Source organism: Malus sylvestris, chromosome 5 (genome assembly GCF_916048215.2).
Source record: "Malus sylvestris chromosome 5, drMalSylv7.2, whole genome shotgun sequence".
Lineage (NCBI taxonomy): Eukaryota > Viridiplantae > Streptophyta > Magnoliopsida > Rosales > Rosaceae > Malus > Malus sylvestris.
In genome coordinates, this window is record NC_062264.1 from 23,057,212 (window position 1) to 23,188,500 (window position 131,289).

At 38.1% G+C, this 131,289-nt stretch overlaps 9 protein-coding genes and 4 long non-coding RNA genes across 26 annotated transcripts; 12 read left to right on the forward strand and 1 right to left on the reverse strand.

Annotated features, from left to right (window-relative positions):
• Positions 1-15,457: 15,457 nt before the first annotated feature.
• On the reverse strand, positions 15,458-16,109 carry LOC126621654 (uncharacterized). Its single transcript, XR_007623124.1, has 2 exons — positions 16,068-16,109; positions 15,458-15,754 (listed from the first exon to the last, which is right to left on the reverse strand). It is a non-coding gene; the product is annotated as an uncharacterized LOC126621654 (long non-coding RNA).
• A 5,445-nt stretch (positions 16,110-21,554) lies between these two features.
• On the forward strand, positions 21,555-24,868 carry LOC126621648 (uncharacterized). 8 transcript variants are annotated; one of them, XM_050290194.1, is made up of 4 exons: positions 21,555-21,810; positions 21,991-22,089; positions 22,214-22,233; positions 24,590-24,868. In XM_050290194.1, exons 1-4 carry the CDS (start codon positions 21,768-21,770, stop codon positions 24,788-24,790), a joined length of 363 nt encoding a protein of 120 aa, XP_050146151.1. In that variant the 5' UTR covers positions 21,555-21,767; the 3' UTR covers positions 24,791-24,868. The 8 variants fall into 8 exon arrangements, 1 of the variants encoding a protein (XP_050146151.1); XR_007623113.1 differs by having other exon boundaries at positions 21,978-23,577; XR_007623115.1 differs by having other exon boundaries at positions 21,978-22,233.
• Positions 24,869-28,348: 3,480 nt separating this feature from the next.
• On the forward strand, positions 28,349-38,303 carry LOC126621650 (uncharacterized). 2 transcript variants are annotated; one of them, XR_007623119.1, is made up of 6 exons: positions 28,349-28,816; positions 29,325-29,402; positions 30,383-30,449; positions 37,020-37,069; positions 37,149-37,227; positions 38,046-38,303. It is a non-coding gene; the product is annotated as an uncharacterized LOC126621650 (long non-coding RNA). The 2 variants fall into 2 exon arrangements; XR_007623118.1 differs by having other exon boundaries at positions 28,350-28,816; positions 30,383-30,443; positions 37,002-37,069.
• Positions 30,721-35,273, forward strand: LOC126621653 (uncharacterized). The gene is made up of 2 exons (XR_007623123.1): positions 30,721-32,487; positions 33,401-35,273. It is a non-coding gene; the product is annotated as an uncharacterized LOC126621653 (long non-coding RNA).
• A 7,265-nt stretch (positions 38,304-45,568) lies between the features above and the next one.
• On the forward strand, positions 45,569-47,851 carry LOC126621632 (proline-rich protein 4-like). 2 transcript variants are annotated; one of them, XM_050290172.1, is made up of 3 exons: positions 45,569-45,805; positions 46,218-47,342; positions 47,385-47,851. In XM_050290172.1, the coding sequence occupies exons 1-3, from the start codon at positions 45,664-45,666 to the stop codon at positions 47,507-47,509; spliced, it is 1,392 nt and encodes a 463-aa protein (XP_050146129.1). In that variant the 5' UTR covers positions 45,569-45,663; the 3' UTR covers positions 47,510-47,851. The 2 variants fall into 2 exon arrangements, with proteins under 2 accessions (XP_050146129.1, XP_050146128.1); XM_050290171.1 differs by having other exon boundaries at positions 45,570-45,805; positions 46,218-47,851.
• Positions 47,852-54,961: 7,110 nt separating this feature from the next.
• Positions 54,962-59,265, forward strand: LOC126621655 (uncharacterized). Its single transcript, XR_007623125.1, has 2 exons — positions 54,962-54,994; positions 59,022-59,265. It is a non-coding gene; the product is annotated as an uncharacterized LOC126621655 (long non-coding RNA).
• Positions 59,266-61,609: 2,344 nt separating this feature from the next.
• Positions 61,610-79,881, forward strand: LOC126621628 (uncharacterized). Of its 2 annotated transcripts, XM_050290165.1 has the most exons (32): positions 61,611-61,839; positions 61,979-62,152; positions 62,589-62,684; positions 62,929-62,998; positions 63,105-63,238; positions 64,016-64,156; positions 64,236-64,393; positions 65,281-65,449; positions 65,678-65,776; positions 66,013-66,090; positions 66,176-66,235; positions 66,349-66,506; positions 66,760-66,961; positions 67,521-67,640; positions 68,550-68,635; positions 68,739-68,843; positions 69,801-69,878; positions 70,261-70,349; positions 70,573-70,721; positions 72,151-72,294; positions 72,384-72,491; positions 72,888-72,998; positions 73,536-73,640; positions 73,751-73,861; positions 74,473-74,636; positions 74,811-75,261; positions 75,646-75,753; positions 75,954-76,012; positions 76,795-77,179; positions 77,558-79,120; positions 79,250-79,457; positions 79,571-79,881. In XM_050290165.1, the coding sequence occupies exons 1-32, from the start codon at positions 61,732-61,734 to the stop codon at positions 79,669-79,671; spliced, it is 5,892 nt and encodes a 1,963-aa protein (XP_050146122.1). In that variant the 5' UTR covers positions 61,611-61,731; the 3' UTR covers positions 79,672-79,881. The 2 variants fall into 2 exon arrangements, with proteins under 2 accessions (XP_050146123.1, XP_050146122.1); XM_050290166.1 differs by lacking the exons at positions 77,558-79,120; positions 79,250-79,457; positions 79,571-79,881 and having other exon boundaries at positions 61,610-61,839; positions 76,800-77,044.
• A 2,109-nt stretch (positions 79,882-81,990) lies between these two features.
• On the forward strand, positions 81,991-82,848 carry LOC126621645 (peptidyl-prolyl cis-trans isomerase 1). The gene has a single exon (XM_050290190.1). The coding sequence runs from the start codon at positions 82,085-82,087 to the stop codon at positions 82,601-82,603; it is 519 nt and encodes a 172-aa protein (XP_050146147.1). The 5' UTR covers positions 81,991-82,084; the 3' UTR covers positions 82,604-82,848.
• Positions 82,849-85,816: 2,968 nt separating this feature from the next.
• Positions 85,817-89,725, forward strand: LOC126621637 (probable magnesium transporter NIPA6). Of its 4 annotated transcripts, none has more exons than XM_050290179.1 (9): positions 85,817-86,218; positions 86,400-86,456; positions 86,571-86,661; positions 86,756-86,916; positions 87,025-87,152; positions 87,222-87,392; positions 87,892-87,984; positions 88,104-88,227; positions 88,754-89,725. In XM_050290179.1, the coding sequence occupies exons 1-9, from the start codon at positions 86,095-86,097 to the stop codon at positions 88,849-88,851; spliced, it is 1,047 nt and encodes a 348-aa protein (XP_050146136.1). In that variant the 5' UTR covers positions 85,817-86,094; the 3' UTR covers positions 88,852-89,725. The 4 variants fall into 4 exon arrangements, with proteins under 4 accessions (XP_050146136.1, XP_050146138.1, XP_050146137.1 ...); XM_050290181.1 differs by having other exon boundaries at positions 85,818-86,218; positions 87,255-87,392; XM_050290180.1 differs by having other exon boundaries at positions 85,819-86,218; positions 88,757-89,725.
• Positions 89,726-110,042: 20,317 nt separating this feature from the next.
• Positions 110,043-112,562, forward strand: LOC126621633 (eukaryotic translation initiation factor 4B3-like). Its single transcript, XM_050290173.1, has 2 exons — positions 110,043-111,314; positions 112,215-112,562. The coding sequence occupies exons 1-2, from the start codon at positions 110,149-110,151 to the stop codon at positions 112,306-112,308; spliced, it is 1,260 nt and encodes a 419-aa protein (XP_050146130.1). The 5' UTR covers positions 110,043-110,148; the 3' UTR covers positions 112,309-112,562.
• An 8,317-nt stretch (positions 112,563-120,879) lies between these two features.
• Positions 120,880-122,962, forward strand: LOC126621638 (protodermal factor 1). The gene is made up of 3 exons (XM_050290184.1): positions 120,880-121,142; positions 121,491-122,016; positions 122,392-122,962. Exons 1-3 carry the CDS (start codon positions 120,992-120,994, stop codon positions 122,741-122,743), a joined length of 1,029 nt encoding a protein of 342 aa, XP_050146141.1. The 5' UTR covers positions 120,880-120,991; the 3' UTR covers positions 122,744-122,962.
• A 1,898-nt stretch (positions 122,963-124,860) lies between these two features.
• On the forward strand, positions 124,861-127,599 carry LOC126621649 (probable amidase At4g34880). The gene is made up of 5 exons (XM_050290195.1): positions 124,861-125,427; positions 125,850-126,064; positions 126,246-126,485; positions 126,556-126,764; positions 126,911-127,599. Exons 1-5 carry the CDS (start codon positions 124,879-124,881, stop codon positions 127,366-127,368), a joined length of 1,671 nt encoding a protein of 556 aa, XP_050146152.1. The 5' UTR covers positions 124,861-124,878; the 3' UTR covers positions 127,369-127,599.
• Positions 127,600-127,926: 327 nt separating this feature from the next.
• On the forward strand, positions 127,927-130,606 carry LOC126621631 (probable amidase At4g34880). Its single transcript, XM_050290170.1, has 5 exons — positions 127,927-128,574; positions 129,038-129,252; positions 129,406-129,645; positions 129,744-129,942; positions 130,120-130,606. The coding sequence occupies exons 1-5, from the start codon at positions 128,047-128,049 to the stop codon at positions 130,474-130,476; spliced, it is 1,539 nt and encodes a 512-aa protein (XP_050146127.1). The 5' UTR covers positions 127,927-128,046; the 3' UTR covers positions 130,477-130,606.
• The last annotated feature ends 683 nt before the right edge of the window (positions 130,607-131,289 follow it).

A 131,289-nucleotide genomic window follows, 5' to 3' on the forward strand; every position in this document is an offset into this window, starting at 1 on the left:
AAAAAAAAGTTAAGTGATGAATTTTTTCATACGTAGCTAATTTATGTTGTGCATACATGTAAACAAAACAAAAAACTTACACAACAAAACATAATTCAAGATGTTTAAAGTTGAACATATTACTATTTTTTAAGTCACTGTTGAGCATTGATATGAAATTTTCCAGCGACCCAAAATTTGGTATCGGTGCCGGTGGCATATGAGTTATGTTATTGGAACAAAAATGTAAGAGCCCGTTTGGTATCTTACTTAAGAACTAAACTCAAAATTTTTATTTTCTCTAAAAACTCATGTTTTGATTTAAAAAATTTAAATCCAAAACCTTGTTTGGTATGCTACATCTCAAACTAATCAAAATTTCTACCATGCTCATTCAAAAAAGAAACAAATTTGAACACCTAGGTCCAACGTTGATGAACTCATTGTTATCATCTCTCTCACTCCAACCTTCATGCATATATGAAATTTTGATCTGAAAGCTGAGTTATTTCGTACTAAAATTGATTGACTGAGAAGAAAAATGGGACCTGCTGCTTTTGAGCGAAAGCTTCCAAGTGTGTTCAGAAAGTGGTAAGATACTCCTTCATGAGATCGGTTCTGATCTTGGCAACATTCTTGCCCAACAGACGATATTGGTCCTGCAAATAAAGGATGGCTTTGGGTTGGATTCCAGGACTTGATAGTCGAAATCAATGAATCTCCGTTCAGGTTCCGACGTTCGATGTGGCTGCGCCACTGGTGATTGGTATGGGGGATCCAATTAATGCGACAGATCAGAGAGAGGATGTAAGAGGCAAGAAGGAAGAGAGGGGATTAGGAGAGAGACATGAGAGAAGATCCAAAAAGTCTAAAAACACACTTTTTGTGTTTTCAACAAAAAGGCTTTGTTTTGAAAAAAAGTTTGAGTTGTGGTTTTGAGAATTGGATCCAAATCAAATACCAAACAAGAACTTTAAAATTGTGACTCAAAACTTGTTTTTGAGTTAAAAAATTGGATCCAAATCAAATACCAAACAGACCCTAAATATTCCTATACTTATAAATGCACTGGCCACAAATTATAGCTTTATCCAACTTAAACAGGATGAGGATGGTATAGTTTTCCTTAACATCTGTCTTTAAATTTGAATTTGCCTAATAAGAAGTATATATGTCCAGTCTCAACATAAAATGTGACGCCCCATATTCGTGGGTGCAAAACTCTACTCCGTCCTTGGTGCGCGAATAAATAAATAAAAACAAAAATAGACGGAGGACTCAGTTGAAAATAAACTTCTCTTATACAAATAGCTCCAAAAACTTTACAATTGTACAAAATAAATAACAAAACTCTATCTCTCTTGTCTTACACAACCTCAACTTGTCTAGCCCGTCATACAGTTATATTCCTATGAAAAATTAAAGGGTGAGGGGTGAGGAACAACCATTGTTTCCAATAAATAGAATATGTAATATGATAGTCAAGCGATAATGTTTACTCACACTTGAAAATAATATAATTATATCAAAAGCTTTATCACATATCATGCCACATAATTCCACATCACATCATTCATTCACGTGTTGATTATCCTTCATCTCCGTGCCCTATACATTTATCTCTCAGATGACCCAACACTAAAATTCTCATGCTCCATGAACAGTCTCAACAATTCACATAATGTATTTATATATACACCTCAAAATGATACACAAAATCAAACATGCTTAACTTGTAAATAAAGAGATATTTAAAAAAAAAGAGTAAAATCTGATGATACTTCATGATTTTCATTTATTACAAAATAAGGAGTTTACTAAGACACTACATAAACCAACCTCGATCAACAACTAAAACATTGGCAAAACAAGTCCACTAGCAATCTCCATGCCTCAAACCTTAGCGTTCTCTTTCTTCTCTCTCTCTCTCTGTGTATGTAACATAATATATACAAATATTACGCATTGCAAGACTACTACTGTACATCCATGCAACGTGACTAAAGATTGGCATAAATAATAAATAAAAGGGAAAATTAGGTTCACATCCTTATATTTGTTACTCCATTAATTAAAATCTTATTCATTTTCAATTTTTGATCAAGGTCCTTGGGTATTAATAACATCATTAATTATTTGAATGATAAAATATTATTATTTTTAAATATATTCCTTTAATGTTAAAAATGTTACAATTAGTATATTTATATTTATGGTTAAAATTTTTATCATATATTTTTATTTTTAGTTTGTACCTATTTTTAATTCAAATATTTTTTAATTTGTACCAATTTTCTTTTAATTTTTAATCTGTACCCATATATTAGTTTCTTTTTGTGCCCATATTTTTTAAAGTTTTATTTGTATTTGTACCCATGTGTATACCGTCATGTGACATTGTATTTTTAATCAATGATAGAAAAATTACATATGGTATATTTATGTTTTATGCCTAAACTTTGTATCATATATTTATATTTTTAGTTTGTACCCACTTTTAATTTGCAACATTTTTTAAAATTTTTGTAGTATTTTCTTTTTAGTTTTATTTTGTACCCATGTATTAATTTCTTTTAGCGCCTATATTTTTTAAAATTCATTTGTATTCATAATTTTTAATCTTTTATATGTACCCTAATTTATTTCAAATGTACCCATTCTTCCTTATTAATGTACCACTTTGTTATTTGTTATATGTGAAATGTACCAATTTTTTTTAACACCATGGATACCTTCTTTTGCCACTTATTATTTCTTATTTTTACATAGTTTTTATCCATTTATTCAATCAAAATATTTGAATTTTTTTTATTGTAACCTTTCTAATAGTATTATAATGAGGGATTTTAAATTTATAGGATTATAAATCTCATAAAATATCAAACAATTAATGTCAAAATTATAAAAATATTAATAGTAATATAATGAGGTGTACAAAGTCAAGGGACCTTGATCAAAATTTGAATACTATTAAGGTTTTAATCAAAGAATGTTAAGGATTAGGGACCGCATCCAAAATATCCCATAATAAAAATGTGAAATGGACTGCTATTTATAGAATTAAAAACAAAATTACGGCTACAACTTCCTGCTAATTGGTGGGCTGTGGCGGCTATAAAAAAGTTGGCATGAAGGTGCAAGTGTTGTTGAGAAGTCCGATAAGAATGTAACGCAAATATAACAACTAAGCTAGGTGATAGTGTTGCCATAAAGTGAAGTTGTCAAATGCATGGCTCAAATGCTACTCAGTATAAAATTTAGTGGCATTCTTATTCATTTATAAGTGAGAAGTATTAGATTCAAATCTCATGGATGACACATCCGATACCAAATTAGGTTGCTCATTGTGTGACTTAACCTAACTTCCCCTCCATTTAATGTAAAATATACCGTTGTGCTAAAAAAAATGCATGGCTCAACTGGAGGACACGTCCACTAATTAACTTCCTATAATCATCAAAATAGAATGCTCATTCTATTTCAAGATATGAATGAATTGCATTGCTAAATGAAAATAGGTAGAATTGTTTTTCAAGCACAAAGGCATCACGGGGAAACCCCAAGCCAAAGCTAGAAGATAATATGTATATATAAGAAAATCCAATAAAAAGTCTTTTTAAATGATAACTAGCTATTTTACACATGTTATGCATGACACACCCCGACCTAGATCGAGGCATGCTGGCCGTCACGTGAAGGTGACGTAGCCATGTGCACAGTGTGGAAGCAATATTACTATATGAAATGCGAATAAATAAAAACCAAACTAACTAGAGCACTAAATAAGATAAGGTGAAAGACGAGAATAAGTGTGACTACACATAACCAGAGTGTAGGTATCTTAGGTGCAGTCCAGCAGGACAATTACTAATTATACAATACCAAAGATGGTCCTACATTTATGATAATCTGTCAGAGCTGCCGTGAATTCCTAGTGAGCCACCAATGAGCACTCCCATCTAAAACCTGGAGGGGTGCAAAACAAAAAATGTGAGTGGGCAAAAACAAAGTTTTTCAAAACCATTTCACTATAAAAAATAGTAACCCATTGCTATAAAACCTATATAATTCCTAGAAAATAGCATATACGATTATATCCCAAAATCATAATCAAAATAGCAAATCCACTGAAAATACCATGTCAAATCTCAGTAAGAAATAAGTAAGCCAGGTGAAATAAATGAATATGAAATAGTATGCAAGCCGGAGTCACATAACGTGACCTATACGGCTGGATCTATAACTCATCAACTAGTTCTCTGCACACCAGTCTGAACCACCTAAAGTGGTCTATACGACAGGCTAGGTGTAAAGAAGTATGCTCAAGTGCTACAGTCACGTGAAGGTTGTGCGAAGTATCGCAAGTCACCTACGAGTCAGAACCACCTAAAATGGTATGTACGACAGGCTAGCACCTGCCTTGGATCCAGGATGAGCATGTGGTGCGAAAGGTAAACAATCACGTGAAGGCTAGGCCATGTCCTCGGGCGGAGCACTAATATAGGGGTGCATGATAATAAGCTCGAAATATATCTCAACACTAATGCACTCATTACCATCACTACCATCAATATACTCACATGTAGCTTACCTGAGTGTCCACAGCGTCAAGCAACAATATATATGTAACCATAATAATGCACAATTAACCATAGAGAGCATTTGACATGGCATTTCATAGTATCAAACCATTTAATTAAGTTTTCTGGGAAAAATACCAAGTATGTGTGTCTACAACTTGACATGGCATTTCATATATATATACTTGACATGGCATTTCATATATATATATACACACACACACACACAATGAAAACTAAAAACCCACTCACTGATATGTGGAAGGGTCGTAACCCCCAAGCCTTGCTTGACTGCGCTCGTCCTCAGGATAGGTCTCACCTATATGCGAAACAACTATTTGAACGTTATTTTTAAGCACATAATCAAAACTAGGTACTAACTTCTCATACATTGCTCAATTGTGGTATTTGAATATATCACCATAACCTACTCAACCTCAGGAACATCCCCAAATTTTTAGAAAAATTTTCCGACCACTCACGCGCCGTCACGTGCAGGCATGTGCCTGGCACACTGACAGATTCCCTAACAGTGTTAGGGAATATTCCGTTAAATATTAGAATATGCCGTTAAATATACCTGACGCCGTTAGAATATTCCGTCAACTTTGATGGAATATTCGTCTTCTTCTTCGGCGAGTCACCGTCGCCGTCTGTGTCATCGAAAATTGGAAAACTGAAAAACTTCAATATCTCTTCCAATTCAACACCAAATTCCATGAAATTTTCACCAAAGTGAAGCTCTCAACGATGAGAACATGATCTTACCTTTCAAAGGTCCTAAAGTCAACGGAAACTCGCTGGAAAATTTGTGAAAAATCGGCCAAACCTGCAACTCAAAGAACCCGAGTGTTCTAACGTCAAAACTACTCCAAAATAGTTCCCAGGTACTAGAGAAGTTAGAAAATACCTTTTTAGGTCCTTAAATTGGGTAAAACCTTCGCGATCACATCAGAGCTACAGAGCACTTCGCCAGAGCTCACGAGTTCCTAGGGTTTTCGAGGTCTTCACATCCAACCAACGGTATGGATAGACTCCTGAGCTCGCAAGGAGTCCAAAAATTATCTAATCTAACTCGATCCGCGAGTGACGAGGTAGTTTGATAGGGTAACCGTACGGGTTATACGGACAAGGGAAGAAAATCGATAGGGAGATAGAGAGAGGTCAACGTGGGAGTGTGTGGTCTGGATTGATCCCCATCTAAAATCCTTACATTCTAATTGAGTCCAAATAATTAGGACTTAAAATGATTAGTCCACTTCTTTTAACTCCCTACCTTTCCTTCCGTAGACCAATTATTCAATTACGACCCAACGCTTAGGGTAAAATCATCATTCCACACTAACGAGGACAAAATAAATTATGTTTCGAGACGGGCTATCACAATACATGTAAAAAGTTTGAAAGTAAAATTTACAAAGAAAAAGAATATAAAATGGTCGCTAAAACTTGTTAGTGGCGATCTTCAAACGGTGTTTCATCGCTAAAGAGTTGTTCATATTTAGCTATTGTTTTGGATAACTGTTTTATCACTAAAAATTTATCTTATATGGGAGAAAAATGTGAAAGAAAAGATAGGGGCAAATGATATGGTTACCTAGTTGTGGGGCTTTAAAAAATAGTAAAATTATTTTGTATTTAATTACTATGTTGCCCACAATTCTTATTTTGCTTATTTTTATTTCGTTTTGTTGACAATGTTAATTTGTTCTTTTCATCTTTTTTTGGTTGACTAAAAGAGTTTTATTAATAAGTAGTTTAGATAATGAATATAGAGTTTGAAAATACATAGTCTCACATAAAATTAATGAATACTAGAATATATGAATCTACATATATATATATAAGAGAATGGAGCCATCTATCTACGATGTGCGAATTGAAGGCAGCACATTGTTTTCAGGTGTCGTGAGCAAATGCAATTTGTAGAGTGCGAATCTTATCTACCAGAACGTCGTTTTTTGCTTCTCTGGTGACAGACTCGCAGTTGTCCGGAGCTACCGGCATTTGATTTCCTTTTATTCTTCTTTTTTGGCATAATTTTTGCTTCTTCTTTTTATTTTTTGACAAATTTATTTTGGTAATTTTGTTACAAAGTTAAATAAATATAAAACTCATATAGAGGAAACTGATAAAATTATATTAACTTATATAGTTATTATACTGAAATTTTCTGTAATAAAACTCTTAAACTTGACTTGGTATGCATGGTAAAGTGCAAGTTTATTGTAGTTAAAGTTTTTCACAATAGTTCGAGGGAAATCTTTAAGGGAAGGGATCCTCATTTTTTTTATAAAAAAAGGGATTAATTGTGGGGTTCACACTACATCAAACTTTAAAGATCTGAACCGTCTATTTTTCAAGTTGCACCTCATAGATCAACAACAACAACAACAACAACAAAGCCTTTTCCCACTAAGTGGGGTCGGCTATATGAATCCTAGAACGCCATTGCGCTCGGTTTTGTGTCATGTCCTCCGTTAGATCCAAGTACTCTAAGTCTTTTCTTAGGGTCTCTTCCAAAGTTTTCCTAGGTCTTCCTCTACCCCTTCGGCCCTGAACCTCTGTCCCGTGGTCACATCTTCGAACCGGAGCGTCAGTAGGCCTTCTTTGCACATGTCCAAACCACAGTAACCGATTTTCCCTCCTCTTTCCTTCAATTTCGGCTACTCCTACTCTACCTCGGATATCCTCATTCCTAATCTTATCCTTTCTCGTGTGCCCACACATCCAACGAAGCATCCTCATCTCCACTACACCTACGTGTTGATGCTTCACCGCCCAACATTCTATGCCATACAGCATTGCCGGCCTTATTGCCATCCTATAAAATTTTCCCTTGAGCTTCAGTGGCCTACGACGGTCACACAACACGCCGAATGCACTCTTCCACTTCATCCATCCAGCTTGTATTCTATGGGTGAGATCTCCATCAAATTCTCCGTTCTTTTGCAAGATAGATCCTAGGTAGCAAAAACGGTCGCTCTTTGGTATTTCCTGATCTCCGACCCTCATCCCTAACTCATTTTGGCCTCCGTTTGCACTGAACTTGCACTCCATATATTCTGTCTTTGATCGGCTTAGGCGAGGACCTTTAGATTCCAACACTTCTCTCCAAAGGTTAAGCTTCACGTTTACCCCAAAGAATATCATCTTAAATATTAAGTTTGTGATCTTCGCTAGATTGCTCCGGTCCTTAGTGTGGATAAGTATGTAAATGGATAGAGACAGGAAGCAAACACAAGATATACGTGGTTCACCCAGATTGGCTACGTCCACGGAGTAAAGGAGTTCTCATTAATTGTGAAGGGTTTACACAGTATATAGGTTCAAGCTCTCCTTTAGTGAGTACAAGTGAATGATTTAGTACGAATGACATTAGGAAATATTGTGGAAGAATGATCTCGTAATCACGAAACTTTTAAGTACCGAAGTGTGGTATCGTCTTCACTTGCCTTATCTGTCTCATAGGTAGATGTGGCATCTTCTTTGGAAGTACTCTTCCTCCCTCCAGGGGTGGTATCTTTAACTGGTGGAGATGCACAAGGTAATGTATCAATTTCACTTGACGCTTACTTGTAGTTTCAGGCTTGGTCAAGCGCGATACAAACCATGTAGTAGGAGTCCCCCAAGTCGCCGAGCTAGGGGATCTGCTGAAAGAGGTGATAGACAAGGTAAGCAATCAGAGCTCCAAGCAATCAGTCCCAGATCAGAAGTTTGATTTCGAGTTCCGGCTGATTGTTATCCTTCTCCTTATCTTGCAGGTAGCATGAAGGATAAAGAGAAGAAAAGGAGAAAATGTGATATGAGATACTTTTGCTTTTGAATAAGTAACTTTCCACAGGCTTATTCTTGAACTGGGCTGGAAGGTTTTCTTGTTTCCGCTAGAGTATAAGGCCGACTGAAGAATTTGAGGGTCAAAACAAGTCCATCAAATCTAGAGTACGTTCGACCCTGCTGATATGGGATACTTTTGCTGTTGACAAAGTAGTGGATGTATCAGCACGTGTTCTGTTGCGTTTGTCTCCACATGCTTCCTTGTATCCTTCTCACTTGCCTTATTTGTTCCTCAGGCAGATGTGGTATCTTATCGGGAAGCATAAGATGTTGAAGATGAGTACTCGAGAGCAATGGGGTTCCAGGCAGCCAGTTCCGGACTAAAAGCTTGATTCCAAGTGCTGACTGATTGCTCTCTTTCTCCTTGTCTTGCAGGTAAGAACAAGGCCAAAGGAAAAGACAGGGAAAAAGCATGATATGAGATACTCTTGCTTTTAACCCTGATGATATGAGATATTCTTGCTCTAGTGTAGCTTGTTTGCAGAGGTATTCTCGGGGGGAATGAAAGCTGAGTATTTCGAGAGGTTTCGTTGGGAGTGCCCTCTCAGATATGAGGAAGGGTTGAGCATTTTTGCAGGTCTGCCTGTCCGTTGATGATGGAGGTCGACATATATAGGAGTCTCCCTAACAAGGAGTAATACTATTCTTTTACCCTGCTTGGTCATAGCACGGTAGTGGGAGCTGCCAGCTTCACGTGTTTTAACTCTGTCAGAGCACTTTGAAAAAGTGGTCTGTGGTATCTGGAAAGCTGATGTTACGTATGAAGATTACAGACAAGTTTTATCCAAGGAGATCTGGCTCTCGAAGTTGAGAAAGCGGTGTGAGGATTACAGACAAGCTTTATCTAAGGAGCTCTCGAAGTTGAGAAAGCAGTGCCTCTTCGGTTTTCAAACAAGCAATCCTGTCGGGGATCTGTCTCTCGAGATTCGGAGAACGGTGCCTCTTCGATTTTTGAGAAAGCAATCCTGCTAGGAGTCTGGCTCTCGAGATTCGGAGAGCGGTGTCTCGTCGCTTTTTGAGAAAGTAATCATCTTGGGAGTCTAGCTCTTGAGATTCGGAGGACGGTGCCTCTTCAATCTTGAAGCAAGCAATCTTGTTGGGAGTGTTTTCTCAAATGTGAGTAAAGGTTAGGCCTGTTTGCTAGTCTACCTTGCCACGGAGCACAGAGGTTGACCCACAGAGACTTTCCAATTATCCAGCAATGGTCCTGTTCCTTTACCCTTGTGGGTAATAATATGGTAGCTAGACCTTCAAAATTTATGTGTCTAAACTTTGTTAGTGCTGTTTCTTTGCTATTCTTTTACCCTTCTTGGTCATAACGATGTAATGGGAGCTGTAAGCTTCACGTGTCTAAACTTTGTCAGAGATTTTTGGCAAAGTTACATGTGGTACCCGTGAGCTGATGTTGCGTGTAGAAAGTGAATGATTGAACAGTAACATTCACGTGCTTTCTACTTCACTAGAAATCTTCGACATAATGCCCGTAATTTCAGCAAATTTAAGTGTGCATGTGACAGGTGTTGACAAGGCTGAAAAAGCAGGTGCCTCTTCGATTTCTGAGATCGGCCCTCGTGGTCTCTAAGCAGCCCAGCTTTTGAGAAAGCAAGCGCCTCTTCGATTTCTGCGATCGACCTTCGTGGTCTTTGAGCAGCCCAGCTTTTGAGAAAGCAAACACCTCTTCGATTCCTGAGATCGGCCCTCGTGGTCTCTGAGCAGCCCAGCTTTTGAGAAAGCAAACGCCTTTTCGATTTCTGAGCAGGCGCCTCTTCGATTTCTGAAGCTCCATCAAGTGCGGATTTTTATAGAGGCTGGTATTAAGTTCCAAAGCACACTTGAATCTCTACCAGTAGAAGCTCCATTCTTGCATTTCTAAGATCATGATTTGTCCGACCTCTTTTCTCTTCAACACTTTTGAAAATGTCTGGCCCCTCCAACCGTCGTTTTGACTTGAACCTTGTTGAAGAGGCAGCCACGCCTTCTCCAGACAACATATGGCGCCCATCATTCTTATCCCCTACTGGTCCTCTTACCGTTGGGGATTCCGTGATGAAGAATGATATGACCGCTGCGGTGGTGGCCAGGAACCTTCTCACTCCCAAAGATAACAGACTACTTTCCAAACGGTCTGATGAGTTGGCTGTTAAGGATTCTCTGGCTCTCAGTGTTCAGTGTGCAGGTTCTGTGTCTAATATGGCCCAACGCCTATTTGCTCAAACCCGCCAAGTTGAATCATTGGCGGCTGAAGTGATGAGTCTCAAACAGGAGATTAGAGGGCTCAAGCATGAGAATAAATAGTTACACCGGCTCGCTCATGACTATGCTACAAACATGAAGAGGAAGCTTGACCAGATGAAGGAATCTGATGGTCAGATTTTACATGATCATCAGAGGTTTGTGGGTTTGTTCCAAAGGCATTTATTGCCTTCGTCTTCTGGGGTTGTACCGTGTAATGAAGCTCCAAATGATCAACCTCCAATGCCTCCTCCTTCTAGGGTGCTGTCCAGTACTGATGCTCTGAATGATCCCCCTCCGGTGCCTTCTCTTTCTAGGGCTCTGCCGACTGCTGAGACTTCTCCTAAGCAACCTTTGTGAAGGCTCCCTCTTGTTTGTTTATTTTGACTCGTGTATATGTACATATTTGTAACTTTTTAGAGATATCAATAAATAAGCTTTGTTTCATTTCAACGTATTGTGTTAAACACACCAAAGCCTTCTTCACTAAGTTCTTTGAATTTTTCTTTTGTTGAAGCTTGTATGTTGAAGCTTTGTGAGTGGAGCATGTAGGTTGAGGTAGTGTTCCCTTAATTTCCCGAGTGGGGAAAACTTCTCGATTGGAGACTTGAAAAATCCAAGTCACTGAGTCGGGTCGGCTATATGAATCTTAGAACGCCATTGTGCTCGATCCTGTGTCATGTCCTTCGTTAGATCCAAGTACTCTAAGTCTTTTCTTAGAGTCTCTTCCAAAGTTTTCCTAGGTCTTCCTCTACCCCTTCGGCCCTGAACCTCTGTCCCGTGGTCGCATCTTCTAACCGGAGCGTCAGTAGGCCTTCTTTGCACATGTCCAAACCACCGTAACCGATTTTCTCTCAGTTTTCCTTCAATTTCGGCTACTCCTACTTTACCTCGGATATCCTCATTCCTAATCTTATCCTTTCTCGTGTGCCCACACATCCAACGAAGCATCCTCATCTCCGCTACACCCATTTTGTGTACGTGTTGGTGCTTCACCGCCCAACATTCTGTGCCATACAGCATCGCCGGCCTTATTGCCGTCCTATAAAATTTTCCCTTAAGCTTCAGTGGCATACGACGATCACACAACACGCCAGATGCACTCTTCCACTTCATCCATCCAGCTTGTATTCTATGGTTGAGATCTCCATCTAATTCTTCGTTCTTTTGCAAGATAGATCCTAGGTAGCGAAAACGGTCGCTCTTTGGTATTTCTTGATCTCCGATCCTCACCCCTAACTCATTTTGGCCTCCATTTGCACTGAACTTGCACTCCATATATTCTGTCTTTGATCGGCTTAGGCGAAGACCTTTAGATTCCAACACTTCTCTCCAAAGGTTAAGCTTCGCATTTACCCCTTCCTGAGTTTCATTTATCAATACTATATCGTGTGCGAAAAGCATACACTAAGGAATATCATCTTGAATATGTCCTGTTAACTCATCCATTACCAACGCAAAAAGGTAAGGACTTAAGGATGAGCCTTGATGTAATCCTACAGTTATGGGGAAGCTTTCGGTTTGTCCTTCATGAGTTCTTACGGCAGTCTTTGCTCCTTCATACATATCTTTTATAGCTTGGATATATGCTACTCGTACTCCTTTTTTCTCTAAAATCCTCCAAAGAATGTCTTTTGGGACCCTATCATACGTTTTTTCCAAATCTATAAAGACCATGTGTAAATCCTTTTTCCCATCTCTATATCTTTCCATCAATCTTCGTAAGAGATAGATTGCCTCCATGGTTGAGCGTCCTGGCATGAACCCGAATTGGTTGTCCGAAACCCGTGTCTCTTGCCTCAATCTATGCTCAATGACTCTCTCCCAGAGCTTCATTGTATGACTCATTAGCTTAATACCCCTATAGTTCATGCAATTTTGTACGTCGCCCTTATTCTTGTAAATAGGCACCAAGGTGCTCTTTCGCCACTCGTTTGGCATCTTCTTCGTTTTCAAAATCCTATTGAAAATGTCAGTGAGCCATGCTATACCTGTTTCTCCCAAGGCTTTCCACACTTCAATCGGTATATCGTCTGGGCCCACTGTTTTTCTATGCTTCATCTTCTTCAAAGCTACAACCACTTTTTCCTTCCTGATTCGACGATAAAATGAGTAGTTTCTACACTCTTCTGAGTTACTCAACTCCCCTAAAGGAGTACTCCTTTCATGTCCTTCATTGAAAAGATTATGAAAATAACCTCTCCATCTGTCTTTGACCGCGTTCTCTGTAGCAAGAACCTTTCCATCCTCATCCTTGATGCACCTCACTTGGTTTAGGTCCCTTGTCTTCTTTTCCCTTGCTCTAGCTAGTTTATAGATATCCAACTCTCCTTCTTCGGTATCTAGTCGCTTATACATATCGTCATAAGCGGCTAACTTAGCTTCTCTCACAGCTTTCTTCGCCTCTTGCTTCGCTTTTCTATACCTTTCACCATTTTCATCGGTCCTATCCTTGTATAAGGCTTTACAACATTCCTTCTTAGCCTTCACCTTTGTTTGTACCTCCTCATTCCACCACCAAGATTCCTTTTGGTGTGGAGCAAAGCCCTTGGACTCTCCTAATACCTCTTTTGCTACTTTTCGGATACAGCTAGCCATGGAATCCCACATTTGGCTAGCTTCCCCCTCTCTATCCCACACACACTGGGTGATTACTTGCTCTTTGAAAGTGACTTGTTTTTCTCCTTTTAGATTCCACCATCTAGTCTTTTGGCACTTCCAAGTCTTGTTCTTTTTTCTCACTCTTTTGATATATACATCCATCACCAACAAGCGATGTTGATTAGCCAAGCTCTCCCCCGGTATAACTTTGCAATCCTTACAAGTTATACGATCCCCTTTCCTCATTAGAAGAAAATCTATTTGTGTTTTTGACGACCCACTCTTGTAGGTGATCACACGTTCTTCTCTCTTCGTAAAGAAGGTGTTGGCTAAGAAGAGATCATATGCGATTGCAAAATCCAAGATAGCTTCCCCATCCTCATTTCTCTCCCCAAAACCATGGCTACCATGAAAACCTCCATAGTTGCCTGTCTCTCTGCCCACGTGTCCATTTAAATCTCCTCCTATAAATAACTTCTCCGTCTGAGCAGTTCCTTGCACCAAGTCTCCAAGGTCTTCCCAAAATTTCTCCTTCGAACTCGTATCCAACCCTACTTGAGGTGCGTACGCACTAATCACATTGATGAGTTCTTGTCCTATTACAATCTTGATTGCCATGATTCTATCTCCTACCCTCTTGACATCTACAACATCTTGTGTCAAGGTCTTGTCCACAATGATGCCAACACCGTTTCTCGTTCTCTTTGTGCCCGAATACCAAAGCTTAAACCCTGAGTTTTCTAGATCCTTTGCCTTAAGACCAATCCACTTAGTTTCTTGTAGGCACATAATATTTATCCTTCTCCTCACCATAACTTCCACTACTTCCATAGATTGCACCTCATAGATCATTCTTACAAAATATTAGTAAAATAAGAAATGTAACTTCCACACTCGCCTATTGTGGAAGGCCTAATAATGTGTATTCCAAACAATACTTTTACCAATTGACTATAAGATGATTATATTATAGCGATCAAGGATTCAAGGGTGAATTTCATGACTTTTCTATGTTTCTAAAAATTCTTGTAAAAGCCATTTAGTATTACGGTCTAATGGTATTACTCTTCACTTGTAAATGAGAGGTCTCAGGTTCGATTCTTGCCAAAAGCGAAGTTGAACTATATTATTGTGGCAAACTCATTGTAAGGCTTATCTCATTCCCCAACCCCTTATTGTGGATACTATCATTTGTTAAAAAAAAAAATCTCATAAAAATTATTTATTTCTAAAATCCATTTATTATTAAAGAATGTATTGAACTAACAATCAATGAACTCTCTCATAAAAGTAATAAAGAAACTTCTTATTTGAATACTTTCAATGAGGTTATGAGTTCAAATGTATAGACAAAATTTTTTAATAAAAAAGAAAGGATCTTTTACTTTAAATATTAATTTTAAGAAATTTATTATTATTTTAGTTTAGGTACTGGGCCCACGAATAGCCCGACTAATTGGGCTGGGGTGAAGAGGAATTTGTGAGTTCTGAGGGATTTAATTGCCCAATTGCCTATAATTGGGATGAGGTGAATTGCTCTAATGGAAAAGGCAACCAAAACAATTTATAAATACTCACTAGTACAAAAACATGTTTGCGCAACGCAACAAATTTCGTTGCACAAAGTGGCTTTGAGTGACGCAAAGTTCCGTTGTGCAAAGCCACTTTGCGCGACGCAGCCTACATCGTGCAATATTTTGGCGCCAAACCAAGAATGCTTTACCCAACTTTGTGTAACCAGGTGCACCTACATCGCGCAAAACAGATTTGCTTGACGCAAACTTCGTCGCGCAAAGTGTCGTCGTGCAAAGCTACTTTGTGCGATGCAGGTTGCGTCGCGCAAGATTTTGGTGCCAAACCAAGAATGCTTTAGCGCTTTTTTCTCAACTTTGTGTGACGTAGTTGAACCTGTGTCGCACAAAGCTGTTTTGCGCGATGTAGATGGCATCACGCAAAGTCGACGACTTTTTTTTCTAAAATAACCACACACAGGGGCCTTTTTCTTCACACTCAACCTCTCTCTTTTAGACTCTCCATCTCTCTCAACCCTCACCATCTCTCAAAACCGTCGCCAAGAAAGCTTTTCTTTTGCCTTGTAATGATACTGAAGTTCCAATTTATGAGATTTCATGTCACTATTTTCAATCAAATCCTTTTATCTATTTCACCTCCCACTTTTTACTTTCACTGCGTTTTATAACAAAATTTCAAGAAGCACGAACTTGAGATTGGCTAAATCAGTGGTCTCTTAAATATACGCAAACACATTACATGTTTCAGTCATTTTTCCTCATGAAAATGTGAAGAAAAGTTAATGGGGATATTTTATATTTGAAAACAAAAGTAAAAAATTGAAGAGTTGGAAAAGTTGGACGTCAATGTTGAAGCCATCTGCTTTATTTATTTCTAGCCCCAGCAAGCTATCTCGGTTGGAAGAGTTGGACGTCAATGTTGAAGCCATCTACTTCACTTTCGATCTTAAATTTCCTATCATATCTTTTCTACAATTCATCTTTTTCTTTGATCTGAGTTTCAAAAACGGCAGCATAAAGAATGTCATACAATGATAGCCAGAAGTATCTTTAACATTATGAAGGACTATCTTACCATAACTATGTTTGATTTTGATCAAAAGTTGCATGAGCTTTTATCACAAACGGTGATGACATGAAATACATACTCACAGAGCTCATAACTTGGGAATAAACCCCGTCACATGCTACATTGACCAATAGAAACCGGAAATGAAAGAAGAGCATACAACATTGTTCAATTCCTATATTTGTTCCAATAGCAGCTTGGTGTATGCATTAAAACAAGTCAACTATGATGACTTACATGTGCTGTTTTCCAGGGAGTTTTGACATATGGGACTGTAAGGCCATCTCCAACCGAAGGGTCCAGAGGGCCAGAGGGCCGAAAATAGCCCTAAAACCGTCTCCAACCGAGGGCTAGGCCAGAGGGCTCTGGAATCTGGGAGGGCCCCACGGGATCGGAGAAGGCTGGAGGGCTGGAGGGCTGGCTGCTTTCGGCCAGCCAGCCAGCCAGCCAGCCCCGGGCTGGCTATTTTTTTTTTTAATGATTTCCTATTGTTGTCGGTTATAGCCGACAGCATTAAAGATATTCTTTTTTTTTTAATAGTTCTACTATTAGTGTCGGTTATAACCGACACTAATAGTTTGAAATGTTTTTTAATATAACGGCTAGTAGCCGTTGTATTATTAGGCCTCTTTTTTTTTCTTTTTTTTTTTAATGAATTTAAACTTCTTTTTTTTTTTTTTTTTTTAATGAATGTAAACTTCTTTTTTTCCCCTTTTTTTTTCCTTTTCATATGAATCAAATTTTGTTTCATATTTTTTTTCCTATAACTTTTATTTCACAAAATTTGTTTCATATTTTTTTTCAATTCTATTTTTTTCGTATAACTTCCTAGGCCATTTATACAACATTAAATTGTAGTTTTTAAATAATAAATTATGTTTGGCCCTATGGCCCTTTGACTCTCGGTTGGAGACGGTTTTTTGTGACAGGGCTAAAACGAGCCCTTTGGCCCTCTGGCCCTCGGTTGGAGACGGAGGCAAATATGGTCCTGTACTGTTCATTAAAATATTAATATATTGGGGAATCTTGGAGGGCTAGAGGGCTCAAACAAGCCCTCTGGCCAGCCTTCGGTTGGAGATGGCTTAAGCTATCAAGTCTAGTCCCCAATATTGTAATCTTCCGCCGTATAGCAGAGACATGACGCTGGGTGTCAGGACATGCAGGCAATGTACTCAGTTCAGATATCATCAGCAAGTTTTATTGCTTCGTTATATTCCTTTATCCATGAGTCCGAAGAAGATGCCATTGTACTGAAATAAAAAGGGCAAATTAACTCATCAATAACATACTCAGGGATTGCTTTTGTACAAATGAACTCAATATCTTTAAATATATTTAGGCCTTGCATAGGCTTATACAAATCAGATGACAAGTAAAATACAAGGTTAACCATGGGCAGGAGATTATATCTAGAATAGCACCGCATAAGGATATTTCATCTTTCTGGTTAGCACAATTTTTATTGTTCCCCAAGAACTTTACCAACCCACCATATCTTTGGCCTTAAGCTGAAAAGACACAGGATTTATTTGGTACGAGTAACATAGCATGAGCAGTACTTGTTTGGTTGATAAGCACTAAAGAAACAATAATAAATTCGCATCAAAATCAACGGTTCCCTCTATGTAATCATGGAGCTAATTTCCAATTAATTTAAAGAGTAAATTGTAGCTATGGTCCCTTAACTTTAACTCAATTGGAGCAATGGTCATTCAACTAAAAATCCATTACCATTGGTCCTTCAACTCATCAAAACGTGCAGCTATGGTCCCTCAACTAAAAATCCATTACCTTTAGTCCCTCAACTTTAATTCAACTGGAGAAATGGTCCCTTAACTTTAACCCAATTGTAGCAATGGTCCTTCCAACATAACTCGTTTTGACAAATTTTTTTACGTAGTTGACGAAAAAGACCATAATTACACACTTTGATGAGTTGAGGGACCCTAATTATATAAATGGTTATTCCAACATAACATATTTTGACAAAATTTTGAAGAAATTGATGAAAATGACTATAACTACACATTTTGATAATATGAGGAACCAATGGTAATGGATTTTTAGTTGAAGGACCATTGCTCCAATTTGATTAAAGTTCAGGGACCATTGCTACAATTTACTCTAATTTAAACCTATCAATACCAAAGCATTGTCACCTAGCTATAAATTCAGCCCAAAATACATAGAGGGAAACCAAGAAACTTCTCAGAAATGTATATCCAGCTGAACACGGTTACACCACCATCTTTTGGAGCATAAACTTCCACATATAGGATCTCTATTTATTTAGTCCAATCTTACTGACTCTAAAAATTACTATATCCACGACGAACCCAAAACATTAACATACATCAGGAACATTGCCTACTTCCAAAATAGTAAGAATTACACTTTCTACCATAATTTGATCAAAAATCTACAACACCATATAAAGGACCTCTAGCTTGCACCACTAGCTCGTATAACTAAGAAAAATTGAAGGAACCCAGCTAACAAGTACATTGCATCAACTCATCACAAAAATCCTGCTTGTCTCGTTTACTGTGGAATGCAGCGACATCGGCCATAACTAAGCTCTTAAGTTGCCTAATTCTAAGTAAGTTGAGTGGACTACATGAACATTCTTCCACCAATTCTTCTAATTGATAGCGCTCAAGTCTCAACCGAGAGCAACAAAAGTAATAAGAAAATTCTCAAAGCAAAAAGATGCAAATCGAGTGCTTTTGAAGCAACAAATCCACAATTCAAGCTGGGTAAAACAATTTGAACCATTTCAAGTAAATATTCAATCAAAACAACTGATGCCCAAATAAAATCGATGCAAATTCAAAACTCGAAACAAATTAAGAACTAATTAAATAACATGCACAAACCTAAACGATCCCACATAACCCATAATTCACCCAAAAAAAAAATGTTGATCGACCCTAAATTCTAATAGAAATGGTCAAAACGAAACGAAGAAATTTTTAACAAGATTGAAATAGATATGATCCCAATGTCGAGGGTGATGAATTACCTGATTTAGGGATTGCGATTGTGGGTCGTGGAGAATGGGGAGATCTGAACGAGGTATCGGGATAGTGACGAGAATGGAGATGAGGGAGACAGTTTAACTTTAACGGATGGAGACGACGTCGTACGGCACAACCAACAACAACACAGGGGAGAGAGAGAGAGGGAGGGCGAGAAGGCAGAGACTGATCCTTGCAAAATGATGATGTTATTTGTATCTGCAATAGGGGGGAAAAAAAACAACTTTGCGCATCGCAGGTGTGCGTACGTCTCTCAAATCTATTTTGCACGATGCATGTGTACCTACATCGCACAAAGGTTTTTTTTTTACTTTTGTTTTTCTTTTTGGGTTCTTTCATTACCTTTTTCTTTTGTGGTATTTACTTGTGTAAATATTTTAAATTGATGATTGAATTAATTCATTGTATTCATATAGGGTTAAAGAGTGTAGATGTAAAAAATCATCAAAATCGGAGTTAAAATAACTGTTAAATCGTGATTTTTTGTTTATTGCCGTCGAAAAGATTTGTCTCGTTACTTGATCTCTGAATGTTTGTTTTTTGCGATTTTTTGCGTATACGATCTCGAAGCATATACAAACAAGTTTGACGGTTGGATCGTTGAAACTAGTTTCGTACAATGCGTATCCCATTAAAACGATAAATTCCCTAACATTTGGATTTTATTTATACTTTCATCAAGTATAACATAAAATTTTGTGGTATCCACTTGTGTAAATGTTTTAAATTGACGATCGAATTAATTCATTATATTCATATAGGGTTAAAGAGTGTAGATGTAAAAAAATCATCAAAATTGGAGTTAAAATAACCGTTAAATCGTGATTTTCCTTTATTGCCGTAAAAAAGGTTTGTCCCATTACTTAATCTGTGAATGTTTGTTTTTTGCGATTTTTGGTGTATGCGATCTCGAAGCATATACAAACAAGTTTGACGGTTGGATCGTTGAAACTAGTTTCGTACAATGCGTATCCCATTAAAACGATAGAGTCCCTAACACTTAGATTTTATTTATACTTTCACCAAGTATAACATAAGATTTTGTGGTATCCACTTGTGTAAATGTTTTAAATTGGCGATCAAATTAATTCATTGTATTCATATAGGGTTAAAGAGTGTAGATGTAAAAAATTATCAAAATCGGAGTTAAAATAACTGTTAAATCATGATTTTTCATTTATTACCGTCAAAAATGTTTGTCCCGTTACTTGATCTCTGAATGTTTGTTTTTTGCGATTTTTGGTGTATACGATCTTGAAGCATATAAAAATAAGTTTGACGGTTGGATTGTTGAAACTAGTTTCGTACAATGCGTATCCCATTAAAACGATAGATTCCCTAACACTTGGATTTTATTTATACTTTCATCAAGTATAACATAAGATTTTGTGGTATCCACTTGTGTAAATGTTTTAAATTGACGATCGAATTAATTCATTATATTCATATAGGGTTAAAGAGTGTAGATGTAAAAAATCATCAAAATTGGAGTTAAAATAACCATTAAATCGTGATTTTTCCTTTATTGTTGTCAAAAATGTTTGTCCCATTACTTAATCTCTGAACGTTTTTTTTTACGATTTTTGGCGTATGCGATCTCGAAGTATATTCAAACAAGTTTGACAGTTGGATCGTTGAAACTAGTTTCGTACGATGCGTATCCCATTAAAACGATAGAGTCCTTAACACTTAGATTTTATTTATACTTTCATCAAGTATAACATAAGATTTTGTGGTATCCACTTATGTAAATATTTTAAATTGGCGATCGAATTCATTCATTGTATTCATATAGGGTTAAAGAGTGTAGATGTAAAAAATCATCAAAATCGAAGTTAAAATAACCATTAAATCATGATTTTTCATTTATTGCCGTAGAAAAGGTTTGTCCCATTACTTGATCTCTGAATGTTTGTTTTTTGCGATTTTTGGCGTATGCGATCTTGAAGCATATTAAAATAAGTTTGACTGTTGGATTGCTGAAACTAGTTTCGTAAAATGTGTATCCCATTAAAACGATAGATTCCCTAATACTTAGATTTTATTTATACTTTCATCAAGTATAACATAAGATTTTATGGTATCCACTTGTGTAAATGTTTTAAATTGACGATCGAATTAATTCATTATATTCATATAGGGTTAAAGAGTGTAGATGTAAAAAATCATCAAAATCGGAGTTAAAATAACCGTTAAATCGTGATTTTTCATTTATTACCGTAAAAAAGGTTTGTCTCGTTACTTGATCTCTGAATGTTTGTTTTTTTTTTTTTTGGTGTATGCGATCTCGAAGTATATACAAACAAATTTAATAGTTGGATCGTTGAAACTAGTTTCGTACAATGCGTTTCCCATCAAGTTCAATGGTATATATATTTACTAAGTAGATTTTAATTTATTTATTTTGTACTTATAACACTTAAGAAATTGAATAATATATATGTAAAAAGAATTATTGTGGGTTTTTGTTAGAAAAATATATTATTGTGGGGTTTATGTAAAAAAAAATTGAATTTAAAAAGAGTAAAATCATATTTTCAGTAATTTTTATAATAATTTAAGAAAAAAAAACCTTACGCGACGCTTTAACATGATCGTCGCGCAAAACCACTTTACGCGACGTCAAATTGTATACCTAAGTCGCACAAGTTATGATAATTTTGGCAGTGCAATAGTGAAAAATAGGCGCTGTTTTTCAATTTTTCAAGTTTGGACCTCTTTCCCATAGACATCTCTCTTCCCTCTTTCCCTCTTTCCCATATAGATCACTCTCTTCCCTCTCGCTCATCTCTCCTTCTCTCTTTCCCGTAGACATCTCTCTCCTCTTCGTAAGCTTTCCTCTTCACAATCTCGAATCCAACCACCACCACTACCCTCTCGTTCTAAATGATGGGCAGCCATGCGAATCTCGAAACCGAAGCGAATCAAGTCCCAAAGTCAAGGTGAGGGTTTCTAATTTTCGATAGTTTTTGTTATTTAGGGTTTAGGCTCAAATTGCATGTTGGGTTTTTGTCAAATTGATTTTTTCGTGATGTGATTCGAGTTGATTGTCTGAAGTTTTTGCAATTTTGTTGATCTGTATGTGTGTTTTGTGTATGATCTGTGCAAGTCTCCAACTCCAGCTCTCGTCATGCCGTCTCCAACTCCGTCTAACTCTCATCTGATTGTACAATCTGTGCAAGTTCTCTGGCAAATACAAACTCGCATCTCCAGTTTGGCAGGTTTGCATTCCATTTGAGTACATTTCTTATTAGCGTTTTTGTTTGATAAAGTTAAAGTTCTCTGGCAAATACAAACTCGCATCTCCAGTTTGGCAAATACAAACTAGCATCTCTAGTTTGGCAGGTTTGCTCCACAATCTCCAAGTACTTCTGCATCTGCAATGGAAACATCTGATTTGATATTACAGAAAGATAAAGTTAATGGGTTAATTAAATGGTATCTCTGCATCTAGATAATAGATATCAAAGTTTTAATTTCCATTTCTTAATTTGTTTTAACTTTTATAATAGTTTGATTAGTTTAACCATATCAGTAATTTAAGTTATGCTTTTTAAATGGATTAATGGGTTTCCTACTTTGCTTGATATCAAAGTTCTTAACTACATAACTAGATCACCGAAAATATGACTTGAATTTAAGTCTTCATCCCACGTACCGAAAAATGACTTAAATTTGAGTCTCAGTTTAAATTAGTTCATCATTTGTACTATTTAATTTTCTTATTTTTTTTAAGCTGTTGTGTTCTTGAAAGCTTTAAGTGTACCCGTACCCCATTTTCCACTTTATGAGAATGGTTCTCATATTGGTTTGGTTAAAATTTTCTCTTTGAATAGTTGCATATTTGCTGGGCCTTCCTATTCTGGGATATTCTGGGATACTCTCTAGATATGGAAAGAGCATGTCAACCTTACTGACAAAAGGCTCGAGAATTTAGGTGTTCTTTCAACATAAGGTTTGGTTTATACTTGTGTAAATTTTTCAAACGGATCCTTCAACATATAACGAAACAGATTGAGTTAGGAAAATCACAACTAGGTTTTGGAATTTGATAATTTAGGTGTTCTTTTTCTTTTTATTTGAATGAAAATCCCTTTATTGTACATGAGCTAAGAATGTCGCAAGAAGGTAGTGGGATTTGAAGAATTAGGTGTTCTTGATAGTTTTTATTTAGGAAACTACTATCCTTTAAGCTTGTAGAAACTGAAAGAAAAGGGATAGGAGTAGTCATATCTATGTAAAGTTTCACTCTTGGTTAAGCTTATGCTATAAGGATATCGTATTTTGTTAGGTCTGACTTATATTAACAAGGCTGTAAACGGCATATGATATTTTGTGTGTTCTTTCGATTTCTGAGTTTAATTAATTGGTGCACTTTTCTGAGTTTAATATCATCAATAAAGTGCTTCTTAATATATATCGTCAAATATGTAATATTGAAATATGATGCTATGAAATGCTTAAGATATTGACAGTATAGTACATTAATATAATCTCTTTATCACACCCTTCAATTCATGAAGTGTAAGCTTGAGATATGTATCCTTACAGTTTTTACAAGAAAGTTAACTTTATCCTTTCTAGGAACATTCCTATCCTGGTGACATTTTCACTGTATTTCTGATGGATTCCAGATTTCTAGTGGATTTAGCTTAGGGTTTTCCAAAGAGTGTGGGGAAAGCGCGAGTTCGTGAGACCACCTATTCATAGTAGGGTTTTCCAAAAAGTTAACTTTATTTGATTTTCTGATGGATTCCAGATTTCTAGTGGATTTAGCTTAGGATTTCCCTGTTTAATATCTCACGCTGCGTCAATTTCAGTATGAATAGGTGGTCTTAAGGCCATGGTAATTAAGAACCCATTTTTGTCCTTCCCTCGTTACCGATGGTACCCACTTGGTGTGATATCAGGTGGTACAACGGCTAAAATCATGATTGCCGCAAAAGATAACTTTCTGGGGAAATATATATACAAAGATACACTTGCTAGAAATCTTGCTGCAGTTATTTACAGAGTGAGTTTTATTCTTTGTTATTGAATTTATGATCTAGTTGCATATAATTTGTTACTTGCTCAATCTAAATATACATTGTCCGTACTTGTACCGCCTTATTAAACAAGCTGTTTTTGTGTTCATGTCAAGAGAGTCCAACATTTCTGTGTTCATACAGATTACAGACAAGCTCGGATGCTTCTCTGTAATTGGTATGGACACAAAAATGTTAATTAATCGCTGCTTACGTATATGTTGATTAGTCCGGTAACACCATGGCGTCAAGAGCACCGTAACACTATTTTCTGAAAACCTTAATAACATTAGGAAAAAATCATATGGTCAGTGGAGTTGCTAACAGCAGATTCTATGCATGTGCATATTTAGTGCAACCATTCTATCGAATATTCACCGAATCAATTGATTACTTAGATTTTTTCTCTTCAATTAACTGCTACCTACCACATATTGTTTCCGTCAGATAACAACATCTGGAGTTGCTTCTCTTACCTTCCTACCTATTTACTAGTTAGTCTCTATGGTCATGTGTTTTGTTGAATGGCTTGTACGAAGTAAACTGTTTTTGTACAGTACTTTGATCATATCAATTAGTCTAATAAAGTTTTGGTACCTTTGATTGATTACAACGTTTGGTAATCCCAGTATCGGATTACCCATTCTTTTTTGTTTCACTTGATGTGCTTTTTTTATGTTGGCTATGAAAATAGATAGGTAGTTCCTCTTTTTTGGTTGGTGAGCAGATGAGGGAGCAGATGAAGGCCCAAGGTGAGGAGCTGAAGGCCTATGCCGGGCACGTGAGAGACCTTGTACGAGCCATACAGATGTCTGGCCTCCAAATCTCGCTACCAGTACCTAATCTTGGTACACCTTCGACCTCCGAGCCACTTCACCTAGAAGACTACTTGTAGTTTTTTTATTTTTTGTTCGGACATCTTGTATGTATGTACATTTTCATATATTTTATAATTAAATATGTTTTTTGGTTAGTTAATTATTGTTTAGAATTTAATTACAATATTATTAAAAATTAAAAAAATATATATTTTTGACCAAAACCAAAAGGCGATCTAATCCATTTTGAGCGACGCAAGCTCTTTGCGTGAAGCAGCTTGCGTTGCGTAAAGTAACTTTGGGCGCGACGCATCCTATGTCTTGCAAAGTGACTTTGTGTGATGCATATTTCTTCTTCGTCGCGCAAACCCTTTTGTCACTGCCTTGCCGTGACGGTTAGCGAGCGATGAAGGTTTGTTGCGCTAAGTTTTGTGCGACGTTTTTTAGACTTTGGGCGACGAAGGATCTGCGTCGTGCAAAGTGTTTTTTGTACTAGTGACTACTAGCAAAGAGCACACACTTTGTGTGTGTATACAATTTCTCTTAATAAGTGTATATTTTTTTAATATTACATAATTACTGTTTTGTTTTCTTTATGTAAATATTGTGTATCAAAAGTGAGGGTAAAATATGAAAAATAAGTATAAAAAAAGGTAAAATAGGGAAAATTGGGATATGATTGTCATTTTGTCAAAAGGTACAAAATTACTATTTTACCCTCCTTTTGTCAATAGTGTCAGCGTGTATCTAAAGTGAGGGCAAAATAGAAAAAAGGGGGAAAAAAGTTGACAATGAGAGTTCTCTTAATAATAGTACTAGCATTTGGCTACACACTTTGTGTGTATGAACAAATATTTTTAGAAAATGAGAAGGGGAGAGAGAGAGAGAGAGGGAGTGGTAGGTTTTTGTTTTTGGTTTTTTTTTTTAATTTTTTTTTATAAATATTAGAGATATTTTAACATCACCTGTAAGTGAGGTTTCATTAAAAAACAGTAAAATTTGGACCTGTGAAATTACATTGTTGCCCATCATTTTTTTTTTTTGTGTATAGAAGACTAAGCTGTCTTTTCATCCTCTTTTAATTGACAAAGAGGGTTTCATTAATTTTTAGAGATTATATGACCGACCAACTTTTTCGTGATCGATCAAATCCAATTTGTTGGCCCTTGGCCAATCCAATTTTTCGATCTCAATATCATTGTTCAACAATGACTTTAAAGAAAAAAGTTAAGTGGTGAATTTTCTCATAAGTTATCTAATTTATATATATTGTGCATACATGTAAACAATACAAAAAACTTACCCAACAAAACATAATTGAATGTTTAAAGTTGAACCTATTGCTATTTTTTATGTCATTGTTGAACATTGACATGAAATTTTCCAGCGACCGCAAAATTTTCGGGTATTGGCGTTGGTTGGCATATGAGTTGATTGGAGCAAAAATGTAAATATTCATATGCTTATAAATGTACTGGCCACCAATTATGGCTCTGTCCAAACAAAATCGGATGAGAATGTTAGTTTTCCTTAAAACCAGTTTTAATATGAATTTGCTTAATAAAAAATATATATATGTCCGGTCTTAACATGAAATGTCACGCCCCAGATTCGTGATCGATGCAAAAATTAAACTGATCCGCGATGCGTGAATAAATAATTAAAAACGAAAATAGAAGAAATACGCGGTTGAAAATAAACTCCTCTTATACAAATTGCTCCAAAAACTTTACAATTGTAAATAAATATCAAAACTTTGTCTCTCTCGTCTTACACAACCTCAGCTCGTCTAGCCTGTTTTATAGATATATTCCTCAGCTTGTTTAGAAAATAGTATAAGTATATCAAAAGCTTTATGACATATCAGGCCGCATAATTCCACATCACATTATCACTTCACGTGTTGGTTATCCTTCAAAATATGTAGCTCACTACATGACCCCTATATTGGCCATTCTGCCCTATTATCCCTGTGCCCTATACATATATCTCTCAGATGACCTAACACTAAAGTTCTCATTCTCCATGAACAATCTCAACAATCCACATAGTATATTTATATATACACATCAAAATGATACATGAAATCACACATGCTTGGCATGAAGGGTGTAAGCATTGAAGTGAAGTCTAATAAGAATGCAACGCAAATGGAGGAGGATTCTCTCTTACTAATCTCTTTTTCCTTTTTTCTCTTCTTACTTAAACGGTTACGATTCAGTCATGTCAATATCTTATATTGATTTTTTTATAAAGACAAAAAAGACAAAAAGCAAAGTGAGATGAGGGGAGGGAAAGAGATGGAAATAAGAGGGGAGAGAATCTTACTCCAATGCAAATATGACAACTAAGCTAGGTGATATTGTTGCTAGGTTGGTAGCAAAGTGAAGGTAGAGTGCTCAATCGCTCAATCTGTTTCAAGATATGAATGAAATGGATTGCTGAATGAAATGGATTGCTAGATGAAATAGGTAGAATTATTTTTTCTAGCACAAGGGCATCACGGGGAAACCAAAGCCAAAGCTAGGAGCATTGTCTAAAATATCGATGATATCGGAATTATCGGTAGTCTAAAGATACGGAAATTTCGTTGGAAATTTTGGGATATTATCGATATCGATAAAAATTGAATAAAAACCACGGAAATTGTAAGAAAAACTTGGAAATTTTTATTGAAACTTTGCAGGATGTTTATTTAGTCAATTATCTATTAGTTTATCACAAAAAATTGGAAGGAAATGCATTGCATGATGGATTTAACTGATTTAAGTTGATTACATAGCGAGCTGGCAAACATTGTGAGTGTAGAAAATATGTAGTAATTAATGAAATAAGTTTAAACACACCATTATAATTTATATATAATGAATTAGTACACTATTTTACACTTTATACATTGCATGGTAAGATACATGAGTGACTTAGTACCACATAGAGTTTCTATCAAGGTCTAAAATATCGATGATATCAGAAATATCAGTAGTAAAAAAACACGGAAATTTCGATGGAAATATCGGGATAATATTGATATTTTAGACTATGGCTAGGAGATAATATGTATATATAAGAAAACCTAATAAAAACCCTTTTTTAACGATAACTAGCAATTGTACACATGTTATGCATGTACTTATTAAAAGTTTGAAAATAAAATTTACAAAGAAAAAAAAAATAAAATGGTCACTAAAACTTTTTAGTGGCGATCTTCAAATGGTTTTTTCGTCGTTGAAGAGTTGTTCATATTTATTGATTGTTTTTGGATAACTATTTGTCACTAAAAATTTATCTTATCTGGGAGAAAAATGTGAAAGAAAAGATATAGGGACAAATGATATTATCTATATACTAAAACCTAAACTAAACGTTACTATCCATTAACAGTAAAGTGGTGAAAATGCCCCCCATTTATTGGGACAAGGATTGTCTACCCTCCCATTTTTCATGCCCTTCTGTTTTATGTGGTCACGGTTAAGCCACGGTAATATTTTATAATTTTTTTATAAGGATAATAAGACAAAAATAAATAGTAATATAAAATGTTGATGTAGCTTAACCGTGACCACATAAAACAGAAGGCCATAGAAGGACATAGGAAAAAAGAAGGCAAGACAATCCTTGTCCCATTTGTTGCCCGATTCTCAGCCTTCTTCCTTTGTTGCACAGTGAAATTACGTATTTTGGTCATCGTGGGAAGGAAATGAGGCTGGATGTACGCATGTTAGTCATCTGGGAAAAGGAGGCTGGATGTACCGGTGTTGGCCATCTGGGAGGGGAAGGAAGTGTTGGTGATGGTGCAACCCTCTCTGATCTCTCGACCTCTCTCAAATGTTCCAGTAACTTTTCCACTTGCTCCCCCTTAATCTCAACCTGAAACCAACAAATCCCAAAAACCCTCAAGCCTTCCAACAAATCGAAAACAACACCATCTTTGCCGAAAATTTTGAATTTTCTCAGGAATTCTCGACTATTCCTGAGATTTTTTGGTGGGCTTTGGTTCTCCGGTCCCGTATGTTAAAGGGTTTTGGCTTTGGTAGCAAATGAATATTGGTGATTTCTAGGGTTTTGTGGTGCTTAATGTTTAGGGATTTGGTTTGGGTTTCTGGGTAAGCAATTTTCATCTTAACTTCAGTACATTTTTTTTCTCAAATTTGTTTGACGGCATGATTTTTTGATCCTTTACTGAATGGTTGTTAAGAAATGCTAGAATTTTAGTTGTTTTGATTTCTTTTGAATTTGTTTTTTATTTTATTTTCAAGCCTTGAATTTTGTAAGGACTATTTCATTATTTAGAGATGTAGTTTCATCTGGGAAGGAGGCATGTTAGTCATTTGGGAAAGGAATTTTTCTTCCTTTGCTACTTGGGTTAAAGAAATTTTTCTGGTTTACACATTTAGCTATTGGATTGCATGAAATCAGTATTTAAAGAATTTTTTGTAAGAGAATGCGTCGATGGAAATTTTTTGCCCAGCAAATTTACTCACAGAGCTTCCTGTGAATTAAGTCTTGAACTTTTGATTGAAACTTTCTTAGAGTTTTTAACATTTTTGTTATTACTGCTTTTGTTTTAGATTTTTCTTTTGTCTGATTTTTATGGGATGTTTATTTGTGTAGGCACTTGGGTGATCACAACATTCCCACTCAGATGAACACAGGAGAGTTCAAAAAGAGCTTTCAAGTGCTACTCAGAAGGTAAAGTAGAATATGCATTCCTTTTTCCTTATTGCTTTCATGTTGGCAGGTATGGAGTTTCCTTACAAATATTTTAATCTGAACTATTGTATACCACTGTCAATATCTTTATTATTATCCCAATTCTCATCATATGATAATCAAGTTAAAAGTAATGCATGCTCAAAGCACTGGTTGTGGCATAACTGGTAAAATGAGGGTTTATTTATTTAATTTTTTTTTTATGGCAAGAAATGGGGTGATTGGTCCTAAGAGAACCAAAGAGGATGTTAACATTATTATGTGGTGATATTTAGGGATATATGATTATGTAACTTAAAATTGAACATAAAGCATCTGCCCATGTCCAAGGTAATAATTGTTATGTGCTGTTGAGAAGGATTAGATAATGTTTTCACTTTTTATTATAGTGGAGCTTTCTTTTTCATTGTTATAAAGCTGTGGTACAGAACTTTGTGACTTTTTTTGCATAGGTTGATATAATTCATCTGTAATTTATTATTATAATAGTGGCTGTCAGTGTAGGGGATTATCATTTTAAGCAATGCTTAACTAAAACTGCTATATCGTATTGTATCAATTTTGGAATTAAATGATAATTAGAGATCGCAAAGAGCGATGAAACCATCTTTAATGGTGGTTAAGAATTTTGTTATAACATGATTCTTTCCTCTCTGATCTTGGCTTCCAGTTTCTCAGAAAAAGTTCATACTTTTTTTCCTTCAACAAAACAGCTCAAATTTCAAATTTATCGAACAATTTACTGATTTTGTATGGTTTTTTTTTTGTTTAGACTTATTTTCTTAAAACATATGACCTAAATTTTTATCCTGGAGAGAAGAGCTTATGCATTGACTTCGTTGAGTGTTGTCTGCAAGAAAAAGTTACAGACTACATCATTTCATTAGTATTTAATTTTACCTTCAACCTCCCAAATTTTTATTATTTAGTGAAATGACACAAACTTTCTTTTTATGCAGAAACCTTTAGTTAACTTGGAAATTTTCTATTTCACCCACTGATCAATGCCAATGCCAACAGGTAAAGGTGTAGTTAATTGTAAAAACTTCTTCAATATTCTTAGGCATATCCTGATAATACTAAAACATAATTAGAAAAATTTAATTTATATTCAGAATATATGTTTACAAAATAGTTCCCATATATGTATACATTATTTGTCATTCTGTACTGGTGATTTATATTTTTTAAACAATTATCTGTTTGTAAATAGTGATTGGGTGTTTACAGTTTTACTTATACATTTTAAGGTCTTGGAAAAAATCTCTACACTTATTAAATTTATTAGAAGTTTGCGACTATGGGACAGAGGTTCAGGGCCGAAGGGGTAGAGGAAGACCTAGGAAAACTTTGGAAGAGACTCTAAGAAAAGACTTAGAGTACTTGGATCTAACGAAGGACATGACACAGGATCGAGCACAATGGCGTTCTAAGATTCATATAGCCGATCCCACTCAGTGACTTGGATTTTCCAAGTCTCCAACCGAGAAGTTTTCCTCACTCGGAAAATTAAGGGAACACTACCCCAACCTACATGCTCCACTCAGAAAGCTTCAACATACAAGCTTCAACAAAAGAAAATTCAAAGAACTTAGCGAAGAAGGCTTTGGTGTATTTAACACAATACGTTGAAATGAAGGAAAGCTTATTTATTGATATCCCCGATAAGCTACAAATATGTACATATACATGAGTCAAAATAAACACACAAGAGGGAGCCTTCACAAAGGTTGCTTAGGAGAAGTCTCAGCAGTCGGTAGAGCCCCAGAAAGAGAAGGCACCGGAGGGGGATCATTTGGAGCCTCAGTACTGGACAGAACCCTAGAAGGAGGAGGCATCAGAGGTTGATCATTTGGAGCTTCATTACGCGGTACAGCCCCAGAAGACGAAGGCAATAAATGCCTTTGGAACAAACCCACAAATCTCTGATGATCAAGTAAAACCTGACCATCAGTTTCCTTCATCTGGTCAAGCTTCCTCTTCATGTTTGTAGCATAGTCATGTGCGAGCCGGTGCAACTGTTTATTCTCATGCTTGAGCCCTCTAATCTCCTGTTTGAGACTCATCACTTCAGCCGCCAATGATTCAACTTGGCGGGTTCGAGCAAATAGGCGTTGGGCCATATTAGACACAGAACCTGCACACTGAACACTGAGAGCCAGCGAATCCTTAACAGCTAACTCATCAGACCGTTTGGAAAGTAGTCTGTTATCTTTGGGAGTGAGAAGGTTCCTGGCCACCACCGCAGCGGTCATATCATTCTTCATCACGGAATCCCCAACGGTAAGAGGACCAGTAGGGGAGACGAAGGATGGGCGCCATATGTTGTCTGGAGAAGGCGGGGCTGCCTCTTCAACAAGGTTCAAGTCAAAACGACGGTCGGAGGGGCCAAACATTTTCAAAGGTGTTGAAGAGAGAAGAGGTCGGACAAATCAAGATCTTAGAAGTGCAAGAATGAAGCTTCTACTGGTGGAGATTCAAGTGTGCTTTGGAACTTAATGCCAGCCCCTATAAAAATCTACACTCGACGGAGCTTCAGAAATCGAAGAGGCGCCTGCTCAGAAATCGAAGAGGCGTTTGCTTTCTCAAAAGCTGGGCTGCTTAGAGATCACGAGGGTTGATCTCAGAAATCGAAGAGGCGTTTGCTTTCTCAAAAGTTGGGCTGCTCAAAGACCACGAAGGCTGATCTCAGAAATCGAAAAGGCGCTCGCTTTCTCAAAAGCTAGGCTCCCCAGAGACCACGAGGGCCGATCTCAGAAATCGAAGAGGCACCTACTTTTCCAGCCTTGTCAGCACCTGTCACACGCACACTCAGCTTTGCGGAAATTATGGGCATTCTGTCGAAGACTTCTGGGGAAGTAGAAAACACATGAATCTTACTGTTCAATCACCCACTTCCCACACGCAACAATAGCTCATGGGTACCACAGAAAACTTTGCCAAAGTTCTCTGCCAAAGTTGAGCACGTGAAGCTTGCAGCTCCCACTACATCGCTCTGACCAAGAAGGGTAAAAGAATAGCAAAGAAACAGCACTAACAAAGTTTAGACCCATAAATTTTGAAGGTCTAGCTACCATATTATTACCCACAAGGGTAAAGGAACAGTACCACTGCTGGATAATGAAAGTCCCTGTGTGTCAACCTCTGTGCTTCGTGGCAAGGTAGACTAGCAAACATGCCCAACCTTTACTCACATTCGAGAAAACACTCCCAATAAGATTGCTTGCTCCAAAATCGAAGAGGCACCGTCCTCCGAATCTCGAGAGCCAGACTCCCAACATGACTACTTTCTTAAAAATCGAAGAGAGGGTAAAGGAACAGTACCATTGCTGGATAATTGGAAAGTCCCTGTGTGTCAACCTCTGTGCTTCGTGGCAAGGTAGACTAGCAAACATGCCCAACCTTTACTCACATTCGAGAAAACACTCCCAACAAGATTGCTTGCTCCAAAATCGAAGAGGCACCGCCCTCCGAATCTCGAGAGCCAGACTCCCAACATGATTACTTTCTCAAAAATCGAAGAGACACTGCTCCTCGAATCTTCGAGAGCCAGACCCCCAGCATGATTGTTTTCTCAAAAATCGATGAGGCATCGTTCTCCGAATCAATCGAAGAGGCGCTCGCTTTCTCAAAAGCTGGGCTGCTCAGAGACCACGAGGGCCGATCTCAGAAATTGAAGAGGCACCTATTTTTCTAGCCTTGTCAGCACCTGTCACACGCACACTCAGCTTTGCAGAAATTATGGGCATTCTGTCGAAGACTTCTGGTGAAGTAGAAAGCACATGAATCTTACTGTTCAATCACCCACTTCCCACACGCAACAATAGCTCATGGGTACCACAGATAACTTTGCCAAAGTTCTCTGCCAAAGTTGAGCACGTGAAGCTTGCAGCTCCCACTACATCGCTCTGACCAAGAAAGGTAAAAGAATAGCAAAGAAACAACACTAACAAAGTTTAGACACATAAATTTTGAAGGTTTAGCTACCATATTATTACCCACAAGGGTAAAGGAACAGTACCACTGCTGGATAATTGGAAAGTCCCTGTGTGTCAACCTCTGTGCTTCGTGGCAAGGTAGACTAGCAAACATGCCCAACCTTTACTCACATTCGAGAAAACACTCCCAACAAGATTGCTTGCTCCCAAAACGAAGAGGCACCGTCCTCCGAATCTCGAGAGCCAGACTCCCAACATGACTACTTTCTCAAAATCGAAGAGAGGGTAAAGGAACAGTACCATTGCTGGATAATTGGAAAGTCCCTGTGTGTCAACCTTTGTGCTTCGTGGCAAGGTAGACTAGCAAACATGCCCAACCTTTACTCACATTCGAGACAACACTCCCAACAAGATTGCTTGCTCCAAAATCGAAGAGGCACCGCCCTCCGAATCTCGAGAGCCAGACTCCCAACATGCAGACTCCCAACATGATTACTTCCTCAAAAATCGAAGAGACACTGCTCTCCGAATCTCGAGAGCCAGACCCCCAGCATGATTGCTTTCTCAAAAATCGAAGAGGCATCGTTCTCTGAATCTCGAGAGCCAGATACCACAGACCACTTTTTCAAAGTGCTCTGACAGAGTTAAAACATGTGAAACTGGCAGCTCCCACTACCGTGCTATGACCAAGCAGGGTAAAGGAATAGCATTACTACTTGTTAGGGAGACTCCTATATATGTCGACCTCCATCCCCAACGGACAGGCAGACCTGCAAAAATGCTCAACCCTTCATCATATCTGAGAGGGCACTCCCAACGAAGCCTTTCGAAATATTCAGCTTTCTTTCCCCCCGATAATACCTCTGCAAACAAGCTATACTAGAGCAAGAATATCTCATATCATCAGGGTTAAAAGCAAGAGTATCCCATATCATGCTTTTTCCCTGTCTTTTCCTTTGGCCTTGTTTTTACCTGCAAGACAAGGAGAAAGAGAGCAATCAGTCAGCACTTGGAATCAAGCTTCCAGCCAGGAACTGACTGCCTGGAACCCCTTACCTGATTACTTACCTGGCATTGCTCTCGAGTATTCATCTTCAACATCTCATGTTTCCAGGGAAGATTCCGCATCTACTTGAGGAACAGATAGGGCAAGTGCGAAGGATACAAGGAAGCATGTGGAGACAAGCGTAACAGCACACGTGCCGATACATCTATTACTCTGTCAAAAGCAAAAGTATCCCATATCAGCAGGGTGGAACGTACTCTAGATTTGATGGACTTGTTTTGACCCTCAAATTCTTCAGTCGGCCTTATACTCTGGAGGAAACCAGAAAACGCTCAGTTCAAGAATAAGCCTGTGGAAAATTACTTCTTCAAAAGCAAAAGTATCTCATATCATCTCTTCTCATTTTTCTTCTCTTTATCCTTCATGCTGCTGCAAGATGGGGAGAAGGTGAACAATCAGTCGGAGCTCTGATTGCTTACCTTGTCTGTCACCTCTTTCAGCAGACCCCCTAGCTCGGCGACTTGGGGGACTCCTACTACATGGTTTGTATCGCGCTTGACCAAGCCTGAAACTACAAGTAAGCTTCAAGTGAAATTGATACATTACCTTGTGCATCTCCACCAGTTAAAGATACCACCCCTGGATGGAGGAAGAGTACTTCCAGAGAAGATGCCACATCTACCTATGAGACAGATAAGGCAAGTCAAGACGACACCACACTCCGATACTTAGAAGTTTCGTGATTACGAGATCATTCTCCCACAATATTTCCTAATGTCATTTGTACTAAATCATTCACTTGTACTCACTAAAGGAGATCTTGAACCTATGTACTTGTGTAAACCCTTCACAATTAATGAGAACTCTTCTATTCCGTGGACGTAGCCAATCTGGGTGAACCACGTACATCTTGTGTTTGCTTTCCTATCTCTATCCATTTATATACTTATCCACACTAATGACCGGAACAATCTAGCGAAGATCACAAAAAGCGACCGTTTTCGCTACCTAGGATCTATCTTGCAAGAGAACGGAGAATTAGATGGAGATCTCAACCATAGAATACGAGCTGGATGGATGAAGTGTAAGAATGCATCCGGCGTGTTGTGTGACCGTCGTAGGCCACTGAAGCTCAAGGGAAAATTTTATAGGACGGCAATAAGGCCAGCGATGTTGTATGGCACAGAATGTTGGGCAGTGAAGCATCAACACGTACACAAAATGGGTGTAGCGGAGATGAGGATGCTTCGTGGGATGTGTGGGCACACGAGAAAGGATAAGATTGGGAATGAGGATATCCGAGGTAAAGTAGGAGTAGCCGAAATTGTAGGAAAGATGAGAGAAAATCGGCTCCGGTGATTTGGACATGTGCAAAGAAGGCCGAATGACGCTCCGGTTCGAAGATGTGACTACGGGACAGAGGTTCAGGGCCGAAGGGGTAGAGGAAGACCTAGGAAAACTTTGGAAGAGACTCTAAGAAAAGACTTAGAGTACTTGGATCTAACGGAGGACATGACACAAAACCGAGCGCAATGGCGTTCTAGGATTCATATAGCCGACCCCACTTAGTGGGAAAAGGCTTTGTTGTTGTTGTTGTTGTGGTTTTCTTCTGACTAAGGTTCAAATTCATTGTTACTTTTGGTTTTTGAAGTGTTTCCCAATTGGGAATTGGCTACTCTTTATTTGGTTCTCAGTGAAAAAAAATTTAGGTGTTCTAGGTGATTAGTCAGCTAGCTACATCACAGTATTTACTCTCAATGTTGGTTTATCTGCAGTATAATGAGTGGACACAATTAGACATCAAGATCGGGAAAATTTGGTGCTAAACATTTTCATCCTACTACAGCTTTTCTAAAGATTTTATGCAGTAGCACATTTACAAAATAGTATTTTCAAATTAATTAACAATCTCCTTACAAATACATTAACAAACATCTATACACATATGCATTTAGGTTGAAGCACAGTTGAGAATCTTGAAACAAGATAATTCAATCATTTTAGAGGATCAGGTTAACCTGTGATTATATAGTTACATTTTGATAAAACCCGGTTGAAAATTTTCAGTTTCTTATTATTAATTTTTATTTTTATTTTTATTTAGCTTCTTTTTATCAATTTGTTTTATTTTGTTAGAAAATTAGGCCTTTATTTATTTGTTTGGTACAAGTTTTCTATTAAGGTTTAAATAAGATTGTTAAATTAGTTATATTGCTTTGAAGCATAGTTTATTTGCATTTTTAATGAACGAATTTCAGTTTGTAACGCTTCGGTTCTTTCATTTGCAGGTATTTAACTATTGCGTTTCTAAATTTTTTACTCCAATGATTAAAAAGAGGCTTTTGTAAACTGGGAAAAACTCCTGCATGTATTGTTTCTATCACATAAAACTATACCTTCTCAGCCATATTGTTTCTATGGCATAAAATTATTGCCACACAATCAAAGTATAGAGTAGACACATAGGCACAAGCCACCTTGGAAATAAAGTATGGTTATTAATATTTAATTAATTAATTGATAAAAGTTGGTGATCCTGATTTAAGGCTGCACAAACTAAATTTGTTGAGGGTAGACTCAAATTTGGGTAAAAACCACAAATCTCAAATTCTTTTTAATTTTTGTTCATTGCAGCTTCAGTTTATTCTAAAGCCATGTTTATGGAAGAAAAAACGAACTCCCCACTACGAAATCCAAGAAAGGTAGTAATCTTCTCTTTCTTTGTCAACTTGTTAAAAAATGATTTCCTAACCATTGTTGTTTACACTTTTTCGCTTACAGTGTGAAGAAGTTGTTCATTATCTGATTGACCCTAGCCTTTGTTGCCACCACAACTGATACACATTTCAATTCATTTTCTGTAAGTAATGTCTCGGTCTTTCTCCATATTTCGGGAATTCAATCTGCTGGGCTTTCTACACCCACAAAACTGTTCTATACATAATATCTCATTAACACGGCCAGGATCCAGTTTTAGTTTCTTTGGACCACATTTTTCTATTAGCTAAACCTCAAACTCCGGCTAAGAGTTGAAATTTGTCTCTAAATTGTTCAAACTATTGTTCTGATGTTCCGGATCTTTAATTTTTTTGTGTGCTCTTAAGGCCAAATACATAAACATCCATCTACTCTTATATTTTTTTAGGTATTTTAAGAATAACCCTTTCTTGCTTTTTTTTTTACGATTTTGTATCATATGGTATGAATCAACATTTCCCCTGCTATGTTGCAAATGATTTTACATTTCTTGGTAAAAAAGTTGTTAAACAATGTGGTCAGCTTTTTGACATTTTGTTATACAGTTTCATATGTAGAATTTGCAAGTTTGAATCATGTTTTTCTTTTCAGTTATATGTTTGAGATGCTGCATTCTCCAACTGAGCTGTTGTAAAGCTTTTGTATAAAACTTTTAGTTGCTGAAAGTGTTTGATCCATTCTAGCAATTACTCTACTAAATTATGTCTAATTTTTGAATGCCCTACCAAAACAAACAAATCATTTTAGTTAGTTTAGGCGAAATCATATAAATTTTAACATTATAGTATTTTAGCTGTTGTGCATATATCTCAAAATGACACTTTATCTTTTGTCTTTTATAAATTTGTATTATTGTGTCTTTCATATATAACACTCTTATACTCTCTTACTAATTTTTGTTACACAATCGATCACTCACAGGTCATACTATTCATAAAGTGGTTCAAAGAATTTCAAGCGCTTCATTCACCCAATTTTTGCTCTTCATGTAAAAATTCTTTCAAAAAGCTGAAACATCATTCAATGTAAATAACATTAACCTTCTTTGACAATCCCTTATAGCTTTGAAACTGATTTTTTCATATAGTTTCTAATCATGTAGCAACGCGCGGGCAATGTTTCTAGTGGTTACCTAGTTGTGAGACTTTAAAAAAAATAGTAAAATTGTTTTGTATTTAATTACTATATTGCCCGCAATTCTTATCTTGGTTGTTTTTCTTTAGTTTTGTTAATGTTAATTTTGTCTTTTCACCATCTTTTAGTTGATAAAGAGAATTTTATTAATAGGTAGTTTAGATAATGATTATAGATTTTGAAAATACAGAGTCTCATATAAAATTAATGAATACTAGAGTATATGAATCTACATATACAAAGAGGGAAAAAACAAAAATGATGAACTTTCATAATACCGAAATTGACCTTCTCTCATTAGAAATTAAAAAAACAAATAAATAAATATTCACAAAAACAACCCAAGGTAGTGAGACTGGGTGATTAGTAAGTTCATTATTTTTCGAAATATATTTTTTATGAAAAATAAATATTGAATAAAAAAGAGTTCAATGCTGCACTTGTATGACAAGAGGTTAGTGATAAGAATGAGAGATAAAAATAAAGTTGTAAGAAAAATAAACTGCGGTTTGTAAAAAAAAGATGAATAAGTTTGGGGTGTTGTGACCTACGACTAGGGATGGGCAAATACCCATTGATTATGCGTAACCGCGGTTATTTGTATATTTAAATTTGACAGTTACGGTTATGAGTAACTGTTTAGAGGGTAACCGCGGTTATCAGTCCATTTAAATTTAACGGTTACGGTTATGGGTATAACTATTTACTCGTGAAATTTAAATAGGCGGTTATGGGTATTACTCGCTGTTATAAACGGGTACCCATTTAACCATTTATTTTAATATATGTAAAACTAAAAAAAAAAAATTAGTTTCTAACTAGGTTTAGTATCCCCAGATATATTCGGTAATAAAGGCCCATATAATATATATATAGATGTCTCACTTGAGAGAAAAATATAGTTGATAGAACGGGCTAATGTTTAATATATGTGATTGAATGTGCTAAAGTATTAGAGTGTTCGACAGTTTTGTTTTAGAGTCTTTTGGAGTTTTGACCAATTCAAGATAATGATTAGCTTGAGCATTTAGAAACATGTTATTATCAGATGATACATATCTATATATATATATATATATATATATATATATATATATATATATATATTCAATTGGCCTCGAGTTTTCAATAAATATTTGACCCCAAAATTAGAAATCGATTAAATGGCTTGGATCGATGAACATATGTTTCTAAATAAAAATCCAAATATTTATCAAATTAGCTTATTAGTAGATTGATGCGTACTTACATATATATATATATATATATATATGTATGTATATGTATACAAGAATATTAATTAACCTACAACCATGCATGATTCTTGTAATAGATTGACCGTCAAATAATTGGGAGACATCGCATATATTCATAAATAATATTGCCGTTAATATAAAAATACATGTTAAATGTACTTACAACGGTATTTAATAGTTAGAAAAAAAGAAAATTATGACAAATTTCTTTTTAATTTTCAAGTTGTTAAAAAAATAGGTAGACGGGTAAAAAAAAAAGGTAAACGGGTACGCGGTTATGGGTAAATAACTATGCGATTATGGGTATGGTTAACCGTTTATAAACAGTTATGGGTATGGGTATACCCGTTTATGTAAATACACAACGGGTAAACGGTTATGCGGGTAAAAGCTTAAATGGTTATGAGTAAATAACCGCAGTTACCCGCCTGCCATAACCGTTGCCCATCCCTACCCACGACCTCTCGCACCTGAAGCGAGAATCATACCATTAGACCAAACACCCACTATTTTTGCGCTTGACCTATATTCTTATCTTAAACAAGAATAGTTTTAGCTTCTTAATCCATAATTGTACGCTGCCTGAGCTACTTTCCGTTTTTCAAAGATGCAGTTCATACACGAAGACGTTGATGTTTGTCTTCGACGTTTTGTCGGTGTGTGTCTGGGCCTAAGTTTGATGACATTGTCGGTTGGATTTTAGAAAAGGAATGAAAGGAATAGTGGCTTTGCTAATAATGCAGAGAGTGAAGGATATAAATGAAATAATACAGATTTTTTCATTAATGCTGCACAAGTAGTTACGAAATATTTAAAAAGCTTCGGGTTCGATGCTTTGAGCTGGTTAGTCTGTTTAACTGTGGTTACAGGTAGGGTGAAATTTCTAATGTAATCTTCGACTGTGCTTCAATATAATTAACAGGAGTAAGCGTTATTGCTTGTTTCCAGTACTCGGTAGCTTGATCGAACCAAGCCTGCGCCATTTCAGAATCTCCTTGTTGAACGGCCTGTTCTGCCTAGTCAGAATAGGGGGGGCGGTAAATTCCTTCCCTTAGAACCGTACTTGACAGTTTCCAACCTCATATGGCTCAACAGTCAAATTCTTTTGGTGTCCTATTTTTTTAATACCCTATCTAATTGAATGAGATTTCTCAAAGACACATCCTATTCTTTTTTCTCGAGTTAACCAAAAGAAAGAGGTCTCTTCGGACTCGGAAGGGGTGAATAACTGTGGCATGCCATCAGTTGTTACTCTTTTAAAAGAAAAGAAATACTCAAAAAGCTTTACTTCAGTCTGCCGTACATTTTGTAGCTAGGTTCGAACTTATGAGAAAAGCATATTTACTTAAACATAAACGAGAGAAGGAAAGAATCAGAAAACTTAAAATGGGAGGAAGTGAGGAAGTGAATAAGATCATCTAGCTCCATTAATTGATATGATTCTTGATTTTTTGTTTTTATTACAGATTTTAAGGTAAAATTCACATTTTTGCGATTTTATATGTGTTAGTTGTTAGGATGCCAAATGGCATCTCTGCATTGGATATTAATTTGTACAGTTGTCATGTTCATTGGTTATTGGGTAACTAATAATTATAAATTTGCTTTAGGAGAGCCTTTGAAGGGAGCATTTTTGCTCACCATCATAAACTATTGTATATGTTCACCATACACCTAATCAATTAGCACGTGTTCTTTCACTTAATCTTAGTTAATTTTTTTCAAAATTGAAAAACTAACATTTAATGTGAAAGATAACTAGAGCTAGGTGAAAGAACACATGTCAATTGATTAGGTGTATGATGAGCATATACCATAGTTTATGGTGGTGAGCAAAAATGCTCCCGCCTTTGAATTGCTTGTATACTAGCAAATTAGCAATTGTACCCAAAGCTCCATGTTGAAGATATTGATTGGTGTTTTGGTTCTTGAGCAATGACAATTATATTCTTGTATATACGAGTCAAGATTCGTTGTCTAGCATTGGTAAACAAGTTATGTAGAATGATTCTCGTGCCTACGTTTTAGTAAATATTTGAAGCTGAATTGATTCATGTTTTTATTCGCTGCACATAAATATGTTCTTACTTGATATGCATAGTTTACAAATAAAATCCGTTGCAGATGATTCCACATATGATTTAACCTTGAATACAAGCGTGCTAAAGAAATGAATAATAAATAAAACACTGTCACAACTGTTAGTATACGAAATTTTAAGATTTTTTTCTCTCTTCTTTACAGGGTCGTATCAATGACTTAATACTATAGGTACACTTAGAGCACTTCCACCGTGCTCTTTTGCCCTATGGACAGGCCCCATTTGCAATCCAATCCCCTCCAAAGTGGTGCCAGCACATTCGAGCAATTGAGCTGAGGGGGAGCCCATAGGAGAGCTCAGGCACAAGTCCAAGGCTTGAGCGCCTGAGGGGGAGTGATGCAAGGCTGACGTCAGCCATGTTGTAAAATATTTTGCGTCAGGCACGTGTATAACACGCGAGCATGGGGAGTGCATTACCGACAAGATTTTAGGCGGTGGGGCCGACATTGCAGCCCACTAAGTAGCATTGCATCTGGACCGTTTGATTTCCAAATCAACGGCCCAAATTTTTTCCGTTTTAAAAATTAAAAAATAAGAAAAAAATATAAATGCTTCGGAAGGGACACGAGTCACAATCTGGACCGTTGGATTTCAAATTTTTTTGTAATCCGACAGCTCAACTTAATTAAGTTAATAAAAATAAATAAAAAATCCGAAAAAATTAAAAATTAAAAATTAAAAATTATAATTTTTTTACTTACCATTTTCTCTCACCTTACACTACATTTCAATATCTTCAACAATTCTAAACATGAAAGGACACGTCACACGGCAGAATTGGTTAAAAATCTTATCGAAATCTATCCACAAAAATTGTACTTTCAGATAATGACACATGGACGTGACGAGATCAGTTAAAAATCCAATCCGAAATTAAAAATAAATTATTTTTTATTATTTTAGAACAAATGAAATACTAATATTTTATTGCCTATTGTCATGGCTATTCAGTTTAAGGGTGAAGATGCAAAAGACAATTGCTATTTATTAAAGACAATTACTATTCACTGGAGGGGATTGAATTACCTATTGCCAATGGAAGCCTTTACATATTAAAAGTGCTCTTAGGAGCAATTCCACCCATTATCAAGGGCAAGTGCTTCTGGATTGCCCGTTAAACTAAAAAATGTCTTCCAGCAAGTGATGAGCCAAGCCAAAACCAATCCAATGTTCGTGCAAGAATTGCTTGGCCTTTCGTTCCGCCCACATTCCTTTATTTTGTACAAAATACCTACAGTTGTCCCATGTATATATAGCTTGATACAGGACTCGAGCCCACACGTGGAATGATGTCTAACCCCATATTGGGAGAAATTTTTCATTGTAACAGGAACACGGGTGGTACACCACGTCTTTTTATGTAAGTGGTGAAAATTTTTATTTTTTAAGTTATTAACTTCTTAACACATACAAATCCTACCATTTGTATAATAACATGTGGTGTATCACCTCGTGTGCCGGTCACACTGAAAAATCTCTCCCATGTTGGCAAGTTTCTTGTTAGGGGGTGTTTGTTTGCCTTCTTTAGTTCTCACTGGACTGGCTTAGATTAAAAATTAGTGCAATCCGTGTATGTTCATTGGCGGGACTAAGTTTAATGGGACAAGGGAGGACTCGCCTCGACTAAATCCCTCACTAGGAGGTCTTAGCGAGGCCCCCCAAAAACAATGGGATTGCTAGTCCCGTCTCCCTCATCTGCAAGTAGCGTCCCACGAACTCACATGAGCAGCATAAACCCCCTTCTCTCGTGACCAAACAAAAAACGTTTGTTGCTCATCTTCGTCATCCCGCAAACCCAGCACCCTTTTAGCATCTGGGTCGGTGATTTGGGGGCTTTTGCCATATGGGTTGACCTGAACGACGGCAAAGACGGGTCTTTTGCTACCTCTGCTTCGCTTTGCCCCTCCCATCTCCTTCTTCCCTGCTTCCCACAACCAGAAAATCCAGAAAAATCGAACCCATAAAGGCCAAAAGACCGAACCCATAAAGCCCAAAAAGAGATGGAGAGACGGAGAGGGAGGAGAGAGTAACTTTGGGGACGATATAGCAGGAAAATGGTTTTGAAGTGTTTTGCAGAAAAAAAAATGGAATTGAACTTTGAAGCATTTTGAAGGAAAAAATATGGGAGGAAAGGAAATAATGGGCAATGAAACCAAGGAGGAAGAAGGTACTCTCTAGAGAGAGGTAGAACCGTAGAGAGTGATTAGAATTTTTAGAAGGAAAAGGTTGAATTCATAATAAAATATTATTAGATGTATATTAAATATTAAATATTATAATTTATTAATTATTTTATTTTTTAGTTCGATATTGCACCAAACACTTCATTAACTTAATCTAGTTTAGTCTAATCTAAGCTAATCCAACTTAGTCTCCGAAGTTAATCCAGTTCGAAATAGTCTGGTACAACAAAAACACTCTTAGGGGCTTGAGTTAATATTTTGTACGAAATACCAATAAATTTGCCTTTGCCACTATGCTCTCTGACTGCTCTCATTCGAGCAACTTAACTTTTTCCATGTGCTCTATAATTACACAATTTTAGAACCCACCCCACCATACCCATATGAATAATCAATTTCATAAAATTATAGCAGTTTTTGAATTTTGATCCAGTTGGAGTTTAATCATTGAAATAAAAATATGTGAGCATTAGTTTTTGTATTTTTACTGTGTGTGAAGTGATGGTAGTAGGGAAAAGAATCCTGTACTCCCTCTGTTATAACTTCCGTCCCTAACTTTCCTCTTAAAATCCATTAATCTGACTAAAAGTTCTAATAGTGTTATTAGGAATATTGCTCCATATTGTGACGAGTTTCGAGACCAATACTCACATATTTTTAATTTAGGAACCAAAATTTCAATTGAACGAAAGCTTCAGTTAGACCAAATACAAATACATTACAAAGAAAAGAGATGATGAGGTTTCAATTTGAACTTCCAACTCCATTAGCCTCCTATAGTAATTGAACAGGCACATGATGAGTGTGTGTCCACATTTAATACATAAATTGGACTATTGATGAGAGGTTGTTATGAAAAATTGGTTGATAGTTTAGTTGATATGATGATCACGTGAATTAGGTATTTGCCTGCAAATGCCACCATTTGTTTCCTCTTTTAGTCTCCCAACTGTGAGAAATTAAACCACCAAGCCCCAATAAAAGAAAATAAATGGGGGCTCATGAGGAAAGGGCGCGCTCTATTGAAGATTGCAATTCGAAAATTTGACAGAATAAATTATAATTTATATTAATAGTTTCACTTGTAATCACAGTTGTCTTTTTTGATAAAAATCAACACTTGTCGAGCTGTGCAAATAATTAAGTTGAGATAATATCGGTGCAAGTAATTAAGTTGAGTCAATATTAGTGTAATTACATTGAATGATTCACCTTTCATTCTTGACCGAGTTTGATTCTCGTTTACATTCCAAGAGTTGATGTATTCCAATACGTGCATAAATAATCATGCATGTGTTAGACGGTGTAGGCTTGATATACATTTTATATGTTTGTCACTCTTATTTCACAAGTTGGGCTATTCTTGCATGTGCATAAATAATCTCACACATGTCAGACAATGTAAATTTGATATACATTGTTGACTAATTCCCTTACAGTTTAAGTATTTAGGGACATGCGTTGATCATATAACATAAATTACTTGGGTAAATTAAACGTGGGTTTGCGTAAAAAGCATGGTATTAATGGGATCCGTGTAAGTAGGTTTAGACAGATAAGATATGCAGTTGGGAGTTCTTGAATGAATGACATTGTGATATGGAGGATGAAGTCGGTATGCACGTTAGGGTCCTTTTCTTCTCCCCTAAACGCAAGGTCACCCCTAAAGAAAGGGTCCCTAGGGGACCCTAACCTCATGTGAAGCCCTTAAATTTCAGTGTCGATGTGCTTTTAGATCAAGGTGCTTATAAACCCTATATAATAAGCTTTGTAAAGATGGGTAATACCAACAGCTTATAGAATAAGCCGTTTTCTTCTTGATCTTTTCTCTCCCCCGTACGTCTGTGTTGGGGGTGCGGTTCCCAATGAAGATTCTCCAGAAGTGCTTCTGGCTGTGTCTGCTTTTTGTGAGCTTTAGCCATGCTGAGCAGACAGTTGAGGTAGTTGGGGTTGGAGAATGTACTGACTGTGCTCGGAATAACATTAAGACTAGCCATGCCTTTTCTGGTAACAAAATTTCTGTTTGCATTTTCTGTCATAAGTTGCTAATATTTTAGGTATTTTTGCATTGCCATGCACATTACTATGTTGCAATATTGCATGAACTTCAAAAGTGGACAGCAAAGTGACTATATTTGGAATAGTAATGCTAGTGAGACTAAATTTGTACATAAAATTTTGTAAACTAAATGACATGGAAGTTGATGATTGAATTATTACTTAAGTATTGAGAAACATGCTCATAAACTTAACAATTTCACTGAAGTTTTATTTCCGCTTTCTATGTATGGAACTTATATATAGTTTAGAGCACTTGCTCATACACTTAACTCTTGCTTTCTTCCTCTTGTGAACTAAGAAACCAATTAGGGTTTATTCTTGACCTAAATTGTTATTAAACTTAGCTACAATTTTACAGGTCTTCGTGTAACAATTGACTGCAAGCCCGAAAATGGGCACTTCAAAACAAGAGGAGTTGGGGAGCTCAATGAACAGGGAGAGTTCAAAGTCTCACTTCCTAAAGAGATTGTGAAAGAAGAAAACCAACTAAAAGAGGAATGTTATGCCCAACTCCACAGTGCATTAGCTGCCCCTTGTGCTGCCCATGATAGCCTAAAATCCACAAAAATAGTCTTCAAGTCCAAGGCAAGTGATGGGACACAAACATTTGGAGTGGCTGGTGGAAATCTCAAATTTTCACCTGTGACTTGCACTTCTGCCTTCTTTTGGCCTCACAAGAAGCACCCACTTTTTTCCAAATTGCCACCTTTGCCTAAGTTGCCGCCTTTCCCTAAATCTCACCCAATTTTTGGACACCCATTCCCATTCCCTCCTAAGGTGTTACCTCCATTCCCACCTAAGGTCTTCCCTCCAAAAGTTCCAATCTTCAAGAAGCCTCTTCCTCCACCAGTGCCAATCTACAAGAAGCCTCTCCCTCCACCAGTGCCGGTATACAAGAAGCCGGTCCCTCCACCAGTGCCGGTATACAAGAAGCCGGTCCCTCCCCCCATCCCGGTCTACAAGAAGCCTCACCCTCCGCCCGTCCCAGTTTACAAGAAACCTCTCCCTCCACCCGTCCCAGTCTATAAGAAGCCTAACCCTCCACCAGTCCCAGTATACAAGAAACCTTGCCCTCCACCAACACCAATCTACAAGAAACCTCTCCCTCCACCTGTCCCAATATATAAGAAGCCTCTTCCACCACCAGTTCCAGTATACAAGAAGCCACTTCCACCACCAGTCCCCATATACAAGAAGCCACTTCCACCACCAATCCCAATATACAAGAAGCCACTTCCACCACCAGTCCCCATATACAAGAAGCCACTTCCACCACCAATCCCAATATACACAAAGCCACTTCCACCACCAATCCCAATATACAAGAAGCCACTTCCACCACTAGTCCCCATATACAAGAAGCCACTTCCACCACCAGTCCCAATATACACAAAGCCACTTCCACCACCAATCCCAATATACACAAAGCCACTTCCACCTCCCATCCCATTCTACAAGCCAAAGCCACATCCATTCTTTAAGCCTCACCCTCCATTGCCAAAGATTCCTCATCCATTCTTTAAGCCTCTCCCTCCATTGCCAAAGATTCCTCATCCATTCTTTAAGAAACCACCACTCCCACCACTCCACCCAAAATATTACTTCCCCCACCCAAAGCCCAAGCTTCCTCTCATCCCCAAAATCCCATAAATACTTCCCCCACCCAAAGATTGGCAAGTTCCCACCCCTGCCACCTTTGGTTCCTCAATATCCTTAGGCTATTGAAGTACTATATATTCTTTCCAGCTGTAAGTAGAAGCTAGCATCAACGTTGTGTGGTGAAGTGAAAGCATGAAGCAATTTAAGATCACAATAAATTAAGCCTTCAAAAGTTCAACTGTTCAAACCTTGAAGAGAAGCAAATATCAGAGAGATAGCTGATAGAGTGGAAGACTGTTTATTTATAAGTTATTATTTGACTTGTTTGGATTGTGTTTCTTTACATTGTAATATCACAATTGTTTTTGAAAAATTTCAGGTGGATATTACTTATGTTATAGTGTTACTTTTCATGTTTTTCGTGGTAAATATTTACTATTCTGTTGTCATTCCCCTTGAATTTACAGTGGTGGAAATTCAAGTTTCATGTATTTTATGTGGGTGTTATATCGCATACAAGTTAACCATGACTCATCAGAAAAGTAAAACCTTATGAATCCGATTTTTTAGCTACTAAATCTTTCGTTTCATTAGACATTAGTTGTAAGCACTTATCATTTATAACACATCCAATTTTTTGATACACGCGATATTAGGAGGACGAGTGGTTTGAAAGTATGGGCAATGCTATATTGCTTGTGACATACAGATTCAATGCGTTTTCTTCTCAGCACAAGATCTAATGTAAATAGAGTTAGTATTATCGGTTTCGAAAGGGCCTATCTAGTTCACATGTCGACGTCTCAACCAAATATAAAAGGGTATGCATGCATGCAATTGATGCATGGATTGATCCTTGCTTAGGTCGTTTTCCCAGCAGAAGATTTTTCATGCTGCTTTCAAGTTTGTACAAGACACTTTGAAAAGTATGTGGCCCATAAAATTAGTAGGTCTGTACTGATACTAAAGTGTTTTAAATAAAAGTTGCTTATTTTATCATTTTTTATGTTCAAAGGTGTTTTGTAAATTAAAGAAAAAAGAATTATTTTGAAAGCTGTGATGATTGACAGCATAAATCACCGAAAAGCTGAAGCTATTAAATGCTGTTTTGAAAAATTAGTTTTTTTTCAAAACATGCGGAACTACGTTGCATCTTTAATAAAAAAAATTAAAGTTCAATAACACCCTCGTCATTTTTATAAAATGACAATCGTTGTCCCTCTTCATGCGTCGCCCACTCTCCCGATCATCCCTCTCCTCCCTTCTTTTTCCTAAGACTTCCTCCCTTTCCCAAATCAGCTCAATTTGAGCAGCACCACCAGCAACCCTTGTCAATGGGGCTGAAACACCTCACCTCCTCCCAGATCCACCAGATCCAGTCCCAACCCCAACTCCAAATCTTTTGGGATAATTACCACCAACAAGTTTCTCAGCTGTCGTCTGGGATTTGTCGATCTGAGCGGGAGGTTCAAGCATGTGCAGGTTCATTACTGCAGGTGCAGGTGAGGGAGAGGAGAAAGGGTGGAGAAAATGAGGGAGAAAGAGAGGAGAGAGGAAGGTTCATTTCTGCAAACCCATAAGAGAGAGGACGGAGAGAATGGAGAGGAGAGAGAAAGGTTGGTTTCTGCAAAATTCAAAGGATAGATGACTGTGAAAATGAGGAGACGGGTGTGTCAATAGAATGTTTTTTTTGTTATCTTAAAATAAATCATAAAGTCATTTTTATCATCAGGACCGGTCATGAGTATTTAGGGTCCTGTGCAAGACATAGGTGGAGGCCTGAGTATTAGTTTTAATGTTATTTTCCAATTTTTTTTGAATTTTTTTATCTATAAAACTAATATATTACAAGTTACTGCAATGAAAATAAGTTGTTTGATTGGTTGGTTTTTTTTTATCCTTACCTTTAAAGGTCCTAAGTTCAATACATGTTGGATACATTTTTGTGATCTTCTTTTTAAGTTTGCAAATTTGCAAAAGCTTAAAAAAATAGCAAAGCAATGTCATTGGGATTCAAACCCAGCACATGGGCTACAAGGTATAAAAACTAAACCAATAGCGCTAGAACAACGTACATGATTGTCCTTTGCCTCTAATTTATTTTATATGCATTTGTATACATGTAATGAAAATTTTGGGTCCTTCCAAATCGGGGACCCTGTGTGGTGGCACCACACACCCTCAGGCCCGACTCTGTTTAACATCACACTCTTTTTAGTCATTTAACGCAATCCAAGCAGTTTTACCAAAAGTTTGTCAAATACTTAAACACTGTTTTTTTTTTTTTGGTTAAAATACTATTGGAATAAAAGTTTGCCAAAAACCCAACTACTTTATTTTACAGTTGTTTATTTTCATAGCATAACATAAGCAATTTTTTTTTTTAAAAACACAGCAACACCAATGATAATTTATGAGCCAGTATGGGCGCCTTTGAAGTTATGAAAGAAAACTTATTCATCGCAACCATTACCATATTAATAAATAATTATTAGGGCTGTGTTCGGTTGGTAAACCGTGCTAAATTTCATGTGCCACCTGCTAGCCACATATACATAATTACCAAAAATCAGTTACCGCTAGCCAACCGTCTTCTTGTGATTTCCAAAAATTTGTTTAGCCAAAATTATTGGTTGGTTCAGTTGATAAATGGCACAACCGATGTTTTGCAAATAAGCTACAAAAACAACAGCTCAAGACCATACATTGACCCATAAACAACAAACTAAAAAAGAGAAACCAAAATTATTGGCTGATTCGGTTGGTAAATGGCACAACTGATGGTTTGCAAATAAGCTACAAAAACAACAGTGCAAGACCATGCACCGACCCGTAAATAACAAATCAGAAAGAGAAAAATAAGTTGTTGCTGCAATTTTGCAATTGATGATAAGCCAACATAATCATGACTTAACAAATTAAAATGGAAATCAAATCAAAACTTAATAAGCCAACAACAATGTCAGCAAACATAATCCAGCAAACATAATCATTGAACTGAAATACTATAATTAGAAATAGAAAAAATATAGCAATACTTACATTTTTCTAGTTCTTCACATGTCAAGCATGTAAAAATACCCAAGATATCTAAATAGAAAAAGAAAAAAAAAATATATATATATATATATATATATATATTGGTAGGTATGCATACCGCCGTTATACAAAATCCAATATCAAAGTCATACCATTAATTGTCGGTTCAATATAATGCCAACCAATTATGAAAAAATGCAAAAACTATACCATACCATTACGAACTGACTGGTATTGTTCGGTCGGTAAATCGGTTTATGGTAAAATTTCCCAGCCCTAATAATTATACATATATGATGCTAAGGAAGAAGAGATTCGAAGACATGATTTTAAATTATAGGGTGAACTGCCAATTTAGTTTTTGAATTATTGCATGAGTGAAAATTAGGTCCCTAAACTATTTTTTTCAAAAAAAATCAATCATTGTTATAAAAATTTGCCAATTACAGGGTGAACTGCCAATAATTATACATATATGATGCTAAGGAAGAAGAGATTTGAAGACATGACTTTAAATTATATGGTGAACTGTCAATTTAGTCTTTGAATTATCGCATGAGTGAAAATTAGGTCTCTAAACTATTTTTTTCTTCAGAAAAATTAATCATTGAATTATAAAAATCTGCCATTACATCTCTAATATTATATTCGAAGTTACTATATTCAATTTTCCATCAATTTAAATCACCCTACTTGCATGTGATACACATTGGAGGGTAAATTGATCATTTTTCATAAAGAAATAATGTATGCAGTTAACTTTGGAGGGTAAATTATACGTTAGATTAGCAACCTATATGAAATGTTAAGGGCTTATAGGCGATAAAATGACAGTATTACACTCTATAGTGTGTCAAGTGACTTAAGTTGACAAAAAATTAGATAAAATAGCTTTGAATATAATAAAAGGGATGAAATTAGCAATTCTTAATGAATTTAGGGACTTATTTTACCGAAAAAAATAATTTAAGGACCTAATTTTCACTAAGGTGATAATTCAGGAACTAAATCGACACTGTACCCTAAATTATATATGCTAAAACTCATTTTTGCCTAAAACACTATTTATTGAATTTGAGTTTTGTGTTATCGTTATAAATAAATAAACATGTCAGATGTTATTATTATTGAAATTCTAATATTCATATTCATTGTGACATTCCGTCCCAAAATTTATTATTTTTTATTCTTAGTCGTAGTGAAATTATCATAATGCCACTGAGATGCCACGTAGGCCATCCACGTGGACCTCAATTTTCCTTTCACTTTTCCAGTCTTATTTTACTATTTTTTAATAGTACTCACTTTTACGAACACGGGACTGTAGACGGAATTCAATTCGAAGTTATAACAAACAAGTTATGTTCGAAACTATGTAAAAATACCCTGAGGCAATTTCAAATTCGAAATTCTTGTATAGTGGCCACTGCTTTGGTCTGATTTTCTGATTAGCCTTGTGGGTTGTGTGCGTTGGTAACTAAGAAAGTTGGTTTAAGTGTGCAACAAGTGGACAATTTAATATTGTTTTATGGGTAAACTACCAATTAGTTCCTAGATTATCACCTTAGTGAAAATTAGGTCCCTAAACTATTTTTCAGAAAAATTAGTCCTTGAATTATAAAAATCTACCAATTACATCCCTAATGTTATATTCGAAGCGACTATATTCAATTTTCTGTTAATTTAAGTCACGTTCCTTGCATGTGATACACATTGAAGGGTAGATTGGTCGTTTTTCATAAAGAAATAGTGTATGGAGTTAACTTTGGAGGATAAATTGGTAGTTTTTCATAAATAAGTTGTGTAAGTTAACTTTTGAGGGTAAATTAGACATAAATTAACAACCTATGAAATGTTAAGGGCTTATAGATTACACTCTAATGTGTGTTAAGTGACTTAAATTGACAAAACAAATTGGATAAAATAGCTTTGAATATAATAGTAGAGATGAAATTAGCAATTTATAATGAATTTATGGACTTATTTTACTGAAAAATAATTCATGGACTTAATTTTCACTGAGATGATAGTTTAGGGACTAAATCGACACTTCACCCTTGTTTTATTAGGTTTTGAAAACTCACACTTTTGTGCCATCATCCATTAGACATCATTTCTTTTCCATTTTTTATAAAATATATTTTCTTTCTCTCCCACTATCGCACGTTTCTCTCTCTCTCTCTCTCTCTCTCTCTCTCTCTCTCTCTCACACACACACACACGCGCGCGCGCCATATCCTATCACTTTTCCCTCGCATCTCTCTTTTCCTCACACATCCCACTTTTCCCTTTTTTTCCCCATATCAGCCGACTCTCTCTCTTTTTTCATCTTTTCACTCATTCACATCTTTCTTTCTCTCTACCCACTCAACTCTTCATCACCTTTCAAATTCTCTCCCATAGCTCTCCTCACTCTCTCCTTCTCGGTGCAAGCCAAACAACCACCACACCATCTCCAAACGCCACCAAAAAATTCCTCAAAATTCACTCAAAATTTTCTAAAGGTCTCTACAACTTACTCTTAATCGTTGATCGTGAGAAAGCCCAAAGGAAAACGAAGATCCGGTTGCGTAGCTTGATGAACGTTGGCAAAACTTTCGCTCCTTCAACCACGGTAGGCCTAGATTTCTCACTCTCAAACTCTCCTTTGAAATTTTGGTAAATATTCTTACCATGCATACAAGTTTCTATGTGTTTAAAGGATAAATATCTAACCCACCATGTTTTTCGGTAAGTTGTAGGATTTTTCATGCCAAACCTGGCCAAACCTTGTTGATTTGATCAAGTTTGAAGGTGTAGGACGACTTCCCACAATCTCTAGGCCACAAATTTGAGCTTGTATGCTCGAATCCCCTCTGTTCAGAAGGTTCCATGTCGGGCAGTAGCTTTTAGGCCGTTTTTCGAGCAACTCTGGCCAACTTTTGGCTTTAAAATGGGTATAATCTTATTCCTCTCATTCTAAACTTCATTTTCACATATTATGCGTTAAATTTGGTTATGTAACGGCTTCGAACGAGCCGTTTGAATTTCTTCCCAAATTTCCAACGAAAATGTCATTCTTGTCCAAACTAAGGGAAATTAAGTTTATTGCATTAATTATTATTACTTTAGTGAATAGTGTGGTAATTTTTCATTTAGGAGAGGACCATCTGAAGGTGTACTGTGAGCAGAATAGTTGGAAGGATACGACATGAATGTACCTGTGAGAGGGTCTTTTCGTTTTTACTTATATATATATGTATATGTGATTTTTCTCAACAACTGCTTTTATATACTATGATGTTACATGCCGTGTTTATCTTTACAAATAGACTTTTCGTACACTTTATGTTTTTAATATTATTTGTGAGCATAAACTTGTGGCATAACATTCTTGCATTTTATCTGCTCATTATTACATGTTTGCACGATGTTTCTTAGTTATTTGTACTGTCCTGGGCCAAGGCCCAGCTTCACGTGTAGTTCACATACACCGTTTACATTCGCTTTGGATCCAGAGTTAGGTGCTAGCCTGTCCTTTTGTGTGATGTTTTGGACTCGTATGTGATGCGACTAGCGTAGCTCATGTGATATAGTACTAGAATGTAAAACCTACACTCAGCCTGTTCCATTGTCTAAATATCTCTGTAATGGACTTGTGTGCCTACATAAATTAATGAGCATTGATTTCTTGTAATAACGATTTGAGATTTAATGGCTAATTATATTAACACCCCACAAATTGTTTAAGAAACCCCACATTTGCTTTTTCACTTAAAAATTATCTTAATACACCCCACTTACTTTCCTATAATACCCCCACAACCCACATTCTCAATATACATCTTATATTTTATACATACACCCCACATTTTTCAAATATTAAAACACTCATTTTTAATTTTCAGAGATTGAATCTAACCATATGAACACTAAAAGATGAATATGAATATAGAAGTTTAAATAATGCAGCAAACGCAAAATTAATAATTATCGATGTCATCGAAATCACTAAAACAATGAAAACTATGAAGTCTTATCTCATGTAAAGCTCCTGAAACATCAATTTCGTATTCCATTCGTCAAAAACAATTTTTCTTAATCAACATGTTTGATAGTTGAGAAGATAAATAATACGCTAAAAGTGATTTGTGGTGTATTTATAAATCTTTATTTTTTTTTAACCTAATAAGGTCAAAATTGTCATTGCATAGTGGAATAAATAAGTCATTTAATATTAAATTTTGATGTGGGATGCATTCAACATTTAATGTTGAGATACCTTCTTGTTGTATCTTACATCTTTTGACTCACTTTTGTTGCAGGGTACCGTATTACATACTAGTATTATAATATTTTCAGGAAACTTTATACTTGTTTTACATTGAGGGGTTACACATTTTCGAAAACGGTTTATAAAACTTTATTTTTAGGTCCACTCATCCTTGTTTTTCGCCCCTCTAGGATTTCAGTGGCAAAGGTTTCGTGACGACAAAGATTGCTGGTAAAAGTTGTCATGTAAGAGACTTCTCCTTTTCGTATAAATTTCATTACTCCTTTTTTACTAGAATTTATCTATGCTCTAACATCACTTATGTGATATGAGTTCAATCTCACTCACATGAGCACTATAAATTAATCACTTTTAGGTTTTAATTTATTCACATTTTCACATCACTACACGTTATGGCTTCGTCACCTTCCAGGTGTCGACCAACACATCGTGATTCTGATGTCCAGGTGAACATTTCGGATATGGGTGTGTCATTCATAATTGAGTTTTGTGTTATCGTTATAAAAACATATTCGCATGTTATTATTGAAATTTAAAAACACCGATTTTAAGCTTCATCCCATAACCCAACCACGTATTTAGTATCTGCTAATGCTTCTAAATCCATAGACAAACTGACTCAGGTTAAATTTGTTTGTGCCATATGGATTCAAGCCAAAGATTTTCAAACTTATGATCATTAAGTAGGGAATCATCTAGAAGAGAAATGAACAGTTGTCATTCCTTCTTAGTCTCATATGATGTGCCCACTATAGCATGTGTCCCTAGTAGCAGAGCCATGATTTCAGATTAGGAGGGGCCTTTAAAAAATGTTAAAAAAAATGCTACAACACTGCTAATAACACCAGCCCTAAAACAACGTTGCAGCATGCTTGCAAATCCATCTCTCACGCTCACTAATCCATCTCTTAGGTTATCGTCTCATCCAATGTTTGGTCATCGTCTCAGCCACTACTTTCCTACTCTAGATTTTTGGTCTAAGTATGATGTTTGTTTGCTCAGTGACAATGGTGTTGATTTTTCAATTTCTTTCCCTTTCATCAATACGTTCTAACCCGTTGGGAGTCATGTTAATTGGCAAAGAAAACAATCTAATAGAAAGGGCTAATGACAACACGAAAATCACATATGGATGAAAGCATAATTCAAGTTTATCAACAACCACCAGTACCATGTGAAAAAGATTAAACTCTAGGAAAACCAGCTCTCTCGCCTACCATTTCTCTCCTTTTGGTTAGGGCTCTAGCCCTTTAAAAAAAATCTTAGAAAATCAAAAGGATAATCTAATTTTTTTCTCTGTGAAAAAAATGTCAAGGTAAGTCGGAGACCATTATGGTCCCTTCATGGCTCCGCCCTAGGGTGTCCCTGAAGCAGCATATGCAGTACCTGTTCCTATTTTAGCATCATCAAGAGCACCTCCAAAAGTCTCACTTTGTCGTTTGGCTTACCTTAACAAGCCAGAGATCCCCGAGGTATTATTAGGTACCATATTTATGAAAGGGTAATGCTAGGTAGACCAAATTTTTAAGCCAAATTTGTAAAATCAAACGATATCTCACTAATACGAAATAAGCATATTAATCAACACTTAAATAATAACCTAATCATCAACAACCACATTATTTGATTTACAAAATTTGGTCTTTCTAGCAATACCCTTTATGGAATACTTATCCCCAGGGCAATCAAGACCTTCTTTGTGCCACCTCATCAACTCTACAAGGATTTGGACTGATAGGCATTAAGGCCATCTCCAACTGAATGAGCTATGTTTAGCCCTTGTCCAGATTATAGCCATGTAATAAATTATTTTTTAATGAACAATGTTAGGCCATATTATATACTATCTCCAACCGAATGACGATATTTTTAGCACTCTTAATAATTTATTATTTTAAATTTGTTCTTTAATTTTATTGGTTAATTGAATTAAACTACCATATTAAAATTATGTTTGAATATGTTTTGAGTGTCACTTGTTACTAAATAAATAAGCCTCTGGATTTCTTATCCATTGGTTGAAGATGTGACATATGAAAAAAAATATCGAAAAATTTAAATTTAGATTATTGGAAGAGATAAGGGAGGGTGTTTACAAAAAGGATGTGAGAAATGATGTAGAAATGGGCCTAAAAAAAGGGGCTACCCAGTTGGCTAAGAATGTTGAGCCTGATGGCCAAAGGATAAAGCTTGGCCTGGTGGATCCCCTTTTTCTTTGGCCCAACTGTGATGACTTGTCCCTAATTTTCTATGTAATTTCTCCCCGAATAAGTAAATTACCGTTTATGCCCTTGTTCGCAAGTGACGTGGACGTATTTATTCGCTCTTAAATTATTATTCTCGCTATCATAATTAATTTGTACTCGTTGTTACGAGTGTATGTTAATTTTATCAGTGTTAGAAACACTATTTCGAATGGATTTTCTGATTTGCTTTTACTGTGGGAAATCTGGAAAAGCCTATCTTGTTACTTCTTTAAAATTTGGTCTGTGCCTTATATTTTTCACCAATCAATCTTCTTCCCTCTTTCTGGCACCTAATCAGACTCTCAATCTCTCTGTTCAATCAGAAACCATCACTTATCTCTCTTATCTCTTTCTCTCTCTCAAAACTGTACCTCGCTCTTCTCTGCAATAAAGAAGACCACCACCATCTCTTCACAGATCGAACCTGAAAACCACATATTTGGACTCCTCTCGTCACCACGAACTTAACCATACCCTCATATCGCATGTTGGTTAAGTTTTGAGTGGTCAACGCGGAGCAACTCGGAAGCTCCGACTCGGTGGTTTTTGTGTTGACGTGATCGCAGCTGAGTTACCAAGTTTTGAAGGTTGTGGAAGCATCCACACAACGCCCTAAGGTTCCTAGACTAGTTTTGGTGGAGCGTTGATGTCGAAATAAGCACGTTCAATTAGTTGACTTTTTGACCGAGACATTCGAGCCATTTTCCGTCCACTTTTGGACTTTTGGAAGGTATAACGTTGTTCTACTCTCCATAAGCTTCAAATCCATATAAATTTCGTGAAAAATGGTTAAGAATTGAGCAAGTTATAAAGGTTTGAAATTTTCCCAGAAACCGGTGAGTTCAAACGGTGATCGGCGAGGCGTCAACCCTGACGGAATATTCTAACGGCATCAAGTAACGCTGTTAGCTTCTGTTAAGGTTTTAACGGAATATTCCTAACGCCGTTAGTCACATGGATTGCACGTGCTACGCGTGGCCGGCATGTGAGGGCGCGTCTGGTGTCCAAAAATATTTTTGAAAATTTATGTAGGTCCGTGACGTCGAGTAGATCGATTTCATATATTCAAACCCTATGTTTGAGCAAATTATGGGAAGTTATTCCTAGTTTTTAGCATATGTCCTTATTAATTAATTATAAATAGTTGTTTCGCATATAGGCGAAACCTACCCTGAGGATGTGCGTGGATAAGTGAGAGTAGGGGGCTACGATCCTACGACATACCAGTGGGTGGACATTTTCTTTTCGTATATTATGTATATACTTTATAGTTTCCATAAATGTTTTTAAATGCTTTTATGCATTTATGCCATGAATTATATATTTTTCTAAATGCTATGAAATGGTTGAGTTTTATATTGCATCATGGTATATCCATATGCATATTACCTGCATGTAATTGATGTGAATGGTTTGAAATGCTAATGTGAACGCGGGACGCTCATGTAAGTCCAGGTAAAGTTATGTTGTGAATTGAAATGGTTGAATCACTATGACATGTTTTTGCATATAAAGTGCTCATCATTGCTACATCCCGGTGTTAGTGCTCCCACCCAAGGCTAGGGCTAGTCCTTCAAGTGTATGTTCACCTCCCGCACCGCACGCTCACCTTGGATCCAAGTAGGTGCTAATCCTATCGTACATATCACATTAGGTGACTCCAACTCATAGGTGACCCGAGCATAGCGTTAGTCTTCACGTGATTGTAGCACTAGAGTGATTATTATTACACCTAGTCATGTCGTACAGGTCACATTAGGGGATTCCAACTGACATGTTAGTATAGATTACATCACATAATCATATCTATACTGTTGTTGAGAATATCTGTTGTGGCATACTTCTGGACTTACATTCAGCATGGACTTATTTTCATACTTATAAGTAGTATGATATTTTTGGAAACTATACATGTTTTACAGTGAGGGGTTAGTATGATTGAAAAATAAATGTATTTTATAAACCTTTTTGTGCTTACTCACCCTTTTGTTTTTCGCCCCTCTAGGTCCTAGTTAGCTGATTTATCTCTGTGGCGTACAAGGAATAGCTGGTGGATTTCAACATATCTCCACTTAACGTCGGAACTTATCTCTAGTTGTGTAATAAGTACTTCTCTCGTTCGATTGCTTTACCCTTATGTTATCTATGCTTTGAATACTTGTAGTTATGGGTTGTAACCACTATTGCGCACTCACGTTATTAGTTAGTTAAATTCTAGTTTTAGTTTTAATTTATTCACAATTTTCTTACATCACTTGCACTTTTGATTACGTCACCTTCACGTGACGGCTATCACGCCTTGATTCCGGTTGGGGTGTGTCACCAACCCTCCATTGGAGTTGGATTTTAGAGCATTTCGGGCTGGATTTTGGCCTATAGTCCTATAGCCATCTCCATTGGAGATGGCCTAATCTTCTTTTTTTGGAGTGGGATCTTTCATAACAGTTCTCTCAAAACATTGAGTATTCATCACTCTGAAATTTGTTTCAATTCATTTAGTCAGGCAAGATATTCCAATACCCTTTCCTTTCAATTCATTTGAAACATAAACCATCAAAAAGTGGTTAATCCATGTCCTTAGTTATATTTTTCACCTCCCAATGTTCCTTTCCATTCTCTTGGCATGGTAATTTAGAATGGTAGTTATATGTTTCATTGATCATACATATAGTGCACTAAATATTAGAAAGTCTCATTGAGTCCATATGAGAGAGTATTCAAGACAATCGTGGTTCATGGAGCCTTATGATTTGAAGTGCTACTATTACAAGAATGTGGTCGTTGTATCTTGGGAGACATGCGTCGATCAACCATGTGCACCGTAATGGAGTGTAAACTTGTCTTAAGGACAAAGTGTGTAATACTTGCCTCGACCGTATTTTCAGGTTTTTCGAATCCTTATGTCATGTTTGTTTAACATTAGTTACTCATGTGCATGCATTGCTTTGATGTATAATTGCATGAATTATTTCTTGATTTTCCATGTGATTTAATATTAGCAATTATACCCTATTTTACAGTATATTGTATATGTAACCATCTGGACTGCTCCTCCCACCTTTCCAGAAGAAAAAAATCCCCATGAGACTTGCTTTGTTCAAGTAGCTTTATTTCTTTAATTGTTTATAGTTCATGTCTAATGTGTCCTCAGGGCGACTGACGAGAAATTAAGTGATTTGTAAGCAATCTGCCGAAACTCTCTCAAATAGGCTTTTGGAAGAAGAGAAAACCATTGCAGATTGCCTACACAAGAATAGCCTGAGGTAGTGATTCTCCTGTTGTGATGCCATGTTCTTCTTGAATGAGTATGCTCTGAGTACACAGTTAACTGCTTAGTGTGGCTATACATTCCGATATTCTAATTTTCCCTCCATGATTCTTTTGGCATGGGATGAGGTATATTATCAAATACTTTGGTGGCATAAAATCTGGTATCATATGTGATTGAATAAGTGCTTGAATTATGTTATGAGTTTAATTAATTAATTTATTTTATTTACTGTTTGACGTTGTTGTGGAGAATGAAGGAGACAATATTATCGGAGTTACGCATTTGAGTGTTTATAAAGGAACAATACTTTAGTTTTTGAACTTTATACAGTTTGGACATAAAAGGACACTTTACAAGTATGAGTAGGACCATAGCTTTTGAAAAACACTACCCGGGGATGGCGAATTAATATCTCAAATTTTTGTTATGTAATATATGAATGTAAATAACACTAGGCGTATCAACATCTCCAAAAGTTTCAAGTCTTTACATGGATGTTACATATAATGTAACCTGTAAACAGTACTCTGCCACATATTTTCAAGACTTTTCACCCCTTGAACAAAGTTTAAAATCACGCGGCAATTTACGGGTACACCTGCTAGTAGGAGATCAAATCGTCTACACCCATTTGTTTTCAGTTTTTGTTTTCATTTTTTTTAAACTGAAAATTGAAATATAGTTTGGTAACTATTTTTAGGAGATTAAATCGTCTACACCCGTTTGTTTCCTACTTTCTAAACGAAACGGATATGTACTAGCTGTTTCATTAAGTTGTTCCCAAGATAAAAAAAAAATGAAAATGAAATAGTTATCAAATGACCCCTAAGTTATTGCCTACTTACCATTTTCGTTGATTATTTGTTTGTGAGTTTTGGCCTAGTGCCCCTGCTTGTACCTTAATAAAATTTGGTTAGGGGGGGGGGAAGAGAGGAGGGGAGGTGGGTTTTTGGGTGCCATGATCTTATTTTTTATTTTTTTTTCCGGGAAAGAGTAAATGCTTCACAAGTGAATATTTGTGAAGAGATAATCTCGTCTAATCCTTCTCTTCTTTCACCCAAAAGAAAAATAAAATTAAAGCTGCAAACCATTTGCGACTCTAACAATTTCAGGTTTAGGGTAAGTGAGGGAGAGGTTTAAGTTCTAAAAAAATAAACGATAAGAGAGGACCCCCTAGAGCCCACATTAGGAAATCCAGCAGATACCCGCACGAAGCCCGAACCTGAGCCCAATAAAAAAAATCCAATTTTCGTCGTATGTGACCCAACTACACTAAAAATTTTGGAGCCCAATTTTGGCAGATTTAGGTTTTCTCACTTGCTCTGAACTCTGAAGCGCGAAAAAGAATAAAAAATCATAAAATTTTCTGGGTTTATGATTCTGAAACTGAGAAACACTCTTTTAGGGTTTTAAGTTCACCTCTCTGAACATCGAAGCTCCATCAATGGCGAGCCCTAAGTCCATCGACGCCTCGCTCTGGTGGGACTCTTTCTCTCTCTTACTCACTGAGCTCGAAAATGCCTCTCTCTCCTCCGACCTCCCTCCCATTCTGGTAAACCCCCCATCTCTCTCTCTTTCTCTCTCTCTCTCTCTCTCTCTCTCTCTCTCTCTATATATATATATATATATATATATATATATATATATATGCATGTATGAAAAGTGTTGAACTTGGTTGGTATTTTGGTTAGGTAAAGAAATTAACGGACAATCACGCTTGGTTCGTGGACACAGTGTCTCGCTTCAAGCCGCCCAATGAGAATTCGAGGGAGGCTTTGAATTCACAGCAAGTGAAAATTGGGTCTCACCAGTTGAATATAAAGCCTGAGTTGAAAGATAAAGCTTTGAAAGTCAGCTCCTATTTGGTGAGTTTGTACTGCTGCTTTTATGCCACTTTTACTTCTAAAATGTGTGTGCATCTGATGTTTATATATACATACATTTTGAATTTTTCAAATCAACCAAACATTCCAAATTCGAACTTCGGCCTAGTGTAAAAGTTTTTGTTTTTCTGATTTCGGGCTCTGCGAGAACTTTGATTTCGTTTTGGATTATCAATGACAATTACCGACTTGTAAAACTAATCAAGTAGTTTTAGGATTAATGAAATCGTTTGTAATGAGACTTTTTCTGAGATTGGAATGATCCACATGCAAATTTTCAACAATTGGGTGCTGCTTAGTTGATTTAATAGCATGTTCTAATGTTGTTGGAAACATATAGATTTGGTATTCTGTAGAAAATAATGATGGTCATTGATTCTCCATTTGCTACGAAACTGATTTTGTTGTTTGTCTAAAGTGTCTAGATGAGGTGCAATCGTACATTCTTGTTGAAAGGTCTCTCGAGAACAAAGATGTAGCTCTTGACTCTATACTGCACGAGTATTTCTATGCGGTTAGTATCTCACTTATTGTCTGACTGCGACTGATATGAATGTTGGATGCTATAATGGTTCCTATGTTCGAAGTTTGGGTACAGGTTGGATGAGCTCAGTGTGAACAAAATTTTTTGCTGCTTACATGAATCGGACATTTTTTTTAACCACAAACAGGGAAAGAAAAAGAAGAGGGACATTTATTGCTAGTGGTCTGTCTCACTTAATTTGTCTTTGTTTTCCCCCTTCTCTTCCCCCACACAGGTGATTATTCACTATTATGTTGAACGGCAGTGCCTGCTGAAGTGCACCAGGAGTATTCTCACACATGCTTGTAAGTCAATCATCAGTCCCACCTCTCCATTTAAACTATCTATGGCATCAGGATACATTTTTAGAGCTGTACTTCAACAACGGTTGAGAATTGATCATTAATGCAGTGTCTTTGGAAAGCGTCTCTGGAGATGGTAATGCTATTAAGAAGGAAGCACTAAAGTTGATTACTGACGGATTGGAGGCGAAGCTGATAAATGTGCTGCAAGTCCTTTTCTCCTCCAGTCACCCGGAACAAATGGTATGCTTAAATCCCAATTCAAGAATGTACTCTGTTCAATTTTGAGTCTTCTAAACTAGATGGCAGATATGATCTTACCCCTTTAGATTTATAAATCCCTACTCCCTAGCAAAGCAATTATTGTTTTTCCCTCTTCGGGCACCCTTTTACTCTTTTCATTCTTATGGGATGTGCTATGCCAAATTACGAAGTTCATTAATGTCGAAATAACATCTTATTGCATGATTGACCAGCTTTGGCTACAATGTCAGTAGTGGGCGATAGGAAGCTGACACAATGGACGAGACTGCTCTTTGGTATTTATCATTTACAAGGATTTCATATTGTTATGTTAAGTGAAACTAAGGTTATGGTGACCTAGTGGGACTGTGGGAGTCATTGCTATAACAACACCTGGGGGAAGTTTTAAGCCAGATATTAACAAGTAACAAGTCCCTACTGTCATGCGTTGTGCAGTAGCCTACGAATCATGTATTCGGGTGGGGAATATCTTATTAGCTGTCCTTGTTTTACATTCATACGAGGCTCTAGGACAGAAGAGGTGGAACAAGTTTTAGCTTCAGCAAGTTGGACGATCCTATCATAGTTTATTCTGCTGACTTGACCTATCTTATGTCTTATGTTTCCTTATTTATACTTGAAATTCTACGTTGATGCCCATGTACAAATATGTGTCTCGATCCATGGGTACATGTGTGCATGCACATTTTTATTGGAATTGAATAATTATGTATTTGTTACAAAGCCTGATTTTATCTTGTCTGGTTGCTTTATTAGGATCTTGACCTTTTCACTTTGTGGGCCGAGGAGACACTAATTGAAGACAATTTGGTTTTGGACATTCTTTTCCTTGCTTATTATGAGTCATTTTGTACTTGTAATGGTGAAAGGTGGAAAACTTTGTGTTTGCTCTATAAGGTATTTTGTTATCTTCATCACATAATTCATTTACAAAGTACTCTCTTATCCAGTCCAAGTCAAAACCTTTGTCCTGCAGGGAACTTTATCTGGGTCCTATAACTTTGAAAATCTGGCAGTATCAACTGAAGCGCTACGTTCTTCTTATCAAACCAAAGTCCAGCTGCTTCTCATCCTTATAGAAACCCTGGACCTGGAAAGTCTTCTCCAGATGGTTCACGATGCAATCCCTTTCAGGTTCTTAGCTAGTTAGGATGCATCTTGTATTCATTCTGCAAGTCATGATCTAGCAACACTAAATATCTTTGGTCAAATTGTTGGTTTGTACATTTAAATATCTTAATTGTGGAGATCACCTTTCTTGCACATTACAGTGCAACATTTTTTTCGCTTATGTACTCAATGAAGATTCCTTTGGCGGAGACCAAGGGATGAAATGTCCTGAGGTGGAATCCACTTGCGAGGCAGATGCTGCGTGCATTTAGTTTGCCTCATCATTAAGACATGGTGTTGTATTTTAGACACGACCGAGTTAAAATAACAAAGGCGGACTTAAGTATTGGTTTCTATTGGGTCAAAAAATTCTACTAACTATGAAAACCCAAGCACAGATGATATGCTCTTTTATTATTTATTTTTTCATGTGAATGCAATATGATTGATACTTATATATAAATAAGAACCACTGACTCATTACAAGCAAGTCTAGAAATCTTTAAAATAATATGGGCAGTCTAGGTTGAACGTTTCCATATCCAAACACTGATTCCCGATTTGAGTGAAGCTTAACTACTATCTGATCTATAAGCATGCTGTTAGCCAAGCCTGTGATGTGAATGTGACTGGGAATTCAGGACAATCTATAATTTTAGGTTTGCAATCATAGGACCATAGGTATACATATATGCTTATTAGTGCTGGGTAACTTTCTTTTTATTTATTCAAATGAAAACTGTTAATCTTCATCAGTATCATTCCAAACAGTGGTTGATTCCTTAGGGCTTATATGCTATTGTTCACTCTATTCTTTGTGTCCATTGTTAAATTGCCACTTTATACATCCTTAACTATATCCTTTCTTATTTTCTTTTTCTAAATGTTAGACCACTTGTGTTATTCCTCAGGCAGGGCACATTTGTTTTTACTTTGGCTGATGTCCAAGAGATGGAAGCGATAATTTCAACATTCAATGCTTTTGAAACAAAAGAAGCAGGTCCATTAATTCTAGCCTGGGCTGTTTTTCTTTGTCTGATTTCATCACTTCCAGGTAGTGAAGAGAGCAATGTACTAATGGTATGTGGTTCTGCACATATGTTGTCTCCAATTCCAGGCTGTATGAATACTAGAAATAATTAAGAGAACTGTTATTAGCACAGTAACACTCCAAAAATCGCATTTTGCACTCCTCACAAGTGTATTTTTCTTTCTAAATATAGAAAGCTTGGAGTGCAAAATGAGAATTTTGGAGTGCTAATAACAATTCCCATAATTACCGTGCTTAGTTTTTCTTTTATTTTCCAGGAAATTGATCATGTTGGTTATGTTCGTCAAGCGTTCGAGGCTGCATCTTTGACTTATTGTGTTGAAATCCTTCAAAGTGATGTATTGAAAGAATCAGATGTAAGTTATTCTCAATTTGTAAGTGTATGTGTTTAGAGTGATCAGTTTCTAGTGGTGCCCCATATGTTCAAGTTTTCTGCTTGGTTTTTTCGCCGCTTGGGATCTGTCTCGAGGTTTCAACGAGTTTTGATTTATGTTTTGACTTTTCCATTTTAAGAATCTTTTTTTGGTCTCTTCCCTCACAAAGTCTTTTCATTTCCTAAAGAGTGATATTTTTTGTGTCTCTTTCTCCTTAGGGGCCTGCTGATGGGTATCACAGTGTGTTGAGAACTTTTATATCTGCATTTATTGCATCTTATGAGATCAATCTTCAGGTAAATGCATAATGGACCTCTGCTAAAACCTTGTTGGCATGTTGTTGGATGTATTTCTTATTTCTTCTGTCCTTGTTTTGTGCAGCTGGAAGATAAATCTCTGAAGTTAATACTGGATATTCTTTGCAAAATTTATCAGGGAGAGGTTTGGACACGTCTTATCTTCCTGCATCTGTGATTCAATAAAATAATTATTATAAAGTTCAAATTGCGATTATTGTTTGAATAGTGTATTTGAAATTCTTCTGAATTTTGCAGGAGTCACTTTGTATCCAGTTTTGGGATCGTGAGAGTTTTATTGATGGCCCTATCCGTTGTCTTCTTTGCAACTTAGAGGGTGAATTTCCTTTCAGGACAGTGGAACTAGTTCGCTTTTTATCATCACTTTGTGAAGGAACTTGGCCTGCAGAATGTGTGTAAGTAGACTTATTTGGCATGGTTGTCCAAATTCTGGTTTTTGATAAACAAAATGAGTTATAGACCTAATCACTATATGGGTGTAGGGTTAAACTTTAATTTGGTTATCAAAATCCTCAGTCAGGAAGTTTTTACTTTATTAGTTGAACTTGATAATAAGAAGAATTTTTGTATCGATTAATTATAATCGATTATCTAAAGAATGAATTATTATGTCGTTCCCTCATTGTTGTGTAATCATCCTGTCAACAGGTATAACTTTTTGGATAAGTCTGTGGGTATTTCATCCCTTGTTGAGATTAATAATGGCTCCGTTGGGGAGGACATGTCTCAAATTGTTGAGACGCACCTCCCTCTGCATGTTCCTGGATTTGAAGGTCTGGTTATTCCCAGTAAAACTTGTGGACATGTTTTAAGATTAGTTAGTGGAAATGCCGCTCTTGTACGATGGGAGGTAAATGGATAATTACTTTAACTAATATTGGTAATTACTTTGTATTGGTGACTTTTGTATATTCTAGACAAATATCACTAGACTTTCAACTGCTTATAAGCGCATGGGTATTAGGTTATACTTTAAAGAGACTTTTCCAATGTTAGTGCATTTATCTGTGTGTGTTGTTTTTCTCCTTCCTCTTCAATGTTTTGTGAAACGCTCTTTCTAGTGTAGTTTGAAAATTGAATAGTCATTTTCAGGAGTTGTCATGTAAAAAATTATTACCATCCTCAAAGGGTTAAATTGTTCTAATTTTTTATGTCTCAATTATACACACTACGCGTGTGACATCAAAATTTTATTTCCTAAATTATCTTCCTTTATCTTTTTTGATTTCGTCTTCCTTTACTTTCTACTAGCCATGGTTTTTTCTGAGATAATGGGTGACATGTCCATTCTTACTAAGTGGGTTGTAAAACAGTATATCAAGGAAAGTAATATAAGATATCCAACTGTATTTTCAATTAAATTTTATTTGGTTGCTGTTTCGTGCTAATTTATGCCTTCTTTTGTACAGTATAAACAGTCTGGGGTGCTAGTATTGCTCATGCGCCTGTCCCAGGAGCTGTATTTTGACAGAAATGACGAGGCTCTTCTTATCCTTGACCTATTTAGGCGGATGGTTACCTTTAACACAGTATGGTTTTCATCATTCATTGCTGGAGTCTTTATGGATTCGAAGCCTATTGGTTACATCAATTAGTTCATGTTACAATTTGTTGTTAACATTTGGTTTTTCCCTATGAAATTTGGTGATTTTCATGCTCTATTGTATGTTTTAAAAAGTTTGAGCCAGGCACACCTTGAGGACCGCCTCATAGCGAGGCATTCAGTTTTTTATAGGGTTCCTTTTTTTAGCATTTATCCCATTTAGCATACGCTAATTGGCTGAGGCATACACTTTTCGTCAAGGCTTATGCTTTTTGGGATAAAATGACACTTTCCAAACATAATAAAACATGCCCCAAAAGGCATAGTTTAAGGTGCTAACAGTAAAAGCTTCAGAAACACCCTTTAACTCCAATAACCTGATGGTATTTTGCATGGTGATCTTTGTAGTGACGATGAGGATGACTAGAATGTGTGAAGGGGAGATTTTCCCTTACTGGAATTGCTTTTTTGATTATATTGTTTGGATCTGTATTCAAGTTTGGTGGTCTGGTTGAATTATATGTTTAATGGTTGAATGGAAGTTGGTAATTTTTTATATTTTTGTTATTATAGTTTGAGTTCTGAAAGGATTATGCCTTAACGTGTCAAGCCCAAGGCCTTGAATCTCGATTAAGCTGTATTAAATAAATGTGGATGCAATCAGAACGTTGAAATAGTTTTCCCCTTGGGTTGCCATAAATATGATAACATTTTATCAGCCTCCACCACCAACTTCTGAGTTCTTGTGCTGTTTAGAGTGGACAGAGAATAGTTTAGCTGCAATTGAGCTTAACCTTGCCTTGTTTCCTTCCCCTCTTCCCTCCTCTCTTAATTTCTTTACATTTCTGTAACCATCTCTTTTTTACCAAGCTTTTTGTACTGGTGTTTTATTTAGGCGGTATGTTTTGCTTTGATGGACATTGGGAGCTCATCGCATTTCCAATCAACTGACATGGGTGGACAGATAGAAAGTAATATGCGGTAATTATGCAACCTTTTTGTTTGTGCTTGTGTGTTCCTCTTTCTTGCCTATATTAGCATTTCTTGTAAATTGTAATTGGCACTTTCTTGTTTTACCATCCAGGTTGGTTGAGATCATTTGCACTTTGGTCAGAAAACTATCTCCTACTTCGGGCGGTGCTGCTCTGATGTCCGTGGGTATAAATATTTTGGCAAAGATGTTAAGATGGTAACTTTATCCCCTATTCTCTTTTGAGTTGTTCTGTATCTGTGTGTCTTTCTAATTCAGGGTATTTTGATATCCTTACTATGTGGAAGACTCCTTTCCCATCTAATGCTGTGGTTTTGTGCTACACATAAATTGACAGAAAAACTGTCTTTTGAAAGTTTTCATAAAGTCTTAGTGCTATTATCTAAAGCCTTCATTTAGTACAACCATAGCAATAAGTGAAGCTGGAAGAACTATAGATATGATGGGAGCTTGTAGCTACAGTGGTAGAGAGCCGTTAACCCCACACCCAAATTCCAATTCAAACCTCCTCCTCCCCCTTTGATATCCTCTGTACCAGGAGGAAATGCAGATGACACACAGGAAAGCATTCTCTTCTGAAATAAAAGATTAATATTTATTGATATGGTGCAAGTATAGATACACTTAACAAGTTGCTAGTCCATTGCATGCAAAAATGCTAAATATATAATATTTAAGTTAATTTCTATATAAATTTTTAGCCTTGTCGCATGCAATTGACTAGAAACTGTTACTCAAATATGTCTTCAACTGGAAATGTGTTGTTAGGTACGTATGCATGAGAGTATGATGTTATGATTCTGATGTTTGATACGGCTCATTGTTGTAGGTTTGTTTTGTTTTGGTGGATACTTGTTCACTGTGTTTGTAATTTTGCTTTGATAGTAACAAGGTTCTCTTTCCTCATAAGAAAATAAAGCTGGTGTTGATGACTTCCCTACACTGCTAGCAGTCCTAGTTGGACATGACATAATTCTTTAAATTAATAGTGCAATCTTATATGCAATATTTTGAACTCTTATATTCTTTGTGTGAGTAAATAATATATCCTGAACTTCTAAGTGTTATTGAGCCTATAATTATTGCTTGAATTGTTGTTGGCCTAGGCCGGACGTGAGCACAACCTGTTTTTCTAAGATGCATTTATTGTGACAGTTCCCCTTCTCGTGTGTCCGAGCTGGCTTTAAAGGCAAATATATTTGATTTCAGCAATGGCCGCAATGATCCATCAAGGTGAATCTTTGAGAAAATATCAGCTTTCTTTGTTCTGCTGTTATCATGCGTACATAAAAATGTGTGTTACACATGCTTACTTTAAGTTAATTGAGGTATACAATTATCTAAAGTGGAGCTTTATTTAATTTTCTTATCTCTATTTATTTTTCATTGTTTTGTCTGGCATTCTTCATAAGACATTTTTTGCCACTGTATATTGCTGGCCAATTTGTTTTCCTGTATAATTGTTCATTTGGTACTTTTTTTTCCTGGGAACGCTCTACTTGTTTCCAGTTGTGTTGTAGAATATTTGTTTCTCTTTATGGCACTTCTTCAGCTTTGCACTTTCTTTTTTTGTTCTAACCTTTTCTATCACTTTTTTTTTGTTTTTTGTTTCTAGTGGTTCATGGTTTCTTTCTGGAAAACTGGCAAAGATGCTATTAATTGACTCTGAGCAGAATGATAGTTACTGCTCATTGACTATATCAGGTATATGTTAAATCATTCATTTTGCCATCTTCTGTTTTGCTAAGTCTTGCATTGATGTGCTTTTGCTGGTATAACATCATCTAGTTCTATCTTGATTTGTTTTGTACTAAAATATGTTGATACATACAATAAAATATGAAGTGCTGGATTTTTTTTTTTTTTTTGGTTTTATTTTTTATACTTAGCTTTCTGCTTTGACACAGATGATTTTAAAATGTTGCAGTGCTGGACTTTACTCTAGGTCTCATGGAGACAGGATTAAAAAATGATGCTGTCCAGGATTTAATTGTTTTCTCTGTTCAGTATGTTCTTGTTAACCATGAATACTGGAAATACAAGGTGAAGCATGATCGTTGGAGAGTAACATTGAAGGTACAGCCTTGATGAAAACTGATGGGGTTCAGCCTTCTGATTTGTGTATAACTAACATAAATTGGTTTCTCTTGTGCTGGTATTGTGGCAAGTTGGTTCCCAATGTTTATTTATATGCGTATGGAACACACTTGGATGTAAACTGATGGATTTCAGACTTTTGGTCTGTGTATAACTAACATAAATTCTGATCTGGTCTTAGTAATTGGATTGCGTCGTATATCAGCCTTAAACCGTCAAACACCGAGAAAATTGATGGTTCCATACAGGCACATACAAGAGAGTAATTTTATTGTTATTAAACACCTATAGATTTATAGAAATGACAAGAAATTTGGAAAATCAAGTTTTTTTTTTTCCATTCATACGAGGTCAAATCCGTTTATTCTGCATGCAGTTGTTATCCTATTTGTTGTAGCTTGTTATGCTGTGAGTGCGAAGCCATTTGTCTCTCGTATGCCTTCTGCATTTGTTCTTTTAATTGATGTAACTTAACCAGTTAATGAGTACGAGGCATATGATTCATGAATCTTTCAGATACCTTTCTAAAATATGAATGAGAGTGCAGTTAAATAGGGAAGAGGGCTTTTTTAGGAGGTGGCTGTAAAGATTTCCATTGGGAAGATAATCGCTTTGGCTTTTTTCCGTTCGTGTTCGATTTGGCATTGATGCCACTATGTGAGGCTTTATTGTGGTGGCTAGAGTTTCGAATTAAGGTCCTTGGAGTGACATTCCAATGGGAGTTAGTTCTTTTCTTCGTGATCTTTGGTTACTTATGGGAATGGGGGAAGAGGAAATCCACTGTAGAAGTAACAGTGATCTGAGTCTAAAGGGACACAATAGGAATTCATTTGAATGTTACTCTTTTAGTATATATATAATTTGTCCATGATGTGCCAATTGTCAATCTCCACTTTCCTATATTCCAAACTTCCAATGAGTCGGAAGTTCAATTTTTGGAAAATTTTGAATGATTTTATCTCCTTTTGTTCCTTAATTTGAATGATCTTCCAGAACTGTTGAGTAGATAACAAGCTGATATAGAACTAAAGTATCTTTAGTGGATTTACTTGTTCAATGTTGTACTGTTCACTTCATTTTAATAGTGTTTATACTGTTTGTTATCAAAGAAAAGAAAAGCATAAAAGAATCAAGTTGTAAGCATATTTTTAAGCTGATACACGTGAGCCCAATAACCAAGCTTGTAAATGAATTCATATCAGAAACTTTGTCTGCATCAATGTGTGCCTGTTAGGGAATTGCAGTGTGCATCAATGCATGCATGCATACATGGTACAGAACATTGTTTTCTGCACCTGAATGTGGCTTCTCAATGCTAGTTAACTGTTTACTTATGAAATGGAAACTTGGTGTTGTAAATGTCAATTATGGCGGGAAGGCCAAGTCCAACATCATTTTACTGTTTCAGGTGCTTGAAGTGATGAAAAAATGTATTACATCAATATCATGCTCTGGAAAGTTGGATGAAGCCATCCTGGATAGGTTACTGTCTGATTCTTCCATCCATAGTACTCTCTTTCGGATTGTTTGTACAACCACCCAAGCGCTGGAGGTGGGCTATGCTATGTATCTTTTAATCTTATTTGGTGATGACCTGCTGTCGTTTGTTCTTATCACTAATTTGGGAGCATTTTTCTGCAGAGACTTTATTTCAGCCGGCTTGTTGATCCAACAGAGATTGAAGGCTTACAGATGGCTATATGTTCTGTTTTAGATATTCTTTTCATCATGCTTTCTAAATTTTCTAAGGTATTTGGACATAAGCTTGTTGAATATGCATTTTGACTGTATGCGCTGTTTGAAAGACTTTTACAGTTGCACATGTTACAATTTTTTGGTATTACTTAGATGATGTACAGATGTGGTGTTTTGTTTCTGTTCAAAAGTGAGTTTTCTTGATGTACATTACAAGTTTGAAAAATAAATCCCCTCTAGCTTGCTTTAAAAGGGAAAAAGAGCAGTCAACTGTATAACAAAATCTTGTCTGCTCTTTTCCCTATTCTAGAGTGTTCTGTGTAGTTGCCAACTATATGCATCTTTGAATCTGTGATAGCTATATTTCTTTATTTGTAATATGATGGTTGGTTTTACACGTTGTATTTTTATTCTGTACTGTAGTTGATGTTCAGTCGGGTTTATTTTCAGGATATATCTTCCAGTCCTCCATTTTTTCATCAAGCAGTTTTCTCATCAGCAACGAAACCATTTCCTGTTGTTGCAGCGCTTGTGTCCTTGATATCTTACTTTCGCAATCCTGTATGGCCTCTCCATGCTCAATTGTTGATTACATTCTCTTTGATATGTTTCTAAATACTACAGTTATCCCATTTCGGTAACTGTGTATTTACATATATATTATCAAATTACAATGTTGATTTCTTTATTGTTAGTTCTGCTGGAATAGTTCCCCATTTACTTGTGTCCATTATCTATCTAATTATTGTTTTGTGGGAGTTGCATGTCAATTTGTTTCTGTTTTATATACTTTGTACAACACATGGATTCATAGGAAACTTATAATTGCATTCAGTGGTTTGTTACTCAGACCGTTGGGCATGATAGGCGCGTAATGCTGATTTTTTTACCTTCAAACTGGCATGCACTACTGGATAGAATATAGCATTATGCACATCTTATTTGCATTTAATTATGAAAAGGTTGGGCAGACTATAAAAATGGGGGAATGTGTCTTTGACTCTTTGTTGACCTTAAGTGAATTGCTTGATGGTAGGTGGGATGATATTCTTATAATTGTTTAGCATCTTTATTAAGATTCTCGAGTTCCCAACGCAGGGAATACAAGTTGGTGCAGCTAGGGTTTTATCACTGTTCTTGATGATGGCCGATTTTATGCAACCATATTTGTTTGGTAGCAGCTTCGGTCTGGATGACAAACAGGTAATGTTGGTTTATGTTTTATCTTTTAGTTCCATGTTAATTTCTTGTAAATTCACTTGAGTGAATCAACTGCTTCTAAATCTGTTTGTGGCACTACTGAACCGTCGTAGATTGGAGAGCTGAGGCATTCTATTAGTTACATACTACTTGAGCAGTCGGAATTGAATGAAGATCTCTTTGTTGCTGCAGTCAATCTCCTCACTTCTGCAGCGCGTTATCAGGTTTGTTACAGTAGGTGTTAAGTTCTGTATTTTTTTAATTGTTGGAGTATCACTCATAGACTTAGGAAAGAAAAGAAAGAATGCTAATGGTCCAGTTCCTTCCACTTAATTTAAGGTATCTTCACAATTGTTTGGTTAATGCTTCAAAATTTTAATTGTTTTTTTCAATATCATGGAAAAAAGTACTTTTAAATTCTGTGTTTACATACGAGCTTATCGTTCACAAATATTTAGTTAGATTGGCAAGCATTGTGTTTTAGCAATCGATTGCCCTAATTTACTTAACTCTGTTTCTTTGAAGTGAATGCTGCCTTGTCAACTTCCAATTTTATTGCTTGATTAGTAAGAAAAATTTATGTTGCAAAAAAAAGAGAAAAAAGTGTTTTAGATTGATTTGACCCAACCAAAGAACTAGTTTTTTTTTTTTTTTTTTTTTTTTTTTTAATTAAAAAGAACTAGTTAATTGGATTGCATTGTATTTGTGTGCATATGGTGGCAATTTTAATGCATTTCCTTGCCAAAGCAAACTTATGTAGTTATAGTGAAACCTTTCCCTGGAGTCCTCCACTATGTGGTTTAGCTTTTTCTTATTTAATTGTTTATTCATACAGCCTGCTTTTCTTGTTGCTGTATTACCAACCAAAGCGAATAAGGATGTCCAACTGAGTAATGGTGGCGGTGTGAAGCTGCCAACAAATGATTTTGAGTCTGAAAAGGCAAGCGCTGTTCATGCAGTTTTGCATCACATTGAAAGATCTAATAATCTTATCAACAGGTACTTAGTCCTGATTGAATTCTCCATTTTGTTTCTTAGTCAGTTACTTTCCCTTTCATCATTTACCTTGCAGTCCTGAAAATTCTGCAATTTTTTTTTCTGAGATTGATATGATCATATCTTGAATAGTCGCATTCAGTTTGAACATTTTTTTTTTTTTTTCTAAATCTGCAGCAATCCCCGAATACTGCTGAATGTTCTTAACTTTCTAAGGGCGCTGTGGCAAGGTGCTGGTCAGTACACGAATATTTTGGAATGCCTGAAAAGCTCTGAAAATTTCTGGAAAAAATTGTCCGGTCCTATTTCGATATTTTCTAGTATGCAAGCTCCTCCACCTGAAAATGCTGAGACAGAAGTTGAAGATTTGTCGGTCAGATACCAGTGCCAATCTGCCATATTGGAAATAATAGCGCATGACATGTTCCTGCACAAAAAGCTGTTACATGCGGAGTCATTTGTAAAACAGCTGCCTGAATCACAACAAAATACAGTAAGATCAGAAAAATCAAAAGCTGCAGATCTTGAAGATATTTTATCAGCCTGGTGTGGGAGCTCTGTTTTGGGCAATCTGACTAAGTCACTTACCTATTGTGAGTATGACCCTGAGTTGTATTTGCGGGCGAAGGTAAGTTCTAGTCAGAATTATTTTCTCTACGAGTCTGCTAATTTTAACTAGTGAATTTTGTCTGTGGTTTTGGTCCTGGGTTTTTCTCACTTTGGTTGGCTATTTATCACGTATGATTTCATCTTCATTCATTCTGTGCGTTTTTGTTGGTTGCATTATGTTTTATAAGTTGAAGCATTTAGTGTTCCGCTTACGTTCACTGCTCTAGGAAAGTCCTTTTTTGTATAAAAAGTTTCTCGCTTATGCATTGCTCTGTTCAATCTGCTGTATGACATACATTAGTACTAACTTATTAACGAAGTTGTTCCTTGATAGGATGTTAGACTTTTTCTTATAGGTTCTTAATTTTTAGAATGCAGTATTCATACCTCTGTAACTTAACAGGTTGCTGCGAGTGTAATAACTGCTCGTGTGATGGTAAACTTATCAATTGGTGATGCAGGAAGTTTGTCTGTGTCATTACTTGAGAAGTCTAGAATCCTGTCAAATAAGGTTCGATCCCTTCTTGATTGTGTTACTTAATTTGTAATCCAAGATAATTGTATGTTTAGAAATCCATTAAAGGTTCAGTTTAGTTTCTAATTTCATAGATTCTCATATTTAATACTTTCCGTTTTATTAAAATTGAGATTGTAAAATTTGCATCATATCTGATTGCTGTTACCTTTCTTTTTACCCTTCTTCATTGGCAGCTGAGAAGTCATCCTGCTTTTTCTGAATTGTTAGCTCAATACTCACAGCATGGTTACAGGTGATATGTTTACTATTGTTAATTTCTGTTGGAATTTCTATACTTAGCACCTCCACTTTTGAACAAGGCATTTATAAGTCAACAAACTGCCTCTATACGGCCCGAGGATTCTGGATATTTGTAACTGTCCCTACTGGTAAATGTTTTCTTATAGTGAGAAAACAGTCCTTCCTGTGGTATGAATGATGTGTGAAACTTTAATTTTGAGTCCCTGAAGTTAACAAAGTATAAGTAAAGCATTTAGTTACTGAACCTTGGAAGAGTTATTCAATGCTTTTGTCAAGATGTACAGTATGATATTTTTTATTTTATATTTTTTTCAAAACATTACAAAATATTTTTATTCTCTTGCCTGTATTCATATTCCCTGTATGTCGATTGACTACATATCATCAGCCCATTTTGTCACGTTCAGTAGTTATATTTGGATCCGTTTGTGTGCATGTGCTGTCAACTTTATGCATGTGCATGTAACAGTGTTTCTTTTTGTTATAATGACCGTATATGATGAACATCCCCCCGTGATCTTAAAGTTGATACTGTGTTCTAGTATTTGACAAACCGTTTAAGTGGTGACATGCAATCATAAGTTTGGGTGGTTCAATTTGCATAGGCTTTGAAGACCATATTTGATTTTTGTTATTTGTTTAACATATTACTTTTTTAATAAGATGTGTTATATCTCATAAGAATGCTGAGAGTACCACGTGAGGAAATGGAAGCAATGAATATTGCATGATAAGTATGTGCCTATGTATGAATAATATATTATCTTTTTTCAGTGCAGGGAAGGAACCAAACTATTTGATACTTAGTGATCTCTATTATCATCTGCAAGGAGAGCTTGAAGGCCGTGAAATCAGTGCTGGACCATTCAAAGAACTCTCTCGGTTCCTGATTGAATCAAATGTTTTTCAGACTTACCAACACAAGGATGATGGTGATCTTTTTGTAACCGGAAGAGAGACATACTTGTTTGATCTTAAACGTGTACGTGCTGATTTGGGGTTAGATCTTTGGGATTATTCAAAATGGAAGGAGTCAAAGGCAACTGCAGAAACAATGTTGCATCATATGAAAGCTGCAAACTCAATGGCATTGCTAACAAGTTCGAAGCTTTCTGCACTGAAAGCATTAAAAAGTGTCTTAACTGTTTACGGTGATAATGTAAGTACTCTCTTAGAATTTCTACTGGCTTTCAGTTGCCTTCTCATTGTTAAAAACTTGATCTGTAACTGCTATTTATGGTTGGATATTTTAACGATCATGCGGATGTAAAAGATGTAATGGTTTAAAACATGTTACATCTGATGCTAATTAAAAACAAATGTTGATGTGTAATATTTTACAGAACCTGTAATTTTTGTGTATAAACTATTTCAAACATCTGATTTCTCATTTCAAAGATTTTGGAAGTTGAACAGCATTAGTGACAATTTAGTCTTATGAACACTACGCTATACCTTGTGTCAAAGGTCGTATGGATTTTTTTGTACGAATATATTATTTCTTTTGAAACTAATTCATGTGTGCCTGCTACTGCAGTCGCTGGAGACGAAGAGTACAGCGAGACAAATCCCTGATCAACTTGTTTTTTCGTGCATAGATCACGTATGCCAGAGTTTCCACGACACAGTAGAATCATTAGCTCCAGTACCTGGTGCTTCTGAAGATGTCTTCCACTTCCTTGCGGCTCAAGCAGAATTGCTTCTCTATCTAATGATGTATGCACATAAAAGCCTGCCTCTGTCTGTTTGCATTCTTGTACTAAAAACATCAGGTTCTGGCCTTAAAGCGTTGAGTGATTTCAGAGCATTAGTTACGGGGCCATCAGATATGGGGGTTGACACTGCAGTAAGGCTCTTACTTATGTTGCTTCTCTCGGCGGTGGAGTTCAGTTGTCATAAGTCGCATTTGGTTGGGGCAAGAGATGTAGCTTCTGTCGAAGATGTGGCTAAAATATCTAATGTGAGTCTTAGTCTACTACCAGTTCTCTGTAACTGTACTGCTACTGCTGAGCACGGAACCCTATCCCTAACTACTACGGACTTGATACTTAGAAATTTCTTGACTCCCAGCACTTGGCTCCCCATTATACAGAATCACCTCCAGCTTCAGCGCGTGATTCTGAAGCTTCAAGATAAAGATTCTCTTGAATCTGTGCCTGTTATAATGAAGTTCTTTTTGACTCTTGCCCGTGTTAGGCAGGGTGCAGAAATGCTTATTAATTATGGCTTTCTCTCGTCTCTGAGATTCTTGTTCGCTGAATACTTGGATGGTATGTCTTCTTCCGTAACTATTGATAACAGAAATTCCAACTCATCATCTGAGAAACTGGAAAAGCCTCAGCAAATTTGGGGACTTGGTTTGGCAGTCATCACAGCTATGGTTCAGTCGTTAGGAGACAGTTCTGCTTGTTCCGATCTTGTGGAGAATGTAATACCTTACTTCTTTTCAGAGAAAGCCTATATGATTTCTTACTATCTTAGTGCTCCGGATTTCCCATCTAATGATCATGACAAGACCAGACCTCGGGCTCAGCAGAGACAAACTTCTCTTTCTGATCTTAAAGAAACTGAGCACACTCTCATGCTAATGTGTATGCTAGCAAAACATTGGAATTCCTGGGTTAAGTGCATGAAAGAATTGGATTCTCAGTTGAGAGAGAAAAGTATCCATCTTTTAGCTTTTATCAGTCGGGGAACTCAACGGCTTGGAGAACCTTCGACTCTTAGTGCCCCTCTCTTATGTCCTCCTGTCCTTAAAGAGGATTTTGATGGCTGCAAGAAACCCTCATTTATCAACAGTAAAAGCGGATGGTTTGCTCTTTCAGCCCTCAGTTGTGTGTCAAAACCAAAATTCTCGTCCATCCCTACCACATCTACTGCTCTGATTATGAAAACTCAAGCATCTGTAAATGGCAATCACATTTCTCAATCATACTTCTCCGACTCTATTGCCGTACAGATCTACAGAATAACTTTTCTCCTTCTAAAGTTCCTCAGCTTACAAGCTGAGGGTGCTGCTAGAAGGGCAGAAGAGGTTGGCTTTGTTGATCTTGACCATTTTCCTGAGCTTCCAACGCCTGAGATCTTACATGGCTTACAGGTACGATGATAGTTTTTGTTCTTTGACTAGCTTTTTGTTTCATTATGTAAAACATCTGGTCTACCATAACTTGTAAGTTTCGAGTTGAGGTTCCTTTTTAACATGGATGTGTTATTATCTCCGATGTAGGACCAAGCAATTACAATTGTTACGGAGCTGTGTGAGGCTAACAGATCAAACGAGATTCAAATCGAAGTCCAGAGTATCTGTTGCTTACTGGTACAAATAATGGAGATGGCCTTGCACTTGGAACTCTGTGTTCTACAGATATATGGCATAAGACCTGTATTAGGCCGTGTGGAGGATTTTTCAAAGGAAGTTAAACTGTTAATAAAAGGTAAAACTCCATTTCTCTGAATACCGCCTTCCATTTGCACTGAATTCGTCGTTTCTTACCAAGTTATTGCACATTCAGTGAGTACTCATTTTTTCTTGTAATGTGTTTTGTAGCGACAAAGAGACACGCTTTCCTCAAACCATCTGTGAAGTCCTTGAAACAGATCGTATCAGTCATTTATCCAGGACTGTTACAGGCCGATGAGTTTCTGTGAGATAATCTTGTGCATATAGGCGAAAACCGAAAACTGTAAGGCTTCGGAAGATAATGTAAAAACTTTGTATCTCTCAGATGAATGGCTTCAGAAATATTCCACATTTTGCTTATAAAATTGTGGGATTTCTTTCGGCCATTCCATTTTGTATGTATTGAATTCCTTTCGAGAAAGATGTGTTGTATGATTGATGGGCAAGATTTTGTTGAATCCGTGGCCATTTATCATTGTCGCGTGCGAATTTTCTGTCCTTCCCTTTTCCAAAAGGTCCTCCCTCCATGCTTGATGGTATGATGGGTGTTTATCATTGTTTTTGGTACTAGTGGGACCTAACATGTATCTTTACCGTGGCATTGCATGTAATTTTGGAAAAGTATTTTTGCGAAGTGTCGCGGTTTCATTGCCTCTCTCTTTATTTCTTTCCTCACGTGATTTAGAGTTACAACAAATTTAATGAAATTTGATTTCAAGGGTAAAATAAGCAAGTTAGTGTTTTAAGTTGTTAGAATGGTGGTGAGCTTGTTATTCAAGGTGTAATAATGGCTAAAAGAAGCAACTTATCTAGAACAAAATGATGGGATTGTTGAAGCAATGCTCGTTATGGGACATGTTGCTTAGTAACTGTCACGTGTTGAGTGTTGGGAGAAGATGTGGCCAAGCACTCAACGAAAATTACCATACATGATCACTAGTTCTAGAAGAAATTGGAATAATTTGAAGAGAATCCCCCAACTTTTGTAGAGAAAGTGCCCTCCTCTTTTTGGGAACAATGACCCTATAAAAGCATATTTGACTTGGGATTCATATTTTCCATTGGCATCTCCTATGGTGTAGGTAAATAAAATAGATAAACTATCCTATAATTATTGACGTGGTGAGTTGGCCACTCAATTGCGACATAGAAAAAAGTTTTATCACTTCAATAGAATAGTTAAATTAAGTAGGCAAAATTTTAGTTTATTTCATATTTAACGTCTACTTTTATACTTTATTTTATATTTTTTCCCTCTACATGGAATACTTTATTATAAAAAATAGTGATGCGGGGCACATTTGCCTATAATGTTGAAAGCAGAGTTCTAAAAAACGTTAGGCGCTAGTCGAGCACTAGGCGTTAGTCGGGTGATGTGTTAAGGCCTAGGCAAAATTAAGTTAATTAATTATATATTGTATAAATAAGTGCTTATTTATTCTTAATAAAATACATAATTGTTTTGGGATATATAAATTGTAAAATAAAATGACATATAAATTATAATGTAAAGTATAAAGTATTAGAACATATTAAAAACATGGAAACAAACATATAATAAATGTTTATCTAAGTATTCAACAAGTTCTTACATTTTATTGAAAAATATCAAATGCAAAATGAAAGTTATTGGTTTTCTGTTTGAATGAGAGTCATGACCTAGGCAGGTCTAGGCGAGCGTCTAGGCTGACTAGCGGATGCATAAGCGGGTATAAGCACCATTTCTTAGTTTTCAAACAGTTAGGGATTAATCGGGACGGTAGTCAATCGCCTAGACGGCACTATGCAGAGTTTTTTAGAACATTGATTGAAAGTAGTGAAAATTGCCTACTTTGTAACTTGTGAGTACATGCAAAATTTGCATACGAAATTGACCACATCATTGGAGCAGGTTTTTACCTACGTGATTGTGGCTTATCAAAATAGATTTGACTATCTATTTGCCTACTCCATTGAGAACCGACTAATCTTTAATTTAATCTGATTGTTTTTTTTTTTTGTCAAAATAAAAATAATATTAAATACAAATTGAAATGTTTAGATATCAACCCACGTTTTCCCGGTTGGTGGATCCATGCTCCATGGATATACATTAATTTATCCCTTCTTTTTTTTTGGGCGCATAAAGATTGGCCCCCCGATCCGTAATTTCAGATCTTTTGGCTTCACATATTTGTTGGCATCTTATTAACCCTCGTGACATCTCCACCGTTGGATCTGCTCCAGATGAGGGTCGGTAAAACCAGTCAAAATTGTCAGTGTTTCACTTTTTGATTGAAGAGCATGCGTGCCACGTGTGCCTCAGCAACATGACCAACCGGCCCTCTTCCAAACGGCGTCGTTTCTCTCCTGAGATGTCGACGAACCCTTATCCGGATAATGACAAGAGCATATACCTACTTCAGTAACTTCACTCGGCCATGGGTCCCCATAACTTAACCACGGTTAAAACCCCGACCCAACCACGGTTAACCCATCCCCTTTCGGATTCTCTCCACGTGTTCCCATCCAACGGCTGAAAAAGGCTTGCCCTGGATATCCATCGCAGAAGCCCTTTTATAAACACCCTCGTCCTCGTGACCTCGTCCACGCATCACAAACCCTAATCGTACTCTCTTTCCCCAAATCACTCCTCTCCAACGAACCAATCAAACCCTAGCAATGGCAAATCCTAAGGTTTTCTTTGACATGACGATCGGAGGCCAGCCGGCCGGCCGCATCGTGATGGAGCTCTACGCCGACACCACCCCCCGCACCGCTGAGAACTTCAGGGCTCTCTGCACTGGCGAGAAGGGCGTCGGCCGCTCCGGCAAGCCCCTCCACTACAAGGGATCCGCCTTCCACCGCGTGATCCCCGGTTTCATGTGCCAGGGAGGTGATTTCACTGCCGGAAACGGCACCGGAGGCGAGTCGATCTACGGCGCCAAGTTCGCGGACGAGAACTTCAACAAGAAGCACACCGGACCCGGAATCTTGTCCATGGCCAACGCCGGTCCCGGAACTAACGGATCTCAGTTCTTCATCTGCACCGCCAAGACCGAGTGGCTCGACGGCAAGCACGTGGTGTTTGGGCAGGTGGTCGAGGGGCTCGACGTGGTGAAGAACATCGAGAAGGTGGGGTCTGGACAGGGAAGGACCTCGAAGCCGGTGGTGGTCGCCGACTGTGGCCAGCTCTCCTAGACGATGCCGTTTCGGCTGCTCATCTGTGGATGATGGAAACGTCGTCGTTCTATGTCTTTGTTCTTATGAGTCTTTAAATTTGGGTACTAATTAGGTGGCGTCATATTAGGGTTTGGGTTATGGACCTTATTATGGTTTAATTATCTGATTTTCCGTCTAATGCTCTTCCGGTGGTTTCTCATCTGAGACTCTTTATTCTCTGTCGAACTGAGCTATTATCGTTAAATAAATTAGGCTTTTTCTCAGTTATTTTATCCACTTTTTTTTTTCAGCGCTTTATATTATAATATTAATTATGCTTGCTTATTGCTTGTGATTTAATTATGCAGTTTAATTATGTTTAATTGTTAGTTGTTGAACCGTTTGCTTTTAGGATAATTTTAAAGAGACCGAAATTTTAAAACAAAATTTGTAAGTCAAAACGATTGGAGGAAGGTTGTTGCTCACGTGATTATTTTCTATTGGTGATATAATTTATAAATTTAGTATAAAAAGTAGGTACTTTAGCATGATATGTTTGGTATCTAAATATGGTCAAATTTATGAATTTAGGATTGTTGAGCATATTCATAAACTTTTAGTGGAAAAAAGTTGGAGAAGGACTTGTATGTAAATGGGCCCTGATATGGCGAGTGGCGAGTTTAATAATGTAATGTGACATTGTTATAAGTATGTTTTTCCACGTAGTCTGTAATCAGATTGGGACTTTAGAAATTTATGTACTCGTTGGATGTAAATTGATTTTATCTTTTTAAAATGCAAAGGCAGAGGTAAGAATGCGGGGATTGGAGGATGGCAGATATTTGATGATGCAGATCATTTGAACATGTGATATAAATTATGTACTTTTTTTGTCAGCTTTGTGTGTGGTCCATCCAATGCTATAATCTATATTTATATGTTTTTGTTTTTAGCTATAGGAGGTCCGAATTTAAAGATAATTTTTTTTCTTCTTAAAAAGTAAATTAAAAAATAGATATATGTAGATATAAAACTAAAAGAAAATACACATATGTAGTGGACAAGCTCAATAATCCAAGGAAAATTTTTGGTCTAAATTTGCCCGAAAATGAATTTTGGGTTAAAACTCATATTTGATCCAAGAGTTAAAACAAGTTGGAATAGATTTAGAATCTAAAATTTGAGTTTTAGTCGAAACTCTAATACTATTGGATTTGAATTGTGGCACATAAAAGTCCTTTAGTGATTCTAGAGGCTTTTGGTGAATTTTGTACTTCCCTCAACCCCTTGCTAAATCTAAAAGGTATCGCCACGCACACAATTGAGGTCGTTTTACAGGAGGCCTCTTATTTTGTAAGACAACAGACTATTTCCCGGCATTAAGAACATAATTTCATTAATTTTTTTTTTGTTGTCCTTAGGTGTAGGGGTGGGCACGGTTTGGTTCGGTGCGGTTTTGAGTGAAACCAAAATCGAAACCAAAATTTTTTGCGGTTTGGTTCGGTGCGGTTTTGAAGCCAAAACCGAAATGAAACTAAACCGTTTGGTTCGGTTCGGTGCGGTTTCAAACGGTTTCGGTTTGGTTTTTAAGAAAAAATGTACAATTTGCAATTTAACATATTAATAAGCATTTCGCATTAGCAATAGGAAAAAGACATTTGTTATATAAACAATTAGAATGTTGCATGCAGTTGTGATGTTAAAATATGTTTGTGCAACAAAAGGGTGTCCCGTACAAGGTATAACATAAAATAAGTTGAATAACTTTGAATTCATTAAACATGAGCGAAACTTTCATACTAGAATATGTGATATCATACTTCAAATGAGTGGACTTCATTAGATCATTGTTCGACTCTTGATAACAAGATTAGTCCACCCTTGTACATATATGTGTGTGTGTGTGTGTGTGTGTGATGGTATAAAATAACAAAGGTCATTCAAGTTAATGAACGAAAGAAAGTGATGAATGATGATATTCTAGTGTAGTTGTGTCCATACTAAGTGCATGGATTCTAACAAACAACCAATTAAAACATGAAATTTAATATGGATATTTAATTAAATGTTTATTAATATTTGCGGTGCGGTTCGGTTTCAGTGCGGTTTTCAAAAGCCAAAACCGAAACCAAATCGTTTTCTATGTTGCGGTTCGGTTTCAAAATCGAAACCGTTCCAAAACCACAAAACCAAACCGTTCGATGCGGTTCGATTTGGTTCGTGTTTCGGTTTCGGTTCTAAGTGCCCACCCCTACTTAGGTGTGGTTTTACAAAGGGTTGAATTTGTAACTAAAAATAGTAAAAATTGTTAGGTTTTTTCTTCTTTCACCACAAAGAAGCCTTTCGTTTCAACCTAATACAAAATAAATGAGATGTTTTTATTGTTTCAATTTTTATTTGAGATGTCCAATGCATTACTATAGCAGCTATACCACGTTATGCATTTTTCTTTTTTTTTTTTTTTTTTTTGGGAATAAAGATTTGGCTCCTCAAGTAGGATCCTTGATATTCCTCATCTTCTAAACTTCATCTTCAAATCCTCAAGATTTTTGCACATGTTTGACAATTCCATAAGCTCCAAAACGCCTAGTTCTTGTTCTCCCTCCAATGCAATTCAAAATCAAGTCCAACTCTGTTCCTTCTTGTTCTATTTAATCTCTAATTGTCACTTTACCAAACTGGACCGATAATAAAACGAAAATAACATTAAAAAATCATAAAAAAGGAAAATCAACTAATTAAATAAATAAATAAATAAAATATTAAAGTTGTAGAAATATGATCCTATCTCATAAGTCCTGAAGTAATTTGATAAGAAACTCCTCTAGTTTAAAATATTAAAGTTGAGAAATTTTTCTTTATACTCGTAACACAAATTATACATCATATGTTATTTTAAAAATGGTAAAAAAATATATATTTTATGATGTTAAGCACGGATTGGCTGCTTAAACTAGAGGAGTTTCTTATCAAATTACTTCAGGACTTATGAGATAGGATCATATTTCTACAACTTTAATATTTTATTTATTTATTTATTTAATTAGTTGATTTTCCTTTTTTATGATTTTTTAATGTTATTTTCGTTTTATTATAGATCCTATCTCATATGATGTATAATTTGCGTACCTTTTGTTGACGTGCACCTTCCAGAAGAGGAAGGACACTCTCGTCTTTCAGTGTGGCCCCACAACAAGTCACGGACCAATGAAATCAGCTCCCGCAACATGGTAAGTAGCACGCGAAGCAGGGGATCATTACTTCCTTCCGCACGGCCACGGAAACTTCCGGCCAGACGACGGAACCTGCGAGTCGGGAGACGGAGAAAGAGAGAGAGACAATTTCAGTTTAGCAAAATAAATCAGGAATAATTATAATTAATTAGAAATTAGAAATCGCGATCAGATCTCTCTCTCCTCTCGAGAGCTGAGCTTCACAGGCGTATTGCAATTTGCAGAGAGAGCGAGAGAGGAGTGAGAAACCAGTTGTTCGACTCTGATTGGCGGGAAATCGAAACCCTAGAAAGAGAGATGGGGGTTTCGGAGAATGCGAAGGGGTTGATACTGGCGATGGCGTCGAGTGCGTTCATCGGCGCGAGCTTCATCCTGAAAAAGAAGGGTCTCAAGCGCGCCGGGGCCGCCGGCACCCGAGCAGGTCAGTTTTATATGAATTTTAGTCTCAGATATTGAGAATTTGGAGTAAATTGCAAATGTTTAATCAAAGATTCAATTTTTAAAAATAATTAGTGATGTGTTGATTGAAAATTTGGAGTAATTTACAAAGATTTAATCAAAATTTGTTATGGTGCTCCCTTTGATTTGTTTGAGTTGGGTAGGAGTTGGTGGATATACATACTTATTAGAACCACTCTGGTGGGCTGGCATGATCACTAGTAAGTGTAGCTCCCTCTCTCTTTTTTCTGCAGAAAATTTTACTGATCTCATAACTATATATGATCATGAGTTACTGAAATTATATTCGGTTTTCGATTTTTTCAAATGGGTAGTGATTGTTGGGGAAGTTGCCAATTTCGTGGCCTATGTATATGCTCCGGCAGTTCTTGTAACCCCACTTGGTGCACTGAGTATAATTGTCAGGTAAATGCACTTGTAGACGCTGAGTTCATCGCTGTGTTGATTATTGTTTTGAAAGTTTTTGTTACCGACTTACGTGTTTGTTGGATTTGTCTAGTGCTGTTTTGGCTCACTTCTTGTTGAAGGAACGAATAACGAAAATGGGTATCGTGGGATGTGTTACCTGCATCATGGGATCAGTCGTGATCGTGATCCATGCACCTCAGGAACATACTCTAAATTCTGTAGAGGAAATCTGGGTCCTGGCTACCCAAACAGGTTCGTGACCCCATATCTCTTCCTTTTCTTTTTCAATGCTACTTGTCGTAAAACCTCCATTGACTTGTAAGTTGTAATTAACTTTTTGTGTTTTCCTTTTCTACACAGCCTTTCTGGTTTATGTTGTAGCTACAATTTCCCTAGTGTTAGTTTTGGTCTTGCATTTTGAACCACAATATGGGCAAACGAATATACTAGTCTACTTGGGAATCTGTTCCTTGATGGGTTCACTTACGGTAACTATCCTTTTCTTGTTTGCCAAGCACGTATAGTCATTTTGTTCTTATGTGCTCAAATATTGTTAGGCTTGGCTGTGTACCTCTGTTGTGCTACTTCAGGTTTTAAGCATAAAGGCAATTGGAATTGCAATAAAGCTAACTCTTGAGGGAGTAAGTCAGATTGCTTATCCTCAGACGTGGTTTTTTCTGACAGTTGCTATAATCTGTGTTGTTACACAGTTAAATTATCTTAACAAGGTCAGTTTTGCTCTTTTAATTTTGGCACCTTCCTCCACTACCATCGTCATTGGCGTTTGAATGGCCTTTTTTTTTTTTTTTTGCTAAAAGTGTTTGCTCTACCTGAATGCCTAACTTTTATTGGCTTTCTTAGATCCTGTTCAGCCCATTTGTTACCTTTCAACTACATTGTGTTCCTAGCCTATAAAGGAGGGGAATTTGATGTACTCTACTTTTGCTATATAACTTGTCAATATAAAGCAGTAGATAAAGCATACAGTATTTGCATTCTGATAAATTTGGAAATTTCTCAAAATCTGAAATTTTATTTGGAGTTTGAAAGTAACTTTAAGTTGGCCTACTTATTGAAAAATTCGACTTATCACATGCTGCTTGGATGTTAATCTTGTTGGTATTTCATTTCAGCCATCTGTAACTCAGATCTCTCTAGGAAGTTCAAATTATAAATTATTACGTGCTCAGTCTCATATCACTGATGTTGGTGGCATCTTTGTTTCAGGCTTTGGATACATTCAATGCAGCAATTGTTGCCCCGGTATATTATGTGATGTTTACAACTCTGACCATAATTGCTAGCGTAATAATGTTCAAGGTAGATTGATTGTTCTATATAGTGGGGTTTCCTTCTGATGCCGTCATTTGTTACTTGTTTTCCATGCATTTTTAAGACATGAGATTATGATTTCACATTGTTTTATATATTCTATACAGGATTGGTCTGGTCAGAATGTCAGCAGCATAGCCTCTGAAATATGTGGATTCATTACTGTGCTGTCAGGAACCATCATACTGCATGCAACAAGAGATCAGGAACCATCTGCTCCACAACCACAAGGTATTTATATGGACTTTGTTTCCTTAAGTTGTATTATAGGGGATTTGGGGCTCTTTGTTACCTTTTAATTTGTCCTTTGAATTCGGATCAATATGACAAGTACAAATTCTTCTCTAATAAACGGGTTGAACATAAAACAGATGCATGCTAAATTTGATCCCAATGATGCGAGACATTTGGTTTCCTCTTGATAGGAAAACAATGATCAGGAATAATATTTACAATGTGCCTGAAGCTTTACTCAGTTGTAACATTCCATCATCATTGTAACTGCTACTCTATTTGAGCACCAAAAGAGAAAAAATTTCGGGGGTAGTGTTTCTTTATTGGGTTGAATTGTTTCAGGTTGTGATTAACACATTGGTTTGACTAAGGGTCATATTACACTTACAGTTGGCAGTAATATTTTCCTTCATTGCTTATGATTGGTACGAGGAGATGCTTCTTCCGAGTGCTTTTAAAACATATCATGTAAATCTTTGTATTGAGTATTGACTTGAGCTTACAGTAGTTCTTCTCGTCATAGCAGGAACTGTTACATGGTACATTAGAGGAGATTCAGTGAAGAGTTCTGAAGATGAACGTTTGCTCACTTTACAGAATTCAGATTATCCAGAACCGTGATGCCAATTTGAATCTGAAACAATCATCTTGAAGAATGCAATCCCAAGCGAGGAAGCTGCACTGCAACTATCATTTTGAGTAGGAGTGAGTCTATGGGCATCCAGCAAATTGCTACCCATTTTACCCTTACTCCTTGAAAGGTTGGCCCCCCTCTCCCCTCCCTTCACCATCCCCTTTTGTCTCCTCACCTTTCCTCCCCTTTCCTTGCATCCCCTCAGTCCCATGGCTGGCCTGTTTTATAATTTCTTTTCTTTAGCAATGTGCTGGGTGCCAATAGAGCCACCCTTTAAAGAGTGTTTGTAGAGTAGGGAGCTCCTGGTTTGTCCGAGGCAGACCTTGGGGATGGTAGCAGATTGCGGAGTTACTTTTATGCACTTCACCGGCCAGCAGATGAGACCCTGAGCCGGACACTCAAACAAAGTTAATTTTGTATGGTGTGTTTCTGGAACCCTCTGAATTTCAAGTTCTGAATCATCCTCAGCTCTGGAATGGGGTTGCAGTTCTGTATCAATACCAGGGGATGGAGAGACTTCTTGTCATTGTGGCGATGTCCTATCTATCCGTGATGGCTAATTGCATCTGTATATATTGATGCTCGGCTTCTCATTCACTAGGTTTTCGTTTATGATTCTCGTTGATATCCAGATTGAGTTTGATTATTTCCTCTATTTCTAGTGTGTATAATACCGGCACTGAAGGATCATAGAATAGAGTTGATAGGCACAGTTGCCATGGAATATGTAAATCTTGTATAAACTCTTGAATTTTGGGTTTTGTTGTGGATGAGTTCCATTGGGATCTTCAATTTTGTTTTCTTTTTTGGACGTCTTCAAAATTTTAAGGGCAAATGAAGTGCACTGTTTTTTTGGGCTAATTATATTTTACTCTCTAAGTTAGGTTAATTTTCAAATTTGAGATGAGGTTTTAATTTTTTTTTACATTATAACTAAGGTTTTAAAATTGCATTAATTTATGTCTTTTGCCTAACGAATTATTTGAGTCTGAATTAAATTATAATTACTGAACTTACATAGCACATTGGTATGTAGAGGAATTTCATAAGCCAATAGGAATACAATTTAATCCCTAAACACTATATGCGTGTCGCAAGCCCTAGGAGATCTTTCGTTGGGCGTTGCTGCACCTCCCTCTGCCACTGGGCTTTAGCCCGATTCACTATTATTTTATTTATTTAATTTATTCGGTATTTCCTTTCGAACTGAGCTTTTTTATTTTATTTTAGTTCAAAGAACCAATCTCAAACCAATTAATTAAATATAAGATAGAGTAAATTGTCGGTTTACACCCTGAACTTTCACCTCACTTTCGATTTCCCCCCTGAACTTTTCTACTAGAAAATTAAGGACTCAAACTAATTTTTTTAGCCAATTTGGCCCCTACCGTTAGTTTTTCATATATTTCATCCATATATTCCGTTAAGTGAGACCATGTACACAACATGTGAGGGTAGTTAAGTCATTTCACTCTTAAAAATGATTAAAAAACTGAAAATAAAAAAAAAACAAAACTTTCCCCCTATTTTTTCCTGCTAATTCCTATCCTCAATTTTATTTTTCCCTCTCATTCATATGCATGAGAAATGACATATGGTGTTATTGTCTTCATAAGTAGCTAAGTTAGTCTTTTTCTTGAAATATGTACTACCATTTTTATTTTCTCTAACAAATTAATAATTTGACAAATGCTAATGGTGCAATTGTCTCCAAAGCAGTGCGTTAATATAAGAAACCCTAGTCTTTTTTATGAACATGTTTCTTATATTAATGCACTGCTTTGGAGACAATAACACCATGAGCATTTGTCAAATTATTAATTTGTTAGAGAAAATAAAAATGGTAGTACATGCTTCAAGAAAAAGACTAACTTATGAAGACAATAACACCATATGTCATTTCTCATGCATAGGAATGTGAGGGAAAAATAAAATTGAGGATAGGAATTAGCGGCAAAAAATAGAGGGAAAGTTTTTATTATTATTTATTTTCAATTTTTAATCATTTTTAAGAGTGAAATGACTTAACTATTCTCACATGTTGTGCACATGGTCTCACTTAACGGAAATATGGATGGAATATATGAAAAACTAACGGTAGGGGCAAATTGGCTAAAAAAATTAGTTTGAGTCCTTAATTTTCCAATAGAAAAGTTCAGGGGGAAATCGAAAGTGAGGTGAAAGTTCAGGGGGTAAACCGACAGTTTACCCATATAAAATAAGACATTTAATATAAATAATTTATATTAAATTTGGTGCTCACCAATTTTATCATTTGATATCATTCTACTATGTGTGACTTTGTAGTTTCCAACTAAAGCTGGTAGCGGGTAATTTAATTAAGGAATTTCAGCCAAAATGATCCATAAGATTTGCATAAATCCTCACTTTGATCCTTGAGATTTGAAATCAATAGAAGTGACCCCTAAGATTGTCCACCATTAATCATTTTGGTCCCTGGGTGAAAATTATGTTAAGTAAGGACCAAAATGACAAAATGACCCTCAATTTAATAAACAATAGGCCAAAATGATTTGACCAAAATTGAGATTCTTGTCATTTTATTCTTATTTTACGGAGATTTTTTCACGGAATGACCAAAATGATTGATTGTGGACAAACTTAGGATCCAATTATATCAATTTCAAATCTCAGGGACCAAATTGAGGAGTTATAGAAATCTCAGGGATCATTTGACTAAAAAGCCTATAATTAATAAAATAAAATTAATTAATCTAGTTTTACATAATAAGAAACCATTCCAATTTAACCTTGTAGGAATTTCCACAAACTGAGTAGTAACATCTAGCTATGACTATCGGCTATCCAGTTTAGTCAGAATATGTTTGAATTCATACCATACATATTTAGAATCTTAGCTATGGTTACAATGCAATTTAGTTCCACTGTATTCTATATTCTAGTCATAATTGTAGAGAATGAAACTATTTTCAAATTCTACATGTAAACATGATCACCCATATGTATCTCTTGTACGTTGCTTTGGCCAACGACTTATGGAGATAGATCAAAGGATCTAGGAACATCTACCTTCATGATTACCTAGAAGGTTGCAGATTCTTTATTGTGCATTCACGTATCTTCATGTTAATACATATGACCCCGATCCTTATACTATAAGGCCTTTCTATCGTTTGAGAGCTTTAAGGTGAGGCCAAAGATCACATTCACTAACATGAGATAACCAATGATGCTTCAAAACTAAGAATTAGTTGCATCCATAACTTGGAAAGTGTGGTACGATTGACAACTATGTAATCTTCCATTCCTACACTTCTATGGTTGGCCAATGTTCAGTGAATTCATCTCATAGACGATCACATTTATATCGATTATATGTCACTAGATTTACTACATACAAACCGGCATTGAGGATGTTCGATAGTCCTTTCGGTCATCCTATGACTAGGATCATAGTTTAGGACTTAATATTCTTAGGGTATGTATCTCAGGATTGGAACTTCTTCACAATCTTTTCCCTACAACTCAAGGTATTCCTTGGGCTCATCCTAATCAACAACAAACCTTCCTAATCTGCTATTAGGTCATGTGCTTGATTGAAAGATGTTCTCACTTGCACTTGTCATCGATGGATCAATATTAGGTTGTCACGAATAACCAATTACGTGTGGCCACGTCAATTGCTTTTTGGACATACTCCAACAAAAGAATTTCTCAAAGGTCCTAAGTGGAAGAAGGCAATGAATGAAGATAAGCAAACACTTTAAAAGAATGGTACATGGGAACTTGCTCCTCTTTCAAAAGGAATATGTATTGTGGGGTTCAAATGTGTTTTTACAGATAAAGTCATGCTCAACAGAAAGATACAATACAAGGTTAGTAGCAAAATGGTATATTAAGAAATATGGAATTGATTATCATGGAACATTAGCCAGTGATAAAAATCAACACCGTTAGACTTCTATGGACTTCTATCTTTAGCTGCAAATCTTGATTGGCCATTGCAATAAGTTGTTGTAAAAAATGCTTTCTTGCATGGTGATTAGGAAGAAGTTTATATGGCTCCCCTACTTGAGTGTAACATGGTTTTGAAGAGTCATGTGTGTAGAATGAAGAAATCACTACATGGACTGAAACAATCTCCAAAGCATGGTTTGGAAGATTCATTAAATCTATGAAGGCATTTGGGTACTTTGTTTTTGAAACGTAAAAGACGTAAGACTACTACTTTAATTGTGTATGTTGATGACATGGTGGTAATAGGAGATGATCAAGAAGAAATGGACTCATTACATAGGAGATGATCAAGAACCAATTCACAAATACATTTCTCTACTCCCAAATTGGAAGAGAATCCCCCAAATCTTTGAAGCTTTGAAACTCTAAAGCTCTCAAGGTTCCCGAAGAATCAAGAAAGCTCTTTTCGTTCTTCGTTCTTCGTTCATCGTTCTTCCAAGATCAAGCCCCGACGGCTCTTGGATCAACCTTCCACCAATTTAAGATCAAGCCCCGATGACCCTTGAAGAAAGCACCATCGTTCATCATCCGTTCATCCTCAAGATCAAGCCCCAACGGCTCCTTGAAGATCCGCTCAAATCCACCTTCAAAGATCAAGCCCACGGCCCCTTGAAGAAACTTCCAACAGTTCATCCAAGATCAAGCCTCGACGGCCATTGGATCAACGAAACATCCACAAATCAACACCTTATGGAGATCGAATCAGAGGATCAAGTTAAAAGAGATCGTAACCCAACAAATCATCAAACACAAATATTATTTTGTTCATGTTGTTCTTGTCTCTTTCGTTTCAGGAATTTTCCGTGTTCACAAATTGGCACACCCAGTGGGACCATCTCTACCTCTCATCTCTTTCTCCGTTCAAGAAATTCGAGCACACTTCCAAAATCAATGGCATCAAGGAAGGCTCAAGTTGTTCCCACAACCAACACAAAGAACAAGAGCATCCTTGCTGCAGGCGGCGCTATTTCAGGCATCGTAACTCGAAGCAAGGCAAGAGCTCTTGTTGCCTCCTCTTCCACCCCTACATCAACCCTGCCAAAGGAACAAGAGTACCCGAGGTACGAACCTGTGATCACCCTGGCCACGCTAAGGGCACCAAGGGAGGAAAGCCTGAAGAAGTACTCTGAGTCTTTGTTTTCCGATGCTGACTCAAGCGACATCACATCCATGCAAGTTATGGCTACCGGAGCAACTTCAATCGATGAGCAGCTGGCTCAGATGAATGAAGCAATTGCAAGGTTAACCCGAACTGTGGAAGAAAAAGACTTACAAATTGCAGCACTCGTCAACCGACTGGAGGCGCATGATGGCGAGAAACCCAACCTGAAGATTGATCATCTGAAGAAGGAAGACGATGAAGAAGACGAGCCCCCGGTGAAGAAAATCGATGTGAAGCCGGAGCCATACCAAGCAGCGGCACTCATAGGATCTTTTTCTATCCAGCAGCTGCAAGAGATGATCACCAACACCATCAAGGCACAGTATGAAGGAAGCTCTCATGCCTTCACGTTGTACTCGAAGCCTTACTCCAGAAAGATCGACGCCTTAAGGATGCCGAAGGGCTATCAACCGCCGAAGTTTATGCAATTTGACGGAAAGGGAAACCCAAAGCAACATGTCGCACATTTCGTCGAAACCTGCAACAATGCAGCGACGGAGGGAGATTACCTCGCCAAGCAGTTTGTGCGCTCGTTAAAAAGAAACGCCTTTGAGTGGTACACAGACTTGGAGCCCGAGTCCATCAACAGCTGGGAACAGTTGGAAAGGGAATTCCTCAACCGCTTATACAGTACCCGCCGCACTGTGAGCATGCTGGAGCTGACGATCACGAAACAATGGAGGGAAGAACCAGTCATGGACTACATCAACCGATGGCGTAATCTAAGCCTCGACTGTAAGGACATGCTCTCCGAGATGTGCATCCAGGGCATGCAATGGGGTTTACAATACATCCTTCAAGGTATCAAGCCACAGACTTTTGAAGAATTAGCCACCCGTGCCCACGACATGGAACTGAGCATCGCCCACCATGGAAAGAATGAGCCAATCACCGAATTCAAAAGGGATAAGGTGTTTACTTTAAGAGCAGACAATCATGGGAAAAAGCCCGCCAATGAAGCTTTTACCACCAAAACCATCCCTATCAAGACCTCGTCCACACCCGTCAAAATCTCCTTCAATAACAAAGCAAAGGAGATAACAGAAGGTATACCCTTTTCCGGACTCCGACATGGATGCAATGCTGGACGACTTGCTGGAGAAGAAGGTGATTGAGTTGCCTGAATGCAAACGCCCTGAAGAGATGAATCGTTCCAACGATCCCAAGTACTGCAAGTACCATCGTATCGTGGGTCATCATGTGGGCAAATGTTTCATCCTAAAAGAACTCATCATGAAGTTGGCACAACAAGGGCGGATTGAGCTCGACCTAGAAGACACAGACGCAACGCATACCACTACGATCGTGTTCGAGTCCTTTGATCCCGTGCCTCTTCAAGAAATACTCGACCATTCTTATCAATGTACAAGCTACACGGCACCTTCTGCACAACCATCATTGGGGGCAAACGACCAGGATGCACCTATCGATGATGAAGAAGGGTGGACATTGGTGACCTATAAGAAGACGAGGAAGCCAAGACCACAAGCTATAAAGCCAAAGGGGGAGCAAGTGAGAAAGCATCGTCGCCGCAACAATAGGAAGCCTAAAAGAAGTATAAGAGTTGCTAAGTCAACATATGCTGGGGAACCTATGGAGCAAGAGCCACGTATTCCTGTCTCCTTGCACGAATACTTCCCGAAGGACTTCTTCCAACAGTGCACTATCACTGCATGTCACATGGTCGAAGTAGAAATGGAAGAACCCTCAAAAGGCAAAGTTGTCACCACTGAGGGGAAAAAAACTCCTACAACTGAAGAAGGTCTGCCAACACACTTTAGCATCGAGGGAGCGCTCCGGTTGCCAAAAAAGATGCGAAAAGCACTGGCAGCGGTCTTGGCAAGTTCCGACGACCATGAAGTGCAAGAAAGCAAGAACGAAAGCTTGAAGCTTCAACCACATGAATGTGCCACATGCTGTGCCGCCGAGGACGTAATCCACTTCACCGACGAAGACTTGCTGCTAGGATCCAAGCCTCACAACCGACCTCTCTTAATCTCTGGTTACGTAAGGGAGCACAAAGTCAGCCGCATGCTTGTGGATGGCGGATCAGCCATAAATATCATGCCAAAGTCAACAATGACCACAATCGGCATCAAGGTGGATGAACTATCCCTAAGCCGTCTACTAATCCAAGGTTTTAACCAAGGAGGACAAAGAGCGATGGGCATGATCCGAGTAGAGATGACCATTGGTGAACTCAAGTCAAACACAATATTCCACGTGATTGATGCAAGAACTTCCTACAGTTTGCTCTTAGGAAGGCCTTGGATCCATGCGAATGGAGTAGTACCGTCCACCCTTCACCAATGCTTAAAATTTTACCGAGAAGGAGTAAAGGTGATCTATGGCGACACCAAGCCATTCACCGAAGCCGAATCACATTTCGCAGACGCCAAGTTCTACATGGATGAAGACATGGTGCCCGAAACTCTTCCAAAAGAGATCAAATCCATGGGCAAAGCAACACCTAAAAAACAAGAGTGGCAAGCCGTGCCCAAGAAGCAAGAAGAAGAAGCTATGCCATCTTCAAGCAAAAACGACGATGAGCTTGCTAAACCTGCAACAACCAGAGGGAATAGGACGCCTTCAAATGGACCAAACATACCCGTTTTCCGATACATCCCAACGTCGAGAAGAAAGAATGGTCAATCCCCGTTTGAAACTGCAGCAAGCAAAGCCGAAACACAGCGGCACATGGATAATGTAAAGTTGCTCAAAACAAATGCAGTTTTACCTCTGACACAGCTAAGCGACATTAAGGTTGCAAGGCCATCACAAGGCTTCATAAAAGGCCTGCCAAAGGGGGTAGAACCAAGCTTTCTCCCAACCAAGAGGACCGAATAAGGTTTTGATCCAAACGCCTACAAACTCATGTCGAAAGCTGGGTACAACCTCACCTCCTCTACAAATTTGGGAAAGAAGGATTTGAACACCATCAAAGACAACGAACGTGATCTTACTAAAACTCAGAAGAAGTTGGAGGAGCATGGTTACGGGGTCAACAACAACAAAGCTGGACTTGGCTTCACACCAAATGCACCGGTGAAGATCTCCAGCAAGGTAAAAAATGCTAGCGCTCAACACATCAGCGTGAGCATTATACAAGATAAAGATGAGCCTCGAACTGCCCCTAAGATGTCAGTATTTGATAGAATGAATCGTTCAAGGACCAGAGTTTCGACACCTAAACTCATTGGCGGTCAAAACAGAACTTCCGTCTTCAAAAGGCTTAACACGTCAGTATCTCGAAGCTCTGTTTTCAAAAGGTTATCGAAACCTAAGAAGCAAAGCGATACGACTAGTTTTCCTCCACGACAGTCAGCTATGGAAAGACTTGGAGAAGCCAAAGAACCTTCCAAAAGGAGAAAGACAACACCAGAAGTAGAAAAGATCGATCGTCTGGCAGAAAAGGATGACGTTCGAAGTTCCATTCCTTCAAGAATGAAGCGCCAAGAAATTTTAGAGGTTAACATAGTTGGATAACTGAAAGTGAAAAGGCGCACCACATCATCCACACTGGACAATCTTCATGCCAACAAGCTCGAGAGGTCAACACCGAAGAAGAGGCCCAAGACGTCTTCCACATCACAATCCAATAAGGTGAAGAAGATGAAATCCTCGAGGAAGATGTCATTGCAGCACCGTCACAACTCGAAGATGGGGGGCAAGCCACAGTTGACGATCTCAAAGAACTCAACTTAGGTACAAGTGAGGAACCAAAGCCTATCTTCGTAAGTGCATTACTAAGTGCAGACGAGATAGAGAAGTATTACCAGCTGCTATTAGAGTACAAGGACGTCTTTGCTTGGACCTACAAGGAAATGCCCGGCCTCGACCCGATCATTGCTGTGCATTATCTTGCAGTCAAGCCTGAACGCGACCAATAAAGCAAACTCAAAGACGCTATCGATCCGAGCTCATCCCATAAATCGAGGTTGAGATTGACAAGTTGATCGAAGCAGGCTTCATTCGAGAGGTGCAATACCCTAAGTGGATCTCTAACATCGTCATAGTTCTTAAGAAATCTGGACAAATACGTGTTTGCGTAGACTTCCGAGACCTCAATGATGCTTGCCCAAAGGATGACTTCCCATTGCCAATCATTGAAATCATGGTGGACGCGACCACTGGCCATGAGGCACTATCATTCATGGACGGCTCTTCTGGATACAATCAAATTCGTATGGCTCTTGAAGATGAGGAACTAACAGCCTTCCGCACTCCAAAAGGTATCTACTGCTACAAGGTGATGCCCTTTGGCCTGAAGAATGTTGGAGCTATATATCAACGCGCAATGCAGAAGATCTTCAATGACATGCTACACAAGAATGTAGAATGCTATGTAGACGATGTGGTGGTCAAGACAAAGAAAAGACCAGATCACTTGAAGGATTTGTGAGTAGTGTTCGAAATGTTGCGAAAATACAACCTCAAGATGAACCCGTTAAAATGTGCATTTGGCGTTACATCTGGAAAGTTCCTCGGCTTCATTGTCAAGCATCGTGGCATTGAAGTGGACCAATCAAAGATCAAGGCCATTCAAAGCATGCCCGAGCTAAGAAACCTGCACGAGTTGAAAAGTCTACAAGGACGGCTAGCCTTCATCAGACGCTTCATCTCCAACCTTGCAGGGCGTTGTCAACTGTTCAGTCGACTCATGAAGAAAAATGTTCCATTCGTATGGGACAAAGCATGCAACAATGTTTTTGAAAGCATAAAGAAGTATTTATCAAGTCCACCTGTCCTGGGGGCACCTGTACCAGGGAAACCACTCATATTGTACATCGCTGCTCAGGAAAGTTCAGTTGGAGCACTCTTGGCACAGGAAAACGAATCCCAGAAAGAAGGAGCGCTCTACTACCTCAGTCGAATGCTCACCGGCGCTGAGTTGAACTACTCCCCAATAGAAAAAATGTGCCTTGCCTTGATGTTTGCCATCCAAAAGCTTAGACATTACATGCATGCTTACACCATCCACTTGGTTGCTAAAGCTGACCCGGTCAAATATGTCATGTCCAAGCCAGTTTTGACAGGACGACTAGCTAAATGGGCATTGCTTCTCAATCAATACGAGATCATCTACGTCCCAGCTAAAGCCATCAAGGGACAAGCGCTAGCAGACTTCCTTGCCAACCATCCAATCCCAGCCGATTGGAAAATCTCAGACGACTTGCCTAACGAAGAGGTGTTCTACATCGACATATTTCCGACATGGACGATGTTCTTCGACGGATCTGCACGAGCAGACGGAGCGGGGGCAGGAGTAGTATTCATGTCGCCACAAAGGCAAATACTACCTTATTCATTCCAACTAAGCGAATTATGCTCCAACAACGTCGCTGAGTACCAAGCACTAATCATCGGGCTCCAAATGGCAATCAACATGGAAATCATAGCCCTTGAGATATATGGCGACTCCAAGCTCATAATCAATCAACTCTTGACTGAATATGAGGTTAGGAAAGATGATCTCGTCCCATACTTCCGGCTGGCAACACAATTGCTACAAAGATTTGAGGCCGTAACACTAGAACACGTGCCAAGAAAAGAGAATCAAATGGCAGACGCTCTCGCCAACCTAGCCTCGAGCATAACGTTAGGAGAAGACGAAGCCACAAACGCCAGTCTGCCAAAGATGGGTAATCCCGCCTGTCACTGAAATGGTACTAAGTGATACAAATGTTATTTCCATACTTCCGGTCAACGTTGAAGAATGGAGACAACCGCTGATCAACTACTTGGAGCATGGAATACTCCCAGATGATCCAAAATACCATTCTGAAGTACGTCGACGAGCGCATCGCTTCCTCTATTACAAATGGACACTCTACCGGCGATCTTTTGAAGGAGTACTTCTGAGATGCTTAGGCGAGGAAGAAGCTAATCAAGCCATGGAAGAAGCACACTCAGGAATATGTGGAGCGCATCAGTCCAGACCGAAGCTTCATTTCCAGCTCAAAAGAATGGGTTATTACTGGCCAAGCATGGTAAAAGACTGCCTAGAACACGCCAAAAGGTGCCAAGCCTGCCAATTTCACGCCAACTTCATACATCAACCGCCTGAACCATTACACCCTACAACTACTTCATGGCCATTCGATGCATGGGGATTAGACGTAGTAGGACTAATTGCGCCAAAGTCATCTGCAGGAGAAGCTTACATCCTGGCTGCAACAGATTACTTCTCCAAGTGGGCTGAAGCCATACCCCTGAAGGAAGTCAAGAAGGAAACTGTCGTCCGTTTCATCAAGGAACATATCATCCACCGATATGGCGTGCCTCGCTACATTGTCACTGACAACGGAAAACAGTTCTCCAACTGACTCGTGGACGAGCTCTGCGAGAAATACAAGTTCAAGCAGCACAAATCCTCCATGTATCATGCTCCGGCCAACGGTCTTGCAGAAGCATTTAACAAGACATTGTGCAACCTCGTGAAGAAGGTAATCGGCAGAACAAAGAAAGACTGGCATGAAAGAATAGGCGAAGCACTTTGGGCATACAGGACGACATATAGAACGCCTACCCAAGCTACACCTTATTCTCTCGTATATGGTGTGGAAGCTGTTCTACCGCTCGAAAGTCAAATCCCCTCGCTAAGGATGGCTCTACAAGAATGCTTGACTGACGAAGAGAATGCAAAGTTGTGCCTTCAAGAGCTGGAAGCCCTGGACGAGAAAAGACTCGAAGCCCAGCAACACTTGAAGTGTTATCAAGCACGACTCTCCAAGGCCTTCAACAAGAAAGTTTTCCCTCGTTCTTTTCAAATGGGAGATCTCGTCCTTTCATTGCGTAGGCCTATCATCACAACTCACAAGACAAAGAGCAAGTTCACGTCAAAATGGGATGGACCATACGTAATACAAGAAGTTTACACCAATGGCGCCTACTTAATCATGGCGGAAGACGGCTTGAAGATCGGCCCTATCAATGGTAGATTCTTGAAGCGCTACTACCCCTGAAATGCGACAACTCATGCTCTTTGTTCGCACGAGCCTAAACTGCATGAACCAAAGCTCCTGGCCCGCAAGAGCATAAATTGTGTACGGCAAAATCATCATCAAAATTACTGTTAAATTCATCACTCATTTGAACTACGTTATGGCTTGATCTCTTATTTGGAAGGGTACGTAGGCGGCTCGAACATTCAATTTCGAGTTCAGTCATATCAAAATAAAAAAATATATATATAAAAGTTTTATTAAAGAAAGTCAATTTTATTACAAAAGAATAAATAAATAAATACATATGTTATTATGTATTTACAAAAAAAAAAAAAAAAAAAAAAAAAACAAATGCATTGAGAGAAATAAAGTCCGTTTTTATTTATTTTTTCTGGAAATTTTACATAAATTTGCATTATACATACTTAAAAAAAAAAATCAAATCAAATTTACAAGAGGGGATCTTCAAGGACGATCAGGTGCCGCTTCACCACTCGGCAGAGCTCCAGAAATGAGAGGCGCCGGAGGTTGACTGTTTGAAGCCACACCACTCGGCGGAACTCCAGGAAGAAGAGGAGCCAAAGGTTGATCATTTGGAGCTTCATTACGCGGTACAGCCCCAGAAAACGAAGGCAAATGCTGCTGGAACAAACCCACAAACCTCTGATGATCAAGTAAAATCTGACCATCAAATTCCTGCATCTGGTTAATCTTCATCTTCATGTTTATCGCATAGCTATGTGCGAGCTTATGCAACTGTTTATTCTCCTGCTTGAGCCCTCTAATCTCCTGTTTGAGACTCATCACTTCAGCCGCCAATGATTCAACTTGACGGGTTCGAGCAAATAAGCGTTGGGCCATATTAGACACAGAACCTGCACACTGCACACTGAGAGCCAGAGAATCCTTAACAGCCAACTCATCAGACCATTTGGAAAATAGTCTGTTATCTCTAGGAGTGACAAGGTTTCGGGCCACCACCGCAGCGGTCATATCATTCTTCACCACCGAATCTCCAACGGTAAGAGGACCAGTAGGGGATATGAAGGATGGGCGCCATATGTTATCTGGAGAAGACGGGACTACCTCTTCACCAAGGTTCAAATCAAAACGACGGTCGGAGGGTCCAGACATTTTCAAAGGTGTTGAAGAAAGAAGAGGTCGGACAAATCAAGATCTTAGAAGTGCAAGAAGGGAGTTTCTACAAGCGAAAATTCAAGTGTGCTTTGAAACGAACTGCGTGCCTCTATAAAGATCAACACTCGACGGGATTTCAAAGATCGAAGAGGCGAGCTCAGAATTCGAAGAGGCCAATTCAAAAATCAAAGAGGCAAGCTCAGAAATCGGAGAAGCATCTTGTTTTTCCAGACGCGTTAGCACCCGTCACGCGCAAACTCAGCTTTGCGGAAATCACGGGCAATTTGTTAAAGCGCCAATCCCAGATATCGAAGAGGCGCCAGTCTTTTTCAGCCTTGTCAGCACCCGTCACGCGCAAACTCAGCTTTGCGGAAATCACGGGCAATTTGTCGAAGCGCCGATCCCAGATATCGAAGAGGCGCCAGTCTTTTTCAGCCTCGTCAACACATGTCACATGCACACTCAGCTTGACGAAAATTACGGACAATTTGTCAAAGATTTCTGATAAAGAAGAAAGCACGTGAAGCCATACTGATCAATCACGCATTGGTTGCCGACACGAGTAAAAGAATAGTACCTCTACAGGTACTAAAGAATTTCCTATAACTGTCCACCTTCACCCTCCATAGCAAGGCAGACATACATAACCTTTCTTCATCTCCGAGAACCTTTCTTCATCTCCGAGAATGCCTTCCCAACGAAGCTTCTCGAGTCACTCAGTGTTTCTTATTCCTTGGGGTACCTCTGCAAACAAATGACACCAAAGCAAAAGTATCTCATATCACCAGGGTAGAAAGCAAGATTATCTCATATCATGCGTTCTCCCTGTCCTTTCCTTTGTCCTTGTTCTTACCTACAAAGACAAGGATAAAGAAAACAATATGCCGGAACCTCCACTCAAACTCGGATGCCACATTTGCCTGCAGAATAGATAAGGCAAGTGAAAATGATACCTTGCAGCATGTGGAGACAACGTGCAGAAGAAACAAGCAGAGAAGAATGCAGTTTTCACAGTCAGCTCAGCAGAAGGAGTCCGAGCTGAGGAACTCAAGAAGCTGCCACATCTGCCTGAAGAAACAAGCAGAGAAGAATGCAGCCTGCACAGTCAGCTCAGCAGAAGGAGTCTGAGCTGAAGAACTCGAGAAGATGCTACATTCTACCAGAAGAATAGATAAGACAAGGGAAAATGATACATTGAAGCATGTGGAGACAAGCACAACAAAGCACGTGTCGATTCATCCGCTACTTCTTCAAAATCAAAAGTATCTCATATCATCAGGTTTGCAATCACTCTGGGTGGAGGACTCGTTTTGACCCTCAAATTCTTGGGTCGACTTGCTAGGCGTTGTGGGTTGCATGTGCCGTTTCACCACCCTTGAATCAAGTCCTTAAAGATCAAGTCACCAACTGGAAGAAGAGCCCATCAATCTTGAAGATCATACCGTTGACCAAACTGCTCAGGTGTGAATTAGAAAGATTGAACAAAGCAACAAGTCGTCACCTTCACCTCGTGCCTACTTGCCATGTGTTCGAGTCAATCTTCAAGAATCAAGCATCAACGGCCCTTGAAGAAGTTTCCGGCCAAATTCAAGATCAAGCCTCGACGGCCCTTGAGGAAATCACAAGTCCGATTCAAGATCAAGCGTCCACCATATTTGAATCAAATCCAGTTCAAGAATAAGCTGTGGAAAATCAACAATTGGAGGAATCCAAAAAATCCTCCAACCCAGTTCAAGATCAAAGCTGTGGAAAGTCAACAAAGCGCAAAAACAAATACGTGCCGATTCATCCACTACCAAAGCCAAAGATCATCTACCACATAAAGCTCATTGTGGTCCAATTTCAACCTTCAAGATCAAGCCTCGACGGCCCTTGAAGAAATTTCAAACAAAGTCCAAGAACAAGCCTCAACGGCCCTTGAAGAAATCTCCAGCCCAATTCAAGATCAAGCCTCGATGGCCCTTGGATTGACAACTACATTAAGGGACTTCAAAACGCATCTCCTACATGTAACAAGCACATGTATACAACGCGCCTTGAAGTGGGGGCATTTGTAGACATTGAAATTTCGGTGGCATAAATGTTAGCCATTGCATTAAGATTACATTTGTAAACATTGAAATTTTGGTGAAATAAATGTTAACCATTGTATTAAAATTACAACCTTCATTCACTTCACCTACATCATACACTAAGTTCACCTACAACATCCACCAAGTTTCACCTACAAACATCCACCAAGTTTCACCTACAACATCCACCAAAATTCACCTACAACATCCACCAAAACAAATGGATGGTGGTGATTCGTTCCCAAAGCCTATAAATAGGCTCCTCCATCAAAGAATCAAGGAACCAATTCACAAATACATTTCTCTACTCCCAAATTAGAAGAGAATCCCCCAAATCTTTGAAGATTTGAAACTCTAAAGCTCTCAAGGTTCCCGAAGAATCAAGAAAGCTCTCTTCGTTCTTCGTTCTTCGTTCTTCGTTCATCGTTCTTCCAAGATCAAGCCCCGACGGCCCTTGGATCAACCTTCCACCAATTCAAGATCAAGCCCCGACGGCCCTTGAAGAAAGCACCATCGTTCATCATCCGTTCATCCTCAAGATCAAGCCCCAACGACTCATTGAAGATCCGCTCAAATCCACCTTCAAAGATCAAGCCCACCTCCCCTTGAAGAAACTTCCAACAGTTCATCCAAGATCAAGCCTCGACGGCCATTGGATCAACGAAACATCCACAAATCAACATTAATTCAAGATCAAGCCCCGACGGCCCTTGAAGAAAGCACCATCGTTCCAACCGTTCATCCAAGATCAAGCCCCGACGGCCATTGGATCAACAACATCAACAAATCCACACATCCAACCGTTCTTCAAGATCAAGCCCAAAAGCCCTTGAAGATCTGTTCATCACCGTTATTCAAGATCAAACCTTAACGGCCCTTGAAGAAACACTCATCCTCAAGATCAAGCCCCAACGGCTCCTTGAAGATCCGCTCAAATCCACCTTCAAAGATCAAGCCAACGGCCCCTTGAAGAAACTTCCAACAGTTCATCCAAGATCAAGCCTCGACGGCCCTTGGATCAACGAAACATCCACAAATCAACACCTTACGAAGATCGAATAAGAGGATCAAGTTGAAAGAGATCGTAACCCAACAAATCATCAAACACAAATATTATTTTATGCACGTTGTTCTTGTCTCTTTCGTTTCAGGAATTTTCCATGTTCACAGTCATAACAAGGTATTTTCTTATCTCAACGCAAGTATGTGATGGATTTGCTAACTAAAATTGGGATATTAGTGTGCAAACTTGTTGACACTCCAATTGAGATGAATCACAAAATGTGTGAGCAAGAAGGTCATACATGAACTAATAAGGAAAAATACTAGTTCCTTGTTGGAAGGTTAATATGATTAGCACACATGAGGCCAAATATTTCATATGTTGTGAGTATTGGTAGTCAGTTTATGCATGCACCTAATATTGACCATAAGAATGTTGTGGATCGTATATTAAGATATTTGAAGTCTGCACTGGGTAAAGGAGCTTATGTTTGCAAAGCATGGACATCTAAACATCCCTAAGTATGCTGATTTAACTGGATCCATCATTGACAAACGCACTACTTTAGGTTATTTCACATTCATTGGGGCAAATTATTACTTGGCGAAGTAGGAAAAAAAATGTTGTTGCAAGATCAAGTGTTGAAGTTGAGTATCGAGGTATATCACATAGAATTTGTGAGTTGTTATGAATTCGTAATATAATGTCTTGTCAAATTTGGGTTTTAGACTTGGAAAAGTTATGGAATTGCTCACAATCTGGTTCAACATGATCAAACTAAACATGTTGAAGTGGATAAACATTTTACCAAATAAAAACTGGAAAAAAAATGATTGATTTGTTTTCCTTTCGTAAAGTATCAATTGGCAGATATTCTCACTAAAGTTGTATCAAAGCAAGTGTTTCATAGCTCACTTGGCAAGTTGAGCATTAGTGACATCTATGTACCAACTTGAGGGGAAATGTTAGAGTGACTAGACCTAGTGTCCTGTTCTCCACACTTTTTATGGTATGTAGACTCAAAGGAAGACTCCTATAGTATAGGGAAGAATCTTCATGTAGTTAATTACTTGACTTATATAGCGCACTGGTATCTTCTTATAATCCTCCTCATGAAGAAAAGAAATGCAATCATAAAATTCTCACATATTCTAACAACTCCTACAATAGTTAAAGCCCTTTTATTTTTCTTAAACTGTGGCACTCTGGTTCAGATATTCCAAGTTGAACCAATTAGTTTTTTGTTTAATGATATTTTTCTTCCCATAGTAAATAAAGGTTTCAAAAGAAATACTTCGAATTCAATATTTCACAATTTGTTTTTAGATGTGATGTATCATGAATCGTTATCCCTTTGCTTTTAATCGTGTCCCTCTTTGTTTCATCTAACATGTGTGTTTTTCATTTTCCAATGGATTTACATCATTCATTAATGGAAAATTTCTGATGTAGTGAGTAATAGCTATGGTTGTTCGTTGTTCAAGAATTCTTATTTAGGTAGTTCATACCATCCGTACATAATGTTTTGATCTAAGATTCAATTCTTCTATGTTTCAGCAGTAGTTAGTATATTGTTCCATGGAGCTAAGGTCTAATGGAAGAAACAAGTGTTTCCATGACTCTACCAGCTGGAATTGAGATCTCATTCAAAGCGTTCAACAATACCATCGCCATCGACTGACTCCAATGATACCATTTCAAGAGAAATATATCAAATATCTGAAGTTTCTTTTTGTGTATTATATGGATGGTTTGATCCGCAAGCACCATGATTGGGAATTGTTTGATCATCTTTCTCCGAGGAAAAGGTGAAACATAATCAACTTAAATTTGAGATAGCTATTCGAAATCTTAGTGACAGACTTGATTTGTTATATCATGTTTGCTTTTTGTGAAAAAATATCAATTGAAGCAGAGGATTTCTTCAAACAACAAGGAGCTGGGTTAGCTATTCAATCAAATGAAATTGAGCATGTTTCCCATCTCTTCTTGAGAAACAAGTGGGCTATGCAAAATTGTGCTCATTTTCAGATGCGGCAATTCCGCCAAGATCTCTTCTTTAGTTGGGGGAAAAATCTACATGAATCAGATTTTTTGAGGAACATATCGTGAGAGAATTGGTTAGACAATGTGTGGTTGTTAAACAAGGATCAGTTTTTCTAGCAAGGTACGAAATGCATTGTCAAATATTCAATATGATTCCACAAGATCTAGTTTCGTTCAAGTAACGGGTTTTAGCCAATTGAAAGGATCCTCTGATCGATCCATAGATCATTTCGATTCCATTAGTAATGAGGATTCAAAATATCACACATTGATCAATCAAATAGAGATTCAACAACAAAAAGAAAGATCGATTCTTTGGGATCCTTCTTTTCTTCAAACGGAAAGAACAGAGATAGAATCAGAACAATTCCCTAAATGTCTTTCTGGATATTCCTCAATGTCCTAGTTATTCATGGAACGTGAGAAGTAGAAGAATAAACACCTGCTTCCAGAAGAAATCGAAAATTTTCTTAGGAATCCTACAAGATCCATTCGTTCTTTTTCTTAGAACTTCATCTGGGTTGAAATCCTACTGAGAGGTCCACTACAGATCAAAAACTGTTGAAGAAAGAAAAATATGTTTCTTTTGTCCCATCCAAGCAATCGAAAAATAAAGAAATAGTTAATATATTCAAGATAGTTACGTATTTACAACATATTGTCTGAATTCATCCTATTTCATCAAATTAGGATGTGATATGGTTCCGAAGAATGAATTGGATGTTGACAATTCCAATAAGATTTCATTCTTGAACAAAAATCCATTTTTTGATTTATTTCATTTATTCCATGACTGGAACAGGGGGTACACATTACACCATGATTTTGAATTAGAAAAGAGATTTCAAAAAGGAATTTTCCTTTTCTATTAGACTGGATAAAAACAAAAAAATTGAATGAGGTATTTAACTCCAAGGATGAATCGAAAAAGAAATCCTTATTGGTTCTACCTCCTATTTTTTATGAAGAGAATGAATCTTTTTATTGAAGGATTAGAAAAAAATGGGTCCGGACCTCTTGCGGGAATGATTTGGAAGATCCAAAATAAAAAATAGTGATATTTACAACAACAACATAATAGAGGCAACCAATCAATATAAATTAATCTGAAATATAATTCAAATCCAATATAGCACCTATGGGTATATAAGAAATGTAATGAATCAATTCTTTTTAGATTCTAATGGAAGTGTGTTACATAATGTGGTAGTTTCATGCACAAGAATTTCGGTTGTACACCATTATGATTATGGCCTCTTGAGCTATTTATTTGGGTAGGTTTTTAAAGTTCGAAAATTTGAAAAAACCAAAGTCAGATTCCTTTCCATGTCAAAAACCAAAAAATAAAAGAATAAATTACATTTTATCACATCAATTTTAAGTCACATAAAAAACTCATACCTCATCTTTTGAACATTGCAACTTCATACATGAACTTACGAATTGGTTGGAGTGTTAGACCTCCATAATCTGAACATTGCAACTTCATACATGAACTTATGAATTGGTTGGAGTGTCAGACCTCCGTCTTTTGGTATATCAATTTATCTGTTAATTGCTGATGTGGTCGGCACGAACCGCTTGTTCACACGATTGGATTTCGAAGTTAATTATAATTTTTTTTTTTTGCAACCTTCCCCATAATCCAGTACTGCAACCCAGTTCACACTCCTATACCTTTGTGTATGGCAGCCTTCGTCCTCTATGCTTTGAAAAAAAATTCTCAAGACACCTATCTCGATGTCTTTCACTAAATTTGATCACCGTCCTCATCAATCCATTGCCTCATTGTTCAAATCCAGTTCTCGATCGTCGACTTCGACTCTAATCGCCGCAATTGGGTGACATTAGCGATGCATCGGTGAGGAGGTGAAATTTCTATGAGGTTGAGCCTTTGAGGTATTTGAGGTTAGAGAGGTTAGGGAGGGTGGCGGGAGGGTGCCAGTGAGGAAGTTCTGGGCGATGTCGAGGTGCTCGAGAATTTGACACGTGAAAAGGGAGGAAGAGAGGATGAAGTTGTTGTGGAGGGAAAGGTGGGTGACGTTTGGGAGGCGGCATAGGAAGGTTAGGAAAAAGCCGGTGAGGTTGTCTTTGGGAGGAAGAGGGAGCGGACGACGAGGGAGGCAAAGCTCGACAATTAGACGAAACTCAGTGTCCTCTGGCTCATCGAGTGCAACTTAGTCGGTGCGATTCCCGGTTTGTTAGGTCGACTCAGAATCCTTAAGGATTGGACCGCTCCATCAACAGCTTAATTAGCCGGATTTCTCCGTGTCATTCCTCAGACTTGGTTTTCTTGGACACGAATCCGGATGGAAGAGCTGTCATGAATTTCAAATAGGAATCATAGACAATATGAATGGTAATAAGAGTTTTTTTTTTCATTAACTATAATTTTGTTAAGACAAAAAAAAAATTCTTAATTAATATTTAGTTAACTTCTCAACTTAGTTGAGCAAGGAAGTGGGTTCCTCGCCTCCCACGGCAACAATTAATAAATTAATTCATAGACAATGAAAATAGTTTGAAAATTTTGAGTTTTAACGATAAAGACAAAATAAAAGGTAAAATGAATAATATCAGGTTTGTTTTTTTAGTATAAAAATGTAATTTTTCGTTAAAATATACAGTATCGTAAGCTTTTCTTTGAAACTCCATTAATATAATATTAAAGTTGATGCGGTAAATGTATAATTTACATAAAATAAAAACAAAACCTCACAGATTCCTTCTCTGATAAGGAAAATCATAAACTCCACCAATCTCAACCGTCGGATTAAATCCTCATCCCTTACCTTACCTTACCCTATACATTCGTAACCCCTTCACTGCATCTCCCCTACGCAACCCCCAAACCCACTTCGCGCAAGAGAAAAAAGAAGCGACCATTTTCAGTTTTCCACAGAGCTACCACCGCAACCATGGCGGCCACCGTGTCTCCGTGGGCCAAACCCGGCGCCTGGGCCCTCGCCGCGGAGGAGCAGGAAGCCGAACTCGAACAGCAAGCCAAAGAGGAACAACAACGCGCCGTTGAGCCGCCCTCCTCTGACTTTCCATCTCTCTCAGTAGCCGCCGCCACCAAGCCCAAGAAGAAGAAACCGACCATCTCCCTCGCCGAGTTCAATACCTTTGGGGCGCCCAAACCCAAGCCTGCGGAGCATCCCGTGGGCCTGACCCACGAGGACCGGATGCTTTTGCCGACCGGTCCGCGCGAGCGAACCGCCGAGGAGCTTGATCGGAATCGGCTTGGCGGCGGGTTCAAGACTTATGGGGGCGATCGGGGAAACAGCAGGTATTCCAACGGTGACGAGTCGTCGGATTCGAAGTGGGGTCAGAGGAAGGAAGGTGGGTTTGGGAAGGAATCGAATCGAGATGAACCTTCGAGGGCGGATGAGGTTGATGATTGGGGCGCCGCGAAGAAATCGATGCCGGGAAATTCCTTTGAGAGGAGGGAGAGAGGAGGAGGAGGTAGTTTTTTGGGTGGGTCACAGTCGAAGGCTGATGAATCCGACAGCTGGGTGTCGAATAAGAGCTCCATGCCGTCGGAGGGACGGAGATTCGGCGGTGGCGGGTTTGATCGGGAGAGGAAAGTAGGGTTCCCGTCTAATGGAGGTGCTGATTCTGATAATTGGGGGAGGAAGAAGGAGGAGACTAATGGTGGGTCTGGATTTGATCGAGAGAGAAAGGTTGGGTACGTGTCCAATGGCGGTGGTGCGGATTCTGATGTGTGGGGGAAGAAGAGGGGGGAGAGTAATGGTGGTCTTAATGAGAGTACTGCGAGGCCGAGGCTCAATTTGCAGCCTAGGACTTTGCCTGTGAGCAACGAGACCTCACCAGGGTCGGCCACTGCACCGAAGCCCAAGGGCTCGAACCCATTTGGTGCAGCAAGGCCGAGGGAGGAGGTGTTGGCGGAGAAAGGGAAGGACTGGAAGGAGATTGATGAGCAGCTTGAGTCTGCTAAGATTAAGGAGGTGGCGGAGATAGCTAACAGCGAGTCGTTAGGGAGGAGGAGTTTTGGGATGGGAAATGGGCGTGCTGGTGATCGAACTGAGAGAGCTTGGAGGAAGCCTGATTCACGCCCCCAGAGGTATGTTGTTTTAGTAATATGATCGATTGGGAACTTCAAATACTCGTAGTTAGGATGCTTAGTTGTAAAGTTGATCCTTTCGGTACTTGCATGTTGATTTTGATTGCATGTTAGCAATGCATTGCTGTTGGAATTTTTTGAATGAGTTTTTGGGAAATGGTGCTTGATGGAACAGTGAATTAGCATATTAGTTGTGTGTTGTGTGTGCTGAGTCTTTCAGTTTTTCTTTGTATATAGGGATTGTTTAGGTTAGCTCTATGAACCTTGTGGGAAGTTGTTGGGCATTGATGCACACATCTATGTTCAAATGAAGCTTTTCGAACTCTGAACGCTGCTTCTGTATTCAAAAGAATTTTACTTGGCTGACCATTGCTCGCTATCTTATTATCTTATTAATTGGTAGAGTTTTACGAACTTGGTGGTTTGCAATCCACTTTGTCATTATCTGTCTCATGTAGAAAAACTTAAAGTAAGGGCACTATTATCTCTTTACTGGTCCCTCCTGTAATGTATTTTTTTAAAGCACCCTTCTTTTTCATTTTTTACCTTATTACATATTTCGAAGGCGATGCAGTGATCCATAGATGTTTATCCTTCTGTTTGAACACACACACTCACACACTTAGCTCCCTATCCCGGCAACTGCACAAAGAAAGAAGGTGTTTTATGCACTACTTGCAGTTGCAAGTATTTGCTAATTTCTGAATATTGGGCTAGAAGGATATAGCTACCTTGAATGGAATCATTTAAAGTTTAAGGCTCATGCAACCATGCATTCCTCCTCCGTTAGTTTCAACTTTGTAACGTGTCACTGTGCAATTGCATGTCCTTCAAACTACGTGTTTGCTATTTTCAGATTTTTATTAAAACTTTGATCCTCATTGTTTCATTTGGGTGCAGTGCTGATAAAAGTGAGACTAAGAGCAACTCTGAGGAACCAGAGGGCCATGTTGAACCAGATAAACCAGAGAATGAGCATGTTGATGAGAATTGAAGAGGAGGTTTTGCAGGTTTGGTGTAAGCCATGGGAAAAGATTTAAGGTTACTTGAGATGTTGGATCCACGACGCTGTTGAATTTTCAGTTTTTATAATTTATGCTCTCGGATGTGACTGTTACACGTTGAACTTGAGACGATTTTTGTAGGCTTTTTTAAACAGTTATACTAGTTTTGCTCATAGGATTTGTTTGTATCTTGTATTTAAGATTGAGAACTACTGTTACTCTAATTATTATTTTTGACCCTGAATTCTTGGTTCCCACATTTGTTGAGCGCTTGTGCGCGGTTGCTGAATTTGGTTTAAATTTGTGATCAAGTAAATCTAGATGTTCATGTGTTGTGCATTTGATGATTCACGATTCTTCGTATGTTATCTGTATAACTTTTTCATTGCTTTTACGCGGATGCAGTATAACTTTGTGCGTTACGGTGTGATCGATATGTTGCTGAATGTGTAGGCTTGGTGTGAGCTGAATAGGTAGACAATACTGGAAGAGGGTGTGTTGATTGTTCGTTTATTTGCAATTTTGAATCCGGAAGGAAGAAGTGGGTGTAGCTTTGAAGAAGATGAAGCATAGAAAAGCAGTAGGCCCAGACGATATACCAATCGAAGTGTGGAAAGTTTTGGGAGAGACAGGTATAACATGGCTCACTGACCTTTTCAATAGGATTTTGAAAACGAAGAAGATGCCGAATGAGTGGCGAATGAGCACTTTGGTGCCTATCTACAAGAATAAGGGCGATGTACAAAATTGCATGAACTATAGGGGAATTAAGCTAATGAGTCATACAATGAAGCTCTGGGAGAGAGTCATTGAGCATAGATTGAGGCAAGAGACACGGGTTTCGGACAACCAATTCGGGTTCATGCCAGGGCGCTCAACCATGGAGGCAATCTATCTCTTACGAAGATTGATGGAAAGATATAGAGATGGGAAAAAGGATTTACACATGGTCTTTATAGATTTGGAAAAAGCGTATGATAGGGTCCCAAGAGACATTCTTTGGAGGATTTTAGAGAAGAAAGGAGTACGAGTAGCATATATCCAAGCTATACAGGATATGTATGAAGGAGCAAAGACTGCTGTAAGAACTCATGAAGGACAAACCGAAAGCTTTCCCATAACTGTAGGATTACATCAAGGCTCATCCTTAAGTCCTTACCTTTTTGCGTTGGTAATGGATGAGTTAACATGACATATTCAAGGTGATATTCCTTGGTGTATGCTTTTCGCAGACGATATAGTGTTGATAGATGAAACTCAGGAAGGGGTAAATGCAAAGCTTAACCTTTGGAGAGAAGTGTTGGAATCTAAAGGTCTTCGCCTAAGCCGATCAAAGACAGAATATATGGAGTGCAAGTTCAGTGCAAATAGAGGCCAAAACGAGTTAGGGGTGAGGATCGGAGATCAAGAAATACCAAAGAGCGACCGTTTTCGTTACCTAGGATCTATCTTGCAAAAGAACGGAGAATTAGATGGAGATCTCAACCATAGAATACAAGCTGGATGGATGAAGTGGAAGAGTGCATCTGGCGTGTTGTGTGACCGCCGTATGCCACTGAAGCTCAAGGGAAAATTTTATAGGACGGCAATAAGGCCGGCGATGCTGTATGGCACAGAATGTTGGGCGGTGAAGCATCAACACGTACACAAAATGGGTGTAGCGGAGATGAGGATGCTTCGTTGGATGTGTGGGCACACGAGAAAGGATAAGATTAGGAATGAGGATATCCGGGGTAAAGTAGGAGTAGCCGAAATTGAAGGAAAGATGAGAGAAAATCGGTTACGGTGGTTTGGACATGTGCAAAGAAGGCCTACTGACGCTCCGATTAGAAGATGCGACTATGGGACAGAGGTTCAGGGCCGAAGGGGCAGAGGAAGACCTAGGAAAACTTTGGAAGAAACCCTAAGAAAAGACTTAGAGTACTTGGATCTAACGGAGGACATGACACAGGACAGAACACAATGGCGTTCTAAGATTCATATAGCCGATCCCACTCAGTGACTTGGATTTTCCAAGTCTCCAACCGAGAAGTTTTCCTCACTCGGGAAATTAAGGGAACACTACCTCAACCTATATGCTCCACTCACAAAGCTTCAACATACAAGCTTCAACAAAAGAAAATTCAAAGAACTTAGCGAAGAAGGCATTTGGTGTATTTAACACAATACGTTGAAATGAAGGAAAGCTTATTTATTGATATCCCTGATAAATTACAAATATGTACATATACTTGAGTCAAAATAAACAAACAAGAGGGAGCCTTCACAAAGGTTGCTTAGGAGAAGTCTCAGCAGTCGGTAGAGCCCCAGAAAGAGAAGGCACCGGAGGGGGATCATTCGGAGCCTCAGTATTGGACAAAACCCTAGAAGGAGGAGGCATCAGAGATTGATCATTTGGAGCTTCATTACGCGGTACAGCCCCAGAAGACGAAGGCAATAAATGTCTTTGGAACAAACCTACAAATTTCTGATGATCAAGTAAAACCTGACCATCAGATTCCTTCATCTGGTCAAGCTTCCTCTTCATGTTTGTAGCATAGTCATGTGCGAGCCGGTGCAACTGTTTATTCTCATGCTTGAGCCCTCTAATCTCCTGTTTGAGACTCATCACTTCAGCCGCCAATGATTCAACTTGGCGGGTTCGAGCAAATAGGCGTTGGGCCATATTAGACACAGAACCTGCACACTGAACACTGAGAGCCAGAGAATCCTTAACAGACAACTCATCAGACCGTTTGGAAAGTAGTCTGTTATCTTTGGGAGTGAGAAGGTTCCTGGCCACTACCGCAGCGGTCATATCATTCTTCATCACGGAATCTCCAACGGTAAGAGGACCAGTAGGGGAGACGAATGATGGGCGCCATATGTTGTCTGGAGAAGGCGGGGCTGCCTCTTCAACAAGGTTCAAGTCAAAACGACGGTCGGAGGGCCCAGACATTTTCAAAGGTGTTGAAGAGAGAAGAGGTCGGACAAATCAAGATCTTAGAAGTGCAAGAATGGAGCTTCTACTGATGGATATTCAAGTGTGCTTTGGAACTTAATGTCAGCCCCTATAAAAATCTGCACTCGACGAAGCTTCAGAAATCGAAGAGGCGCCTGCTCAGAAATCGAAGAGGCGTTTGCTTTCTCAAAAGCTGGGCTGCTCAGAGATTCTCAAAAGCTGGGCTGCTCAAAGACCACAAAGGCCGATCTCAGAAATCGAAGAGGCTTGCTTTCTCAAAAGCTGGGCTGCTCAGAGACCACGAGGGCCGATTTCAGAAATCGAAGAGGCACCTACTTTTCCAGCCTTGTCAGCACCTGTCACACGCACACTCAGCTTTGCGGAAATTATGGGCATTCTGTCGAAGATTTCTGGCGAAGTAGAAAGCACATGAATCGTACTGTTCAATCACCCACTTCCCACACGCAACAGTAGCTCATGGGTACCACAGATAACTTTGCCAAAGTTCTCTGACAAAGTTGAGACACGTGAAGCTTGCAGCTCCCACTACATCGCTCTGACCAAGAAGGGTAAAAGAATTGCAAAGAAACAACACTAACAAAGTTTAGACACATAAATTTTGAAGGTCGAGCTACCATATTATTACCCACAAGGGTAAAGGAACAGTACCACTGCTGGATAATTGGAAAGTCCCGGTGTGTCAACCTCTGTGCTTCGTGGCAAGGTAGACTAGCAAACATGCCCAACCTTTACTCACATTCGAGAAAACACTCCTAACAAGATTGCTTGCTCCAAAATCGAAGAGGCACCGCCCTCCGAATCTCGAGAGCCAGACTCCCAACATGATTACTTTCTCAAAAATCGAAGAGAGGGTAAAGGAACAGTACCACTGCTGGATAATTGGAAAGTCCCTGTGTGTCAACCTCTGTGCTTCGTGGCAAGGTAGACTAGCAAACATGCACAACCTTTACTCTCATTCGAGAAAACACTCCCAACAAGATTGCTTGCTCCAAAATCGAAGAGGCACCGCCCTCCGAATCTCGAGAGCCAGACTCCCAACATGATTACTTTCTCAAAAATCGAAGAGACACCGCTCTCCGAATCTCGAGAGCCAGACCCCCAGCAGGATTGCTTTCTCAAAAATCGAAGAGGCATCGTTCTCCGAATCTCGAGAGCCAGACCCCCGACAGGTCTGTAATCTTCACACGCAACATCAGCTTTCCAGATACCACAAACCACTTTTTCAAAGTGCTCTGACAGAGTTAAAACATGTGAAGCTGGCAGCTCCCACTACCGTGCTATAACCAAGCAGGGTAAAGGAATAGCATTATTACTTGATGTTAGGGAGACTCCTATATATGTCGACTTCCATCCCTAACGGACAGGCAGACCTGCAAAAATGCTCAACCCTTTCTCTTATCTGAGAGGGCACTCCCAACAAAGCCTTTCAAAATATTCAGCTTTTTTTCCCCCCGATAATACTTCTGTAAACAAGCTATACTAGAGCAAGAATATCTCATATCATCAGGGTTAAAAGCAAGAGTATCCCATATCATGCTTTTTCCTTGTCTTTTCCTTTGGCCTTGTTCTTACCTGCAAGACAAGGAGAAAGAGAGCAATCAGTCAGCACTTGGAATCAAGCTTCCAGCCAGGAACTGACTGCCTGGAACCCCTTACCTGATTACTTACCTGGCATTGCTCTCGAGTACTCATCTTCAACATCTTATGCTTCCAGGGAAGATACCGCATCTGCCTGAGGAACAGATAGGGCAAGTGAGAAGGATACAAGGAAGCATGTGGAGACAAGCGTAACAGCACACGTGCCGATACATTCACTACTCTATCAAAAGCAAAAGTATCCCATATCAGCAGGGTCGAACGTACTCTAGATTTGATGGACTTGTTTTGACCCTCAAATTCTTCAGTCGGCCTTGTACTCTGGAGGAAACCAGAAAACCCTCCAGCCCAGTTCAAGAATAAGCCTGTGGAAAGTTACTTCTTCAAAAGCAAAAGTATCCCATATCATCTCTCCTCATTTTTCTTCTCTTTATCCTTCATGCTGCCTGCAAGATAGGGAGAATGTGAACAATCAGCCGGAGCTCTGATTGCTTACCTTGTCTGTCACCTCTTTCAGCAGATCCCCCAGCTCGGCGACTTGGGGGACTCCTACTACATGGTTTGTATCTCGCTTGACCAAGCATGAAACTACAAGTAAGCTTCAAGTGAAATTGATACATTACCTTGTGCATCTCCACCAGTTACAGATACCACCCCTGGATGGAGGAAGAGTACTTCCAGAGAAGATGCCACATCTACCTATGAGACAGATAAGGCAAGTCAAGTCGATACCACACTCCGGTACTTAGAAGTTTCGTGGCTACGAGATCATTCTCCCACAATTTTTCCTAATGTCATTTGTACTAAATCATTCACTTGTACTCACTAAAGGAGAGCTTGAACCTATGTACTTGTGTAAACCCTTCACAATTAATGAGAACTCCTCTATTCCGTGGACGTAGCCAATCTGGGTGAACCACGTACATCTTGTGTTTGCTTTCCTATCTCTATCCATTTATATACTTATCCACACTAATGACCGGAGCAATCTAGCGAAGATCACAAAAAGTGACCGTTTTCGCTACCTAGGATCTATCTTGCAAGAGAACGGAGAATTAGATGGAGATCTCAACCATAGAATACAAGCTGGATGGATGAAGTGTAAGAGTGCATCCGGCGTGTTGTGTGACCGTCGTAGGCCACTGAAGCTCAAGGGAAAATTTTATAGGACGGCAATAAGGCCAGCGATGTTGTATGGCACAGAATGTTGGGCGGTGAAGCATCAACGTACACAAAATGGGTGTAGCGGAGATGAGGATGCTTCGTGGGATGTATGGGCACACGAGAAAGGATAAGATTGGGAATTAGGATATCCGAGGTAAAGTAGGAGTAGCCAAAATTGAAGGAAAGATGAGAGAAAATCGGTCCCGGTGGTTTGGACATGTGCAAAGAAGGCCTACTGACGCTCCGGTTCGAAAATGTGACTACGGGACAGAGGTTCGGGGCCGAAGGAGTAGAGGAAGACCTAGGAAAACTTTGGAAGAGACCCTAAGAAAAGACTTGAGTACTTGGATCTAACGGAGGACATGATACAAATGAGCGCAATGGCGTTCTAGGATTCATATAGCCGACCCCACTTAGTGGGAAAAGGCTTTGTTGTTGTTGTTGTTTGTTGTAGTGTTTTGTGAAGTTTAATGCCTTGTGAATCACCCGATTTTTTACCTCCATGGAATGCATGGTAGTTTCGAGTAAAGTATAGCAAGTTGACATTCTGATTGAATGAAATGTAATGTATTGGCAGGGGTGGAGTCATACACTAGGGGCCAGGGCAAGTATTGTATGCTTTATTCTGAGAAAGATGTTTGAAATCATTTTCTTATTTGGCCAGACTCGGTCTTTCTCTTTACTTGGAAATAAGATGTCTTAAGTTTGAATTTCGTGGATGGCGAATTCGATACCAAATTTGGCTGCCCATTGTTTGGCCTAAACGAACTCCCTCTTCCCTTAGTATAAAAATATCTATGTACTAAAAAAAATAAAACATTGTTCATGCATTTGTTCTGCTGCTATAACGAAAACTTTTGGTTCACGTAATTGATATCTAAACCTAAACGGAGCGAATTTGAAGAGTAGAGATTTTCTATGCATGACGTCTATTTTTTCTTAAAAGGCAGACACATCTAGAAAATTTTATTAACTCCAGCTTTTCCGACACAAGAACGACGTCCTGTCTAGAAAAGAACTGAGACATGGACATCAAATGAAAAGTTCACCTTCTCCATGTGCCCTAGCTATCAAATAGACATACCGAAGAGAAAGCCCATATCTTTTGCAGACGTATGAGGAGGTGCAGTTGAAAGACATTAAAGAAGAAATCCCATTCTCTGTAGTTGCTGGCCTTGCAATTCACCACACCCTCTCTCTCTCCCTCTCTCTCTCTCTCTCTCTCTCTCTCATGAATGTGTGTTGCTACTTTGACGGCCAACTAATACCCTCCTCCATCCAACGACCAGCAGGGGCTTGAAATTCATGTCTATATCTGGCAGCAAACCGACCCACGTCTCTTAATACTTCCAACATACGGACCTTTTTTTTGGTCTCTCTCAATGTGAATTCAATGTCCATGTATTGAGTGACTCTTAAACTAAAATGTCAGCCCACCGGCTAGTGTAATTTTTTAGGAAAATTAACGAAAAGTTCAAAAAAACTTATCTTTTAACAAAGTTATTTTTAAAGGTATAGTGAATAGTGCCAGTAAAACGTAAAAATGTAGTTTTTCGTTAAAAGTGAACAGCACCAAAAGTGTTAAAACTCCCTTTTTTTTTTTTTTTTTTTTTGCCAATTATCAAAATTAACAACGTTTACTCATACATAATGTACTTCTACCATCAACTTTAGTTGAACTCCAGATTAAGAATGCAGCGGGTTCCATTGTTGACTTGCGTAACTGGAAGTAACCAGTTAAGTTTACGACGGGTCTTAGATTTCATTAGTACATTAATTTGGAAGTCATGCGCATGGATTTGATACATGTGGATGTGAAGTTATACAAATCATCGACAATAAACATTTAAATCAAAACTAGCATCAGAAGTATACTGTAAGCATAAAATTGATAAAATTACAATCAACACTCAAATTTACTAATTACCATAAACCGTAAGTACCACTTGTGATTTTCAATCAAAGTTTAGAGAAGTCTCAACTTCTTAATTTGTAGATCTAGATGATTTAGGCCATCAATTGTCGGTGTCACACTCGTGATTCCAACAGTAGTTGTAATGAAACCAAGGATATTGGGCAATTACTACCAAGCCTTAAATGTAGCTCTGCAATCTGTACTATGTCCCTCCTAGTTTGAAAATAGTTTTCCCTTTCCACACACCATAAATACAAGGGACGTTGGGGGTGTGTAAAAAGTGCAGTGATAGAGGGTCCCAAAATTTTGACCCTCCTATATTTCACAAATGTATAAATTTTACAATGAAATTTTTTTTTTATTAAAAAGAAAAATCATCATCATATGATATTATCAAGGAAGTTTTAACGAAACACTTCCGACATTGTTCATTTTTAACGAAAAATCATAATTTTACCTTTCTTTGATACTATTCACTACACATTTATTTGTCATTTTTCATTAAAACTAATTTTTTTTTGGAGTTTTCGTTAGTTTTATTTATTATCAATTGATTAAGTGGAGCTTATACTTAAACATTTCTCTAGCAATAGAAAAACTAGTGTATTATTTTCTTTCACTTTTCTTTAGTAATAAAAAAACTAACTTGTGTAATACTTTTTTCTACAATTACAAGCGTATTTCTGTATCAATCTTTCATTCGTGCTCCATTTTTTTTCATAGATGAACCATAAATCATAATGTCATGACAATTGGAGATTATTCAATTAATAAGAATGAGATGTTGATTTCAATTAAATTTGAATATTTATTGTTCAACTCTGTACGAATATATTGTTTAATTTTTATTTATTATTATTTTTAAATAAGGAGGGTCACTTTATTTCGCACGAGCCTCCAAAATGTTAGAGACGGCCTGCATAAATATTGGCAGTTGAGAGTTGGAAATATAAGCCTTTGCCTTCTTCTTCTCACTATTGCTATTGTATTGTAGTTCTTCACGTTCTTCTTACACCAACAACCTTCTCTCTCTCTCATGGATTGGCCGGAGAATTTAATTTTGGCAGCAATTCTGGTTTTGTGTGCAGTCATTGATGGAGCTCAGGCAAATACAATGGTGAGTGGCACTGTCTTCTGTGACCAATGCAAAGATGGTGAAATATCCCTCTTTGATTACCCCATCTATGGTGAGTTCCCTATTCTCTGATTCCTTGTACTACATTCTCTTTTTAAATTTATTTTCGGTGTTTGAAGCCGAAAGAAACTAAGAAACAATCAATCTAGACCGAGCCTCGCTGCAATCTCATCATCAAGCAAACATACTTCACACAATCAAGAGGCTACTCCAAAATGGGATAACCGGTATAAGATCGGTCCCCGTTTTAGCTAGGAAAATTATTTATGCACGCTCGCTAAAGGGACGCGTGTATATAGAAGTGTACAGAAGGATAAAATTTATGTAATTTTCGTGGTAGTTGAATCACATTCTCTATTTAGATTCTTAATGCTAAACTTATATGCTTTGATTTTTTCAGGAGTTAAAGTGCAAGTGGCATGTAGTGACAGTAATGGGCAGATCACAATGTCAAGGGAGGAGACTACAAATTTGTTCGGAAACTATGCCATCAAGTTTGATGGGACACCAGACTTGAGTGGTTGTTATGCTCAGGTTTCTTCAAGCACAGGTAGTGGCTGTGTGGTTAGTGCCGGTCCTGCTCAAAGTCTTAAACTTATGTTTAGGATGTTTGACATGGAGATGTATGCCGTCGACTCTTTGCTCACTCAGCCTGCTCAGCCTATGTCTTTTTGCCCTAAGTCATCTTATAATCCTGTGCCTGCACCCGTAACGCCGGTTAACCCTCCGCCTATACCAGTAGCGCCAACTAACCCTCTGCCTAAACCAGTAACGCCGGCTAGCCCTCCGCCTAAACCAGTGACGCCTTGGATCCCTCCGCCTTTTAGGCTTCCCCCAATGCCTCGATTGCCCCCACTGCCACCACTGCCCTCATTGCCTCCAATGCCACCAATGCCCTTCGTGGAAGCTACAGCATGCCCACATCAGTAAGTTATTCATTAAGTAAGCCGTATAGGATTGTGTCAATCTATCATTTACGAAGCAAGTAGGAACGACTTTTACCGTTCAATTGACTAAGTTGTACTAGACTGTAGAAATATACTGTAGTTCTGTAAGAAGTTTTAAGGTTCTTTAGCACATCAAACACCGAATAATTTAGATTTGTTGCTCCGTAAAAACACAAAATATAAAGTTTACTATGATGTAATACGTTACACATAACTGTATTATAGTTACCAACTAACTCTTGATAGAGCGATACATGTATTCCCAATAATGAAACAAATTTCAAGTTTGAATCCCTCCTCTCCTTTTTACCAATGAAAAAAAGCTGACTATTTGATTGGATCGTGATCTCTCAGGCAGTGGACATTGCGGGAGCACAACTGCTACTGGAGGGCTGTGAACCCGAACACCAAGGTAGCCGTTATTTTCGGACCGCTGGCCGCTAGGAGATATGGGACTGACCTAACATTGTGGCAAGGCCTACAAGGAAGAGGAGACTCTTATAGGACACTCCTAAGGGAAGGGATTACCGCCCTTCTCAACTCCTACAACAGTCTTCAATATCCTTACAATTCAATTGCTGTGGTTCAGCATTTGAATTGGGGCTTGATTGGCTCCAACAGAAATGTCCTCCTCACAGGACTGAGGTTTATTAGGGCTAATTCAGGTTATGGGAAAGTCCCTTGCAAATTTACTGCTTGCAAGTGAGCTTCTTTCTATGTTTATCTTAAGCTACAATTATGTATTTTTTATTCTAGAGAGAGGGAGGCTGAGAGTCGAACTCTAATTATAAGTATAGAGTTAAAAGGCTTTGCTGCTGAAACTATAATCTCTTGCATATTATGATATGCGCAAGACGTTTTTATGTATTTTATTTGAACAATAGTTCATCTTCATCTATATTTTTAGTTAACGAGTTGTAGTTCATCCATCATCCAAATTTTATAATTAATTACAAATTTAAAGTTTTAGACTCATAAGAAAGAGCAAACACTTGAATGCAAAATGTAAAAACAGAACAATTACCACATAACAAGTAACCGGCCTTCCTCCGAACCTAGTGGATAAGTGCCAAGCATTATTCCTCTCGGTTCCGGGTTCGAAGGTTGGTGTCCATTAGGATGGTGAATGTGAAGGCAAACTACATACCAAGCACGATTCGTCATTGGGCTTGGTCAGGCTCTGGCAGCGCCCATCGGGCATTTTTAAATTTTGGGGCCGGGCCGACCCCGATGAGTCATGGACGACTCATCGACGGAGAAACCTTCACAGTTATTGGGAACTCTAGTCTCTACAGGTGCATATGTGTTTACGGGTAAACGATGAACTGATGCTTGTGGCTCACCTTAACTTTGGGGTTACTAGTGGCCAGTTCAATGGCAGCTCCATCAGTCTACTTTCAAGAAACCCGGTAACGGAGGTTGAGCAGGAGTTTGCGGTGGTTGGTGGGCCCAAGTTTAGGAAGGTGCGAGTTAAATACATTTTCTTTAATGAAACAAAGGATGATTCTACACTATGGTGATGAGACATTATTAATAATTTGATAGTAACAGTAAGGCATCAAACTTGTTTATCAAATGAAGCTGCCACAACCATAAATCGGCGACATAATGTCTTGAGATTATCAACATGTCTACTTGTGGTCTTAACTATTTATTTTTTCGTACACTTTTGAGTTTTCTGTCAATTCGCTCCGAAGGATGTAGAATTAGAGCATCGAACTCAAAATTAATCAATTGACAATGAAATATACTCATCTCCACACCAATGTCAACAATGTGACACACATAGTTGATACAATGGGCATGCCAAGGAACAATAACTACCCCACAAAAAAAGAAGAAAGATTTTCACAGAAAGAGATCACAGAGAAATTATTTACACTCTCTTAGCTGTTTTTGGTACCTTTCTCCTTTCGGATCCTATTCCTATATATATATATATAGATGCCGTGGCGGCTCCTGTTCAAGGCGTGTCGCCATTGGTTGCGATTAGCGGCTCCCCTGGTTTGATTGTCCCAGCAGGATATGATGATGGGGTACCAGGTGGCCTTTCCTTTGGGGAGCTGAGGCCTAAAGGGTTGGGAGCCAAAGCTAATTGAGATGGCATATGGCTTTGAGCAAGGAACTAAAGATTAGGAAGCCTCCTTTACTTAAAGGTTTGAAGCTTTAGAGCCACTTTTGATTGGTTATAGCATTATTGCAGAATCCTTATAATTCGTCACTGAGAGTTTGTGGATAAGTAGCGGACCAACAATATCTGTATCTGCAAATACGGTAGCTGTGGCTCTAGTGACAGAGACAGACGGCTTCATCTTCTGTTTTGTTGAGAATAGATCCCACGGGAATAGTGACCTTGCATGAACTTACAAGAGGTTTGACCACTTCTCATCTTATCAATTGGTTTTATAGTAGGTCTTTAATTTTCTTCACTCTATCAGAGTAGGTTGGTCCACGAGATATGCTTTACGCACCCTGTTTGTTGCCATGTGTTATACATGAGGTTAGACTACTTTTTATATTGTCATCTGATACTCGGTAGTAGGCTTCAAACCAACTGTTGGTCTTACTAGTCGAGCCGGAGTCACTGTTCAACTCGATTGCTTGCAATAGGGGCATAAATAAACTTGATTTCTTTGCATAATAATAAACAAAGGGATGTGATATCCACACATCCATTTTTACTTCTTCCATATCTTTTTGATTTTCGATCGTCGGATCGAATGAATTGAAAAAGATCTACGGACATAAATTAACAAAAAGGATGTGAGAATTAAAAAGGGGTGTGTAGAAAGCATATCCCTAAACAAAATGAAATATAAAAAAAATTATGAATTTTAAACAATGGCTGCTCTCTCCTCTCTCCTCTCGTTTCTGCTTATAATTGAACCCCAAATCTCAAATGGGTTCGAAACCGAACCACTCAAAACCCCAATCGAAGAATCCACCATTGACGACCTCGAGCTTGCTTTCAAGGTCAAGACTCTGACTTCACGTCAACTGGTTCAGTTCTACCTGGAAAAAATCCAGACCCTCAACGGCCACCTCAGAGGGGTCCTGGAGGTGAACCCAGATGCGCTTTCCCAGGGCGATTCCGCCGACGAACAACGCCGGGAATGGGAATCCAACCCATCAGCCAGAAGCAGACCGCTGCCGAAGCTGCACGGGATTCCGATTCTACTCAAGGACAATATTGGAACCAGGGACAAGCTTAACACCACGGCCGGGTCGTTTGCGCTGTTGGGTTCCAAAGTTCCGAGGGATGCCGGGGTTGTGGCGAAGCTGAGGAGCTCTGGGGCTGTTATTCTAGGAAAGGGTAGCTTGAGCGAGTGGTTGCACATCCGGTCGTTTTCTGCGCCGGACGGATGGAGTGCCAGAGGCGGCCAAGGTGTGGTGAGTTCTACTTAGACTTGATTACCAGCTCCTTAAATGTTATACGATATCGGTGTGATTAGTGGTGGCCCACTTAACCGTTTCTGAAACTTTAACACATGATATATCTATGCAGTAGCATTATAAAGCTTCGAGGTTTGTTCAGTATCAAGTAGTGTTGTTTATACTCATAGTTGGTTGTTCACAATGCCGAAAACTAGTGATATGTTTTGCTAAATTAGTGTTTGCACCGAGTAGTGATCTCCTTTAGAACGTTTCTGTGTTTTGTTTAAGAGTTGTGATTAGTAAATGTGATTTCCGTTTTTGTGAAATTTGGGTGTGGTATGCATGGATCAGTATCTAAATTGTACTTCATCTGTGGATTTAATAAACGAATTTGGAATGAACTAGAATCAAACTCGTGATTTTGTTTTGATATGCAGAATCCTTATAATCCATCACTGGAAGCTTGTGGATCAAGTAGTGGGCCAGCAATATATGTATCTGCAAATATGGTAGCTGTGGCTCTAGGGGCAGAGACTGACAGCTCTATCTTCTGTCCGTCCAGTTATAACTCGGTAGTAGGCTTCAAGCCAACCGTTGGTCTCACTAGTCGAGCTGGAGTTGTCCCAGTCAGTCCAAGACAGGACACAGTTGGGTACGTGATGCTTATTGTTATCTAGCAAATTTACTCTGTGCCTGAAGTTTTGCAGTTTGATCGTACATTTACACTTTCCGTTGCTCTGGTATTTTGTATTAATTCATCAATAGTAACATCTAATTTATCTGATTAACTCAAAACTGAGAGTAACAAAGTTATCATTTGGAACTTGGAACAGGCCAATCTGTAGGACTGTAGCTGATTCTGTTCATGTCCTGGATGCTATTGTCGGCATTGATAGCAACGATATTGCTACAAATGAAGCCTCACAGTACATTCCGGTGGGTGGCTATGGACAGTTTCTCAGGGCTAATGGTCTCAAAGGAAAGAGATTGGGGATAGTAAGTCGCTTGTTTAGTCAAGTCAAGGACGATCAGTTCTTGAATCAAACTTTTGAGCAGCGCTTTACCACACTGAGGTAACAGAAAACAATTTCTGTGCATTTTCTAGTCTATAAATATGATATACTATTACTTGCTGCAATGTAGGAAACAAGGTGCAGTTTTGGTTGAGAATCTCGACATAGCCAATATTGAAGATATACTGGATTCCTCTTTGAGCGGTGAACTTGTAGCAATATTAGCGGAATTCAAAATGGCCTTGAACCCATACCTAAGTAAACTAGTTGAGTCTCCGGTGAGAAGCTTGAGAGACGTGATAGCATTCAACAAGAATAACTCAGTTTTGGTGAGTATGAGTACTGACTACAAGACTCTTTGTTTATGCATTGACGTCTTCGTCATTTTGTTATCCCAAAATATTGTGTGCAAACAAGTTTAAACTAAGTGCATTTGATAACCATGGACGAACAAATTACGAGTGAAACTAAATGGTCATTTGCAGGAAAAGTAAGTGAATATGGACAACATCTCTTAGAAGCGGCTGAGAAGACTAACGGTATAGGAGCAAAAGAGCAAGAAATATTTTCAAATTTAGCAAGATTGTCTAGAGATGGATTTGAGAAGTTGATGAAAGATGAGAGCCTAGATGCCTTGGTAACTTATTCCAACTCTGCTCATTCAATCCTCGGAGTTGGTGGTTTTCCTGGCATTGTTGTGCCGGCAGGATATCATGACACTGAAAAGTACCCATTTGGCATTTGCTTTGGGGGACTAAAGGGTTCGGAGCCAAAGCTGATTGAGGCCGCGTACGCATTTGAGCAAGCAACTAAGATCAGGAAGCCACCACCTGTTGGTTCTCAGACCAAATTTATGTCCAACACTGCCAATGTCACTCCTGAAGTTGAGTCCTCGAAACCCACCTTCATCACATCTGCAGAAAGACCCCGCCTAGCCACTTGAGAACACCTCGAACACAGTCCCTTGCAAGAACACAGTCAACGTGAGGGGCTCAACAAGGCTGCTTGACCCTCCAAACAGTAAAGTTCACAATCATGCTGTACAGCAAACAAAACAAAAATTATGCGGCTCATGAACAATCAGTGTCTGGTTCTGCAAGTTGTTATGATGTGTGTAATATCAAGTCACAGATTCCACCTACAATTTGTTGATGTATCAAAACCCTAGTAACCATTTTTCCCAAACGCGTGCGAAAGTACAGGACAAATGCCTATCAAATCCCAAACACAAACAATTAAGCAGTAGAAGTTACATCTACTGGAATTGGGACGGCCAAGGCTCTGAATTGGTCATAAAACAAGTGTCTAGCAAAAGATATAATGCTAAAAACCGTGTCTGCATTTATCTGGACTATGTCTTCTACCGGCAACGCCGCAGAATTTCGCCGATTGTTGATTCAATTCCATATGCTCTTAGCCTTTTTCTGCTAATTTCGTTGTTGTATTTGACTGCACAATGTATTTTACTCAGTCTTAGCATGTATTTAAAAAATAAACCATGCCAAATTGGGATTAATTAAATTGCCAGTTGGTCCAAAGTTTTTGTTTATTTAAATGAATTCCAGATCAAGAAACTAGGCAAATTACTTGTCCCAGCAATCTGCTACTCCATTGCCTTTCCATGGCCACAAAACTTCCGTTGTTGCTCTTGATTCTTCTGTCTTTAACTTCATTTGGTTCCCAAACTTTGTATGTCCATGGGTTCTATATTAAGGAAGCTACAATCTCTGACCTCCAACAAGCTTTCAAACAAAACCAACTCACTTCAAGAAAACTTGTTGAGTTCTACCTTCAAGAAATCCGCCGGCTCAACCCTCTCCTCAGCGCCGTCATAGAGGTCAACCCGGACGTGCTTTACCAAGCTGATAAGGCCGACTATCAGCGAAAGAGTAAGGGCCCCAATTATTACTCTGGGTTGCATGGCATTCCGGTTTTGCTCAAGGACAACATTGGAACGAAAGATAAGCTGAACACGACTGCTGGCTCGTTTGCGCTGCTTGGTTCCGTGGTGCCTCGGGATGCTGGCGTGGTGACCAGGTTGAGGAATGCCGGTGCCATCATATTGGGGAAGGCTAGCTTGAGTGAGTGGGCTCACTTTAGGTCTCTTGCAGCACCTGCTGGTTGGAGTCCCAGAGGTGGCCAAGGAAAGGTCAGTATGATGTTCTTGTCAAATGCTTGTGAACTCTGAGTTTTGACTCAAACTATGCACAAACAGAACTGGTTACAAATTTTTAAACCAAAATAAAATTGTAAGGACCCTAAATAGACAATAAAAGGCACTATACCGTGGTTTATATACGGATAATTGTCTGTGTAATGTTGGCGATTCTATATTTTTATTTATTAAAAGTTTGTAATGCTTGTGAACTCAAAGTTTTGACTCAAACTATGCACAAATAAAACCGGTTACAAACTTTTAATCAAATAGAATTATAGAGACACTAAACAGACAATAAAGGGCACTAAACTGTGGTTTATGTACTGATTATTGTCTATGTAATGCTGGCAATTATATTATTTTTTTAACAAAAGTTTGTAACCGGTTTTGTTTATGCCTATTTCTGTAACATTTCGTTATAATACAAATGCACTATGGTTGGTGTTGTGAACAGAACCCTTATATGCTATCAGCAACTCCATGTGGCTCAAGCAGTGGACCTGCAATTTCAGCTGCAGCAAATTTGGTAGCAGTAACTCTGGGGACTGAGACTGATGGCTCAATACTTTGTCCGGCAAGTTTCAACTCTGTAGTGGGCATCAAACCAACCGTTGGTCTCACCAGCCGTGCTGGGGTGATCCCGGTAACTCCCAGACAGGACACCATTGGGTAATTATTTTAATTAATCAGCAATAAAATTGGAGTATGTGATAGATAATCAGATGTCATAAAAATATATTTTGCAAATGTAATGTTCATTACTTGTGTCAACAATATTTGGCAACGGTTACTAATGAATCGCGTTGTGTTTGATTGTATTAGACCCATCACAAGGACAGTGTCAGACGCGGTTGATGTTCTTGACGCCATTGTAGGATATGACTACAACGATCAAGCAACCCGAGAGGCATCCAAGTACATTCCGCGTGGTGGCTATAAACAATTCCTTCAGAGATATGGACTCAAAGGTAAGAGATTGGGAATCGTCAGGAATCCGTTCTTCACTTCTGGCAGCGGATCTCTCCAACTTAAATCGTTTGAGAAACATTTCAAGACTCTAAGGTAAAAACATTTGCTCTTCCCAACTGCTATTCTATCAACCCGTTAGCCTTCGAGGAGCTTATTTGTGAAGAACCCTGTTGTTTTTCGCAAAATTGCAGGCACGAAGGTGCTGTATTGGTAGACCATCTAGAAATAGCTAACATTGATGTTATATTGAACTTCAATTTGAGTGGGGAAGCCATAGCTTCACTGGCTGAGTTCAAACTAGCCTTGAATGCGTATTTAAAAGACCTAGTAGTATCTCCGGTTCGATCTTTAGCAGATGTAATTGCCTTCAACCTCAAGTTCTCGGGTGTGGTAAGTACATTTTTGTTTTTTTTTTTTTTTTGCTCTTTACATGTAAAAAGTCATTTATCCTTACATTAAGGAGGAATGACTTCATATACGTATGGAGCCAAGAATTTTCCTTCATCGACGTAGACTTACTCAAGCCTTTCCTAAATGGTGACCATTATGCTTTGATTGATTTTCCAGGAAATGATCAAGGAATTTGGGCAAGATATTTTTCTTGCAGCCCAAGCAACAAATGGGATAGGAAACAATGAAAAGGCAGCATTGTTGAATTTGGCAAAGCTGACAAAGGATGGATTTGAGAAATTGTTGAAGGACAACAGGTTAGATGCATTGGTGACTCCTGGATCAGATGTTTCACCCGTGCTTGCAATTGGGGGATTCCCAGGAATCAGTGTCCCTGCTGGGTTTGACAAGAAGGGTGTACCTTTTGGGATAACATTTGGGGGACTGAAGGGTTCTGAGCCAAAGCTTATACAGATTGCCTACGGCTTTGAGCAAGCTACTAAAGTTAGAAGGTCTCCTACATTTCAGCCTTGAAGCTTTAGAGTTATTGTTTTCGAATCGTGAACGGTGGTGTATTGTAATATCTATAAATGAGCTAAGAGCATTCTACATTAAAGAATTTAATGAAGATATCATTTTACTAAACGGCTATTCATATGTGCAACCCAACATCTATACATGCTATCACATCACTTGATATGTGTTGTCCACAAAACTAAAGCCTTGCATAATAGTTTAAAGGATTAAATGATGTTTAGTCTTTCAATGCAAAACATGGTTTAGCATTATTCACATTCTAATCTGATATGAGCAGTCCATGTTCTGATATACTATTTTGTTCTGTTTTAGATTGATTGTTCTTATCCATTAGAGGTGAAACCACTTTTTGCCTATTCATTTTTAGATCAAATTATCAATATATCAATATATCTGATCATCGTTACTTGTAAGGCAAGAAAGTTCATCATAAAACTTGCACTTAGGTAAGGAACTCTAGGTTTCAATATCTCTTCATCTTCATCTTTAGGACAAAATTGATCTCGTTTTGCATCCAGAGTTCGGACAACTATGGGAGTACTTGAAAGCTTTGCTTTATCCTTGTTATCGTGGCCAACACCTTTTGGATGTAGTTCAATTGGTGGAACAGAATACCATCCGAACAACGCTCTATCTCCAAGCTAAGACAATATTGAGTTTTTTTTTTCCAAGATCCTTCATCTCAAATTCTGACTACAGGTGCGAGAAATATTTTCAAGCTCCTCTAGAGTTCCAATGAGATTCATCTCATCAACTAAGACTACAACACTTGCAAATTCAGGATATGACTTCTTAATGAACATGCAAGGG

What these genes read in the sequence shown, in the direction of transcription:
- LOC126621649 (XM_050290195.1), top strand. Translation starts at nt 124,879, where the DNA reads ATGGCTGCTCTCTCCTCTCTCCTCTCGTTTCTGCTTATAATTGAACCC. An exon ending in CCAGAGGCGGCCAAGGTGTG is followed by an intron (nt 125,428 to 125,849) that starts GTGAGTTCTACT and finishes TTTGATATGCAG; the next exon opens with AATCCTTATAATCCATCACT. An exon ending in CAGCGCTTTACCACACTGAG is followed by an intron (nt 126,486 to 126,555) that starts GTAACAGAAAAC and finishes GCTGCAATGTAG; the next exon opens with GAAACAAGGTGCAGTTTTGG.
- LOC126621645 (XM_050290190.1), top strand. Translation starts at nt 82,085, where the DNA reads ATGGCAAATCCTAAGGTTTTCTTTGACATGACGATCGGAGGCCAGCCG.
- LOC126621648 (XM_050290194.1), top strand. Translation starts at nt 21,768, where the DNA reads ATGCGAATCTCGAAACCGAAGCGAATCAAGTCCCAAAGTCAAG. An exon ending in AATCAAGTCCCAAAGTCAAG is followed by an intron (nt 21,811 to 21,990) that starts GTGAGGGTTTCT and finishes CTCCAACTCCAG; the next exon opens with CTCTCGTCATGCCGTCTCCA. An exon ending in TCGCATCTCCAGTTTGGCAG is followed by an intron (nt 22,090 to 22,213) that starts GTTTGCATTCCA and finishes CTAGTTTGGCAG; the next exon opens with GTTTGCTCCACAATCTCCAA.
- LOC126621632 (XM_050290171.1), top strand. Translation starts at nt 45,664, where the DNA reads ATGAAGATTCTCCAGAAGTGCTTCTGGCTGTGTCTGCTTTTTGTGAGC. An exon ending in GACTAGCCATGCCTTTTCTG is followed by an intron (nt 45,806 to 46,217) that starts GTAACAAAATTT and finishes ACAATTTTACAG; the next exon opens with GTCTTCGTGTAACAATTGAC.
- LOC126621633 (XM_050290173.1), top strand. Translation starts at nt 110,149, where the DNA reads ATGGCGGCCACCGTGTCTCCGTGGGCCAAACCCGGCGCCTGGGCCCTC. An exon ending in CCTGATTCACGCCCCCAGAG is followed by an intron (nt 111,315 to 112,214) that starts GTATGTTGTTTT and finishes ATTTGGGTGCAG; the next exon opens with TGCTGATAAAAGTGAGACTA.
- LOC126621628 (XM_050290165.1), top strand. Translation starts at nt 61,732, where the DNA reads ATGGCGAGCCCTAAGTCCATCGACGCCTCGCTCTGGTGGGACTCTTTC. An exon ending in CTGCTCATTGACTATATCAG is followed by an intron (nt 70,350 to 70,572) that starts GTATATGTTAAA and finishes AAAATGTTGCAG; the next exon opens with TGCTGGACTTTACTCTAGGT. An exon ending in CTTCTGCAGCGCGTTATCAG is followed by an intron (nt 73,862 to 74,472) that starts GTTTGTTACAGT and finishes TTATTCATACAG; the next exon opens with CCTGCTTTTCTTGTTGCTGT.
- LOC126621638 (XM_050290184.1), top strand. Translation starts at nt 120,992, where the DNA reads ATGGATTGGCCGGAGAATTTAATTTTGGCAGCAATTCTGGTTTTGTGT. An exon ending in CTTTGATTACCCCATCTATG is followed by an intron (nt 121,143 to 121,490) that starts GTGAGTTCCCTA and finishes TGATTTTTTCAG; the next exon opens with GAGTTAAAGTGCAAGTGGCA. An exon ending in GCTACAGCATGCCCACATCA is followed by an intron (nt 122,017 to 122,391) that starts GTAAGTTATTCA and finishes GTGATCTCTCAG; the next exon opens with GCAGTGGACATTGCGGGAGC.
- LOC126621637 (XM_050290179.1), top strand. Translation starts at nt 86,095, where the DNA reads ATGGGGGTTTCGGAGAATGCGAAGGGGTTGATACTGGCGATGGCGTCG. An exon ending in GGTCCTGGCTACCCAAACAG is followed by an intron (nt 86,917 to 87,024) that starts GTTCGTGACCCC and finishes TTTTCTACACAG; the next exon opens with CCTTTCTGGTTTATGTTGTA. An exon ending in CTAGCGTAATAATGTTCAAG is followed by an intron (nt 87,985 to 88,103) that starts GTAGATTGATTG and finishes TATTCTATACAG; the next exon opens with GATTGGTCTGGTCAGAATGT.
- LOC126621631 (XM_050290170.1), top strand. Translation starts at nt 128,047, where the DNA reads ATGGCCACAAAACTTCCGTTGTTGCTCTTGATTCTTCTGTCTTTAACT. An exon ending in CCAGAGGTGGCCAAGGAAAG is followed by an intron (nt 128,575 to 129,037) that starts GTCAGTATGATG and finishes TGTTGTGAACAG; the next exon opens with AACCCTTATATGCTATCAGC. An exon ending in CCCAGACAGGACACCATTGG is followed by an intron (nt 129,253 to 129,405) that starts GTAATTATTTTA and finishes TGATTGTATTAG; the next exon opens with ACCCATCACAAGGACAGTGT.